This window comes from Apteryx mantelli, chromosome 4 (assembly GCF_036417845.1).
Source record: "Apteryx mantelli isolate bAptMan1 chromosome 4, bAptMan1.hap1, whole genome shotgun sequence".
In the NCBI taxonomy this organism is placed as follows: Eukaryota; Metazoa; Chordata; class Aves; order Apterygiformes; family Apterygidae; genus Apteryx; species Apteryx mantelli.
Window position 1 is genome coordinate 41,999,720 of NC_089981.1, and position 142,348 is coordinate 42,142,067.

Below are 142,348 nucleotides of genomic sequence, written 5' to 3' on the forward strand. Positions count from 1 at the left end.
GATATGCTGAAACAACCACAGACAGAAGAGTTCTAAAAAATATATTTAAAAAAATTTTTTTTAAATCTTCCTTCCTTTTTCTACTCCAGCCTACTTTGCTAAACTAATATCGCTGCTGCTGACACATGCATACTGATTCAGACCCCTCTTGCTCTCCGAGATGCTTCCTGCTAGTTGCTAGGGAACAGGAAGGATTTTGTAAGCCAGCCCAGAGCTAGCTTTCCAGTTTAGGCATGAACTTTTGTTTTTTGTTAACACGAGCAAATACCTATGCCCCTTAAACTCAGAATTCATTAGCTGATGGCAAAATTACATCTCAAGGATGCGTGCATGTGTGCATGTGTGTGTATGCATGTATGTGTGTTGCTGTCTGCAGCAGTACAGCCTCTTTGTTAGAAGCGCAGTGAGTTTACAGTAAATTCCACAGGGATATTGAATGCAGCAGTTCATGAAACAAATCACATTATTGGAAGATTATGTACCTTCTCAGAATTTCAAAAGGCCATTACGAGCAATTTCCTATCCACTAGATGATGTCAGATGTGCTTTAAAATGTCAAATGAAGTAACAGAACAAACAGATACATATATATGCTTGTGTATGTTATGTGTTCAGCATCCTTCATCCAAGAAGATCCCAGAAAGTATTATGAAAATACAGAAGTTTTGTATGCTCAGAGTGTGTATATTCCTAGTAGGCTTCAGCAGCACCTTGGAGAAGAAAAAGAGAGAGAGAGAGAACGTGCATAAGAGTTTAAGGACACCAACCTCCGGCAGCAAATTTCGTCACAGCACATCTTTACTTTCATGATATAGCTGCATGGAGTTACAATGGCAATGGCAAAGTTTATTAATCTCTTGACCATGCTTTCTACAGTTATAGAAAGGGATATTTTACACCCATTGAATTACCCAGTAGAAGAAGGTGTACATGCATCATGTTTATCTTTTTCCTCTTTCTTTTCCTCAGAACTACTCTCTTCAAATCTAACCTCTGACTTGACTACTCCTGCTCTTAGCATTGAACTTGCTAACTCGCAGCATACAAATGTCTGGAGATCCTTGCGTCTGTCCCAGCCTGCTGTGCTCTAAATCAGGCAGCTCTTTAAAAGATGCATTTTCCAAAAGGCTTAAGCCCACGGTTCCCCCTTAATCTCTCCCAGAAAAATGTTAAGAAATGATACAACACTTCAAATTAGAGAGCACCCCCCCCAAATCACAGGATTTCTAGGAGGTGTGCTAATGTAACACTGCTCACCGAGTCACCTGGCTTTTTACTTCCCATCACTTCATCACCTGTACTAAATCTATTTAGACTGTAGTATTTGAGGACCAGAGAGTGTTTCGCTTCATGCCTGTACTCCTTGTATATCTTTAGAGGAAATTCCCTTTGACTCCATTAGACTTTATTTTGTGTTTGTTCATTTGGAAGACCAGCAGCACCAGAATCTTTCCAGTCTAAAACCCCTTTGCTCTGTGCTCAACACATGATACAATAAGGAACCAGGCAAAAAACCCACCACATATATGACATTCCTCCCAAGACTCATACACTGCTGGGCACCACCCAGATAGCACTTATATTGTGTTTAGCATCATTACTACTTAAATCCTGTGCTCGGGATTACATGATTGCCTTCTGGCTGTTCAGGATACTACAGCTAGACAAAACAACAATCCCACACTGTTGATACTAGCAAGACACGTCTTCAAACCCCAGAAATCTGATCACACAGGGTTTAGCAGAAAGACCTAATATTCAACATATTGTGTTTTAAACATGTCATGGCATGGATGATCTTATTGACTCTACAGTTCAAATCCAGCTCCTGCAATCACCACTTTCTTTAATTCAAAATCAGACACACACCTCTCCATTTACTTCAAAATAGTAATAATAATAATAATAATATACCTCTATTTTCTGGCATCTCCCCTCCCTGACTGTCATTTGAATTGTTTCTGTGCTTCAGATATGACCCTGACTAGCAAATTCTGGTTTGAGAATGATATAAACTATGCACTGTCTGGATGATTGCAGTTGCCAAGGGGATCGTGATGCAAAGCTCTCTTATCCTGGAGGTGTATAATTGCAGGTACTCAGAATAGACATGAACGCCCATCCAGCTTTTGATGATGCTCCGTGATCTGCCTATTATTTCATAGAAAAGAAGGAGCAGAGCAAAATTAAAATTGTAAAGGTAAAGTGGAGAAAGAGAGAGAGAGAATGGACGGTAATTTATCTAGAGTCACGTATGAGATGCTTGGATTAGCTCCTCAAGTAGTGTAGCTCCTATGAGGTCAGTAGAAATACTCAGTTTAGACATTCTGAGAATCCAGACACAGAAATGTGCATCACCATCAAAACATCACACAGAAAGCAACAGCGTAACATTTAAGAAATTTTTGTGCCAAAAGACGAGTCCTTCACTGTGTGGAATGTCGGTCCTCGTCCATCCTGCCCGCCTGCTTCCTCACACACCGGCCACCACGTGCTGAGCAAAACTCCAGGAAACCCCGTGGAAAGCTTTGCCCAAATAGAAACGTGAACAGCAGTGTAAATATGGAAAGTACAATTTATTTATGCAACAAAATGCCCTGGTGGCTGGAGTCAGGCCAGCACAAGTGCTGCAAACTCCAGAAACTTGTCGAGAGGTTATGAGAAGCAGCTGTGCTGACATGGTGATTTTTGATTCACCATCATTTGTTTTGAGTTTCCATTTCAACTTTTCCTTTATTCAAAGCAAAACTTATCCAAACAATTCATCACTAATTTCTGTTTCCAGAAAATCCATAAAGTGATTCAAGTTAATGTAACCCCCACTCCAGGTTCTCCCAAAACTCAGCTGGCATGAGATAGATACCTAATATTACAGAGATCCTCCTTTTGGTCAACTGAAAGAAATCCTGTATGTCTCTTGGAGCAACCCCCCTGTATTTATTGCCATTATCAGATGTGTGGAGTGAAAGTACTAATCATCAAGCCATACATCATATGCCTGTTACTTAGATGGATATTTTCTGGAGGTGAAATTCATCATTATAAAGAGTAAGATAGCTTACTGGTAAAGTTCACATAAAATACAGATGAAAGTCACTATTATAATGTAATTCTTACAGAATGGAAATACCTTTCAAGAGGGAGTGTATTAAATCCAAGAAGAGTAGTGTTTTATTTGCTTGGGGAAAAATAAATAAATAAGTAGAACATATAAAGTGATCAATCAAACTCTACCACAGTCCATGAAAAGACTTCAAGTGAGTCCCACTGAATCTACACACACACACACACACACAGAGCACCTTCTGTAGCAAGTTCAAGACTGCAAATGCTGCATATTCAATTGCATTTTCTGAAAATGGGTACATGTGAGAGACTATATTTTGCAAAACTTTTCGTGTTAAGGGTTAAGTCCAAACAATATGTTCCTATAAAATGAAGCCATTTCCTGGCAGAATTGTGCCAAAGAAAACAGAGTTTGATTTAATGACTTCTGACAGGAAAAGCTTCAAAATGGTTCAGCGGGTTGGTTAAGCTGGACACTTATTTGGAGCTCAGTGGAAATGACTTTAAATAGAAGCAGATTTTGCCATTGGAAGTAAATACTCTGGGAAGACAATTTCATATGCCATTTTGACTCTCTTCTGACATTGGGCCCACCAAAATACTGCAACAAAAATTAAATTCCATTGGCAACAAAAAAATTACACCAAAACAAATAAAAAAGCAAAACACTCATAGCATTAGGAATTCCTGATAAGCTTTGAAAGAATCAACATGGGATGAATTTTGCATGAAGGCTTAATGTCTTACTTTATGATATATGAAAGTGTTGTCTCATCCCTCAGTGTGATTCAGCTTTCTCTTCAAAACGTTAAGTTATATAAATATTGAATCTGTTTCATTGCGCCTGTAATGATATTTGAAGGTATTTGCCATCTCTGGAGAGTATGTTTTTAAAAAGACAAATAAATAAATAAGCTCAAGCTGCCATTTTTCATTTACAGTGAAAAGTTTGAGCTCACTTAGCTGTAAAAGCCTGTAGAAGCCTCAAGAGCTTTAGAAGCTTATTAAGTGGAAACTGTTCTCTAGTGTACATGAGAAAGAAGGATGTAGATTTGTATTTGGTTTCACTGGAGACATTTATGAATGCAACTTTATACACGCACTCACCTCTACATACTCACAGTCAGTCTCTGCCCAAAGAGGCTCAGTTATCACTCTCAGATTGTGCAGGGGCCCTTTATGGTGGTGCTCTTTTCTACAAGACTCTCATACTAATAAGTTCACTCACAACCAAGCAGCTGAGAACAAACTTCTTAAATTTTGAGAGGAATCTTAGAAGTCCATTATTCTGACAAACTTACACTGACAATGAAAATCACCCCATAATTTCTCTTCATTATGCAGCCAGTCTTCCTGATAAGGTGTTTAATACACTGTATTAAACCGAAAAGGAATGGTTCCGGACCTGCTGTTGCAGTTTTAATGAGCTCGCTCCATTGGAAACCCCTGACTGCCATGTACCTTGTTTCAAACCAATGAGGATTTCTGTGTTGGCTGGGCAGTAACAGATGGGATAAGACACTCTTTATGCCTGCCAATGTTTGAGCTGTTCTCTTCTTGGAAGAAGGGGAAACACTGACTTGATCTAATTCTGCTGGACCTCATCACTCTCTCTCCAGTCCTACCTATCCTCTCCAACATCCTAATGTCTTACTTGAGGGAATAAAGTTAACAAATTGCATTCCACCTAGGAACACTGTTTTTGCTTGAATTACCCTTTCACACCAGCTGTTTTTCAAATCTCCGTTAACAATCTGCTCCTACGAAGCATCTGAGCATGGCAGTCCTGGCATGGCTTTCATTCCATTTTGCTGTTACTTCCCAATAGCATGTTACTTTCCTATTTAATATACCATCTCTTTCTTTGTTCTCTTGTATGTATCAGAAACTGCATTCTACAGTGAGCTGTCTAATTTGGGCAGCTCTAATCACAAACACTCCAAGCTTTAGGAAACTAAAGATGCACCTGGGCAAAAATAAATATATAAGAATATGTATCTGTATAAACAACCAGATAGGGATTTGAGAGTGGGATGAGGGGGAAAAAAAGAAAAAAGTTAAGAACTGTAAGGAAACCAGAAGTTTTATTGCAGATCCAAGGTGTTTATTGTGTGGAACCATACTCTGCTTCTCTTTTTTGCCATAAAACTCATGTAATTCCTAACCAGTAGGAAATATTTTCAAATGAACAAATCAAAGTATTAGGACCTGGCTGTAATGTATTTTCTCCAAAGGATGGGAATTTTAATTTTAGCTTTGGAAATCTCCCTCTTCCCAAATAAACTCCATTATAAGCCCTTAAGATAATTATTTTCATTCTTTGAAGGAAATGTCCTCAGTGCTGAGCTGCAGATTTGTAACCCTCCTGTAGACTATGCAACATCTCTGGAATTATATAGCAGCCCTCATCACAGACCTGATCTGGCATTATTCTCCTCCAACCTCCAATCACAAACTCCTTGTGGAATGGGGAGATGCTGAGAGGAGAAATAAATTAAATTCTTTTACTCCTGCAAGGCATGCATAGCTAGTACAGGTTTATTTAAATGTTATATTTTGCTCTCCAGACTGCAAAGTCACCCTGGCTTTATTGCTGGAAGGCATCATGTGCCCACTGCAAAGGAGAAGGTGCAATATGCTTATGTATTCAAGTAAATGTATGGAATTAATTCACTGGATGTCAGTCAGAGGTGATCGTGGCTCTTCACAATATAATTCAGTTACAGCATAATTCAACTCTTTCTGGTTACAAGCATTCCCCGATGAGTGAGCTACACCCTTTCTTCTACATTACAACAAGATTAATTCATTAGCAAATGGGCACAATTTAATCACTTTCGTACTATATGGGCTACAGCACAGAACAGGGTTAATAATCCTGGCAGGCTGAATGCATTCCAAGTGCTGACCATTTATTTAGAAGTGAGATTTAGGTCTCTTGGGTACTGGCTCATAATTCCTGTATGCTCCCTCAAATAACTACCACCCAAAATGTACTTTAAACAAGCTCAATATAATTTTTTATCTACTTTTGTGATAACCATTGCTAGAAAAATAATGTAAATAACTACATTATTTCATACAATAAAATGGTCATCCCCACAGAAAAATAATCAAGTAATTTAAAATTTGGTCATGACTGCCTGAACATCCAGCTTTTGATTCTGAGACCTGCTATATAACCTTGAATATAAATATTTTTCTTCAAGGGAAAAATCATCTTGCAATTCCTTCTTCCTTCTTTTGGAGGAAGAAAAGTGTTCAGCAATAATTTTTTTTGTGAACATCTTGTATGCACTCTGGATATAATAGCATGAGAAATTCCTAAAGAAAAGTCTAAGAATAGCTCATCCATTTTAAGAAACGTCAGAACTCTTTTTTTCCCTTTTTGATCTCCCTTTCACATAAATACACCTTTTTTGTCTCTTTCTTTGCAGCTAAGGCCTCAGACTGTGGACTTTGTTGTTCATTTACTATGATACTGTGAGAAATACAGAAAGCTGTTAATAAATCCCATAGACAAGGAAGGAGCTGGAGAAGGTTGAAAGACAGATGATGGTTATATCAAGAACATGTTCTTCATAGGATAAAACTTATTTACATAGACTTCACAGGCCTGAGGCACTGAATTCAGATCAGTTTGATTGACGTCATATGCACCAGCCATCAAGTTCAAATCTGCATCTCAGTCTACCCAGTATTTAAGGTTCTTCTGAAGCAAGGCTTTGGTTCAGACTTGACATTGTTTTTCCAAAGGTATTTAAACAAACCAGAGCCAATGGTAGCAGTGATGGGTGATAGCATTTGAATCTGGACTCTATCCATAAATAAATGAATAAAATAAGTATCATTATCATATCAGGTAACACAATGCTATTACATTTTTTAGAACATAGGACCTGTAGGAGAAAGGTTGAGGTTGGGGATCTCTTCCTTCTCCTTCACTAATTACCTTTTGACCATCAAATCTGATTTCCTGCAAGGCTTCACTCTATGGAGAACCATATTTTCTAGCATCCTCAGATATGTACCTCTATTTCAACATACTGTGCTTACTCCCAGGACCACCTTCTCTCCCTCTTCCCTTAGCCACAGGATCTGCCTTCTCAGTATATCTCACCCAGCCCAATTTCCATCTGAGGACATGTGTAGCCTCATTTGACCTCATAGACATCACCTGGGGCTCTTAAGTGGGAAGAGGTGATTTGGAAGAGGAATTAGAGTCCAGTTTGTCTGTCTTCATATCCACTTAATTGTCACTGCCTCAGTTAAGAGACTTAGGAAACTTAGGCGACTCCAACTCTGACAAGGGAAATGTGGCGAAAGGCAAAAACAATGTGACCTGGCATCACAGGACTGGGCAACAACCAAGTGAAACAAAACAACCCTGAGATGTCAAACAGGCACTGAATAACTTTTGTGTTGTTAGATGTTATGTACTTTAAAACTGTGACACTATTTATGCAGCACCAAACAATAAATCAGTATGAACAACAGGATTACACTCATGTGTTGTTTAATAAAATCAGTTATTCCTGCATGCCCACTGGCTGCAGTGCAGTGTCATGGTCTTTCTTTTGCATGATATCAACCACACTAGACTTGCTCCAGAACCCTTCTATAATTTATTTCCTGCAGTTGGCTCCAAACTAAGTCTTTCTCCTCACCTCTTACAGTTGTAATGAAGGCCCCTTTTCCCACAGTTCAGTAATCACAGACCCCTGACAACTGCTTGCTGTCCTTCAGAGACCAGGACTCTGTTCATTAAAAAAGTAATTATGTAAGAATATTCTAAATCAGCATCCCCACAAAATCCCCAATCTGCACAAGTACCATGAAATTAAGGTTCCCTGTAATATTTCATAAAAATACATTGAATTTTTCATTTGTAGCTAACCCCCCCCACTGTCCTATTCTTCCCCACAGAACTGTCCTTGTCATTTCTGTCTTAACCCAGATGGACAGTGACAACAGCAAAACCTTTGCTGTTTATATATTATTTTTTCTACTTAGGGGGCAGCAGGAAGTATTTTTTTACATGGTGATTATGTAGATCAGTGGAAAAACTAAAAGTATCACAGAGACATTTACCTTCTCCCACTTTCAGATACCTAAACTAGAGTACTCTGAATATACTGGTGAAGAGTCTTACCCTTCTCCCTTGTTATACATGAGAAACCATAGTTTTCTATGCTTAGGTTCTTTGATTTTTCATCTTAATTTGATAGCTAAGTAGTTAGAGTGAATAATCTTGACAGTCAATCAGTCTGGTGCCCTATGTCTTCATCTAAGCTGCTCCATGAGAAAGCAGAACCAGCCAGCTTGCAGATCCTCCAGACTCTAAGTTGCTTGCACTCTGTGCATAGGGTTGACCCTTACCTCTGGGTAGTGGGGGAGCATCCCCACCAGAGCCTTTTTCACCTTTGGGGAAAGCTTTTTGCATCTTACTTCCCTCCTCTGCTAAGCAAGCCAGCAGTCATGCTAGCACCACGTCTGGCATCACAACACACCTGAAAAGGAAGTGTACTGCATCTTACAGAGCAGACCAGTTAAAATCAGAGCAGCAATAGTGTTTATATGTATATGTTTGTGTGTGTGCATGTGCATGTGTGCGCATACACAGTGAAGGAAAGCATGGAATTTATATTCGGGTTGAATCTTTTGTGTCTTGACTGATCTATTTCTTCTGATAATTATTTTCATGGGCTCTTTATACAAACATTATCTGGATTCATGTATGTCCTGGAAGCAAAATTACCAGCTTCTTCTGCCATTACCTGTGTCACTTCTCTGAAGCACCCTGAGAAATTAAAATAGGAATAAAGAGAATTAATCTTATCAAATAGGATTGCAGAGAAACATGACTATTGGAAGCTACTATAAAGGATAGACAGAGAGCAGCTTTTAACTAATTGACAGACATATAGCAATGACTCATTTGCCTTTGCATAACTTTCCCTCCAAAGACAGAATTTTAGCTACCAAACACTCCGCAGCTGCACTAATGTGAACATGATGTATTGTTGGAAACTTGAATGAGGATACAGAAAGCTAACCACGAGGCTAAACTCAGGAGGAAGAGATATTACATTTATTATCCTATAATGTGTATACTGCGGTCTATCTGAAATCTGTGTGATTAGGTTTGTGCCTTAGAAAATAGTTTGTATAGAGAATTGCATTTGTCACAGAAGACTGGTTGTGAGAAAGCAGATATGGAAATTGAATGTTTCTCACACACTTCAGGCACACCTTTAAAGAATCACACCAACAGCAGCATGACTTCAAAATTAAACTAGAGCAACAGACCAGTGCCAGTGGATTAGATGCCACAGACTAGTAAAATTGCAAAATTCTGGCATCACTTCTAGTAATGTGCTTCCACAACCACTCTCTCAGTACTTAATTGTCACTCCAAAAATAACCATAATTAACTGTGTCAGAAGAAAGAAATCTTTCTAAAAACAGGTTGACCCAATTCTTCCAGCAATGTTAACTGAATGCCAATCTTGAAGCACCTCAATCAACCATGTATGAAATATGATTTCAGAAATCAATAGAGTGGAGGAATTGTAAATAAGAAAACAGCTTAATAACAATAACAATAATAATAATAATAATAAATCTTACTTGTTACTGAGTATGTCAAACAATTTTGACAGGAGACAGAGTTTCCTCCTCCCGTCCGGAGATAATATCCTTCCTGTGCTGCTATACACAGCAGAAGAATTACCTTACGCCAACCAGGTTGTCCTGCTGCTACTCTGTAGCCATACGTGATCCACCACAGCAGTTTAACAGCCTTTTGCTGTTATACCTTGAAATTAGTGCTGGGCAGTCATACTCTTCTACAGTTCCATGTAACAGAACAAACTTTGTGTTTGCGTGGAGGAAATATGCTTAATAACTGTAGGGACTGACTGCCCTCAGTTAGGTGCAAAGTGAAACAACCAAGCAATGCTACAAGGGGACAGACTGACTGTGGGCAGACACTAAACATCAGCACTCCCACCAAGCCAGGGAGGACGAAAATAGCAGGGGCAACTCGGAGCCTACAACAGTGCATCACACAGAAACGGTGCAATGAGAAAAGGCTCAGCTTTTGCGAAAAAAGGTAGAGGGACAACTGAAGGTACAGAAAAGGGCCGAAACTGTAATAAGAGAAAAGAAGAAAGACTTTTAAACTGTAACACAATAAAACCTATAGAAAATTTTTTTGATCAGTGGAGGGAAAAAGCATATCAGAAAACTAAAGAATCATGAAATGAATTATAAGAAGAACTTAGCTGGGCTTCCTACCCTTTACCTGACACCAAAGTAGAACAAAATCAAGAAAATGATCAGTATGTTTACATCTCGCATCTTCACAAACCTTGCTGCAGGGTCAAGTTTTGCATCTTGCTGTTTTATTTTCTTAATTTACATGTGCTTGTAAAGAGAAGAGGAAAAAGTTTTTAAAAAAGAAAAAAGACCAGGCATTTCACAAGGTATGGTTTTTTTCCCCTGAAATTCTAAGACCAAAATGTTATCCCCACTTGAGTGGACAAAGGGGGAAGAAGCATGCAGCAACCAGCCTCTCAGTTCCTAATTAAAAATACAGTATTATTGAAAATAGCCACAGAAGTTAGAAAAGGAAAGATCTACTAGGTTAGATGTTTCACTACTATCATCCTTGTCCATTTTAGTACTTCTTCCAGATTAATTTTAAGGGACCAATTTTAAAATTAGCAGGGGCCAATGTTAAAATTATATTTACGTGTAGAAATTGCCAATCAGGTGCCCCCAGTATGCAAATTTCCACATCGTCTCTAGGAAACTATTTTCAACTGATAAAGTATGAATAGTTTTTTTCAGACTTTCAGACTTTAATTTTGTATGTTGCTACAGTAATCTCATAGTGGCTTAGTACAATATCATAACATCTTAAATAGTCCTCTGAGACTGGTTTGACCCATATCTAATAGAATATTTGCCTACAAATCTATACACTGTTGCTTTTATTAGCTTTACAAATAATCCTTCAGACAGTTTTCAGTGTGATTTATTTAGTGTGCATTCATCAGTGTGTCTAACTGTTATCCAGTTATACCAAGAAACAAAAAGCATGGAAGGAGGAGAAAAGGAGGGGAAGAAAAGAGAGAAGAGTTTCTCACTCCTTTTCATCTTCTTTCCTCTTTATTTTCTTTTTCTCTCCCCATAGTGCTCTGTTATCTTCTCAGGGCTCTTCTTTCTCCATTAACACTGCATTTTATTTCATTCTTCCTCTTTCTTGCCTTTTTCAGTAGCCCTCTATTATTTCACAGAATCACAGAATGGTTGAGGTTGGAGGGGACCTCTGGAGATCATCTAGTTCAACTCCCCTGCTCAAGCAGGGTCACCTAGAGCACATTGCACAGGATTGCATCCAGGCGCGTTTTGAATATCTCCAGAGAAGGAGACTCCACAACCTCTCTGGGCAACCTGTGCCAGTGCTCTGTCACCCTCACAGTGAAGAAGTTTTTCCTCATATTCAGGTGGAACTTCCTGTGTTTCAGTTTGTGCCCGTTGCCTCTTGTCCTGTCACTGGGCACCACTGAAAAGAGTCTGGTCCCATCCTCTTGACACCCTCCTTTCAGATACTTGTACACGTTAATAAGATCTCCTCTCAGCCTTCTCCTCTCCAAGCTAAACAGGCCCAGCTCTCTCAGCCTTTCCTCATAAGAGAAATGCTCCAGTCCCCTAATCATCTTTGTAGCCCTTCGCTGGACTTGCTCCAGTAGTGCCACATCCCTCTTGTACTGGGGAGCCCAGAACTGGACGCAGTACTCCAGATGTGGCCTCACCAGGGCTGAGGAGAGGGGGAGGATCACCTCCCTCGACCTGCTGGCAACACTCTTCCTCATGCACCCCAGGATACCATTGGCCTTCTTGGCCACAAGGGCACATTGCTGCCTCATGCTTAACTTGGTGTCCACCAGCACTCCCAGGTCCTTCTCCACAGAGCTGCTTTCCAGCAGGTCAACCCCCAACCTGTACTGGTGCCAGGGGTTATTCCTCCCTAGGTGCAGGACCCTGCACTTGCCTTTGTTGAACTTCATGAGGTTCCTCTCCACCCACCTCTCCAGCCTCTCCAGGTCTCTCTGAATGGCAGCACAGCCCTCCGGTGTATCTGCCACTCCTCTCAGTTTGGTATCATCAGCAGACTTGCTGAGGGTGCACTCTGTCCCTTCCTCCAGGTCACTGATGAAGAAGTTGAACAAGACTGGACCCAGTACTGACCCCTGGGGGACACCGCTAGCTACAGGCCTCCAACTAGACTCTGCACCACTGATCACAACTCTCCGAGTTGTTGTTTCATTGTTGTATTAGGTGGGCTAAGGCTTCCTTTTCGGTATAGAATTGTTTGCTTTGCTATACGAGTGTCAGAAAGAAGCAGGGAGATGAAAAGAGAAACAACCACAGCCAATCTTTCTTCAGGCAGAAAGAAGAGGTGACAATATTTCCAACAACAATTACTTATATCCATCCTGATCAAAACACTGCTGACATAGGCAATAGAATTTATTAAAAAAAAAAAAAAAGCAGAGCAAAATAATCTTTGTTGTGCAAGTCCTATGCATAAGGCATGCCACTTGTCAGTGTATCAGCTTTATTATTCAGCCTGACAAGGCCTTGATGACTTTGCAGAGTCAAATAGAGAAACTGTTCTTGACCAAAAAGGGGGAAAAAAAAAAAAAAGAGAGAGAGGGGGAGAAGAAAAATAGGGGAAAACATTGTTTGTTTAGGAATTTACTTTTCAAGAATCTGAGAGTATTGCTATTTATTGTCTTTTTTTTAAAGTGGAGTTTTATACAATTTGAAAACCTATTATAGTGCAAATATCCAAAGAAATGGATAATTGTTCTCAAAATCTTCAGAATTTGATCAAATACTCGATTATAAGGAAAGGTATGTTGCAACAGAAAAAGAAAAAAGTATTTCAATCTGGAAGATTGTTAACTTACCCACAGCAGGTTATCAACAAGTATAATCTAATATACAATATTCAGAGCATAAAAATGATTCATGAAACTGCTTTTCAGTATCAAGTATTAAAGACCAAATGGACTTAAATTCCTGGTCCTCAGGTGTTCAAAGGCTTTACTTAGCATCACAGCAGTGAACTGTTAGCTGTCAAGTTTACAACTGGAACTCAGTCCCAAGACAAGCTGGAGAGACAGGTGGCTCAGAAAGAGAGTTTTGGAAAATAATAGTTGAGCAGCTAGACAGAAACAGCAAGCCAAGAAGAAGGACAGGGAAAACAAGACTTGCTTGATATCATGTGAGTAGTGTCAAAAACAGAACCCAGATTTCCATTTCCTTGCTGAGACAAGCAACTGTCCTTCTGAGGAATTAAACGAGCAAATTAAATCAAATTGAATTACATGTTACAGAATTAAATTAGTCACAGGGGTTGGATTCATTCTGTGGTCCACTAACTCCAGTTCAGTTTCACTAGAGACTCCCTCAACTCACTTATTCCCTCTCTCTTTTTATAGTTTTTTTTCTTTTATTTCTTTAATCTCATTTGCACAGTCACCTTTTTAATAATACACACACACACCTGAATGCATAGCTTTCCAAGGTACATTTTTCTTCTTTTATTTTTTGTAACTTAGTTAAGTTTAACTGACCTACTATGAAAGAAACAGAAGTACTTGTTAAGTCAACAGAATTCAAAATTTGTTTCTAAAACAATACAATTGCAATATTGCAATTCATACTTTAAATATGATGAAAATATAAACCATGAAAACCATCTCTCTAATCTAGGGCATGAATCATGTATTGCTGTTGCACTATAGAGGATCAAAGAAATTAAGAAATCCTCCACTGTGCAAGCCAGTGTGGACTGAAGAAAGTCCTAGAGAATGTTAAACAGGAACCTGCAATGGATGGAGTTGGGATGACTTAACTGAGGTTTCCCTTGCATGATCTGTCTGGAAGACTATTCCAGAGCCAAAAAAACAGATTACATAACACATATACAGCGAAATGTTAGAAGAAACATGAAAGCTATGGAGAGGGCAGCAAGAATCTTGCACTAGCCGAATAAAGTTTTTTGTCTGTTTGGGGGATATTGCTGTTAACTTTTCAGTGCAGCATTATTGTCATGATTTGAGCAGCTTTAACATGAACATATCATCTACCTACTTCACAAATTTAATTAATTTTCACAAACCTCCCCTGACACATAAATACTGGAATATAAACTTTAGAAAAGGGATAATAGCTTGGAAAGATTGTCCATCCTCATCATTTAAAAGACTACAGGAATATTTATATCTGACATAGAAAAGTCTGTGACAGCTGTTGTGAAATATTTTCATAAGACTTTGAAGCTAAATCTAAATACCATATTAATTTAGATATCCCTTTTCTGATGCTGTGATTAACCCATAATGCCATCAGTGGGAAAGGGAATCTTGAAAACCATTGCATATAATTTTTAATGCAGTAGAATATTTTAGCAGATAAAACCTCAACACCACAATAATTTTCAAACATTTAGCTCTTTTCAAAGAAAAATAAAATGTCTGTCTTGTATGGTGAATTGAATGAAACTTGCTTGCTTTTCACATGTTATTTCTGCATATGGCAAGATTTGTAAGACTTGGTGACTATTCCGGAGAGAAAATGGTTTGCACTTTGTATTCGTACAGGACAACAGGCAAACATCTTCGAACTCTATAAGATGAACTGAAGAATAATTCATCCTTTCTCATGAGCACACTAAAAAATGATAGCTCATAATCAAGATCTCAATTTTGTTGCACAATTTATTTTACATCATACCCCATCTAGTATGTTACCTGCAAGGGAAATTTTATTAGAGCTTTCTCGCTGTTGTGCTCTGCCATACAGGGACTCGCTCCTTGATTCTTAACATCGCAGTCTCAGGAGCCATAGCAAGCTGCAGTGGCATGTGATCTGAGCAGCAAAAGCAGACTGCAGAGCACTCCTCTCACATTAGTGCAGAGCTCACCTTGTAACTTGAGTTGTGATGTTCTCTAACACTTAGTTAATCTGCAAAAGTAACAGGTGTCTTACAGAAGTAGGAAGGAATCATAAATAATCTTTAGGGCTGCAAGAAGGAAAAGTTATGTCTTCCCTGATAAAGTCATAACTAGTATAGTTTTTACAGAATACACATATCCTCTCCCAACCAAACACACCAAAACGCCTTTTATTTAGCCTTATCAGGAGCAAACAGGAATATCTGAAAGATATGGGAGTTTTATTTAATTAGACAATATAAATGATTATCACTCAATAAGAATGTATATATTATTTAAAGCAGTCACTGACATTATTTTGTATTAATTAAAAGAGGAATAAAGACTGTTACTGATCCTGTGTCCCACTTTGCAATAACTACTCCTTTTTTCTTTAAGGCCTCTTCATCTTCAGGAGCTTGTAAAAGCTGTATGCTTATAAAACCATGGTGACCATAAGTGACTAACAAATACTGGTTAGAGAGTAGCCATCATTTTATAACATAAACCTGTTGATTACAGATGACCCAGATTTAGGTTTCCTAGAAATAATTTTTTGTGTGTTGTCAGATGAGCATTGGTCATAAGGCTATATTGGACATAATGTTACTAGCCAGATGGGCAAAGTACAAACAGCAACATGCTTGCAATGTTTCTGTACAGACTTTATCATGATGCTTAAAAGAGATCACTAATGAAATGCACTAATGCACTTTGAAGAAACAGGAGGCCAAGCTAGGAATGACTACTTCAGCATTTCACATTCAGGTCTATCTTTGTCCTCTATTAAAATTCCTTTAGTATAGATAATATTTTTCATGTAATACATCAAAGAATAATGTCTTGCCAAATGTTTCTTTGAGATTATTATAGGACTTCGGGTTTCATTCTGCATTATACTTATCAGAGTCCTTGCAGAGTGTGATTCATCGTCACCTCTCTCCAGTGGTCTCTTTAAATCAGGTCTTCTTCCTGTAACGTTCACTTGCAACCTTGAGAACTGTGCGTCCTATAAGAGATATTTACCCTGTCAACCTATCTTGTAGATATTCCTTCTTAAATTTACAGAAGAGAATTATACTGCTCAGTAGGATCTTCACCCTGAATGCTCCTGTATACTAGAATGCTCCAAAGAGATTTTGATAAAAACCCAAGAACATTACTTACCTTGCAGAGCATCCTGAAACTCATAGTTAGTTAAGTAAGGAAATCAGTGAAAAGACATTCAGACCTGATGCATAAGATTATTTTTCCTAACCTAAATCTTCTTAAAATTCTTCTACTTCCTTGCGAACACATGAAGTAGCTTAATCTGGCAGAACTTCTACACCCAGAAGACTAGTCTCCTGACAGCTGGTTTTATTATGCAAATCTGTCTTTTTAGCTTTCGGCATACAAGTTATACACCACTCCCATACCTGTAAGGTAAATCCAGAAGACACATATAAAAAGAAAGGAAAAGGGTGTACATTTCCTATTGGTAAATAAGTCTGAGTTTAAATCAATGTAAACTAGCTACTCTAAAGGAAGTTTAATTTGTCATGCAAGTTACAGTAACCTACATTCTCCTCTGATTTGTCTGAGTATGTTTTTTCTTTCTTCTTTGTTAAACCAAAATGCTCAGACTTCTTCCTGTGAGTTACTCCTTTAATAGTATTTTGGTATCATTTTGTACATAGGGATGCAGATCTGATATGTATTATAGATATCTAAACAAATTTTATATTTACGTCTAGAAGGACTACCAAAACAACTGACCTGGAAAACACTAGCTTTGAAACTAACATGAATTTTTCTTATTGACAGTTATGGGTAACAGAAAAACAGCATTGTTTAATAAGTTCTTTGTAGAACTTTTGTAGAACTTTTCTGGGTATTGTGGAATATATCTCTCAACACAAAGGAGATAAATGAAAATAATGTTAGAATGAATCATCATAATTTTGCATTAAAAGTCAAGCATCCTTGTTTGCCAGTATGTTGTTTACATATACTAAAATGAAAACTATGTTATTCTTCAGTAATGATCCAAAATGCTTTAATTATTCTCTTTAAAATGATTGTGTTTTGGACCATCACAGAAGAATACTGTAAAAATTTAAATAAACTTTTGATGTTTAAAGCCACACTAAAAATGAGCTATATCCAAGTACAGAAAAAAACAATATTTTATTTATAATCTTAGTTTAGTGTTTGAACTACAAATTCTGGTTCTAGAATTGTTTAAAAGATCATGGGTTTCACAGGTTTGCACAAGTAAATTAATTTCTTGTTTTGTTTTGTTTTTTTTCTTTTACTTTTTCCCACTTCTTCACAAAATGGTCCTTTTGGTAAATACAGAGCAGGTCACTACATGAAAAAAAAAAATTGTTTGTTTATTTCTTTTTCTCACTTGTAAAGTTGCTGCTAACATACCATTCCCTGTCAAATAATTTCAAAAGGGCATGTGAAAAGAAAAGAAAAAAAGGAAAAAAATGTGACAAAATAGACCAAATCTCACAACTAGAATTCACCATAAAAGTTCCCAAAGTGTAACAGAATTCTTACAAAATTTCCTAGACCAGTTCATTTAGGGAATCAAGATCTCCTATGAAAAATATGGCAAATGGAAATCAGGGTAGGCTGGGGAGGAAAAAGGAAAGGAGGAGGGTAAATAAGTGCAGCAAAACCAGGTTCTGAGGAATACACATAATTTTGTCTGCTTTAGATCACAATAGAATTTTTAATAAATAAATTTCTTTTTCTTTGTAAAGACACTTTTTTGAAACAGTAGATTTAGCCCAGTAATTTGTGTCATTTGTTTTATAAACTGTCTTTTGTTGTCCTCCCCTCCCACCCCATAATGTCATAAATGTTTTAGATTTGAGTCTCTTGTACATTGTCTTTTGAGTTCATTCGGATCAATAACGGTTCATGCACTGAACTGTGTATTGAATTTATTGTGTTAACTGTTGTTGTGTGGTTGAAAGGAGACTTATAAGAGTTATAGTGATTTAGGTGCTCATGCTCTATTGCTGGCATGGGCAAGTGACTCTCTATAGGTGTGTCACCTGTAAGGTCATCATCCACATTAATGATCTCTACAGTCCGTGTTGGAGCATGATGGTTCTGCCGGTGATGCTGTTTCCTCATTTTGTAGAAAATTACCAGCATCACAGCAGCCATGAGAGTGATAGCCACAAAACAACCAATTATGATTTTGGTAGTCTTCATAACCTCATCTATTCCTGGGATCCCATTGTTTGCGTCCGTCACAGGGATGGTGAATGTTTTTTCTGTTGATCTTGTGCTCTGTGGAGTGAGTGAGGTTGTCATGTTAGTGATCTCCCAGTTGGTAACTGGTGTGGGCCCAACCTGCTCTGTGGTCTGTGCCTCATCCTGAGAAGGTTCCACAGTCTCTACTGTGACAGTTGAAAAGTATGTGTAACCAGGGTTATCCAGGGCAGTCACATTCAGTGTGGCAGAAGCTGTGGTATTTCCAACAGAGTTACTCACCAGGCAGGTATACAAACCCGTGTCTTGCACAGTTACCTTTGTAAAATTTAACGTGCCATCACTGAGCACAGCAATCCGAACTCTGTATGCCCCATGCGTCATAACAGATCCATTTGGAGTAATCCAAGATACAGAGGTCAGAGAGGTTGATGCTCGGCATTTCATCTCTGCAGCCATGCCTTCTGTGACGTTGAGGTCTGCTGGTGGCTCCACTATGACTGGAGCATAACATGTGAAGTAATTCAGGTCCAGCTCACCAATGTACCTTCCTTTCAAACTGGGAGGTGTGTGGCAACGGGCGCAGCATGCAGTATTGGAGGGTGCCTTGTCTTTAATCCACCAGCTGAGCCAAAGGATATCACAGTTGCAGTTCCAAGGATTGTGATGCAAATGGATCCTTTCTAGACGGAGTGGTGTGAACAGGTCATGAGGCAGTAGTGTTAAATTGTTGTGTGCCAGATTGATCTCTACAAGTGACTGAAGGTTATCAAAAGCATTCCTTTCTATCACTTGAATCTGAGACTGTATCATCCACAATTTTTGGAGGTGCATTAACCCTTGGAAGGAACCTGGCCGGATGGCAGTCAGGTGATTCCCAGAAAGATCTAACTCATCCAGTTTTACAAGTGGTGTGAGGTTAGGAATCTCTCGAAGGTTGCACATGGCAAGGTTCAAATACCTCAAATTGGACAGACCTTCAAAGGCACCTTCTGAGATATATGAAAGCCTTTTCAATTCCCCCAAATCCAACCTCCGGAGAGAAGGGATTCTGTTAAAAGCATAAGAAGGGATACTTTCAATGGGGTTGTTTCTCAACCACAGTTCCTTCAGTTTTGACAGGTATACAAAAGCCCCATTTGGGATAGTGGTCAGACGATTGTCAAAGAGTTCCAAAGTATTGAGATTGGCCAGACCATTGAAAGCACCTATTTCAATTGTTCTGATGTGATTCCTGCTGAGCTGCAGGATTTCTAGGTGCCTCAGATGTTTGAAGCTATTCACTTTAATGATTTGGATCTGGTTCTCATGGAGATTGAGTAACCGGGTGTTGGTGGAGATGCCGTCTGGCACGTCTCTCAGATTTTTCCGTACACAAATCACTTTACTGAACTGGTTGCTGCAGGAGCAGACTGAAGGACAAGTTTGAGCCCTCACTAGACCAGCCACCACAAGAAGCTGAAGAGCCAGCAGCACCACAAGCAGGGGGTCAAATAGGGCCCTGTTAAACCTAGGACCTATCATTATCTGCTGTGGATGTAAGGTCATCTTGTTCAACATTCATAATTTATTTGGTATTGGTCCTTCTGGAGTTTGAATAGCCTGAAAGAAAGAAGGGAGAAGGAGAACATTAAATTAATTCTGAATATTTAAATGCACTCTCTAAACCAAGACTTTTCAAGTCTTTTCAGTCAACTCTACCAGTTTCATCAAATTCTATAGCTACAATTTTTACAAATTCTCATACTTTATTTCCCGTACAGCTGTGTCAATGAGATATGACATATCCAGACATTATTTTTTTTCTGCTCATTCCAAATAATAATATATGTAGCTAGTTAGCAGATAACAATTTCAACTAAACTGGATACCTAAAAGAAATGTTATATCTCAGGAAAAGAGTTGTAAGTATGGACAAGGGCTCAACAGGCAAAAACGAGTAAGATAGAAATCATCAAAGTATCCAAGGTTTTAACTTTCTTCTTACATTCTAAGACAAGACTTAACAGATACTATGAAGAGCAAGTGGAGACTCCTGTTGTGTATGGGTGAAACTCTTTATCTATACAAATGTGATTGCTGCATGGGAGTTCAACTATAAGTAAAGCCTTTAATACTGATCGTAGCAGCTGATGCAAACATTAGGTCAAATCTTGCTTTTTTCAGATTTAAAAAACAATAATGCAAATGAAACACAGATTGTGTGAAATGCTGAGCATCAGTCCTCCCCTACTGTTAAACAGCAACATCCAGTTTCATGATATTTCCTCCTCCATTCCTTTGTTTGGCAGCAGCAGCAGAGAAACACTCATTAGTAAATGTGCACTGAACACAGAAATAAGAATAGCCATTTAAGTGCTGAAAAATATCTCTGTAGCTGCAGGGTTGACAATTTCATTGGTATCTCTACAAAAATCCTACAGATCTTAGTGTAATGGGAAAAAAAGACCTTTCCACTACAAACGATCATTACCATTCAAAGTCTTTCAGTCCTGATTCATTTGTGGTAGCTCTTAAAGCCCCCAGCCCTCAGTTCATTTTCAATCTGCTGCTCACTGCAAGGTCCCTCTGCTGTAGAGATTAATGAAATTTCCTATAAATCAGCCAAAAGTGAAGTCTTATAAATTACAGCAAGCTTAAAGCATATTTATAACCCAGAGAACCCAAATGCATAATACATATATTCAGTAGAACAAAACACTCTCAGGCAAAGGTTTTCTACTCCAAGCTCTAAACTGTTTCATTTTGTGTAAAAATCTATCTTTCTTGAAAAAAAAAAAAGAAACAGAAAGAAATTATATTAATTTGCATTTCACAGTAATTCATTTAATGAAAGACCTTTTTCTAATTATATATTCAGATAATATATTTTTGAGAATTTACTTCTTCATTTTTTTGAACTTGTTACAATGTTTCAGACCTAGCAAGTGTTTTCTTTTCACTTTTAATAACTTACTGAAGAGAAAGCCAATATAATGGTTAAAAACCTGGGAATGGTAATTGGAAGATCTGGGCTGTATCTGTTTGTTTGATCTGCTCTATAAGCGCTATTTATAAAACATCAGTCTTGTTATGAAAGATTCATGAAACTAATGTGTTTTGCAACCTTGGACAAGTCACTGAACTTTTCTCCCCATGGCTTACACTTTGTCAAATGTCTCTGGAGAACCCTGTGGCTGTGGTGTCAGATGTTACTGCTCCCAGCTCTCCATCCCTTCCCTCTGCTAATGGCTAACCACCGTACTCCAGAACATCAGCTTCACAGGTTTAGGATAATGTACTAGACTCTGATGAGGGATGGCTGTGGTACATGCCTTCCTTTCCACTACAGGCTTACAAGGTCATTAATCTCTTCAGGGGTACTGACCACAACAGATGGAGAAACACTCTCAAACTACATCACTAAAATTCACTAAAAGACCACTTCCTTTCCATATATTAAAAAAAAAAAACTGTAATAAAAATAACTGCAAAACGGTGGTGAAAAGGACCAGGTTCCCATCTTTCTTACACTGTCATGAAGAAGAATCTGCCTGTTGAAGTCAACAGAATCACATCGATGAGTATAATACCAATTTCAGGCTCTTTAGTTAAGATCTGTGATCCATGAATTTTGCTGCTGAACAGTTATTAACCATCTCCCATGATCGTTAATGTGATTGTATTAACCTTTTTGTTTGTCTCTGGTTTTGTTTTATTGGGTAGATTTGTTTGTTTTTCTCTCTCTCCCATTTTTTCTTAATTTGTTTAAATCTTATCCCCCAAGGACTTGGACTGAATAATGAATTCCATTAACAAGTAATAAAACAGATACAGAAACACACTGAACCCATCTTTTTACCATTGCACTGGTGAAATTTTGTTTTCTTCACTGTAATTGAGATGAGAACTCGGTCTGCTATCCTAAGCTTCAGGGCCGCCAACTATCGTTGTATGCCTGGCACGGCATGGGTCTGGCTTGTAATACTACAGGATTCTTTCATGTTTTATTTCATACCCATTTGCTATTTTGCCAACCCATTGCCAACTTTGCAAGATACCATATGGCTTCTCTACCTTTCTTTTTGCTACTTTCCAGTTTCATTCCTGCATATTCCTTGCAGGAGTAGGAAAACTATGGGATTATTAGAACAAGAAAGTGTAGCAAGAGTAAGAAAGGATATGAGAAAAAAAAGCACATTCAGCACCAGCCAGTGTATACATAACCTTCCTTCAGTTGCTTCTTTGCCAGTCTCCATAAAGCCAGGCATGTCAAACCATGCTGCAAGCACTCCAAGGCACTTCCCTCCTGTTCCTACTTTTAGCTAGAAATCCCACTATGCCCTTCACCTCCACCCAGACTTTCCCTTTCCATCACTACCCATATGCTCTACAGGAAAAAAAGAGATAAAAACTTCATGAGTTATGAGATTGATTAGCATAATCTGTTCCACCCAAAGCAAAATGTTTCCATGTCTCGGTTGCAAAAGGTTTTTTAAAAAAAATGCTTTTGTTTTATCTTGAACTAAATTCCTTATATCATCCCTATATTTGATTACTGAACCAAAAAATGAATTAGTCACACAGAACAGCTCTTTCCTTGTGCTGAAGGCCAAACTAGCCTTTGGCATTTATGTTTACTTTTCTCCCCTGGGTCCTGTGCTAGGTATGTCTCAATCAGCCATACATCTCAGCACTATGCTCTCTCAAAGCCCCTTAGGGAATGTTTCTACATTATTTAAATCTATGTATACTTCAAATATAAACTTGCTCACTGACTTCTTATTTGTTGCCCTGAGTGTATAAGTTCAAAGTCAGGACTGCCATTTTCTGAGATGTGGATAGAAAGTTCTAGATATGTTTCCATATGTTTTGGTGTGATTGTTTTTTCTGCTTCTAGCTACATCCTGTTTAATATATGAGAGATCTATATTGTTATTCCTCTGGAATCTTTTTTTCTCTTTGTGAGAGGCAGTGAGAGTGAATCTTAGCTTTTGTGACCACCATTTGATTTAACTTTGGATTTATTTACATTACTAAACTTTTTTCCCCTCTGCTTTGGTAATACAAGAAGCAAAACATAGTATTTAGCATAAGACCACACTAATTGGGCCTCGTACTGCTGAAGTACAGGGGATCTGATGATGCAAAAAAGCCACCATGCCAAAAGAAACTGCAACAGGCAACTGCTTGCAAGCTCTGCCTTCCAACCTATGAGCTTTGCATGAGCCAAGTAATATATTGCAGTGAGATTCCTTGTGGTGATATGAATGTATTAAGAAGGTCCTCTCTATTATACTGGTAGCCCTCCACGGCTCAGAGCTTAAACATTCTGGAAGTCTTTGTGCAGTCATTTTATGTCAGAGTCATTTTAAATCATAGTAATACACTGGGAAAAAAATGTAGCCAGTGCAAAAACACAGTGGAAAAATCATTTAAAGCCTTGAAGAATATTATGGAAATATTTTAATGGGATTTACATAAAGACCCATCTGGAACTCTGTACTAGAATAATTTGCTATTGAATATCTGTCTATTGTGCTAGAGATACACATGAAGGTTTAGCTTTATAAAGCCAGCCATGGAACACAGACCATCAACCAACTTCTTTAGTTTCTATTGACAACTCTTTGTCTTCTGAGGGATATTTTTGCATTTTTCTAGTACCAAAATATCAACTCTATGGTCAATTCAATAACACTAGTGCCCTCTGCTGCATTTATTTAAAATGGAGTTTAAAATGCTAAGGATAACCTTACCGCACAGTGAGTTCCCCAAACACCATAAAATTATTAAATTGTATTTCCAAACATGACCTTAAACCTGTCCCTGGAATTGCTCTAATTACCAAAGCATACATTATCTGTCATTCTAGTACAGTAATGTATATTTTGTTTATGGTCATGGAGACATACATATACACACACACATACGGGAATTTGTTTTGTTCTCTATTTCTACAGAATTCAGAAAATCTTTACTCAAATAGGCATTTGATATGCCCGTTCTTCTCTCTATAGCTTATCTGATATTTCTTCAGTTAGTCCCAAGGTAATACGCATTTCCTTTTGAGCAAAAAGCATTGCCTTCTTAAGATCCAATACAGAAGACAAAGTAATGACAAAGCTAATCTACCTCTGCAGAGAGGTACAGTGCAGCTTCCTTTAGGGACAGCTTGAAGGATTGAGCAGTTATGCTACTATAAGTTAACTTGCTGAACATGTGTATGCAGAGAAGTCTTCCTAAGGTGCACTGAAATGGAACAGACAATTCATTTTTCTATTTTTGTAATTAGGCATTAGGCCTGATGTGCTTTCCTCATTTTTTGTTATTTTACCAGTGTGAAGTGGCTATAACCACTCTGATCGCTGGCAGATTTTCCTGTAAGGGTGGACTTTGATTATAGAAGAGAAGTCCCATACCATTCCTAAACATAAGCCTAATGAGACATGGCAGGTAGCAAAGATGTTTTTCTAAACTCCAGTGATCCTTACCTGCCACACTGGCAGTTTAGTTGCTGTTGACAACTTATACTTAGCTTTCTAGTGTGGAGGCCTATGAACAATCATCTCAGCAGTTGAGAAATGCAAAGACCATGGTTTTATGCCACTTCCTCAGATGCACAGATTCTTTTCAATCACAGATAAATGTATAGGCCTTAATCTATTATACAATATATAGTTTATGATATAGTGTGATCTAACACACTTTGGTTGATGGCTGTGCATCTGCCATAAAAAAGCAGGATGGATGCTGTATGTTGCTATACTGAAACTATACAAAGAATGTATCAGGTATTAGCTGATTAAATTACCAGTATACAATTAAACCATCATAACTATATCACAGAATAAATCTCAGCTAAAACACAATTAAATCATCACAACTCTCCTTCAGGCTTGTGCCAGGAAGTTCCAAGATAAGGATCATTAAGATCACTTTTCACAATTAAATTGACAACATGTGGATGCATTCAGAAAAGGCACCTTTGCTTCACTTTATATAGCACAGTTACGTATGCTGTACACCACACCTTTTTAAAGAGCTTATTGAGAAAAACCCTTTGCAAAGATATCTGCATTTTTTAGTAAACAAGCCACTCTACAGTTACAAATTAAATGGCAGATTTCCAAACATATGAAGAGGAGCAAGGTGCATCAAGCAGCTAATTATGCTGGAAAGTCTCTTCCGGTAGTATCAGCACTGGAGCATTGAAAATAGTTTCTGTACAGAACAGAGCATGGAGCACAACAATAAAAATAGGCCTAAATCCCAGGACGACCTTACACAGAGGTGACTCTTTCGACTCTTTGAGGAACCCTGAACGCTCCCAGGATCTCAGACTGATCCCCTTTCAGCAGCAGTGCCAGCAGGAGAAGACAGGAGAGTTTTAGTCTAGATACCAGGAATCAGGCACACAATCTGTTTTAGCTGCGCAAAATACTGAAACACATTAGGTAAACCCTTGTCCCTGAACAGACTGAACTGTGGCCAGGGAGCTCCACTGGGGTCAGAAATCCTCAATCGACATCTGCTCTGCAGATGCCCCTGCAGCCTCAGATATGTGTCCCCATATGGCTGTGAAGGGGTGGGCTGGGGGAACCACGTTGCTGTGGGTTCATTCATCATACCCTCCTGCTCCCCTTCCGCCTTTCGGTCCTGAAATTCCTTTCCACCTGGCTCAGCCCCCCAGGAATAGCACTCTTCAGCTCAAGAGAAGTAGAAACACTTTGCATGCTATGTCCTGTCCGTATATGGTACAACAACACCATTTTTTTCCTCCATAGAATTTCTTTGCCACCAACAACAGAATAACATGCTATGTTCTTAATAGAGTGTTACAATAAACATGCAAAATCAGTAAATAGATTGGCTAAAGTATGGTTACAAGTCCTTCTCCCCTTAATCTCCTGTTTCATTTTTCTCATAGATTGGTTCCCATCTGAGTTTTTTTTTTTTAAACAGACTATTTTACAGGGAAAACTCATCATTGCAACTATAGAGCTGTGTATCCTTTCCTCCATTCTTAAAAATCAGTTTTCCCTTTCATTGCTGTGAGACTTTAAAAGTCTCAACAACAGTTTGGGGAGCCATTGCAATAATGCCTAACAACCTGGGAGATTTCAAAGCCCAGCAGCTTTTATCTATTTGGTTTTTATTTTATTTTTAGTTGAATGCAGTGGACAGCAAAGAGTGCTACATAGGCAGCCCTGCAATGCAAATTGATTAGTCACAAGATTAGGTAAATTGAGACACTCACCATGCAAATTACTCTCCTCTGTGTGTTTCACAGGTTAGACACAGCCAGGACTCCCTATGGCCCCTTGAAGCATGTAAGTGTAGGAGGTTGAGCTTATATTACTGTACCGTGGATACTTCCCCCTTTCCCTTCTGCAAAGCCTCTAAGACTCAGCTGAACTGGTAAGACACTGACCTGTAAGACCTAAATGTGGTTGGACACATTTAATCCTACTGAATCACCATTGATTTCAGGGAAGTTCAATCAAAGATGAGTTTGATCCAGTCTGCCTTTTTCTTCTTTTCTTTCATTTTGTTTTACAGAAAATAGATTTATTTTCCAGCATGATTTTAACTCCTTATTTTCCAGCACAATTTCATTTTTCCTCTACTACATCTTCCTGAGGTTTGTAGTTTTCTCCATAACTTCAGCTAACAAAAATGAAGCTGAAATAGACCTTTTTTAAAAATGAGCTATTTAGTGCACATTGATCCAGGCAAGATTATTTGCATTTTAGCCAGAAATTAAGAGGTTTTACAGACTTTCAAACTACATCAGTTTGGGAAGTCCCTTGATTTCTAAATTTTCTTTTACTCCCAAGCTTCATTTCACATTGCATCTTCAATACAATTGGTAACATTTGCTAATTTTATAGGACAAACACAGAAAACATCAAATAAAATGTAATGGATATTTCTGTATGAAATACTGATTTTTATTAAGAGGAATTTGTTGATTTCTTTGTTGGCCCTTGCACTTTCCCTAGATGTCACCCGAAGGGTGAAAAGGCCACAATAGTCCCAATCTCTCTATCGAGACTGCTCGCAGTGGTGTGAATAGGAGCAACCTATGAGCTGTCCACTATGAACTAACCTAAATTCATTTAATAAAAGCCACCAAAATACAGCTAGGTACTAGCCCACCCAGAAACATTCTAGAAATTTAATTGGAATTAACTTTGAAAGTGGGTTAATTATATTGCATTAAATCTTTGTGTGGTCACTCTTATTTAGAATCTAATTTAAGCTAAATTGAATCAAGGCCACTGTAATTTTAATTAACAGTGTCCATAAAAGAATGTAATCCAGTTTAGCTAGTCCATTTTCAAAGTTAATTTGGATTCATTTTCTTGAGACCCCATGTAGACATTAGGAACTTTCATTCTGTATTGACTTGGGCTCAATTCAAACCAATTGCATACAGGTAAAAAGTTTTTCTACCTCATCACTGATCTCTTGGGTTATTCAAGCCCCACTTCACTCTTCTCACTTTGCTAATTCAGTTGATAAAACAGTTTCTCTGAGGGTTTTTTCTTCTTCCCACTTTTATCTTCTATATTCTTCTGGACAAATATTTATGTGGAAGAAACAAGGTAACAGCACAGAAGAAATTTTGCAATAGCCCTGAAAACAAAATTCTTTTAATTACTTACAGCAGTGTGCCACTACTTCTCATGTGAAAGCCATGATACAAATCAAAGTGATATAAGAACCTTCAGCAAATCATTATCTTATGCTAGAAATACCTCAGTAGGTAATGAATAAGCTACAATAGCTCTATAATTATTAAAAGAATGCTTTCTTAATCCATTTTTGCTTTATTATCAAAGCAAACTCACAGATCCCCTATTGGAAGGCATCTGTGAACAACAACAAAATTAGTAAAACAACAATCTTTAGTAACAAAATTAAATGACAATCCAAAACAGTGCTCCAAAACACTGCAGTTTTCACTCCTGTTATCTGGGGGTCATTATCTTGGAGCACTGTAGTTCTTCTTTGTTTTAAGCAGACTAATGGTGATTTAAGCCTACATCTATTTAAAGGTACTACAGTGATACTTCATTTTAAACAAACTAGTTCTGGTCTCATAGAGTATTATCATTTTTTTCATATGGACAGATTAAATTATATAAATCAACATCATTTTCAACAAAATACTGCATAAATGCACTGCATTGAACTAGCAAGCAAAATTCTGCAGGTTAAGGCTATGGAATGCTACAATACAATGTTTTAAAAGATGCAAAAGCAAAAAAAGTGTAAGGCTGGCAGGATCCAAGACTTTAGCCCCAGTGACTTCCAAAGTTTTCTCCCTGCTCACAATCTATAAGAAGAGATGTAGGAAGTGTCAGATCAGAACACCACATAGTCTAACAACATATATACAAAAGCAACCAGTACAATGAAGATCAAGGATAAAAACTGGCAATTAGAATATATACTTGCCCTTAAGAAAGTTTCTTCTAAATCTCATAAAATTAGGGTTTATTTTTTAAAGCCCAAACCCTGAGGGTTTAACATCCTTTCCTAAATTACAATTTGCATACTCACCAATTGAAAGTGTCAGTGCTGAATATTCTTGTTACCTATACAAAGTTTTTCTTTGAGCCTTGTTGAGCCCTTGACCTCAGCAGATAATATAAAGTAGGAGGCAGAAATATTTGTGCCAATCATTTTAGTTTAATGAACATATAATGCAGCTGTGAATCAGTAGTACTTTCTATACTTTGGCAACAGAGATGCTCTGGTAAACTTTGAAGTTGTCTAGAAAGATCTTGAGATTATTCTGAGATTAACAAATTAGAGGATAGTCCACTTCAGTGGCATGGAAAATCATGTTTGTGATTTACAAAGTGCAGTTTTTCCAAATTCATTTTGTAATTTGAAAAACAGAGCAGACTGTGGGGTGAAAGGGAATTATATTAAAGCAGCAGTGCAAAATCTGCAGCAATGCTTTTTGTACTGTGAATTAAAATCTGCCTAAATAGTTCTATGCAGTAACACTGTCTTAAGAGAGGTCTTCTGTTTTTAAGGTCTGAATTATTTGATGTTGAGCTGGAGAAGTGCTAGGTAAGTTTTTCATAAGCTTGGTAACTACAGGCTGTATTGCCAGTATACATTATTCGAGAAGACCTTCTGTGAGAAACATACTCAGCTAATAACACGCTAAAGCACCAGAGTCCATTTTGCATCATTGCATTTGCAGTGACTAACTGAGTCCAAATTACTCCCTCATTCTGTTAATAAACAAAGAGACAAAGAGAAAAAGACAGAAGATAAAAAGTTAAGGCTGCAAATAGCCTCGAGTCTGGCAAATGATGGTTAAACTTCTTGTCCTTCGTAGCTATGGAAACCCCTTAAGGTAAGAGCGGAACACAGGCATTTGCGGTCTGCAATTTACAAGCTGTTTATTTAATTATGAAGGAATATGAAACTGTTAGGGGCAATGCAATTATCATACTGTGATAGCATTTTGGTTAAAAAAATAGGTACAGAGAAATAAGAAGTTAATTTTTTGGAAAATTGCTTGTTTTAGGACTTTATGAAATTGTAGAAAAATGTTTTTTACTGAGATTTGATTTTTTTTTCCAAAAGGGTGTGAGGAGCCAAATTTAGTAATATGACATTTTGCAATAATATCCCTCCACAGATTCATAGTAATTATGTCCATTCTATGCCCAGTGAACAAAACCAAGGTCAGAGTGTATTTCAATTAAACCCTAGGTGTTACCAAAGTGCAGCACAGCCAGAATAGCAAGCACATTATTACCAGATCTATCACTACTGAGCAATGAATAGGTCACAGGTGCTCTTGCATACAGTATTTGTACACCTTTGAATATTACAAGTGGGAAAATGTTTCAATTCAATTTAGGAGGCAGCAAGTGAAATAAAATTAAGAGTGAAACTATGTGATGACTCATGGGGCCTATAACAACTACCTACAAGTATTTTCCTGAATCTGAACAGCAAACTCTGACCTGATACTTCTGTCATTGGGAGCTGCATAAACGTAGGGGCTGCAGTGCCCTTTACACACAATGGAGTTTTGACAATAACCCATCCTTGACTGGATTGCCTTAATAAGACATCAAACATAAATGCATCCTCACAAGGCCTCTGAAAGGGAGATAGGTAATATTATTTTTAGTTTATGACTGCAGAAACTGAGGCATTAACACATTTAATCAGCTGGCAAAACATAGTATAGGTCTGCATGATATTTTGCAAACATGAGCTCCACAATCCGCACTGACTAGGTGCAGGTTCCTCCAAATTACAGCCATGGAGCAACTGTTAGATTGTTGCTGACCCTAAGCTAATGTGCCTTGCAGCACTGCTGCAGCCTGGCCCCAAGAGCACGAAGACAGTCTGCATCGAAGTGGAGTGTGGGCGAAGCTTGCTCACAGCAGTCCACAAGAGACCATGTGGATATGCTGTAATGAAAGTTGTCAGTAGCACAGGCAGGACTAAGTCTCAGAAACCCAGAATCTCATTTCCACAGGAATATACGCTTTGTGTGCCTATTAAAGGGTGTGATGACGTTTTAAAAGACCAATATGCTATGACATTTAAAACTAAATTTGATAAAATATTAGAAAATGTTCTGTCCTATTCCACAGATTCCTGTATTATTCTGATGATAGTATTTGAACACCTTCCAGAAATGCATTAAACACCTAAATTTATCTTTTCATCTGTGTATTCTTTCTCTCATCTCTTCTCCTAAAGAAGGCCTGTATTCAGATGGTGTTTTGTTGGTATTAAGTATCTGCTCCTAGCTGTTGATACTATTCACAGGACAAGTTTGAAGAAATACACTGTGGGCTTAGAATGATAATTTACAATGTTTGTTAAGCTTTTTATTCCTTCCTGAAACTCACTGGACATCTCATAAGAAACGTTTCTCACCTTTACCAAGAGATCAGACCACAGAGGCTGGTAACACTGGATCTGGGGCCCAGTCTAGTCCTTCTTACAACAGGAACTGGCAGGGACTCCTGGGGAGCTACTGTCACCTTTTCCCTGTGAGCTGTTCCCAAAGCTTTCTCTCCCCAAGGCTCTCCAATATATGCACTCCTGATTCTTGGCCACAGAAAGGTTTTCATATAAGCCTCACATCAGACAGGGTCTCGGCAAAATCTGAACAAGCTATTCAATGTAAATGTTTAAAAGAACCAGAAAGAAAATTGCTGCTATAGAACTGAATGAGTGGCAAAATGTGATGTTTCAAATCATTATCCTCTGGGGACAGCTATCCAGGAGAGACTGAAATCACTCAAGAAAGAACAATAGCTCACATTCTGGGATCTGTCTGCACTAGCTGAGGGCGGAAAGGGAAGAAAGGAATCGTTAAGAGGTTCAAAACTGTTTCACAGTGAAATAGGCAAACTGTCTTCTGGTCACATCCACACCAGTCCATGATAATGTGAACTCAACCTTTCCCATCTGCCATAATTGTATCCTCTCAAACGCCAACCCTACTGCACCTACATCTTTTTCTTACCTAGTAAAGAACTGATGATGCTTCACGGACCACAGCACTTTTGAAAGATAGCACGTTCCATAACTAGTTTCACTCTATAAGTGACTCATTACTAATGTTTTAGTTACTAAGAGCCAATAATGACTGCACTGTCCCCTTGCATATGTTTGTATAAAGCATAGTTGTAGGGTCACACACATATATGAAAGACTACATTTGAAATATGGAAGTGATTCACACTGCAATTTTACACTGCCCTTATCAGGTGAAAAAGATCATTTCTCCATGACTAACAGCTTAGTCAAGCACTGGAAGCGGAACCTGACCCACCAAAAAGATATGAGTAATTTGAAATTTTTAACTGTGTTGTCTACTTTGAGCATTGTAAATAAAAATAATAGTGTATTTTTACTTTGAACTGTTTTGATTGTACTTAAAAGTTAATTTCAAAGTAACTTGCTAACACTGGAGCACTCTGTTTCTACATACTTTGAACTGAGGCACTAGCACACTTCTGCGTCATGGATTTCAATGTGTTTTTCCAGGGTATCCAAAACATAGCAGTGCATATCTCCACAGAATATATGGACTGATTCAAGAACTGATAATGCAGATCTGCATGGAAAAGTTAGTGTTGATAAAGAAAGCTCCCCTGAATGCAGCAGGGTGAAACTCAAAGGCTCCAAAGGAGTTTGTGACAAGCAGTGGTAAATTATATGAGTTATTCTCTTCCTATCCACACCATCTATAACTCCAAGAACCATAAACGATAAAGAGACAGGAGGTCTGCCGTTATAAGTCTTACAGAAAAAATTAATAGATTACTTCATATAGACATGTTTTGTAAACTGACAAATACACTTTTATGTGATGGAATATTTTCTTTATGTAGACTGCTTATAGACCATTTACTGAAATCATTGGCAAAATTCAAAGCATTATAACATCAGTGTGAGATTCATATTGATGTAAGAAAGTTAACATATACCTTTTAAGCAAATGAGCAGGTTCACTGATGTTCTATTTATTTGCTTCGAGTTAAACAACACAACAAAATGTCCAATATCAGAAATGCTGCCTGCTTGTTCATCTATTCAGATCCTGAAGTGCTGATACAGTATTCTGCATTCATGAGCTGACCACAGACTTCCATTTTTAACTAGACCATGAGAGAAAAATCACAGGAAAAAAACAGCTCCTACAGAAATCAATGGGAGTTTTGTCTTTGATTTCAGTGGAGCCAGGACTCCATCTCATATGTCAATAAGAATTTGCTACACAGAGCTTACTGCAGATTATTGTTGATGTAAGTATGAGGGCTTTGATGCCATTTTTTTAGGATAGCTTTCAGGGAGATGGAAATTTAATTTTCATTTAATTAAAACTGTCATATAACATAAAAGGAAAAGTAATAACTGAGCTAGCTAAAAAAGACAGAGGTCATGTATGTGAAAGTGTGCTATGAAACAAAAATAATTTTATACTTTAAAATATTAAGATATTAATATCTTGGATTCTTAAAAGATTCCAAGCCATTACACTGCTAGTTTAAATCCTTTAAAATGTGTGTATCAACAGAATGAATCCAGGGTTCAAAACAAATTTGAAAATTATCTCTCCAAAGCAGAATAAATTTGATAGCTGATGTTATTCAAGGATATAAATATGCCTGTTTTCCGTAAAGCTTTCCATTACTCTGCTGACTTGTATAGCAGTACAAGTATATTTATTACAGACAACAGTGATACCACCTATTATTAAGGATGTCCATCTGCCATTATGCAACACTACTTTCAGTTATTACAACTTGGTAAAATTTTAACCATTTACAGATTAAATGTTTCATGCTAGGGATATATCCATACTATATTCACTGAAGGTTATACAGAAATACTTGAGGCAGCTTTAAAGCAGTTGGCATACCTTATGGTAACAAACAGTCACAAAACCAGGGAGCTCATTGCTGGTACATACCCAAGTACTAACTTCAGGTTGTTTTTTCATTCTGTGCACTGAATGACACAGGGTTCCTCTGAGAAAAATATGATCTCATTATGTAGTTAAAGATAGTATTAAAACACATACAAGGCAGCCAATGAGGTTTGCACACAAATACACGTATTTATGTATGCATATGTATACATAATATTATTTGTAAATTATAGTTCAACACTTTCTAAAAAGCTATTTGTTTCCTCTCAGGATAAAAGCAAAAAAGGTATTTTCTGAATTTTTAACTTCTAACTAGTGCTAAAGCCAGAGAACATCAAAAATGAAGTTGAACGACAAATACTAATGTAACCAGATCTCTCTGGCTGATGACTTTTTCTTGGATTCTTTTCTATATCATCTACTCCAGTATATTGCATGATGATAAATACATTAACAATTTGCAGATAGTTACTAGGAAGGGGATCGTTTAAGTACTTCAAGTAGACAAATACACTGATAAAGCAGCCCTCCCAAAAGTATGCTGGTGAAGCCTTTTGGCACCATCAAGCCCTCTTCTCTTACCAGACTATTTCACATCAGTTTCATGTGGTTTAGGGCTGCTATTAGCAATGATAACTGTAAGTGCTTACCAACGTAAGCACTAATGTTGTACCGAAATATAGGTATTGTACAGTGTATATATCCCCAGCACTGCTCTGCCTTGGAGACCTTCATCACACAGTGGACCTTTTAGTCTGGAAGCTTACAAAATTAAATGTAGCCTATTTTTTGCTTTCTGGCTGACATTTCTAGCTATATCCACTTGTGCAAACATGCCTAATGGTGGCTATTACCAAGTAATTGGCTGTCAATGTCTAACCTCGATCTGCAGGAATGATTTCAAAACCTGGATTTCAGTATCTTGGGAAAAACATCTTCATTTGTTTATTCGCATTGCTGTCCATACACTCAGCACTTAGGAAAGCTCAGGAGCTGACAAGCTATAATAGTAGCAGCTAGAACCAGTGAAGACCGCCAGGACTGCAAAGGCTTTAGTCTCACGGTGGAACTTCACAGAAGCACAGAAATCTCTTTTACTAGACCTGATTTCTAAACTGGGCTCTAAATCTCACAAGAATTTCAGTGAAGACAGGAGGGCTGCTGGGTATTAGAGATAAGGAGTAAGCACAGATTTAAGAACCTCCTATACTACTGCAGCCATAGCTCTAAAAAGCTGACACTATCAGGGAGAGGATGATGGAAAAACGAAAATTTTTATGTGTGAACTCATCTATGTCTCTGAGGAGGAAAAAAATATGATATACATAGCACATTCCTGTGGCTTCTCTTCATTTTAATACTTTCCATTCCAGAAGTGTGAAGGCAATCTTCTTCCCTATAATTCTGCAGAAGCTGGCAGAACTTGATCTAGTTCTTAGATGGGTAAACTGGTAAACTGGGTAAACTTTCCAGCCAATGAAACCAGACTGACTTTTATTCCAGCTGAAGTTTGGGGCCCTTCTTACCCTGTAAACTAGACTGACCCATTCTTGAGGAATATCAGGAGGTTCAGCTAACTAATTGCTAAGACAACGTAGCTTCTATAAAACAGGCTTCAACTGGTAGAGATAAGTTGAATCCTTTTGTTTTAACAATAAAGGAGATCTGTGTTTTGATTGCTGAAAGGCTGAAGGAGGGTAATAGTACATTAGAAGACTGGATTTAGTTTTAGATCTTAAACACTGACTTCTGACCTTTTTTCTAAATGATAAGTCTTTTCCTTTCTTTCTCTCTTTTTTATTCCTTACTACTATGAAATACAGGGTTGCAGTGGTAGCCACGAAATAATAGGCAGCAGACATACCCTGTGATGAATCAAGAGAGGTCCTTAACTCTAACCTTTACGATGTGTTATGTCTGGTGTACTTGGGATTTAGGAGGTTTTACACTGACTAATAGATGATAATAGCTTACAGTTATATACTGACTTTCATGCAGAAGTTTTCCTGTGAGCTTTAAATCCTACATTGACAAACAACATCTAGTGTATCAGAGTCACCTTTTTCTCCACCAAAATAAAGCTATTTTTGGAGAGAAACATAGCAGCTATTTTATAGTATATTGTGTTATGTCAAGAAATACTGAAGACTGCTGCCTTCAATTCAAATTGAAGGCATATTTTTGGAAATATGGGATATTTATCTACACTGAAATATGGGATATTTATCTACACTGAAATTTGATCTACAACAGTAGGGTTTTGGAAGGTGAATTTTGGAAAGAAAGCTTAACTCCAAGTGGGGTGCATTTCTCATTTACCTGTATCATGCTAGAGAACAGTATTTCTGTTAGTGCAGCACTAGAGGGCTGCTGTAGGATTAACCTGGAAGAACAACTTCTTACTATGGAATTGCTAAAATAGCTTCTTGCAATTGTGTGTCTTGTTCAGCAGATATAATGGCTCTTTTTTCAGGACAGACAGCAAGCTTGGTATCCAATATGAGGAGACCACAATTCTATAACCTTTACTCAACAGTAACGTATGCATACTGGTGCTCAATCTATCTACCAGGATTTGTAGAAAGATGTGCTGGACAGTCTCTCCTATCCTGACAGCCATCTTCAGTGAGCCAGGAAATGAGAGATTACTTGGGAGAGAGTTAGCTATGCCTTATCTTACTTGTTCTTTAAGATGAAGACAAATACTGCAAGGGAGTAGCCATCATCTGGCAGAATCTATGAAAATTCAGTATCTGCTCTTTAGGCTACCTTCAGCAACTGCTGCTTCCTTTCTACTTAAAATGGGAAAAAGTTAAAGCTCAGTGGCAAATACGGGGATTTAAAGTCCTCTCTACAGGTAACCACAAGTATAAGAGAGCAAATGTATATTAAATTTTACCATAATTCTTTACAACTGTTTAAGGAGGTAGAGTTTTCTGCTGCTCAACAAAGCAACCCATCAATGTAAGCTGCAGGACTGCAGTATACTGCAGCCAGCAAAACAGCCTTAATAGTCTCTTCTTAATATATTGAAGTAGCATAGCAAGACACCTTTCAATTTAATTAAGGGTCTGTCAGGAACTTATAATCTAAAACTTCATTTTTCCTTCTTAAAGAGTACTAAACCCTCCTTTTAAAATTTCATTTACCTGCAGTATGGTGTCAAAGTTGTCAGAATTTTTTTTTTCCTTAAACGTAGTACAAATTGCTAAGTCATTTAAAAATCATATAGCAGCAAAAAGCACAGATTTTTTTCTTTTAATGGTTCGGGGTGCTTTTCTTCTCACCAGGATCCCTCACATTTACACTAAATACAGCTTCATTTCTCAAAATGAAATTTAACAAGCAGTACTTAAGAGTGAGAAAGGCACTTACTAGACTAAATTCAATTGCTCTTCACTGCTATTCTTTATCTTCCAATTTTTACTGAAAGGCAAAGTAAGAACATACTAGGGAGTGAAAAGAATAATTTCATTAGTGATTGCTGAACAGGGAATGCAGCCACAGCAGACATTACACTGAAAGTTGGTGCAGGGCTGCTACTGTCCTTCTCTTGAAATTCTTTGTTTCTCGAACTCGGTTCACAGATTCTGAGCAGGCAGTTGCTTTACCTCCCTTGCAACTGCAAGGACTAACACTGACTCCATTTACAACAACAACACCTTCACTTAATTTATTTCCCTGTATTGCCAAAGTAAGGTTTATAGCTGAGTGCAAATTCTAAAGGGACCACTTCTGATTAGTTTGGCATTCATTCTTTCCTTTCTTCCATACACTAGTACGAACTAGCAGAACTATCCCAGGAAGAGGCCTTACAAAGACCTTATTCCATCAGAAGGTTACAGGCCATGCTGCTCTGCCCATTGTATGGTGCAGTAATCATCAGTCACATGAAAAATTGCAAAGATCCAGACTTTATACTTCAGCTACAGTAATCTGACTCTGCTGAAAAAAAAAAGTTCTCTTTTCTGAACACACACTGAATTTTGCTATTTAGGGGCATTCTTTTAATAGGAAATCTCCAGTTCAATTCAATGCATGAAGATCAGGTCATTCAACACAAAATTAATTGCAGTTATGGCTGCTGAACCAGTGCTTTATAGCATGAAAAGTGCCTGTACAAAGTCCAGACTGCTGTAATACTGTTTACTGTCAAAAGTAAAATTCACAGGCCAGATCCACAGCATAAATAAATCAGTGTAGCTTCACTGGCACAGGATCTGGCTCACTGCATCCATTTAGATAGCTTCTCAGTCCCCTGATGCTACATTTTTATCCAAGTGCTGATGACAGACAATTGAGGATGAAAAGAAAAGAAAAACAGCAAAAAGGGTAGCCACTCTCTTAGTTCATTGTTAATGAAATAACTGTTGTTAGATACAAGGATGAAGATTAGCTTTTTAAATATGTCTGGTATTTAGTTCATTATATTCATAGAATAATTATGTTTAATGCCATACTTCTCAAAAATGTTTGACCTTTATCAACAGAAGGGTCAAAAAATTGCCTGACAACTTTTCGTGTCTCTGTCTTTTAGGATGACTATTGGATTTCTGTCACAAAGGAGGTTTCTAGAAGCTGTGGATTAAATGATGACAATTATGAGGAATTCAGTGTTTAATACTGGTGAGAGTCTTCTCCCTGGAATTAGGGCATTAAATGGTGGAGAATATGAGTACTGCTGATGCATTATGACTTGCCAGTAAATAACAATTTCAGCATCAGCACTCAAAGGTCCTAAGCTCAAGCTTTCTCTTTTCATCTAACCCATATTGTCCTATAAATAATATTAAATCCACCATAGGTTTACTTTCATGATCAGGTACTACATGTTCAGTTGTTTTGAACTGCAGAAATCAAATGAACCACTTCTTACCTCCCCTATTTGCCCAGACTTCTCACGCAATCACTTCAAAAGTGGATCAGAATGATTCCTTCCACATATTTCTATTATATTTTTCATGCTTTAAAAATGCACCATGATACATTTTACATGTTTCTATGCCATTTTTTCCTTCAGGGAAGTGCCATATACCTTACCAATATTACATTTTCATATGCAATATGCAGAAATCTCTCCTTTCTGTTTAAAGTCACAGATTCATCTTAAACACGAGTTAACAACATATACGGGAGAAGATCACAGCCTTCCATTATCTTGAATGTTTGATCTTAATAAGGCCTGACTACACTTCAGTTGAGTTAGAACAAAGTGTGCAAAACTATCAGGACTGCATTCAAAAATGGTAACCATAATCTTTGATGTTTTGATTCCTTTCTTATTCAAAAGCAAGTGTGAGCTAATAGAATTTTGCTTATTACTTAGAGCAGCTGTTTGCAAAATCTGGAAACTAAGAAAGGCTTTGCCAAGAGATCGTACTTCAAAAATTCATCTATAGCTGACTGAAGACCTGAAGTTCATTGTCAAAATTGTATTTAAAAGTGTGATCCACTATAGCTTACTGTGTAATTCACAACATTTGACCAAGAAGAAAATGACTCATATTCACTTAAAAGGGTAGAACTCTAGGTTTCCTGGACATGAAAATGCCACTTGTCCAAACATACCATTCTTTCAGGGATTTTTTTTTTTTTTTTTGCCTTATCATCGCCTACCTGTAGTATCTGATACCTGCAGTATCTGAGCAATGGTGATGATTAATCTTCGAGTTAAGTTTAAACACTATGGAGAAACACGAGCACTGTCTGTAGCATAGTATAGCATAAGCATAGCATGCAGACATGTGAGGGAGAAGCATGAATACATGTTTTCATTACTTGAGCAACTCTATGGACACTGAATAATATTAGGTCAAAGGTTTGTGACAAACTTTTTACTCATTAAATATTGAATATACCTCTAATGAATAAAAGCTTTTATTATTTAATCTGTTTTGTGGTTTTTTTTTAAAGAGTGGGCCTTGAGAGTAGCATGAGGCCTTTCAAAATTCTAGCAGTACTGTACAAAACTTCTGCTAATGTCATAGTCTAATTCTTTCTGCCTTTGTTACGCAGAGTCAACACACAGATTGCCTTGGGCAATTGTACAATAATAATTAAAATAAAAATCTGTAGCAATGTGTAGACTTCATGGCTCAGACAGGGAAGTTAATCAAGCTACAGACTGACCAGTACTGAAAGTACTGTCTAGGTAACTTAAATATTTAGATCTACGGAAAGAATTAAGGGCAGTGGTGTTGTGGAGGGGAATAAGAGACTGGATGGAAGAAATAGATATTTCACATATTGAACTGGCTCGAGATTCACTTCTACACTAATTCTCTGCCCATGGGTTCTCAAGCAGTACCTAATGTTCCTATATGAATTATTGCTGTCGTGATGCAGATGCAGTGACATAAACGACTATAATAAGGAATAGAAAAGGTGGATTGGGCTAGCATTAGTCAGATATACAAGTTTTTCTTAAACTGTTCAGAACAAGCATGACCTTGAGCTTCAAAATTCACAGTGTGAACTGGATGACCCGTCAACCGAGTCACTTTGTGTGGTCTCTCCTCCCCATCTGGGTGACTGGAGGATGAGCACTTTCAAGGCAAATAAATTGTAGCTGAAGTTTGAGTTTGCAATGGTAAAAGGTGCTTCTCCATACAATTAAAACATGGCCACATATTTTTGCTGCAAGGCGGCACAGTAATGAATGAATATGGTCAAGAATTAAAACTCTGATTTTGTAAACAGATTAGGGTTTATTTTCCCTACCACTTGCTCACTCAGAGCAAAGCTGAGTGGTGTGTGTCAAATTTGCTGTTGGTTGCAACTCTTAGGTGAGGAAAAGAGCCATATACCACAGCTAATGGAATTATTCCCATAATACATGTAGCAAAACTTTTGTGCTGCAATGCTGAAGATTATAAATTTGCACCCTGCTGCTGAAAGATGCTGGGAGGGTCATTACTTAGCCTGAGCTGAAGCTGATTTCATCTTGAAATTCAGCAGAGCAGCTTCCTGACTCAAGATCATATGGTTATATAGTCTTTCTCTATAAAGAGTCAGAGAAAAAGAAAAAAAAAGGAAGTTCATCTGAGTTAATTACTACAGCCATATCTGGCTCATTAGTGCCATTGATTCATGTGGTGTGAAAACACAACTGAAAAGGTTGCACCCCAGCAACTGAATGAGAAAAATACTTTTATAATTATGAATAAAATAGAATCTTTGATTTATGGTTAATTATTGCTTTGACCACCTTATTTATCTATAATTTAAAGCTAAACAGGTAGACAATGCAAGAAACATAGGGCTTGCCAGAGAAATTTAATTTTACTTTTAATTTAATTAGAAGCCAGGTCTTTTTTAAGTTGCCTTCTTAATATTCTTTCTATTCTTTTTTTTCTACTTTTTCTTCATTTCCTCCCCCATTCTAAAAACTTTGTCAACAGAATTTACCAAACAATAGTCTGTTATGCAACACACTGAAATGTACACAGTGTTTTTGATAATAACAAAATTCAGAGGCTTGGAAATACTTTTCACAGAGCCTGGGATAAAAATCTAAAGAATTTAATTTCTATAGACCTTACAAGAGAGTTTTATCCCTGCTACAAGATAACCCAAAACCACTATCTAAAATAAATCATTTTTAATTAGGTTCTAAGGAAGAAATTCTGGTCTCAGTAAAATCATTAGAAAAACGCCTTCTTTCCACAAGAGGTTCGTTATACTCCATATGTTTTTAGAAGAAAAGAAGTGCAATCTTGTTTAATTTTTACAAGATCTCTATTTTCTTCATCCCTGTTAAAAGCTACGTCCAGATCATCTCTCTCATACGTATTTTCTGGTAGGCCAGCTACAGATAAGCATATATACTTAGAGAAGGAACTGGCTGAGGCCAACATATGTCGTGGTAATCAAAGTTTTAATTCCTGAAGTAGGAGTAAAGTATCTACCTATTTTTGAGGATCTGAGCCTGAGTAACTCTTTGTGACTTGTTATTGTTTTGTTTACTGTTACTCTCCTGGACTTTTTAAACTTACTATCTTGAATTCAGTCGAATAATATAGAGACTCCTTATTTCTAAGTCAGAAAGCAAAGCATGTTGTGTTGCCCTCTATCCCTAATTTAGTCTCATCCCTTTCAAGTTCCTACAAGTTCTATACTCTAGATAGAAATAAGAAAAATGATGCATCTGAGAAAGAATGGAATTATACTGTACAATGAGTGTTTATACAGAGGGTCTGAAACCACTACTAGTCCTCTGAGAGAGTCCTAAGAGACTAGGATTTAACAACTTGAGTATAGTGCTATGCAAATGAAACAGAATTGCTTCTGGGAAGAAGAAGGGAAATGGGAAGATGAGTGTCTTTGTTACCATTTTCTATTTCATAGAACAATCATACCTTAAAGGTGCTAAGACCAGTTCCTCAGATACTTTGTTTGCAGAGATGCAATGTGGGGTTCCAGACAAATAATGACATCTTACAAATGCTATTTCATCCTGCCAAGGACTTCAGGCCAACTGACTAGCTATTTTGTTGTTAGCTAAGAGATGAATATACATATATATGTATAAACATACAAAGCATACATGTATCACAGATTCACATGCTTAAAAAAGAGGTAGGGACTGGAAGTAAGGCCTCAGCAGAGGAAAGTCACTCACTTGCCTACTGAGTCACACCTGGCTTTGTTTGAGGGCAGTCACATGTAATCCATTAATTTGAAATCTAATTATGCTCCGCTGCTAAGCACTAATGCACAGAACCTTACACATCCAAGGAGACATTTTGAAGGGCTTTCCTCTGTGGAATGTCTGCAATACCTATTTTTAAATTAAGGACCCAAGATTATGCCTTCACTGAAATGAAGCTAATCTCTGCACAGTGAACCAAAAGAGCATTCTCCTAATGAGCAGTGTGATGTATTAGGGCAGACACAAACATGAGACAACTCTGTTCCGGTCCCCACTATCAAACAAAGTCTCCATCAAATGTGTCTGGTAGAATTAACAGAGATATGCTGTTATGTGACTGAAAAATTCACATTTTAAGAAAAGAATTTTTTTGCTCAATGTTTTAGCTACAGTGGTTAAAGAGATCATTGAATCCTAGTTCATCCTTTGGAGTGAATAGCCTTGAAAAACAAGTCCACCAACAAAAGAACAAAGATCTGCATAACCTATCTAAACTTCACTGTGACTCTTCTAGGATTAAATCACTTGGAAGATCTTTATTTATGTTCCTCTTTAAAACACAGTTCCTGTGACATCACTGATATCCTTATGTCCAAAAGTACTACAGGTTCTGGATTTTGTGTTTATTTGAAAAGATATCCAGCAGCACAACGAAGATGAAGAGCTTACTGGGGCAGAGATTCAGCATGCAGTCAGAAGACCTCCTGAAACATTGCTGTCAGGTCCTGCATCACCAAAGATTTCATACTAAAATCTGTCACTCATGGTTTGGTCCTTCTGAAACCTTGAAAATCAGATGACATTATGCACAGAGAACATTTTATTCTTATTATTACCATCAACATATACAATTCAATCAAAACTGTCACAGTTAAAAAAAAATCAACAAAGATCACTATTTTTAAAATTACACGATCACTAGAACATGGAAATCGCTATGAATTTCTACAAACAGCTGTAGGATGGACAGTGCTTTTATAACCCATTAAAGCTGTCTTAACTTGTACATCCTTATCAAGGTTCCACTATTTCAACAAATTGCTACTTCAGAGGAGCTTTATCTGAACACACAGTGTTCCATACCAGTGGCCCTGCAATCAGCAATAAAATATAATGAAACAACATTCACAGCACAGTGTGCTAGCTTGAGCAGCATGTAATTCAATAAGTTTTGTTAGTTTGGCCAAGGCAATTCCTGTCTGTATGTTACTTTCTATCGAGTTTGATCTGTTCAAATGCTAAGCATACATTCTGATTTTACTACATTTACATCAAAATAAAAAGTAGAATATGAAACGTTAGTAAAGCAAAATGATTTGGCTCAAAATCATTTAACCAACCTGCCAGCTTGAAAACAGAGGGTATCTAGCAGGTTTCTGAACTACTCATGCCCAAATTTTGTGTTTGTACTGCATTGTGTTTGTACTCTCATGATTTTAATGCAAGCTTGTCATGGCTTATGCAGAGCAAACCTGCAGCCAGGAAGAAGTTACAGCATATACTTACATGAATGTACACCATCTTAAAATCTGGCTTATGATGATTGTAACAGGGAATGGACATACAGAAAATTATCTAAAAACCAAGATACCTTCAATTTGCATGCAGAAACAGTATGAAAAAGTCAGTCAGCTCTAGGATCGTTTGTGATAAGCAGGAGAGTCTAACTGGAGGTGGACAACAGGGACTGGTGCACCTATTTCTCTTCTCTGTGTATCACTTGACCTGACTACAAAAGCAAATTTTTGTTAGGCTGATACAAATATTTAAAATTATTTGTGTTTTAAGAAGAGAACTTTTCAGAGTCTATCCCAAATGCTGATGCAGGCAGCCTCTGGCAGCAAGGATGAAAAGAGAATATTTAAAAAAAATATTCAGATATACTATATATCTCACAGAGTTGGAGTAGATACCATGGAGAGCCCTCTTTCTTGGATGTCTGGCTTGTCTATATATACTGTATAATATACAGGTCTTTCTGTACTTGACAGAAAGAGAATAAACTATAAATCCTCTTACACCTTAGGGATCTGAACCCACAATACTGATACCAAAGGCTATTTATTCATTTCATGAAATTGAATAACTAATCTCTTAAAGCTAATGTCTACTACAAAATATTTAGGGGTGTTATTGTTAGCACTTTGTGCCAAAGCAAACATGCAATTATCTGAGACATTAATTATGCGAGATGTTTGTGCAGATAATCATATATACATATAAACATATAAGAAAATTAGCAATATCAGCATCTGTCCCTTCAGAAGCCTTCAATGAAAGAGCACAAGCAAACAGATCAAAAGGCAATTATTTCTTAAATTAACACAAGTGCCAAGAGTTCAGAAGGGATGATCAAGATAGATCAAAATAATGTCACTATAGTAAATGTCTGAAAAGAGTTTCCTTATCCAAAAGGATGTAGATTTTAGTTATTTATCTAAGTGTCCTTCACATTAAAGCCTCTCTGATGTTGCCATCCTGCAACTTTTCACTGAAATTACTGGTCTACAGATTGTCTACCTGAAACATTCAACAAAACTGTATGTATATCATGCTTGATTTGGAGCTACCTCTATGCAATACTCTGAGGGGAAAGACCATACTTACGTTCAGCTGCAGCACTCCTGTTTTTTACTATTGGTATTTCTTTAGCTAGTTGCCTAGTGGCATACAATCTTTACCAATCGCAAACATTTGGCTATAAGAGAAAGTAAGTATGCCCTTGAAATGTGCCTTTTCTGCACAAGAGCCAAGTATTTTCTCGCCCTACCATCAGTAAGGCTGCTACTCCAAAAATTCAAAGAAGTGCCCTAATTGTTATCTTAACCAAATACCATAATTTATAGACTTTTTCAGTAAACCTAAATCAACATTTAAATTTAAATTATTTAAATTTGTAGGACATATAGACTATTTTTTGCTTCAGAAACGCAAAATAGTAAGGTAGAGATAGGAATTAAGTAAATTGCCCAAAATCTCACAGCAAATAAGTAGCAGAGCTGACACTTAGAACTTCTATCCTTTGCTCAGGTGTCTCCCACACTGCACTCAGTAAAGCTTGCTTTTATCATAGGTTCATTTTTCCTATGGCCCAGTGCCCTGCTGCATGGTCTTATCTGCTGGTGGACACAGTCATTTGAGCAATTAATTCATTTTACAGAAATAAAGGATTTTGGCACAGGCAGATCTGCTTACACTAGCCATTACAATGGATTACGACTACCATCAGATTTGCCTTTGGTGCACAAACTGTTCATTATTTATTATTACATTTGAGTGCTTTTCTCCTTTGCAATGATCAATTACGATATAGTCATATGAGCCTCAAGTAAAAACACCATCCTTTTTCTCCTGCCCAAGTAATTATTATGTAGATTAGATTTACAAAAAAAAGTATCCCACTGTAACAGATACTCCTCTCATAAAAACCTTGAAGCAGGAAAGAATTTAAATAGTACCTGCACTTTGTGAGAATGCGGTGATTTGCAGTTTAGCAGAGGCAGGAAATATATGTAAAGCTCTTCAGGGTTAATATGTTTAAGACCCTTAGGAAATTTGTTTTATTTGTGTGTGGGAAGCTGCTGAACTGACAGGACAGAATTGTGATATTAGCCAGGTTATCATCTTGGAGCTTTTCTCATTCTTTTTGCTTCATGATAGTATGAAGCAGACCAAAGAAGTTAAAACACAAGAAGTAAATCTCTGTTTGAAGCTAGGTACAAGTATTTTAATGCAGATGAGAAAGAGAAGGGGGCAACAATTCTCATGGTCAGTGGTACGAGGAAACACTGTTCTCCATCATGTCTTAGTTCACAGATTGAAGACACTATTGCATCAAATATTAGTATCTGAATTGTATAAAAAAAGCTGGCTAAATTCATGACCTCATGAATCATCATCCAGACTCACACCTGTGATTGATAGACAAATTGACTGTAGATAGAAAACCAAGACTGAATTGCACATATATCCTCTGGCTCTCAGCATGCGCTTTTTTCCCCGTCCAATTAAAGACATCCTATCATTATTACTGAAGTGTTCCTGAGTCCAGCTTCAGATACAGAAGGGACTCATGGCTCTGTAGTCTGTAAAAGAAGAAACTATTCTTTTATTTCAGGAGGCTAGCAGAGCCAATAAAATAATCCCTTGTCTTCTCCCATACCCAATTCTCTAGTTACATTGTTAGACACTTTGGGCTTCATTTGAAACATCGGGTATTGGTCATTGTTTAAGGCAGGATACTGGACTTCACGGTTGTACGACCTGACCCAGTATGGTAAAACCTCTGCTTCTACGCAGCAGCCTGCTAGATCTCTCTATCGCACTGCAGCTGCTGCCGTAGCGATCACGGCGGCGCGTGTAAGGGCGCGCTCGCCTCAGGGAATTCACGGCTATGCACTGTGGGCAAGGGGGTGGGCGCGCGGGGCCAGAGCAGCCAGGGCGCGGAGCCGCCTGAACTGCTGGCAGCCCCCTCGGGCTCTGCTGCAGAAGAAATGGGAGAGGGAGCTGCTGGCAGCCTCCACACTGGATGATCGGTTTCTTTCTGAAACGAAGAAAGTAAAACAACACTCGGCAGCGATGAAAAGAAGTAAAAGAGCAGCACTGAACTATCACTTCTCTCAGCGTCCCAGAGACTGGCTCCATGCCCAATGCAAAATTACATCTGAACTCTCACACGCAGCTGAGCAGATGAGAGAGAAATGCTGTGGTGTGCAGGGACTATCAGAGCTGAAGTTCCCACCTCTATTTGATCCTAAAAGCAGCTGAAGAGCCCAACCTAAGGATTCCACCTAAACATTATATCTTTTCACAGTCTTGCACAGTCGAATGTAGTGTTTGTTGTTCAGTGATGCAGGAGTGCCCCTATAGGAGACTTAAAACTCCTTATTCAAGAAAGCTGCAGCTCATGGTAACAGTTCCCTAATGTCGCGCTCTCACGTCTGCGCATCCCCCAAGCCAGGGAGCCTCTCTCAGCACTGACGGCCCCCCAGAAAGCAGCCGGGCTCGGAGGGCACCACCACGGGCAGGAACTTGGCCTCTAACACAGGGGCTGGGGGGGTTACTGATACTGTGACCATTCAAAATGGCTCAAACCTAAAGCTTTAGTGAACTGAATTTAAAAGCTACAAACCCTTTTGTTTCCAAGCAAGCACTGGTATATAATTAGATAAATTTAGAAAGAAAACTCCCCTATTCACAGGTTATTTTATAACTGCCATCTGTGCAGGGTTTTTATACTTTCCACTGAAGCGTTTTGTACTGCCCACTCTCAGAGATGGGAAGCTGGATGAGCATAATCACTAGGTTGAGCTAGTAAGGCAGTGCTGCAACTCTCTTCCTACAGGGAGGACATATGAATGAGGCTACAGACCAGTTCCAAGAAGAATGGGTATTTTACTGTTTCAGATATTAGGGTACTAGTTCATTGCAATCTGAAAGGTGAAGCTCTTTGGATAGTTGAAATTTAAATCAATCTACAATTCTTTTCACTTTCATGTCAAAATCTGCATTTTTTACTGCAGTTATAGATAACATTGCTAGCCTTCTAAAGCAATGTTGCTAGTTGTTCTTTATGCTGAGTTAGGGTTACTATATGTGAGATCAGCTTTTCTGAGAATAATCAGCATACTGTATTCAACTACTGCAGGGGAAAGAGGAGCTGTTTTTGTTTTCTCTCCATTTCAAGTTTAATTTTCTCTTCTTAATCTGAGTTTTAAAGGGTCTCACAGAAGTGCCAGCTATTGCTTGATGATGCAATTTCATTAGTCTAAGGTGACATTTTAGGTTTTGTTTTAATCATTTCTAGTGTTATTGCTTCCTGCAGGGAAGGATTCATTTAAATACTACACATTGCTGAGCACAGTAGAGACCTCCTTTGGCAGGATATGAGAAAAAAAATCACTTATTGCAGTGATAGCTATTCAGACCCCAAAAAAGGGCAGAGAGTAGAGAGGAATACAGCAGTCTGAGCAGACTCTGTAAGTCTGGCCAACTTTTGCAAAAAGAGTAATCAGAGGATAATGCATGGTTTGAAATTACTAAGGAAAATGTTTTGGCATAGAGAAGCAATTCCAGCTTCCATGACCAGCATCCAGAAACAAATCTATGGCATTTCTTTCTGCACCAAACATACAAGTAAGTGCGTATATGCATATACAAAGTTTGTATTAAGACATTGCAACCTTATTTGCATTGACAATATCCCTTAAAAAGAACTCAAAATATTCAGCAATATACAATACATAGAAATTTGAAGAATCTGTAATAAAATTCTTAGATCACAGCTGTCAAAGTTCAGCTCTGTATTTTCTAAGTTACCTAGCATTCCTACAGATTTACATTTACCATAGCCAGCTGCACTCATTAAAATCAATGCCTAGCTCCCAATTACTAATCTATTAATTTTTCTAGAGAAGGTTAACCCCTAGAATGAAAGCTCAAGTTTCTGAACACAGAATGTTCAGTATTTATTTCTAAAGTTTATTTTAGTGATGGTGCATAAAAATATGACTTAAACATTCAAAACCCTAGTAAGATACAGAAATGACTCACAAAATTAATTTTGTATCTGCTAATTCTCTTGCTTTTGAACTCAAAGACAAGCAAACCATTTTTTTATCACTTGTTTTCATAAATCTGTCTGGAGCTTAAGATCTCAGTTTAAAAATACGGCTCTCTTTCCTACAAAGAAACATCATGAAGAATGATGACTCGATGACTATCCTAAGTAATGAGATTATCAAAGCCATTGGACGCATATTTAAATTTTGCATTATTTAGATATATCATTTTCCATTAAAGAAAGGGATTTTACAAGAATGTACTGTCAACAGAAAATTTAATTTAAACCCAAGGGATTTTTTTTTTCTTACCTTTTCTTCTTTACATTTTAACATTTTCCTGCAATGCTGTGATCCCCAGTCACAACATTGTGCCGGTGCCTGAACAGCGGAAAACAAAACTGATCTGTGTTTATGCATTGTCCAAGTTGAGGAAAGTGAAGAGTGCAAAGAGCACGTGCATTAACTATAAAAATTCTGTCAGCTTTAATAATTTATGTTATTATTAGTAACGCTGTGTGAGCAGGCATGTTTCCCAGGGTTCTCTATACACAAAGCAGAGTCCAAAATTCATGCCTTTCCTGTGGTTAGGCTTTATTATTGCATGGAAATTAACAAAATAGCTTAACATTAAAAAAATATATATGTTTCTATGTAGATCTCCTCAAACCTCACTGCTGGTAGGTTTCCTCCCTTAGGATACCTTCATCTTTTCTCTTCAAAAGAGTCATTCCTACTTCCTTTCTATTTAGTTCATGATAATGAGTTACCTGCCTCAGTGAGTCATTGTGCTGCTATTGACAATCCTTCTGATTTTATAATGAGATATTATTTTTAAGTCTCAAATTATATTACCTTCCCACAGTCAGTCATGATGCTTTCTGTTCTTTGAAATGACTACAGGCCACATTCCTATATTGGCATTTGCTACAGAAGCAAGAATAGTCCATGCAGAAATATCCACCGCTTTTTCCTGTTTTTAATAAAATAAAGGCAGGCTTCCCTGTCCCTGAGAGTTAATGGCCACCTCCTAGATTTGATTTTATGCTTCGTGGGCTGAATAATAAGACTGGTCAGGAATTTTACAGGACTTTTTTTCTTTTCCACAAAATCCTTGCCAATAAGACAATTTTGTCAAGGCTTCCAGTGGAGTGGGAAGCCTAGATAATGTGTGAGGCCTGTGTAGAGACTCTATCTATGACCATCCCTCTACCTGCTACAGAGTGAGGTGCTTGGTGACCTGGAAGCTCTATAAGCCTGGCTTAGGCTGATTGTCCAAGTTTCTTGTTACCAACCTTTGCACCAAGGCTTCTGTAAGAAGAAATACTGGTTTCCTCAGCAGCCCAGGAATCTTAATATTTTGTCACTTCAGTTTGATTGAAACAAAATCTCAGAATTCCCATGCCGCATTAAATTTGTAAACTTCATTCTGCTATTAATACCTTTATTTGTGATTTTTTGATTTTTGCAATGATGAATTTCAGTTCCCAGTCAGTTTTACTGGATAAAGGGATGAGGACATGTAGGAAGAATGCGACAGTCCAAAGGGTAGCAATAGGAGGTTGAGGGTAATGTAGATAAATATAAAATTTTGCAAAACGTGAGAAAACAGTGCAGGAGACAGATTGAAGTTATAATGGATAACTGTGAAAACAATTTTAGAGCAGTCAAAAAGCACATTAATGTTAGGAGTTATTAGAGAAAGAACAGAAAACAAAATAAAAACATTACCATGCCATTTTAAGTGACTGACACTCCCACTTCTCAAATATTATGCCACATTTTAGAAAGGATGTAGTAGAACTGAAAAAGATTCACAGAATAGTAGCAGAGATGCTGAAAGACATGGAACAGATTCTGCATGGGCAATGACCAAACAGACTAGGATTCTAGAAAAGAAACAGAGAGGGACAAATAATGGAAGCTGATAAAATAACGAGTGATATGGAAAAAATGAATAGGAATTGACCAATTTTTGCTGCTTTTTCCTATACAAGAATTAGGAATTATAAAGTGAGTGTATCAGGAAGACCTAGGGGAAGTAGCACATACAGTTTACCTGCTCTTGCTCTTTGGTGTGTACTTATAAGTACTGCTGGAAAGAAAATACTAACTCGGACAATCCCATGGTCTGAACCAGTATCACCATTCTTATGTTAACAGTGTCATTCATCACCATAAAAGCAGTTTTGCATCAAAACTGAGGAGACAGACTAGCAGAATAAAAAGCCATCAAGAGTACCACTAAAATGACATTCCAGAGAAGTCCCAAGTTGAAAACACTGCAGAGTAAATCAATAAATCATCATTATACTCCTGTTCTTTTCCTATATTTCTCCCTACATAACCACTTGAACTAGTACAGGAAAAGGCTACTGGACTAGATGAATCTATATGCTGATTTGGAAAGGCCATTCTTATGTTCATGTTCTTAAGAAAGGATGCCAGAGGTACGAAACCAGAATTGTTATCAATATCAAACATTAAAGGGAACAGGATGACTAGATCTTCTACAGGACTAATCTTCCTAGTGAGAGACTTCCTAATGAAAGGAAAGAAGAGACAGCACAGTGACATGAGAAGAAACTGGAAAGAGCTAAAACATACCTGATAATATTAGATATGAGGAGGTCTATCTTTCTGATTGTGCATTTCAACATTTTGGACCTTAAATCTGAAGTAAGTGGGTGGCTAAAGCACAAAAAGAAAATGGATAGCACATCTCACAAAGTGTGAATAGTATTCAAGTCAGAACTCTTAAATACTTAATGCTAATGGCAGTGGAGTCAAGAGAACATACTTAACCCTTTTCTTACTGGATTGGTATCTGCATACTGAGTGGGCCGTTTTAATGTTATTGCTACCAGCTAGTTACATAAAGAATTTCCTTCTAAAAAATCCTGTATATTTTTTAATATACCTCAAGAAATCTCTCTTTTAATTCAAGCATAAGAAGTGTAGAAAGTTTTGGTGAATCAATGGAGTTATTTTACAGTAGCAGAGAAAAATAATAATCAGTTCTACAGGTTGTCTTAGATGGTTAGGAGCTTAAAAGAAAGACTCAATCAAGTATCTCCAGTGGAACTCTACCAAACAAAACATCATTCGCTACTGTAATACAAACAAAACATCTAAGTAATAATAGGATTCCACACCATCCACTACTAGAGCAGACAGAAACAACTCTATTTTTCTGTTGCTAAACAGCTTACATCGTATCAATGCTACACAGCAGAATAAGATAAATAGAAAGCAATGAATTTCTTTCTCTGCAAAATATGTTTCTAAGTTAACCCTCACAACAAGAAAACATAATACACAGAAACATTTGACATGAGAGTGCTATATGCACATGTATTCAAACACACACACACCTGTGCATGTGTGCACACACACACAAATCCTTGTCTTTTTATTCCCAACCCTTCTGGATTAAGTTTCCATCTCTTAATTACTTTAAACAGCTGGAAAAAAATTTCCTTTGATCCTTGTTTATGTATTTGTTTGTCCAAAGTTAGATGCCCACAGGGGAATTGTCTCTCAATGTTTTAATATGTGATATAGCAATTGCTGCTGTTAAAAACTTAATGGACATGTTGATTGCCACTGCACCACCTTTTGCATTAAATATTAATCCTTTACTTATACCCCAAGACTTAGTATAGGGGAACATCCTCTAAATTGTCTAACAGCATTTAATTGCAGACCAGACTTACAGAAGCAGAACAAAACCTAAAGACAGGCAGTTAAGTCAGACCCTCAAAATAGCTTACACTTTCTTTTTCTAGTATTTATTTTTATTGCACAGCATACTGTGGCCTTCTCACAAGCCAAAGTCAACTTTGACCCATCTATGTTCGTGTTTCCACTAATTTGACAAGGTTGGGGCTAAGTTCCTATTTGAAATAACCTGTAGTTAGAGAGATTTCATGCTCATACAGAGCCATAGTGGTTTTAGTGTGAACCTACTCATTTTGAACAATTTTCAAGTTTTGGGCCTTTCTCAATATTCCATGTAAAGCAAGACCAAAATTGCTCATGAATTCTGCCTTCCCTCTAAATAAAACTGAGGCAATATCCTTAAGCAATGTTAAATAGAATTAGACTGCTGGAAATACTAGCCCCACATAGTTTTTGAAGAATGCAAAGTATTTCTTTTTACTTGTGGAAGTAGTATGTCTCTTTCCCAAAGTAATTATAGCTGGATTATCAACTTCATTCCCATTTTTTTCCCCTGAAGTCAAAAGACTCCAATTAAAAGCATATTTTCAATTTAATGTCTCTGTTCTGCCTTCTGAAACTACCATATTCCACGCATAGTTTTATTCCACAATGCAGTTTGAAAGCATGTCCACAGGTGTCTGAAGAAGCTGTGATTCCAGACATGCCTTCAATGGCAATAAAGAGCAACATTTGATGATAATCTGCAAGTAGGAAATTCTGAAGCTTGCTGTTTTCATGCTCAGGAAAGAAAAAACTACGTAAATTTAAAATATATACCTTACTTATGGGAATAACTAGGTCTAGCAGTGCAGACAAACAGAACACAAGAGAATATTTTCTTTTCCTCAAAGAAACTCAAGAAGCTCATGGGACATAACAGCTTGCAGAACAAGGAAACCCTGCCTACGTGCCTGGGAGGTCTGTCACTGAGCTGTGAACCATGAAAGCTGCTGATAATAGATATAAAATGGGAAAAAATAACAATTTCACTGATAGTCTGAAGGGAGCTTCCACTTATTTCCCTCCCAAAATTTCTGAATTTTTCTATTAAGTAGAAATCCTTTTTTTTTAACCTATTGCTCCTCATTAGAGACTTACAGAAGCATTTTATGACAGCATCCCATAAGCACCAAACAACATTCAGATTCACTCAGCATTGGCCTAATTCTGATGCCAGAGAAATCAATGAAGTGAGGGCAAAGATGGCTCAACATGAAATGCTTTCAGAAATCTCACTCCTATTCAACACGGGCCTAGACATAACCAAATGATGACTGAACTGAAAAATGCAGGCTACACAACCACTGAACTCTTTGTCTTCTATGTTTTAAAGTTCAAACTACTTTTAGTTTTATGCTGCACAGTCAGGTAGGCATTTCTGTGCACTAACAGCTTAATTATGTTGGTTTACCACTTTTTTTTTTCTTGAAGAGCTGCCACTAAGATTAAAATTCTTGTTCAAAGCACATCTAAGCAAAAAGGTGACTTTAGGGTTCATTTTCTAATTGATCAAACAATCTGCTAATTAAATGCATCTGTGCCTAATCAAAGTATAGATACACAGTAGAGAAACACAGTGAAACTGTCAGCTAGGTGCACGAGACTCGGACCATCAAGGCTACTGAAGCTCAGTGTGTTTTTTATTTACATTAACACTAGGATTTTCAAAGGAGTCTAGCAGAGGGAAATGGCTGTATTTCTTTTGTTTCCCTGGTTACCTAAGACCATGGGTTTAGGGGTGTCTGTGCATCTTAACAACGTCTGTTCCATGTGACTGCTCTCGCCAAGCTTGCTCAGCTCCTATAGTCTTGACTCAGCACCTATGAGGCTAGGGTAAAATTTGGGCATCTAAGTGAATGGTCTTCTTGGTTCCATAGTCAAAGTCAGACATACAGATCTGGCAAGTCTGTAGTGTTCAATAAAAACCTTGTTTCTATTGGTTTAAAGCACTGACTCACAATATGGTATACGTAAAACTGCCTTATGCCATCTTTCTCATAACTCTACAGCCAGTAGTATTTTATTTTTCAATCATGGCAACCCCTATTCTGAAAATATAAACAAGGAGCTGACTTGAAAGCATCTGTTAATATCTATGACTGATCTGAAAAGAAAAGGAGATTGGGTGAAGCTACTGTATTCACCACATTAACAGAACCTTTCCCATACTCGCACAGTAAGGCAAGGACAGTGACTTGTGAAGGACTGCATTATTTGAGAATAGACATAACAGTCTATGACTGATAACATGGTCTGGAGCCAGAGATAATACAGGCTTAGGTCCATCTGAACAATAACAGGTCTCACTGATCCAAGACCAATATATATTCAAACAAGTGATAATACATACTTTGCACTCAAATATTTCTCATGCAAAGGTGATCTAAGTTATTTTTCATTATTATTATCATATGTATTGCAGTAACATCTAGAGGTCCAAATCATGTCTGTAATGCTGAAAGGCTTTAAATTTGCCTTAAAAGTGAGGACAGATGCAAGATGATTTGTTTGATGCCATGTAATAAATCAGGAGCACAACCATGACCAGAAATCACTGGCATCACTCTTCTGCCCTAACTTGTGGGCAAAACTCCAGTTGTTTAATGATGTGGATAGAAACTCTAAGGCATGGCTCTGGCTGGTGTCATTCCTGGTTAGAAAACATTGCCTCAGTGTTTAGATTGCCCTGGAACCCAGCATGGCTTTCGCTTTATCTTACAGAGTGGCATCTCCAGAATGGAAGAAATTAGTCACTAATCCCGTTCATACACAGCTTACCACATACCCACTAAGTGGTTGAGTGTTTTTGAACTCCTGATTACTGTGAAAGATATGTAGCAATAGCACCCAACAGAGGGAAATAAATGCTGTCATCGAGATGCATTTACAGCCATTTTTCTGGGTACAGTAGAGATCTCTGGTAATAATTCACACAAAAGTATTTCCAGAAGTCTAAGTAGGATGGATCTCATACTGTGGCTCTTTAACAGAAAACTGAAATAGATAATTTGGTTTTATAAATTCGAACTAAACAAAAGTTAGTGGGTTCCAAAGCAAGAATCTAATGAAATTCACTTTAATGCTATGAGAATAGGAAGGAAGACAAACTAAAAGCCTGTGTATTTATACAGACTTTGCAGTTAAGCCAGATCCCAGAGACTCTACCTCTAATGATCTTCTCAAACATGTCATTGTTCCTTACGGGAAGTATCAGTGGGTTTTAAAGCAAGTTCCTACTGAGATTAGTTTAATATATCTACTACCAGCTCCCCAAAGATGACCAATGTGCTCTGATTTGAATCTCAGCCACTGTGGGAATATCTAGCCACTGAATTTGAGTCTCCTATTAAATTCAGTGTCATTTCATATGCTCCAGAGACTGCTATAGCAATAGAAATTACACTGTAACTCTTTTAAATCAAAACATTTCAGTATTTAACAATTTCCATGGAGATTTCATGAGTACATCAGGAAGAAAGTATGTGTGTATAGGAATATACATAAGTATATCTATATAAACTGACATATGAAGTTCCAGTTATGTTATCAAAGAAATTTCATATCTGACTTACATTTTTCAAAGGTAACAGGCCATTCATCAGCAGTGCTAATGAATTACCACCAGTCCTTTGAGTTCTTCAGTCTTTTGATTATTTTTACAGGTACATGAACTGAATAACTTTGTCTGAGTTAAAAATAAAAATGAAACCTATACTAGCATGTATATGTAAAAAAAAAAAAAAAACTTCCATCTTTTCTTTATTCTTTTTTAATATAAGCCCAGGGGAAAAAAAAAAAAAGCATTAGTTCAGAGACAGAAATTGTTGTTCCAAAAGTTTAGCATGGTTAATAGTTTCAGAGTCTACTACCTCGACAGAGTTGAGGACACAGATTTGGGGAAAGATCTTCATCTGGTAAATCTATAAAGCTCTAAAGTATTAAGACTGACAGAAGCTGAGGGCGTTACCCAGATCCAGCCAAAAGCCCCCACAAGAATAAGTAAAATTTAATTCTGCTGCACTACTGGGGAGGAGTCAGGCAAATTCCAGGAATTATAAGATAAAATAGCATAAATGGATAAATAGATAGTAGTAGATAAAATAAGTAAAAGTAACTTAAGAGTTGAGTTGTAGTCTTCATCCCATAGAACGCAGACTACTTTCTCGACAAGGGCAATGGCTTCACTGTCTAATGTTTTGCCATATACAAATGAGACTGAGGAACCATTGCTGTTTTTCTGTCCTCAGTGGTCTGCTGCTTTAGGAAGCTGCCTATTTTGTTCATTCCCAGACCTCTTTTGAAAGGTTGAAAGTCTCAAGGACTCACTAAAAAGAAGCCTGAAAGAACAATATCTTTCCTTTTGTTTTGATGACAAAGGATTCCCAGCTTGGGGTTTCCATCTGCCTAGAGGTTTTTAGAACTGCACTTTGTATCTTGCCCTCAAGAAGCATTGCAAGAGAAAAGTCATTTAAATCACTGAATCTTCTGTAAATGTGCTATTTACAAATTAGGTATATTGGGAAAGAAAGAAAAGTTATAGACAGAAGAGTGAACAACTAGCAATGGTGAAGCCCGAGCAGTTCTACTGAAGCCAATGGTATACTAAAAAAGTCATTGCTCATAAAAATTAAAAAGGGTTTTTGATTTGAATTTGGCTAACCTTTCAAAAACATGCAGGAAACATGCAAGGAAGAAGGAAGAGAAGACTTGTTTCCTGCTCCTACTCCATGTCTTTGCCAGAATATCACCTTCCTGTCATGGAAAGAAAGTTACTTCCAGTCCCAAAATTCATGCTTTTTAGATTTTACAGCAAACAAGTGAGTGCAGGTATTTATTGTATCAATATGACAAATGTCTGGCAGCCTACCCCTCTGTAAATACACAGAAAGCACAAATACAGGAGCAAAGCCTTTTTTATGCTCTTCTACTGAAATGCTGGCACATTAACAGTCATATTTTACCATATAATTAGGACATTATGAAAGAAAAATTAATGAATAGGTGTTTCCTATAGGTTGGAAATATTGCAAGTAACACATTGTGTCTTGAAAATTAAGTAGTTGGACACTCTTTTGAAAGGGGCCATTGCCTCTCCTGTTTTGAGGCAAAGGGAAACTAAAGGAGGGAAAGGTGGGATGCCTTGGCACAGACTACACTGCACATCAGTGGCAGAGCAGGGAGAAGAGTTCAGATCTCTGACTTCCAGCTCACTTTATTTCCTCCACAACAGATGCATTATTTGCTCAAGAAGAGGCAGTAGTTTCATCCAGATCACTGGCTAATTGCTCTTGTCTTTATCCTGTAATCTGCATTTTACATTTCTTCACAGTTTGAACAAACACAGTGCAAGATGCCCAGCCAAATGAGAACGCTGTTTTCTCTCCTTCAAAAAGCAAATGATCCTTGCATAATTTGCAGTTACTGTATTAATTATGAAAACATCTATTTACTTAGGATTTTTCTAAACCACTCGAAAAGTAAAATCATTTAAACGTTGATTCAGTTTCAGTGCCCAAGTGAACTGCCCCCAAGGAATCCCAGCCACTGAATCACCTGAAAATGCCCTTGTAAATCAGCAAGCATTGCACAAATGCTGCTGGCAAATTCAATCATTTCTGTGTCGTGCTGCATTGTTATCTGCTGCTCACTTAAAGAGCTGAAGTTCATTCTTTCTTAATTTCATGCAGGCTAGTGAGATGATACGAATGACTTTGCTTAAGTGGCACTGACTCTATTAATATTTAACTACAGAGAATAATAAAAACAGAGCAAAAAGGCTTAGGAATGAAACTATCACTTGCCTGGCATTTCCTCATGCTCTCTATTTTTTAAATATCTATTATTTCCTAAACAATACTTTTCCATTAAAAAAAAAAAATCTTTGTTCAGTATTTGTGCTTAATGTAGAGCTATTAGAAAAAAGAAATATAAAAGATCAAGGTTCAGGCTACAATAAATCTAATGTCTCTAGATCCCCATGGACTTCTACAGAATTAACTAGGGCCAGTATTTTCAAAAACAGATGCCCATAACTAGGTCAAGTCACTGGCTTCCATTATGGCTGTTGATATATCAGCCCTTACAGAAAATCAGACCTTGGACAGATATGAATAAAATAAAATAAAATAAAATTCTTATTTATTATTTCATTGTTTGCTTCACAAATTATAGGAAATTTTGACAAAAACATTCAAAACTATGCTTTTCAATGAAACTGTAATATCACTTATATATTCATTCAACAACAAAGATGATAATAGCATGTAAAACTCCTGTGAACCACATACGTCAATGATAGATAATCATATTCCTACTATAAATCTGCATTACACCTGCAAGCAGCCATTTGTGAGTGCAAACTATATAGCTAAAGAATAAGAAATCAGATTTGAAAATTTATTCTCATATTTCATAAAACGTTTCTTAAATTTTAGACTTAATGTCTTTATTGTATAATTATTTTGATGAGGATACAAATATATCTTAGTGATTAATACAATTACATGAGTAAATATTTACACCTCAGGTACTATAAATTCAAATATAAACATTAAAGAAAAAAGGCTTCATTTGTATTTTTTCCATTTTCAAGATTAGGTAATTTTTGTAGAAGATTATGAAACAGTTTCTAATTCTATAAAAGATCTAGAGTTCGTTGTATATAATGTCCTACTACACTGCTTTTCATTACAACAGAGTTAAAAATGTTAACTCTCAATGGAGCAGTGACAATTTGATTAAAATTTGCAAATGCTGTGTCTCCAATCAATATTTGTAAAGGAGCATGAAAGACGTGCAGAGCAATTCTTATTACAGTATTACAAGTGTTATTCCCTGACAGTCTATTAATATTTTTTCCATTTTATTCCCTATACTCAAATAATTTGAATGTTGTTCTCAGACATATTATAAACCTTCTGCTTCTTCTATTCTTTTAGTTTTATGAACTCAGCAATTGGCTATATTTGTACAGACAAACAAATGTTCTTCCTTAATTCTGGAGCAATACTTTCTTGCCTGAAAAACAGAAATGATTAAGCAACAGCTGGGTAGAGAACTACAGCCCTAGTTGGCTGCCCCTCCTACCAGCTAATATTTCAGCCTTAATGAAGTTAGTCATCTTACATTAAATATAATGGTGCCAGGCAAATTGTGAATGATGCCAATAACTTGTGTAATTTTCTGAAAAGCCACTTTAGCTGTTACATTGTCTTACTTCTTCATTCTCATGATCTTGCTAATGGAATAATTTGAAATTAAGGCAAACTAAAAGTATAAATAAGCTATAAATAAAATGGAGTTATCTGCTCTTAGATGTGAGGAGGATGCCAGTCTTGGGTCCTGGTCTTACAAGCACTTAATACAGCCATGCTTTTACTTGCATGAGGTTTACTTACTTTGTGAGGCTAGATTCTTGTTGTGTACAAAACTGGAGTAGATTTTAGTATAGGCAGGAAATTGATGAACTGATTATGCTTCACTCACACATTTAAGCAAACTATAATATTCATCCCGATGGGAATGATGCCATCAAATTCCAAAGCCTTTTGAAATTCAGATTCCACCAGTCTAAAACTCCAATTATAATTGGATTCAAGTGTTCTTCAATATTTCCTATCTCAATTTTGTATAGTATTGCTCTGCACTGTTAAATATAGATAAATGTAGATATAGTTATGTTTCAGAGACTGTGGCAAATGTACAGCACTTGTGAAGTGTACTTTTTTTTCACCCAACAAAAAGCATGAACTTATGGTCAAAGAGTATGTTGTTATTTTGTTACCCTCTTTGAAATACTTCATGGTACCAAAAAGTATTAGTAAGTAATCCTCTACAGGTTCTGGCCCATTTAAGACTGTCATGCCAGAAAACATGCCCCACTTGTAGCATTCTCCGCCCCATGAACTCACTAGGGAATTCATAATGATGAGGAGCCAAAAATGAGATATAGGCTGCAAAGTTGGAAGAAACAGCTTTTGAATACCTAAAATTAAGCACTCAAACAATAATGAAAGCAGAATCATAAGGTGCTCTCCAAATGCGTGCTTCAATCTCTATTAAACATCCATAATTGTTTATCTTAAAGCCTAATTTATGATATTGTTATTTGCACTGAATGTTTCTAAACAGCAGACAAGATTGATAGGAATATAATCTGCATTTTTCAAGAGGTTTATTTTATAAATAAGGACTCCAGTGGATCACATGAAACATGAATAATGAATCTTTAAAATCCTCTTTGATACATGTATGTACGATAAACAATCATTATTTAGAGGTAAAACTAAAATGTGAAAAAACATAAGTATAACTAACAAAAGGAAGCACCCTGTGTGGGGAGATTAAACAAAACAAACAAACAAAAACCCCTCAGGATATTGGGCTGATATCCAGGATATTAAAGGAATTTATTATTATGACTATTATGTATTTATAAAGCACCTTCCAAATGAGCACTTCAAAGGACTTGTCACAGAATTCATTAATTAGATCTCAGCAATACAGTGAATTAAGTATTATGGTATTCATTTTAAAGATTGTTAAACTTAGGCATGGACAGTTTAAGTCACAGAGGCAGAAGAAAAGCTTAAGCATTTTAGTTCTCTTGACAGCTAGGGGGATAGACTTCAGCTTTCTACTGTGAAGAATAGAGGGGAAAAAAGTACAGATTGTGCATGGAAAGGGATTTTGACCATCACAGATCTAAGTGCTGTAAAGAATCAAAACTCAGTGAGGGGCAATGAGCAGATAGAGCCTGGAAAATAGAGAGAGAAAATAACTATTTTTTTTTCTGTGCACTGAGATTTACTTAACTGAGACAAGAACCTAATGTGAACTGGAGGTGGCATAGAATCATTATGGGAGATTATAGGCAATATTGGGATTACTTTGATAGTAGACATTTGCTAGATGCCCACCTGATCAGAAGAGGCAAAATGAGGAGGAGATGATAACTGAAATGAAAAACAGGCAGATGAAAAGATGACATAGCTAGAAATCAATGGGAGATTTCAACGACTGCCTGGGCAAATGCTGGAATCCATTAAATTGGATTAGAAAATGTCACTAGTGCTGCAGCCAGTCAGATTCACTTTACAGTAGTTTGGCACAATGGAGAGGTCATGTTTCATTAGGATTAGCCCTGTTTCCTTTTAACATTGTTCCGTGAATATCAAGCAAGAAGCGATATGGTTCCAATTTTCACAACTTGTCAGGTTACTTGTATGCACCACTGTGGTTTTAGATACTCATCTACAGCATATGTTTTTGTTGTAGCTGTGCTTGCATCAGTGTAATTGCATCTCTCACACTGCATGTATCACTTAAGCAAGCAGTGAGAATTTTAAAATTCCCAAAGTCTAAACCTGGATTATCACACAGCTCTTTAAGAAGCAGTACAGATGATTGTTTTCTTATGCTTGAAGTCTTTCCCATTCTATTCAGTTCTGAATATTCACCTTTGATCACTTGCTGCTCTGAAGTACTGTCCAGGTAACTCTGGTCACCATCTTCATAGCTCCTGTTCAGAACTACATGCTCTCTAAAGACATACACTTAAACAGGCTACCTTTAAGCCACTGATACCAAATCCACCAGAGTAAACATCTCAGTTTTTGTCTTTCACCTTTAAGAAAAAAATGTAAACAACAGCATTTTTGATATTATCTCTTACCTCCCCATCATTTGTCACAGAGGCTGCGGCTCCCTCAGGGCCAGCTCTTTGCATGTGTCATGAATAAAGCAACATTACAGATTAACATATCAATTAAATGAAGGTCCAGGTGCATTATGAGCACAGACTGTAATAGCCACTATGACAAGAGAGAATAAAATGATCAAGGTAATATTATTTCCAAATCATTTTCCACAGTCTTGGTTTCAAAATGTGGCATCTTATATATATATGAAGCCATATATCTGAGCCACCAGACATAAAAAGTGATGGAATGCAGCACTAAGATACAGGTCTGGATTTTAGAAAGCACTGATCATCCAAAAGCCTTGTAACTTACAACTGAATGTCAGAATGCTTAGACCCTCCCTGTATCACATGTTCTTATTACTCTAATTGGGCTAATGAAATTCCTTTGAGTGCTTTGAGGCTCATAAAAAATTAGCTATTTAATGGAATGACACAAGAACTGTCCTCCATAGACCTGGGATGTATTGGAGTGGTACACTGCCTTGCAGGAATTGACTTTGGTCTAGGGTTTAATCTTTCTTCTGTCCCCCTCACCATAGTATCTGAACACCTTCCACATCATATGGATTGCAGTAGCAGGATTTCCTTGTCAAATGTATATGTTATTTGAACATGTTATTTGACTGGACAAACTAACATAAAATAAATCAGGAAATAAAACAAAAGAAAAATCCCTCCTCATATTCTCTTGAAATGTGAAGGCGAACGCTGCATGACTGAACCAGCCATTTAACAGCTCATATCAAATCACGGTCATATCATGTAAGTATAAAATTTTATCTTACTAATGAACTTGAAAAAAAAAATCAAGATGAATACATCTCATTGTATTTCATCATGCCAAGATGACACTCTGATATTGAGGGATGTCTTGCAGCACAGGAAACAGCTTAGAATTTCTGATGGGAATCATTTGCTGTGATAAGTAGTAACAGCAAGACCATTTGAGATGGAGACAGTTTGGGATCAACTCCAGAGAGATGCTGAGAAAGAATTTAAGCATGTATTTTAGGTCTATATCCCTCAGTGGGTTCAACCACTGTTCCCCAAATGCATGATGCCTCAGGAAACAAGACAATGGTTAATGAGATGGAACAATTATTCTCCAGGACAATGGTACTCTACAGAATAAGACTCTAACCTGCATGTGTGAAGGAAATTGTCAGTGGTTATTTACCAAATAGTAACTTATAGCAGTATCCTCAAGCAAGCTGATCCAAAGACATATTAATGGCACAAAGCCAGGCAGGTCTTAAATACTCAGAGAAATAGCCAAATGTAATAATTAATGATGAATTTAAAAGTCTGAGGTTAGCAAAATTAATCACATAGTACAGAAAGATTTCACAAGTAGATAAGAAACATTATATAGGAAAAGGGGATGGGGCTGCATTGCCATTAGCTGCTCTCTGTGATAGCTCATTAGGTTAGCTTTTACCAAAGGAGTCAAACCTAAGTATGTGCGTGTAGTAGCTGAAACATAAAAAGCAAGCAGGAAGCTCCTGCTGGGGACCTAAGGAGAAGAACTCTCAGATTTCTCGGCATGAGGCTACAGAAACGTTTGGGGATACTTTGCCCTGTGGAGTTCAATAGCAAAGTAACCATTAAACAGCCAAAAGCATGGCACCAGCAGAGGAGAAAGACAAAAGACAAAAAGCAGCTATAGCAGCAAAGTCCTGTGCTAGCAACAAAAATTACAGCACTGAATGTAATGGTCATTACTGGTATGTTGCCACTGCACTACAGAGGAAAATAGGGAGGTAAATTAGCAAAGTATTAAAAGTGAGCACTGACCATAAAAAAGGTAAGGGATGTCTGTTGATGAAATGCAGATACTTAAAATAGAAAATCTGTCTGTCCATACATTAGTGCAAGGGAAGAGAAGGGAAGAAAACTTTTTCTCCTGTTACTGATCAGTGTAAGTAATATAAAAGTCAAAAAGATTGATATGGGGAGAAACTGCAGCCTTATTTGTCCAGAAGTGATGGAGAGGAAAGTCTACACTGGAAAGTTAGACAACTTTCTGCGTCTTACATCATCACCACCAAAAAATAAAATCCCTCACAAGTCATAATGTTTGCAGCCAAACAGGAGCCAGCTCCTTTTCCTATAGTGACATTGGCTTGGCCTTGAATTATAAAGCATATGCCGTTGTCAGTAAAATAGGCTGCAAAGATCAACTGGGAGCAAACTATACTAGGTAAGAAGGCACCACCTCACTTGACCAACATGTAGGGAGACCATGAGGCTCTGTGCAATTGGATCTTACATTCCAGATTTCCATCTACCGGTTCCTGTGCCTAGCTGACTTGGCTTACTTAACAAGCTTAGGAATAACTTCATTTTGCTGCCATATATCTATCTCCTAGTAAAATAAATACTGCTTGTTGCATTCCTCCTAAAAATGATGGGGTTGCAAGAGAGAAGAGAAGAGTCTTAAGAGAACAGCATACGAGACATTTTCTTTAAAGAAAGGCTAGCATGTGAGACCAGGAAGGGTACTGGTTTAGTACTGTTTTCTCTAACTATGGGTCATAAATCTCTTGCAGGTCATAAAAAGGTTGAAAAAAACAAAAAAGAGCTGTCAGTGAACAACAGCTCAGTCCCTACAGGGCTGGGAAATACACTTCCCAGAAAACTTCGAATTACCTTTAATTGCTGGAAACAGTTCAACTCTTTCAAAATGAAGAAGTCAATAATCACAGTTGTTTTTCACTCTCCTGTCCCGGAGGGACTAGTTACTACCGACTGATGGAGATCACTCAAAAACAGATGAGTCTAAAGGACCTTTAACTTTCAGCAAGTTGGCTAAATATAATCATTAAAGTAAAAGATCTGGGGAGAGATGACAAGGCAAATAGACCATGGTTCTGCAGCCATTGCTCTTGGCAACAGTGCCTTTTTTAGGAAATTACTGCTTCCCGTGTCCCCAACCGCTTGTTTCCATCTCCTGAACATCCGTTTGGTTGTGCTGATATAATTCTTTGATTCCACTCCCTGCACAGACCTCCAGGGAACCCAGCTATTATTATTAACCCCCAGGTTAATAACAAGCCTCTCCATAAAGACAGAATATTTTTAAAACCTATCGGTTATCTACCTATTTCACCATGCAACCCTATAAATGGTAGTGAGGGCAAGCAATGGGGACAGAATCAACTTAAGCATAATAAGCATCTACCTAATCGCTGCCTCAGAATGGAGAGGGAATAGAGCTAGGGGACAGAAGGACAAGGACTAATTACTAACTAGAACACAGATCTGGAAGACAGAATGACAGAGTGTGTCAGGAAACCACAGTACATATCTGGGGCAGAGAAGGACAGGGTGAGTCAGCAACAAGAAAAACAAAAAAAATCATGATTTGATGCAAATGAAATCAATGAGATGTTGGCAGAATTGTTTGCAGGTAGAATGTTTTTCAGTCTTTTCCACAAGGTCTTTAGCAGAACCAAAATGATGAGGCTATCGAAGCTTGCAAGGGCAGAATTACAAGACCAAGTGAATACAGAAGCATCGATTAAATGCAGAGGGAGGAGAGTAACAGTACATCAAAGGAGACCCAAAGCATCTCTTCAGCACTGGGGGAGGAAAAAATTGGAAGGTTAATCAATTCTCCTTTTAACTTATATAAATAATATCAAGTTAAAATAGAAAAAGTAAGTCATATTATAAGAGAAATACATACCTGTTTCTTTTGGAGAGAAACTGAAGGAGTGTAAAATAAGCAAATGACAGTACAAGTCAGGGCATCTAGAGGATTAGCCCTTAACATCCCTCCTCCTTATACTACCCTCTATCTACTGACAGAGGAAACAAAGGTCCAGGGAGGCACCTTACTTTCTGAGACACACTGCTGAATTTAACTTGATATTCTACTTTCCCTTTACATACAGATCTCCAGCTATTTTTACCGGGAGTTCTGGGCACTGACTGACAGTGGAATACCAGAATTAAAACTTCCTAATAACAGCAGGAAAAAAGTGTACATGCATTACTTCTAAAACACATTACTCTGATAAAAATGTAAGTTCTTTCCGTTGCAATGACAATGTTCTCTGCAGTTCCATTTTAAGTCATCCTTGAGCATGAATAAGGCAAGATCTCAAAAGACGTTGGTTATAGAGGAAGGAATACCTAAGACATGATCACACTTGATAGCATTGTAGTACTTATACAGATGTGTACAATATTATCCCTCCCATGTTTATTTTTTACCAGAAGTAGCATATGAAATAAATTCATTTTGAAGAGGGGAGGAGAAGGAGGGGAAGGAGGATGGCAAATTTCTGTCTCAGTGAGGTATGTCTAAGAAAATGAAAAGTGAAAAGTGGAAGTGTTAATGGATTCTGCATGATCGCTCTTATTAAAATGGTCATAGGAGTAACACAGGTTAAAATCATAAATCTGAAAAGTTCCAGATTAATTTATGTATTGATAAGTTGTATGGCCCTCACAAATTTCATTTATTTTAATACTCATTATTATCAATATAGATGTGTATATGGAAGTATATGGATCAACATATGGTTGTATATGTATATTGCTGTATCTATACTGTTCAGTATCATTTCTTATACACACTAAGTTCATTGGCATGACTAGGAAATATGCAGCCTCTTCAAGAGAAGATTGTAATGTATAAATAATGAGACTGAATTTGTCCTCCTCATCTGCAGGGCACTAGCGATAGCTGTGGCATTCTTGGCATGATAGTGGGGTAAGCATAATTCTGAGCAACCATACTTCTATGGGCTCCATGACCTCATTGTGAATTGAAGAAATTTAACTTTTTTTTGATAAACCTTGACTCTTATAAAAACAACAAATAGCTCCTCTTCCGTGTTCTAAGCCAATCCTCCCCCGCCTTTAATTTCAGCTGTTCCTAACAATTCTGAAGTTTATGTTTGATCTGTAATACTGTATAAAACATTGAAATACATGTGTATAATTGAATTAACAATAAGAAAAGGTTTCTGCTCAAGCTGTTATGAAAATACAGGGAATAAAATAAATTCAAGGATATATACCTTCATGTAGCTTAATGGAACTGCATCCTATTACTAAGGCAAGAATTTAAACCCCACAAAAGACTGAGTCTTTCCATCAGAATTAATAGGTTTCCGATCAGGACCTATTTACTGAAGGGCTCTGTTTCTTGATAATGCTCATTTTTATTCTATTTTTCATTCTTTGATGACTCCAGAGATAAGTAAGGAGTAACAAATGACTGAGCACACTGACAACTGTTTTTGAGACTAAAACTGGATCTGGATGACCATTGTTTATTATTTTCATTTTTCTTGGTATAGCTACATGTAGCAAAATTTTTTCTTCCTAACTTGAAAATAAAGGAATGAATTAAAAAATACCTCCGTGAGAAGGTAGAATACTGTACTTCTTTTCAGGAAGTCATTTCCAAGCATGATGGAAAAAAGACTTCCTGTTATTTCATTCTGCAGACAGCACAGCTTTGAGTGTTAAATTTGAAATTCTCTCTGAATTTCACATTAGACTCTCCTAAAGGAAAGTCATTCTTCACCCTTTGCTGAGGAAAATTTGAAACTTTGGCAAGTGAGATAAATAATGTTTAATATTCCTCCCTCACCACATCCCTTTCACAATGGAAACTGAAGAAAACATTTGGTAGAATTGAAAATGCATGCCACCAATTTCAAGTAAAACATTCCTAAGCAGAAGATTAGGCTTACAATTCCCTCACATCAGATTAAACACCAAGAGAATCAGATTTCACTTTTCACCTTCTAAAACATTAGTCATATAGACGGACTTTAATCAAACTGAAATAGGAAATGAAACAGAAGAGTACAATTTACAAAATACAAAAATACAAATACTATTGTAAATAGCTGTACTTCTAGTTTGCTCAGATTTTCTTAGTGATCTTCAGCTGTTATTTGAATCTCATCAGCCTGTTAATTGGACTGTAGAAAGGTCTTTAGAAAAATATTTCTGGTAGCATTCTATCTGAAACACAACCATTAGAAGAAAAGAGGTCTGGGAATGCCCCACCACCATCATCAAAAAAAAAAAAAAAAAAAGGCAAGGATGAACAATTTCCCAGACACGGAGCTCAGAAAAGTTGTAAGCTATTATTTGGTCTTGAATGAACATTTGAGAGGTTCTCTAGCTAGCACAGACATAGTTGAGCATAGCAGGTACAGTAATGGTGAAAACCACTGTTTTCAGGCAAATTTCTAAACCCAGAGTGCACTTTCTACTTTTTTGCTGTTAATCATGTTAATTAGAAGTTTGGTTTAAGCAAGTGAATAATCATTGCTTTCACTCTCTGACCATGCAGGATGCACAAAGTTTTTATGCAGCATGAATTTATTACTGCTAACACATTTCAACCCAAAGTGGCAAACAGGCCCCATTTTTCAGTTTTTCTGTTTAGACACATCAGCTTGAAACTTCATTTTTAAATGACGACTACACAGTCTCCAATTACTTATTTTACTAAAAAAAAAAAAAACCACTTCTTTTTCATGCTGGGAGTTTTAATTTCAATTTTTGGATGGAGTAAAGGGATGGATTATGCCACCAACAGATATTTGCCAACATTACCCACTGGAACTCAGCAACTAGTTGTGATGCTTAGCATATATCTAGAAGAGCCCAGACAGACAAAGTAGGAAGATCTGTTAATTAGAGCTCAAAACATATAGACTGAGCAGTGCTGAAACTTTTGTATTCCTAGCAAAACTAAATGCAGATATTTGTGCAAGTGGCCAAAAATCTGTCTAGTTTAGCTATTAATGCCTGGCTACAGCAAGTGCTAGTTTATCTTTAAAAGAGTATAGAGGACTGAAGACAGAACCACCACCACCTCTCTTTATTCCACTCCCATGACTAAAGTAGCCTTGCATTTTCACAGGGCTAGAAAGAAAAGTGATAATGAACATAAGGGGTCTAAGTGATGCTTTCTGTAGGGGAAAAGGCTTGGGTTTCTAGAGCAAAGGTGGTAAGAAAGGGGCCCTAACACCTAGTTTTTTGGAAAATGTCACATTTATTAAACGGTAGCTTTGTGTCTGTTCCATGCATTGCCCCAGTTTCTTCATAATGTGATCTTAAGCAATTCACTTGGGATGTTTATGGGTTCTGAGTTAAATGCTTAATCTCAGTGCTTCAGTTTTCTTGTTTGTAAAAGAGGAATAAAAATCAAACAAAGGGAGTTGCAAAGATAAACAAATGATCTACTCACTTTTAAAATACACTGCTTTGAATTATGATGTCTTGCTAAAGAAGTCCACTTCTTAGCGCAATATTCAGGAAAGCTGAGCATTTTTGTACTGCCTGGTTATTTAATACATTAGCCAGTATGCTGCCATTTTCATTATGATGTACTGTATTTTTAAGTATTGATCAGAGGCTCACTGTTTTCAGAGAGACATCTCTTGTTACTTTATGCAGCTAAAGGAATTAATGACTGTGAAGCAGTCAAGTATTCTTGTAATCAGCACAGTAAAACAAAAACCAACATAGCTATAAGTCAAGAGGCTTAAAGATATTGCTTCCCTCATTGCAGCATATGCCTGAATGATGCAGAGCACTCTTTCGCTCTGTGCTCATATAGCTCTTTTCATAAGCCATCATAGGGACTGCCACCATATAACAAGAAAACTACTGTAAATAATTCTATGACAATACATAAATAGATTACTTGGTCAATCTAAAACAATGCTTTAATATATTTAAAATATCTTCACAACTTAGCTTTAGTTCATTTATGTTAGTTACTATGTTTTCTGTTGTATAAAATCAGCTGTGTTCATACTGCTCACTTGCAGTGAAAAAATGCAGAAAAAAATGCAGGGACTGCATCCAATACAATTTTTACTTTATTTTAAGTCAGTTCAGGTATCTATATGGCTGAAACAAACAACAGCTTACTGGATATTAAACTAGTCTTCCACCTTAAGGAGGCACAGCATATCCATGATTGCCTGGTGATGTGGGCTGCCTCTTTGCCAACTGCTCCTAAGCAGGAAGAACATGGGACTGTTCTGCCAGAGGGAATTCCTTCCCAAAGGTTGATATTTGGCAACCACAGTCCCCATACTGATGCTTTACAAACCAGTAGGAAGCATGCCTCAGCATCTGCATGTCAAGGTGCAGCTCCCCTACAAGTACCTGCATACATCTTCTTCTGACTTGTTACCTCTAGTGAAGTAGACAGCCCTACTGTTTCACTGTGATTCATCTTGCTCCCCAACACAAGGCAGGTTTAAGAATAAAAAGGAAAGATATACTTAGAAAAATTTGAGATAAAGGCTTTACATAGTGAATGCAAGCACAGTATTGCAAGTAAAAAATATATATATATTATATATATAAAACACAGTTCTAGTCTATGCCTACAACTAGATTTCATTCACATCCCTCATGCAAATTTCTTTCAGTGTGTTCTTGCTCAAAGGCCACATAGCTATGTTTCATGAAATCATACCCCTTCCATGTGGCTCCACAAGAGTACCTGCCACCTCCAGCTACTTTGATATACCTTTAAATGCCCTGGAGAGTTCTATCTGCAATCAGACTGTGTATTTAAGTTGTTTTCATTTTGCTCTTTTAATACTGCCTAATCTAGGCTGCTCAGTTGGTAATCTTCAGTTCCTGTTAGAGATATCAATACCTTCATAATAAATATTATACCAGACACTGGATATAAACACATGCTGCTATGCTTCTGATCTCTGGTAAATGAACAACTTATCACAGAGAGCTCACTTCTCACGTACGTACAATTGACACACCAATAAGAAGTGATCTGCCTGATACATCTGCGAGTAAATTTTTTCCCTCCCCTTTACCCTTCTTTTACCCGGATTCTTTGGTCACAAGAGGTTTCAAGTGCTTTGGAGCTGAATTTTTCTTATCTATCAATCATGTGTTGCCAAATCAACAGCTAATTCTTCACCATTCCCAAGAACATCAAGGGAAGTAAGGAAATAAATTTACTGAGTGCTTTTTATTTAGCTCAACTTCTCTACCACCAGTTTTACTCTATTTTAGCCAAAGTAAAATTTCCACTAAAATAAGTAAGTGTTAAGAAGTGCAAGACAGGAGCCTGGAACAGGACAGGAACCAGAACATTCAGTGGAAGGTACATGCATATTCAGTCTTACAAAGAATAAATACCCCCAAATATTCTCCTCCAGTATTTGAATGTTAAGGTGATCAGTTTCATGCCATCTATCATGACAGAACTTGTGGGATGAGATGGGAAATCAGAAAGTGGAACACAGTTGGTAAGAAATGAAATAAAAATGGAGAAATAAATGCAAAGAAAAGATGAGAGGATAAAGAAAGAGTATGGATTTAAAAAAAGTGCCTGGAGGGGGGAGTTGAACAAAAACAACAACCCTACAGAGAGGAAGAAAAGAAAGAAGGAAATGAGACACTGCATCGCTGGCATACTGACCCACTAATGGGGCCAGGTTTTCTCCCAGTCTTTAATGAAGGAGGAATTTCACACAGTAAGTTTAAATAAAAAGAAGAATACAACACTTTCTCCACATAACATACAGAATTTATGATATACAGTGTTCTCAGCTGTGGACAGTGCAATGGATATGGCCTTGAGTAATGCAAGTTAGGGCTGCATGGTAACTTGTCTCCTTTATATTTGACTTCTCAGATCATTCCAGAGATCCAATGGTCTATTCTTGTCATGTCACTATCTTTAGTCTTTTGTGAAGCATTAAAAGGAATTGCTACTAAGCTCTCCTGTCTCCATTTGTCTCTTGAAGGTTATTGACTTTGGTTCTATCTAAAGGTTCTTTCTTCTAAGATAAATCCCTAAAGGCCTCTTGGTGAAAAGAAAAGGAAAAAAAAAAAAACTGAACAGAAGCTTCCCAGTCTTCATTTATAGACATACAGAATATAAAAAATTATTTAGTTGAGCATTCCCTTTGTCTAGTAGCCATGGGCACTGTCTACACAGTTTTGCATGGAAAATATCCTTGTTCTGTGACTGTAGTCTTACCAGTTGCCAGCTGTGTATAACTGGCTGTGCACATGCAGGTCAGTATCTATGAATACCAGCTTTGTTCTAAACATGACTATGTGCATTGGTATTAGGTGAAAAGAGCTTTTGGTTTGATTTGAATATCTCATTTTTGCTGTTCCTTTCCAAACTCTGGCACATGCCTCGTCCTCAAATGGAGTTTTTCATTATGTTTAAGGACTTAATTCATTCTGATGTTGCATGCCCCTAATTGCCACTTTTTAAGATGGGAAACAAGCTTTCATAAAGACTTGAACTTTTCCATAAAGCATGGAACACAGCTGCTTCCTTAGCTGTAACAAAACAAAAAACAAAAACAAAACCAGCAGTGACAACTATGACTTCACTACAGATACCTTTACAGGAGCACAGTGACAGCCACAAATATAAAATTTAGGACTATTCATCTTAAAATAGACCAAAAAGAACTATTTATCACACAAAAACAGAACACTGAAATGCAGGTACTTCTAGAATAAACTGAGCAGCCAAACAAATACACAGAAATAGTCTGTGGAGGGTCCACATACTGAACTAATGTGAAGTTTAAGTGGTTCCAACCAGGAGCAGAATCTGTTAAGAATTCAAGAATATATATTTAGTAGTGATGTCAGATCAATATTGTTAGAATCCACCCAAGAAAAAAACCTCTTGCTGAAAATATAAATTACCTTTTATCATGAAGACCTCAAGTTATATTAAAACAACATTATTTCCTTCCCCTTCCCTCATTCAAAATGGCATTTCCAGCAACACGCCATATGAAACATAGTTTAAATGGTGAGTCAGAGACTGAAGCAGAAATCCATTCAGTATCCCGTGTAGCAGCTGAGAAGTTCCAACTTTATATAGTACGCTGCAGCTAAAGGGATCACAATGTCATCTCACCTAATTTCAATTTTATTTTATAACTTCTTTGCCCAGCGTAAAGCCTAGCATCCAGACGGTTCTCTACAGCATTTAGATTAGAGTATCACAAAAGCATCAACAAAGGAACACTACACAACTCCCATGAGAGTCTATCCGTTTTATAGGTAGAAAAAGGCCCATCTGAAACAGAGCTAGGGACTGAAGCCAGATCACTGGATCTCAGACCTGTTCCAACCATAAGCAAGCTATTATATTCTTTTGCTCACACTAAATCACATAAAACTAATTGATGCAATTTTTATAAAGACTATTGGACCCCCATAAACAAAAGGCCCTGGTAACTCATTTCTTCTGCACAGTAGAAAACCAAATTGGTTCTTGAGAATCTAGACTAAATTGGTTACCAACAACTTTGAGTGGAAGAGTCTTGAAAGGCAGATTATAAACCAAAAATTATGACTGCCTTATAAATGCAAGAAGCAAGACCTGTGCCTACCCTCACTTTCTTATATCAGCCTGTGTCACAAATACTTTTATAATTTCTCCCAGGTAATAAAGTAGTTTGTGATCCTTCCAGAGAGGGGGGCTTTAGACTCTCACTCTCTTTCACAGCTACAGGTTATACAGAGATATAACTCTCAGTAATGTTATGTGACTGCAGATCGGACTGCTTTCTTGCAGTTGCCAAGCCTGGTGAAGCACAAAAACAATCTGTGAATTGCAGCAGTGGAATCTCTGAATGGTTTTAATTAATGGATGCCAGGGATGTGGAGGGAGCTCACCAGCAACAAGAACGAAGGTATTTCCCAGAGTCTTTTGAAAGCCTAACCTATAACTCAATCAGCCAAACCATCTATACCCCCGAGCAAAGGAAAAAGCTTCCTAATTTAATGATGCTTTGTGCTTTTTGGGTGTCTCATGAGATGTGGGAATAGACCCTTATGACAACTTTTGCATCAAAAATTCCATTTCATTTTCCACCAGCATGATTTTCTATTGTTAATATTTTTATTCTCTGCATGTATTAAGGCACATTAATAAATGAGGGGAGCAAGTCAGCTTGTCAGATAATTCCTAAAGTATCATGGGAAATGATTGGTTTAGGATGACTGCACAAAAACTGTTCAGCAGACCTAATTTTAGCTAAGGACCAACAAATATGTACACGGATGGACATATTGAAAGTTAACTAGGCTCAGAAGTACACCATATAGCTGAGCTTTTGGGACAGGAAAGAAACTTAATGCTCACTGATTGGGACTTAACATGAAGGAAAAAGCATTAGAGTTATGCTGAGAGACTACAGTTCTTTAGTTTGTGCATTCTCTTGAATTTCTGAAATGTTAGCAACAAAAACATCCATAGTCATGGCTTCAAGGGAGAAAAAGAGTTTCCACAAACACAATAGTTAAGCCTGGAAGACAAGATTGAAATAGGCCCATCAAGCAAGATTATTTACAGTTAAAATTAAAGTCATTAAGTCTCCCTGTGAAACAACAATTCATTATGCTAAATTGTTATATGGCTGATATGCCGGTATTTGCATGAATTCTAAGTCCTACAAGGAATTTCTTGAAATGTTACTGCAGTCTTCTGATTTATATTCGCTAAGAGGAGCCCAGGAGGGCAAAAAAGTCCTGTAAGATATGTCCTCCAAATTCTCCCTAACACAGAGAAGGCAGTTGAAACTCACTGCTCTAAGAAACTCTTGAAAGATTTTCAGGAAACTCATTATGAACACTCAGAGCCTACACAGTATCAAAGATATGTGCTCCCATTCCCTAAGAGTTTTGTGCCACATATTTCCTCCAAGATAAATATCCCCAGAGCTCGAAGAGAAAACTGTGTAGCAATATCCTAAAATGAATTACCTTTCTGTAGATTTACCATCTGGGGAGGTGATGTTTCTCCTCATTTCCCAAACTACCCCTGGACCTTCTCATCCTACTAGCCCATTGGAGACTGTTCCACAGAGCTGCCTGGACCCCCCTAGAGCATCCACCCTGTGGAAGAAACAAATATTGAAAATCTGTGGTGCATCAATTTAATCTTCTGAACCCATGATAATTTGAAGACAGTTGGAGAGAATAATTAATGTAAATTAAAACAGGATATAGAAGGGCTCTCATTACATTAGATAAGTAGGGAGGAAAGTTGTAGGTTTGTTGTATTCCTTCAACATACTTGTGTGTATAATACAACTGCTGAAGGCACAATTAATTTCAGGAAGACTTGAAGACATAAAATATAAGAAGAGATTTCAATGGCAGCAATTAGTCAATAATGTGAACACCTAATCTTGCATATGAAATCCTTGTCTATTGGAAGTGCTGCTGAATTTTTACATGCTTGGCAGTTAAAAGAAGGGTCTCTGTGTTACTACTGTATTTCTATAATGAGTGACTTCATTATACATATAGGGTATGGTGGTACAAAATGCTGAGGTAGCATAGACACTTCTTGAGGACAATGTATGTCTTCTAGCATTGGGACCTTCATTTATAGTTGTAAATGCACATGGAGGTAATAAATGAAAATTGGAGAAAAGTTTTAAAATTGATTACTCCGCTAAATTATTTTTAAGTTATAGTCCAGAACATACTCCATCAAATTCCTGTTTAAATCAATTAATAAATAAGCATTAGAAATAATAATCATATATATAATTCCATTCCTTGAAAACCCTAATAAGAATGAGATACAAAATTGGTCTTTTATTTCAGATCTTTTAAAATCATTGCTCCTTTACTAAAAAAAGAACAAATTCTACACTCTCTTGTTTATGACAAAAGACAATTGAGTAAATGGTGACTCCAGATAACCCATAAGTCACTGGTTCTGTTTTTCAAAGACATGCCTGCTTTCTATTCCTTTGGCCTCGGCTGCCTAGCAACTTCCACAGAGCTCTTAGTCTATACTAATTCTGGAGAATTTACATTTATATATTTATTTATGAGAACGTCTATAAGGAAGGCAGAGAAACAAAAAGCTGTTCGTTTCTTCCTTTTAACAATGGACTCCAAACATCTCACCTCATGAAGAACACAGTCCTCGGTCTTGTAGTGAGACCTACCTACCTCTTTGAAATTGCTTAGGAGCTAAACAGATCCCGATTTCTGTGAGACAAAAGCTGAGTCTCTGCAGGAAGCTCCTGCTGTAATGGGCAGCAATATTTTTTGCCGTCCCCATTGATTGATTCTTTGATAAGCTTTTTCATTCTGAAATACTAGGTGTTTATGTAGGGCTCCTGTTTTCATGCAGCCTGGAGCTTTGATGTAACAAGAGGCAGAGTTTCTGCTGCTGTACTGAGTCACTAGCAGTTCCTACATCATCTGAGCAGTGGAGGAAAATGGATATTAAAACTCTGATCTCCTGCTGTGTCTGTGACTCAGAGCAGGATGGTTTGGAAGGAGATGGGACTACTTATTATAATAACTAGTTTGAAACTGGATGTAGAATGTCTTTCCCTGGACCATCTCAGAATAAAAAAAAGAGTTATTGTTTCCTAAAATGAGAAACAGGAAATGGGGATATCATCAGTTTCTCTTTCAAAACAGAAGATTGCACAGAAAATCTTCTCTCTAACACCACAGAAGAAAATACTCACTTCTTTTCTTGCCAATTCTATTCAAGCACCACTTCCCAATATCACTGGATCAGTTTACTGCCTGATTAACACATCCCTTCTCTCCAATCAGGGAAAAGAGAAAAAAAAGAAAAGAAAGAAAGGAAGAGGGAGATGGTCAAAGATCTGTCCTAAGCCTAACTGGCTCTTCAGGATAATGAAGGCATGGTTAAGGCATGACAAGTATTCATAGCTTGTGGCTTACATGGCAATGATGTGGCTTTTGTGTCTCGCTGTTTTTGAATCCTGAACTCATATGGCAAAGTATTCACCTATTTCTGGATCAAACTAAAGCAACCTGAAACATGACAAACTGATGCCTCTTGAGACATAGCAATATGCCTTGATCCCTCCATTACATTTCTTTCTAATTAAGTCAATCTGTACCTGTATTTTGCACATAGGGAATGTACAGGGAATCAGTGAGAGAACATGAATCTGAAGCCAGAGCTCCAAACTTCCAGGTTCTGTTGCTCACCAGCATAGTTATATACACAAACATATTGATACTTAAACAGTATAAACAACCACAGAAGAAAATCCATCAGGTTTACTTCAAAGAAAAAAAGTGCCAGCATCCATTTGCTTTGATTCACAGTCTGCTAAGACCATGACAACAATTGTGAGGTTATGAAACTAGTTGTAAATCTTGGTGTTTACGTGTATTTAGGCATCAATGTTCATTTATCCCCAGTTTAATAGAAGGAAATAAGTTTTTTTTTTTAAGCCTCCTTAATGTTGTAACAAAAACAGAAATTATATTGGATGATATCACTGCCCAATGAAATACAATATAAACAACTAAATGGATGATAGAAAATGGCTCAAAACCAACCTCCTGGTTAAAAGAGTTTAATTTGTTTACAGGCACTTCTGAACAGCGAAAACATCCATGGAAATTGAAACAGACGTGCAAAAGGATTCATTAAACAAGGGAAAGAGAGTTACGGGCAGTAAACAGAGATCTGGAATTTCTTTTTTCTATTCACGGATAGACTATAAATAATTTTCTAAGTTGCTTTACCTCTGCTGTTCTATGGGATGACATAAGTTTGTAGTTCTCAGCAAAATCCACAATTTATACTCCTGGGAGTTACTGTAATAGAAATAAATTCTAATTCTAATCCATAATTAAGTAACTGCTTATTGATAAACAATTTGCCCATATTTATGTTCATTTTTCACAGAAAATCATTATTAAAGCAAAAACTGAGTAGCTGATATTTCCCACCCTTGCAAAGTATGAGCATGTTTTCATATGCTCTTCAATTTTACACCAACCTTCCTGGAAATAAACCTCCAAATGAAGAGTAACAGAAGCACAGACTTACTTGTCTATTTGCTCATTTACTTTAGTGAGCTGTCTGTTTTAAATGAGTTTAAGAACATGTAAACTGACAAGAGAAAAGAAAGAGATTCTTCATGCATTTTTATAAAATATTGTTATAATCAGCTTTTCTATAGAATGAAGAAAATGGGAATTGTGCCAAAGCAGCTATCAGAGGAAATCATTTGGAAACAAGCAAAAGCTAGGGAAAGAGAATTCTTTCGAGATACATAGAAAAGTTAGTTGGAGGCAGTCTCATCCTAATTTCTGAAGACTATAATTAGGTTTATACACGTCATCTAGTATATGCATATTGTAAAAATCTCACCTGCCATGCACTTATGGTCATAAAAGAAGAAGCATATCAAAAAGATTGATTTTGGCTATCTTCCTCCCTTCCTCTGCACCTCAAAAGAAAAGAGAAAGATGCAACTGGCTTTGTTTTCAGGATACAAACTGGAACAAAATGCAATTTTAAGAAGGTTCTGACAAAAAACATTCTGAGGAGGAAAATGAAGTTTTTTTAGAAAAAAAGGTGAAAGGAAAACTATTATTAATATATACAAGCATAATCTATCCTTGAATCAAGACGTACTACTCATCAAGGAGAACTGCAAGATACTTTTCAAAACCAAACAATAATATTATTCCAATGCTCAGTTCCTCAAGTCAAGTGCACTGATTTTACTTCAGATTAATGCCAGTGTAACTGAGATCAAAGTTTGGTTCATCCTCTTTTTCTAAATTTTCTAAAAACTTATTATTATGGCAATAGCAACATGAACTCACAGAAGTTATAATCAGGCTTTAGAAATTGTTCTCAAAATGGTTATTTCTTAAAAATTGCAAGGAGATGAAATCATAAAAAAGCTGCAGTCAAAGGAAGATTTATTGAAGAAAAAAACCTTCTACATGTTCTACCATGATGACATAATAAATAAAATAAATAAACAGAAGAGAACCAACAGCAACACAGTTCCTGTTTTTAATACATGTTCAGCATTTGGCTATCCATATACATCACTCACACAGTAGGACTCAATTGCCGAAAGAAAGGGGGCTATTTTAGATACTCCAAGTTACCATGTCTGGCACTGAGTTGCCATGCCAAGGAGCATAGTTTTGTCTTAGATCCCAAGTCATATCTGCCTGCCACTGTAGAAGTCCTTGACACCCTAGGACAACTTAAATAGCATTAGATGCTTTCATTTATGAATCTGAATCACTCACGTGCTGTTAGCAAAATATGTGTGAGCACTGGGTTTTGGTATGTTAGGTAACAGTGAGGGCAAAGTTAATAAAACAGGAAAAATCACAATGTGCTATGTCCACATAAGACTTTCAACAGTCCCAGAGGATACAGAGAGAAAATGCTGCTCCACATATTTTCTTAAACAAAGAAATTCATCTTTATAACCATTCTGTATTACCAGTACATATGAAGAAGTCAAGTTAAATCTCACCTCTGAATAACTGCTGATTCACTGTGCAGTAAAACTAGCTACCAGTGTTTTCTTGATGATTTGAAAAGGCACTCTTGCCAGTTTTTATTCCTCTCAGTTGTTGATACATTCTGCTATTTTAGAATTCTATTTAATTTTATATGCTTAGCAGAATAGAACTTTTCTACACTAAGGAATTGGCCAAACTCCCTAATCCTTGATCACTTATGGCAGGGTCCTAAATACATTTTTTCCTGATCTTTAGCCTAGTGAAATCCTGAGTAAGGACTATTGTCCTGTATCAGACCCATAATTTCCGAGTATTTTGCGCTGCTGATTTTTCCTCTCCCAAGAATGGCAGATGGAAACAAAACAAAGAATAGTTGCAAGTCTGGTATGCTGATATTTTTATACTTCTGCATTTGAGTTAAGCAGATGGAGATTAGGTAATTCTACACAGCTCTCTCTCCAAAGCAAGTCGAGTTAAGGTATAAATCTAAATTTCCAAAATCATATGTCAAGCTTTTTCTGTGTGATCTGCTACAGCAAAGCAATTCACTCATATACTTCATATTATTGATTGGAAATGTTTTTGTACACCTAATCAATAGACTAGTTAATCTGTGTTGAACCAGTCTTCCAGACTATTTGTGGTATTCAACCTAACTAACACAAAGCTGATGGAGTGATTCATTTTAGAGCAACAGTACAGTGTGAAAAACAGGGCTGGTATCTTTTTAATAAGTGCGTCTGTGTGTATGTTTTGTAAACACAAAAATGGCATTAAAAATATTTCCCCCTGCCAATATTCCTCCCATTTTCTGATCAGTTCTATTAACTACTAATAATAGTCTCCAGATACTCTTCTGACAAATGGCTGTTTAGTTTAGTTTTTACTATGAAAGATTTGACCTGGTCTGTTCAGCTATAAATACATATTTTTGTGCTGTAGACACAAATATACATTTGTGTTAGTTTTTATCCCTGCTGTGTTTGTACAATACAGTGTGACATTCACAGACAGAAAGAAAAGAGATTGAAGAACATTCGATAGTGTTGTCTAGCATTTCAAATGCAGTGAAAGAAATAAATTAGTGTCAACTTCATCAACTGCTAAATTCAGTGTGGCTGAAATGAAAGAAAGAGAGCAGGATGGACAAAAAAAAGTAAATCTCAGGTGAAAAACACATTTGCTCATGTTGTCTACAAAGCAATAGGATGAGTACTACTGAACTCTCTTGTTTTTTTTTTTTTTTTTTTTTTTTAATATATTGTTAATTTTACATTTAGGTTTCCTCTCCCTGCTAGGGATCTGATATACTTTCAACTTAGTAAAACTCCTGAGGAATTTTGCCATACCATAATGTAGGATCACCAAAGGAGTGGCCAAGAATCATTACCTCCATGAAAAAGGAAGATGGCAGTCTTGAAAAGACCAAAAGCTACAGAAAAATTCAGAAAACAAATTTACTGAGTTCCAGAGCCCTATTTTAATCATGGGAAGTTACAAGTTTTTGGGTTTTTTTTAAGAAATAAAAAAATTGTTTTTCAAAAGTAAAATTATTAAGAAGAAATAAAGCAAGTAAATTGATTCCACTTTCTTTGAAATACTATTCCTTTGCTATTTTATATCCTGCTTATCTCATCATTTTTGGAATCTTTTACCTCCTTAATGCCCAGTAGTTAGAGGTTTCAATCACTACTTTGAAGTGGATTTATGAAAAACAGCTTCAAAAACAATACACAGAAGCCAAAAGCTTAATGGAAGCTACAGGACGCCTGCATTCACTCATTCATGTGGACAGCTCCTAGTCACAAAACATTTCCAAAGGCAATAGTATTCACAGTTTCAGATATATTGAAGATGGAAAAGACCTACCCCACTATTTAATCTATTTTCTGCCCTTCATACCCTCAAAGTATTGCAAAAAAAGGTAACATCACTTGCTTGTGTTGTGCTCAGGAAAAAATTATTCCCTGAGGTATCAAAGAGGAAGATTTTCAAAGATGCCTAGTTTTTAGCTGGCAGATTTCCTTTATAAGGATATGAAGAATATGATTTATCTTATATTACATGTGCACAGCCACACAACATTGTTATACCTGTGAGAATAATCCCAAAGGGAAGTCTTCTCGGAAATTCATAAGATATTACAGTTCTAAAACAAGAGGATAGTAATGAACTGCATTCAGAAGGTACTGAAGAGAAATAACTAAATATTTGTGCTTTTGCCAACTCAAAATAAACAGTGGAGTCCTATTTATCAAGAATAATGCAACTTCAGTTGATAGTCTACTGTTTAATTAAGATACATTTAATGAATCATTTGGCCATCTAGGAATTTTATGATAATCATTATTCTGAACAAGACTCAAGGGGAAATGAATAGGAGTGGCAAGCTAGAACTCAGACTGCTCACCTCTAAAAGTAAATATGGTTTCATTGATCTGGTGGAATTACAGTTTCTTGAGTAATTCCAGTTCCACCCAACAGAGGGAGTGATGCTCATACACACAAGTACATCCTATTATAAAACACGCCTACTCAAATGATGGTATGAATTATTGCTAAATTGATCAAATGCTTACCATAGAGCACAATAAAACATATTTTTATTTTAAGACATTACAATCATTTTCCAGCAGTCATGCAGGGAGCATATTTTATTCTGCATTTGTAAAGCAGTATGTAGATTTGTGGCAAAATAAAAATTTTAATAAGAATGTTAATGAAGTGTCAAGCTCTACTTAATAATATCAACCTCAGGTATTAAACTGCTTAGATATTGGTTTTGAATAAAATCTGTATTAGGTCTAAGAGAACTAAAATCTCATTTTCAATCTTTATGGCCATTTACCATACTATCAATACATCATCATATGCAATATGCAAAATACTCTCTCTTTATGTGATATGCACAATGTTCAGTTCAGAGATCATAAAAAGGTATAACTAACTCATGTTTCAAAGGGGTTTTATATTATATTTTTATAAACTATTTGTTAAAATAGATAGAGCTTGTTGCCTTTTTCTAATAAACAGTTGCAAGTTGGAAAATACCAGAGTGTGCTAAGGAAAAGCACTGATAAGAACATCAACAATGTGTCACTAGCTATTTGCATATATTACATATAAACTAATTTATAAGTTTATACAAAAAAGAGGTGAACATAAGAAGGAGACTGTGGAGTACGGACTGGTGCATAACTGACATTCCCTGCAACATGGTGAATAGCAAACAGTGAGGCTTGTGTTACAGGGACGTGCAATGCACTGTTACCTGCAAAAGAACAGAGAACAATTCAGCCGAAAAAGGATACAAAACAATCAGAGCAGAGAGATTAAAGATCAAAAGATTTTCACTCAGTGTACTACTGCAACAGTGTAGTCCACTAGGATACAGCAAAGTAGTTAAAAATTATTTATTATTTTCCTGTCTGTCAATTGTTGATAAAATAATGGCCCATTTCCCTAATAATGATTTTTCAATCAATTTCCAGAAATAAATGTAACTAAAATAATGAAAACTATATATTTGCAGATTGATTATGTATGATTGATCATCTAGGTTATACAGTACAATTTTGGTGGTTCAGAATGTTTGACCTAGCTTTATCGAATGGAAATAGGCAGAATGAAATATTAGTCTTTGAAGGTCTTTGGAAAAAGAAAGTGAGGTTTCAGACCTGGAAAGGATTTCAAAATCTTTTCCTGTCCTCTAAAAGGGACATCATTTGGAAATGACCCCCAATTTAAAATTAGTTCTATTCTCTAAGAGTGGTAAAAAGAGAATAGGTGCTGCTTCTCTATCAGGGACGTTTGCTTTCTTCCTGCTATACTGACTATTGTAATGTGAATAATGTTATCAGTTCCAGATCAACACCCCAACTGCGCAAAAATTGACAAAACCAGAATCACGCAAAAGAGGTACTCACACAAGCATAATGCAACAAACTGATAGAAAATGGCACAAACATAGCCAAAGGCAGAGTTGGTATTTTTCAAAATACTGTCTTTGGTATCTGCCCAGCTTTGTGAGCCATCATTAGGATATATAGACTCAACTTGTAAAGTTTTGCTCTCCAGAAAATGCAGTGCCCTAAAATGTGCGCAGATTTTAAGTTTGGAATCAAGTAAAGTTAGCAACTGGTATGCCTTACAAAAGCCTTACAGCAGACTCAGATTTTGCAAGCTGGATATCTGGTTCAGTCCTTTGGAAACTTTTGCGAGCAGATTTTTACCATGTGATGTAGTAAGTTATATTACAGCTCTGTGAATGACTGCTCTACCTGAATTAGCTATACATTAAAGCCTCACTTTCCTTTAATCTCAAATGAAGAATTGTGATGCTTGCAGGAATGTCCTGATTTTTTTCTTCCTATTTTGCTCTACACATATTTAGTTTACTCTGTTAGAGCCAGATTAATGCATAATGAGCCATGAAGATTCTGCTTAATATGCTTAAATGTCTGTGATATCCACACATCCTAGGGAAAGAAGTTAGTAACTTAAAGGACAAGGAGAACAAATATTCTTCTTTTTGCAAAAAATCTGGTGGTTAGAGTATTTGAAAAGAAATAAGGAAACTTAGTTCGATTCTCTCTTCAGCTTGAGGGACTGCACTTCATCTCTTCAGAAGAATCTACCTCCTAGACTTGAGGGGCCTGAAGCTGAGTCACTGTGCAGCTAGCTATGCAAAACTCCTGGGGCTAGAAGGAAAACAAGGAGCATATAAACTGGTGATCAGCCTTTGGCAAGGGAGTATTGGGTTCTAATCCCTTTATTTGGCATTATTTCTCAAGTAACTGCACAATATAAATGGTAAAAACACTTCAAGATCGGTAACCTGAAACTGGTCTGGAAATGAGTTCTTGTTTTTATAGTCTACGTTAAACTTTGTGACCAAGAGTATTTCAAAAACATTTACATACCTACGGACACAAGATACAATATATTGATTAGTATTCTGGTACACCCTCAAGAAAGCAACAGGTATGTTCTGCTTAACGACAGGCTCAAAGCATGAATACCTTTTCAACAGAGTTCAAGAAGAGATTCAAGCTCAGATTAAACCTAGAGTGCAAGAAAAAGCTGCTTTTTATTCTTAGTTGGTTGCCTAGCCATACCTGTAGGAGGGTGCAGAGAAGACCACATTGAACCTATACTGTATCTTCTTCAATGTTTTTAACCTCCTAAGAAGACCCATGTTATAAATATTATCTAAATGATTATAGGCTATAAACTTCATCACCCTTTCAATTTTCATGCAAAATTCATCACTCTTTAAATTCAAAAGGAGTGAATACAGGACTGGGTGACAGAGTTCAGAACACAATATAAAACAAATTCTGGACTATATTTTATTCTTATATTTAATAGTTGCACTGAAGTGCAGAGTTCAGAGAAGCTCCAAAATTACAGTGGCCACACTGAACACAGAATACAATCTAGTCTTATACCCTTGCTGGTAAAATCCTTCCAAGATAAGGTTATCCTGGTTATCTTGGAAGGATCCTTAACTGGTGATGTACAAGATCCGTCAATAAAGCAAATACTTCCAGGAACAAAAAAATATGGCGCTTTCCAAACCTTTCAAAACACTGATTCAAATTACAGACTATATGCAGCAAAAATTTCAGCAAGGTATAAAGAAGGAATTTGAAACAGCTTCAGGATTTTTGTTATAAAAATATTTCTAAAAATGTGAAACTTAAATAAAAACATGACTTCTCCCCTTTCTTCAAATGTTCTCCAGAAATAAAATTTATTCCTTGGCTGAGATCCTGTATAATGAGGCCAACTTTTAACTTAGGAAACAGATTTTTGTACCCAAGCAATTAAAAACTGCTCACAAACACAAAAACAACAAATTATACTGCAATCAGAGTTCAGAAGTGGAAGTTCAGATAAACCTAGGACTGTGACACATTAGCACATCTTTGTCTAAGATGTTGTTTTAACGCTTGAGAGGAATATTAAAGTCTCTCTGGAAGAATTTCAGACCTCTTCTCCTCCTTAGAGCATTCAAAACATTTTCCCTGATAAATATCCCTGATTGTGGCCCAGAACCCACAACTGGTGAGGTACAGTAGCTGAGCTCTGAACCACATGAACCACACGGAAGAGTGATTTCAACATATCCAGCTCTCCATCTCTTCTGCTGACAGATCTCATATGTTATTATGACACCTCCAACATTTGTATTTCCATAAACCTAGATCATGCAAGCAGGTCACTAGGTGAAAGTTCATTTTCTGCTGACTTGCTAGTTGAAGAGAATACCTGGAATACTTGAAACACATATCCTAAACTAAGAAATAACCCCAATTTTAAATGAACTTCAGGATTATTAATTTTTGTTGCTGCCAGAAAAGTTCAACTTGAGTTGTGAAAGCCTGGAAATGGCAATCCTGTAGTCTTTTGATTAATATTTATTCATTAGAAAACTGACAGTAAGCCAATTAAAGAAAATGGACTTATAATTGTGGAAAACAGCCCTAAAATGAGATAGAAACTGGCAATGTCCATAGTTTATAATGTAGAAGAATAACCAGTAGCTGGTGCAGAGAAAGAATACTTCATTTATAAACATTCATTCTATTATTCTTTGCTTATCAGATAAGGTAGCCAAGAGAAATGCCACTATACAAAACCAATGATTTCTCTAGTAGTAACAGGAATGAAACAGAACATTTTATAAATGCATCCATAGAACTGATAAGCAATAACTTTAGTTATCTGCATAAGAGGCATAGAGACAAGACGCTTATGTCCCATTACTAACGCCATGAGCAGCCCAATCATCCCATCTACAATGACACCCATAGGAAAGTATTTTGGGTGTAAACCATGTATTCCTTCTTTGACAAATTCCATTCTCCACATATTTTCAAAACATACCGCACTTAGAGTTTCTTCCTCCTAAATACATGCTGTATAATAATTTCTAAAGAACTAGCTAATGAATATATTTATCTGTGTTCCCAATGCAATTGATTCCTGAGTGCTTACCTCTTTCAAAGGCTCAGAGCTGCCACTATCCAGAGGATTTATTTTATTTTAAGGGAAGGAGTTCTCTATTTTTGCAAAAGGAGGATGCAAGTTCAATATTGTATCTTCAGGAAATTCCAGACGATCACAGACAGCAGCATGGCGACAAACATGACTTCCCTGAATAATCACGATACATAAAAACATGCAGAATACTGTGGAAGGTCACCTCTACCAACTTTTTTCTATATGTGATTGAAATTGTCAAAAACAAAGTACTTACTTAGCTAGTCCACAGGTTTACTGAATTTTTGTATCATATGTTCAGGTAATGGCTCCTATGCCCATCCTAACAAATACACATAGCACAGAAAGATTTTGCTATACTGCAGCCATGGCACGGTTACTTAAACAAATGAAAATGTCTCCTTAAGAGCTGGTTTCTTTCCGTGTTCAGTCACATCAGAGAGAAATAGAGCTAATGCTACGGTCTTATGAGTGCTTTATGCATTCTGACAAACTAAACGAGGTTTGTCAGGAGAGGTTCTAGGCAGCATGGAACTGCAGCAATTTTACATCTCATTGATTACCACAATGGGAATTGAAAACAGTTCTCTGCTTTGCACATGATATCAAAAACACTCTTACAGACCTCAGAAAAATATGCAGGTCCTCCTGTAGAGAGAAAATGAAGAAAAGCAACTTTGTACAGCATTGTTTTCTCATGAATCCCAGTCAGGCCCATCTGACCTTTACGAAGGCTAATAATAAAGCAATAAGGTGACACACAGTAGAGCCTGTCACTCTGTGAGTAGTTCTGCAATAGGTTACATGGAACAAAAGGGCAGTTCAATGCCCTGAGGCTTTGGGGATACGCTTCTTTTGTGGTAAGTGCATCCTGTATACACTACTGGCATTACACAGAGTACGTGGGAATGCACATATCATAACAAGCAATATTAAAAGAACAAGGCCCTAACAAAGCTGGTAAGAAAATTAAGATATATTACTACTGTCCCATTGCTTCAACCACCGTGGCTTGATCTTCTGGGGAGGTTTTCTATGAAATGTTCAGGGAACTGATGCTTTTATTGTTATTACCCCAAAATCTCAAGTCTTTCCTCTTCCAAAGCTTTAGTGATCTGTTTTTGCTGGATCCATCAATCACAACCCACAGAACGTTACCATTTCATAAAAGACGGGCTAACATTCTAAGCATGGCAAAACAACCCTAAAAACCACCCAGAATAATCCATAGTGACAGCACTGAAAGTCTGTTCTACTCAAAGATTGCAAATGACATATGTATTACCACGTGCTAAGCAAGCTGTGATATCCACTAACCCTTTGAGGTGCCTAGCAACCTCAGTAGCTTTCAGTGGGAATAGAAGACTTTCAGCACTTATGCAGAATTAGATTCCTAATAAAAGTGTTCACTTAGGATCAGTCCTAGCAGCCCTCAATACCCCTTAAATTCAGGAAGATGAAAGGGTAATTAGCCCAAAAGAAGAGCAAGTCCTTAGCTACTTACTGCAATCAGTGCCAAAACCAAATTAATTTAAAAAGGAAATCTCTGTATTAAAAATAATGTCAGTTTTATGGAAGTTCCAATAGACTGGTCAACACACTGGGAATCAGAACATCCAAGTTCTAAATTTTGTCATGTCTTTTCTGATACTTTAACTGTATTAGTTATATTCATATATGAATACCTATACAAATTCTGTACCTGTACATCTAATTCAGACACATTTTTCACCATATATATCATATAATCAACTATAAGTGTAACAGCTGAACATAGTCAATCGAGTTTGAAACAATCCAAAAATTAAAAAGCAAGGTTCAGCAAGTTAATGACATCTATGTTACTCCTACTAGGAATACCCAATCCCATGATGTTGAACACAAACATTAAATGCAAGCAGTCCTAGGGACTCCCACTAGATCATACTGGGGTCTATGTACTAAGTAAAACTAGGTCTGCATGACAAAGAAACATACCAAGCAAAAAAGAAACAAACCTCAAATGACACCAAACTCCACAGACTACCAAGAGAACAAAACTCTTAGGTGTTTGAGGGTAACTAATAGTTTGATCAGTAGCAGAACAGATAAATCAAGATCCCTCCCCCACTCTAAAGGCAGCTACTGAGAATATACAAGTATCTGTTTTCTGCCTGACAAAAGTCTGAGAAAAGCAACAATCTACTCAGAAATGCAGTAAGTAATCTCATCCATCATCTTAACCACACAAAAAAATACAAGAATAAATTTGGGTATAAAATATCCCCTTAGAGCACATGGACTTCCTGATCCTGTGATATAGATAAAGCAAGTAAGGCCCAGGGAAATACAGTGATGGGCTAAGCTTCCTGATTCCTGTTGAAAAAGCAATTTGTTAAAGTTAGGAACAAAAATTTGTCTGCTAGCCAAAACCAGCAAGCACTGAACTGAGCCTTTATTTTTATGCAATAACAAGAATCTTGTTCACAATAAACAGTGTGCTGTGCAGAATGGCATCTGTGAAAACCATTCTCACTTATTGGTCTTCGGTCTGCCGGAGAGTCATTAATGCCAACTATAACACTAATGGAATAATTATCATCCTTGGGTTAGCATTGTATTAGTAACCTATCACCTACTACTTTGTGCAGTAATGGTGCTTCATAGGATGTAGCCCATTACAAACTTATTGCAACACTGAACACAAAAAGGTGGTTTTCTACATTTTTCTTTATTTTTCCACATACTATATAGATATATAGAGTAAACATCATAACACCAACAGCTAGTTGGTGGTGTGAGTCACAGAAGATTTAAAAGGAAAGAAAGGGAAACAAAAAGAATACTTTTTATTTCAATTGATTATGACAGTTTGTAACACCACTAATGAATTTTAGTTTGGCTATTCTTCAGCATAACTGGCCAAATATACTTTTGGCCTCAACTGTTCCAGATGGTCATCAGATGCCATGAAATGCCTGACCTGATGATAATAGTCACTGCATGAATTCCACAAAGAAAACAATAAAATTTGGGCCATAGTCATTTTATGAAGATAGTGATTATACAGAGTAATTGACAAAGTGCAATTTTGATTTATCATTGAGTGCAAATGTTTACCATTAAGAAGGGACTATCAGAATATGCAAATGTAACAGATTCTGGAATCACTCATTTTAATACACTGTAAAATTTGTTTCTTCTTTTATTACTGTGTGAAATACAAACAGTCCTAACACTTTCTTCTTCTTTTGCAACTTGCTGAATAGATGAAACTGCAAGTAAGCAGAATAATATAAAATGAAGGTAGTAAGCTGAATATTAAGAAAACATTTCCTGAGACTGAAATCTATCCAACAGAGAAATAATTCTGAAAAGTGAGAAAATGCACTAATAAAGCAGACAAAGAATGAGGCTGCAAGAAACAATTGTGTATTAATCACATGGAAGGCGAAATGATCTGTATTTGCTTTTTCTGCCTTTGAGATCCCTCCTTCTATTCAATCATTCTGGAGCACTGCTACATTTTAAGCCCTCTTTTTTTTTTTTTATCTTTCCCCTTCCTCTTCATTTTACAAGGGCTATCAAAATGGATGCAATGTCATTTTCCTTCCTTTTCCTTCTGCTTTAAAGGAAGAGCTTTTGTGATCAGTATATTTACCCTAACGTTTTCATGTCTGATTCTTTCTTTACCTCTGAACACCTATTTAAAGTAACATCTGGACACAGTGTTCATCATTCTTACTGTATAAGGTAGCCTTCTGCAGCCATATGATTTTTATAAGGTCACCCATCACCACAGTATCCCAGTGATCTTATAAAAAAACTAGATAGACAGATGAAGAAAGGTTTGGGCTGAAAAAATGCTAAATACCATGACAGTTTCACACACCCCTACATCCAGATATAGAGTTCATTCTCACAGAGAAGAGCAAGGCAGCACTTAATAGCTTTCCCAAAGTGAGAAAAAAGCCTACAAACCTGCAAGCACCTGATTGAAAAGATTTCATGCTATCATGCTAACACAAGCCTGGAAAGTAGGACTGAAAACCTTTTGATGCCAGAACAAAATAAATACTTATCTCTCCTTATTTCAAAAAAATCAAGAGTTTTACCTTTACTGGGAAACTGCATTTTAAATACCTTAGAAGAAATACCTGGTATCGGTAAATCTGTCTTAGCTGAAATGCTTTAAGTCTGCTACAGGGGAAGTGTGGTGAATTTCTTTCTTTCTTTTTTTTTTTTGTTGTCGCACATATTTTTTCAGTACCTAGCTTTTCAAATACTTTCAAATGTCAAAGGCAAACGAAGGAAAAATACAGAGATAGTCACTGGCAGCCTAATATTGTATTTTCCTTCAACAACTGCTAATACCTAAATTCTCCACTATAGGTACCTCTCTTGAACTAAAATGAAATGCTTACATTATCATTTTTCAAAACAAAAACCATTATCCACTTTCAGAATCTCTTGCAATGCGCATTTGAAATATAAGAATCCTGTAACCTAGTCCCCTCTGCACTCTGACTATTACACTAAGGTCTTACCAAATGGGAATTTCATGTCATTCAGCAAAACACCAAAGATTGCAGTCCCAATGAAAGAAATGAAAAAAATCGAACAATATTAAAAATTACTTTCATATTTTATTCAGTTTGCTTAAATTTTGCATTTTATTTGTGGTCTGTAATTACAACGGTTATTCGGGGGTTCAAAGCATCTATTGCCTTTTGGTGGTGCATGTGCAATAGAAATACAGAACAACTGACTTAGATGGTGATTGGTGTGTAAGAGCAGGATCTTTTAAACGACATATTAAATCTGTTTGGATTTGTTTTTGCACACACAAAAATTTGTGAGGCATAATTTGTCAGATATCTTTTTAAACTCGCAGGAGCTCTCATCAACCTTCCCATTTCAACTCTAGGAAAATAATGGTTTTTGATTGATAGCCTAAAGTATGATTTAAACTGATCTATTTAACTCTCTCTCTCTCCTTATTAAATTGATCTTAATTGCAGCATAATCTGGTGAAAATCGAAAATTGGCAGACTCCACTCAAGACACGCTTGAGGATGGAATAACAGGGGCTTTACAGATCTAAGATTGAGCAGCATAATGTGCATGCTGGAGAGCAGATGTGATAGAAAGGGTTTATGATAATAAGAAAGTAAATAAATAAATAACTCATAGTCTTACAAACTCCTGGCCAGCTGACACTTTGTGTCATAGGAAACTACAGGGAGCAGGAACTCTGGAAGGAGAACTCAGAAGAAGTACTTGGAACTGAATCTTTCTGCGTATCCCTGAAAAGCTGTATGCAGTGAATTAAGTTTGGAAACAAAAAATCACACGGAATACTACCAAAGTATTGGTAGTCCCCACTAAACACTAATCTTGTTTGAATTCTAAGGAGATTTTAGAGTTTTGGTTTCTTTATTTGTTATAAAATAGAAGCAAACTTTGAAATTAAGAGTCTTTTCAAGCAGAAAAGAAAAACAAGATTTGTGGCTCTTTCTTGTAAATCTGAAGAAATGTTTCTTTAAAACATTAAACTAGTTACAGAATTTGACATGAAATTAGTAAATGTTTTATTCAGCTCTATATTTTTTATCTTTTTCTGTTTGGGGAGTAAGTGTGGGGAGAAAACAGTCAAAAAATATTCTCCAGCTGTAGCATCTATCTGTTAATGAGACTGCAACCAAAACAAACATTCATGTACAATTTCAAAAATAGATTCTGACATAGGTGGCTGGATGAGCTATTCTCCTGTCTGATATCCTTTGCTGATTTTTTTCCCAGTGCAGCCCAGTGAACTTCTGAAAAACTGCAAGTCAAAAGCTTGAAGAAAGTATAGCAATCTTTAAAGATACCAGTTATTTCTCCTGATTCTTTCCATGCTTAAGACAACTACAAAACCTGATGTGTCTACAAGACGGCGTTTTGTGGAAAGGAGACCAAGAAACACCTGATGTGAAAGATCGCATTAAAAGACAGAAACTGTACTTTACCTGAAGACGCAGAGAATGGATTAGATAAGGCAGTCTGCTGTAGCCAAGTCATATTTGGCAATTTGCTTGTCCTGGTAATTTACCTGACCCTTCCCACCTCTATGGAGATGTATTGTAAGAAGAGTGACTGATTGCCTCAGAGCAAAAAATGATTTAGCCCAACTTGTCTCAAAGGCTCAGCCAGTTAAACAAGAAATGATTCCACCCTCCCAAGGCTCATATTGGGGTAATCATAGGTAGCATAATGCACATCTTGCATTAGGTATGTCATGTATGGATCAAGGAGGATTTTTTCTGAAAATGCCATATTATTGTAGGAAAAGGTGTTTTGTTTTGTTTTTTGCACTCTTTACAGAACATGGAGAGTAGTTCAAAAGCTGTTTTACACACACAGCTTGCCAGTGTTTTACTTGATCAGATGATATTCAGCACGTTCAGACAGCCAACAGCCAGTCCTCAGAAGCAGAATATATGGGTTGCAGAACTGGAGTCACAGCCCAAACCTAGCCTTGGTCTAATAGACATAAGGAGCCAAACCAGAACTTTACAATAGCAGAGCACTCTGCACTTGGATCCTAATATCAAGCGCTGAAGGGAATCAACAGTAATTGCCACTGATGATATGCTTACTATTAGAATGGTCAGTCACATCAAAATATTAAATATATTTGTCTTTAATATACACCTGTGAAATAGAGAAATGATGTGATTCTACTACTACACACAGAAAAAATAAGATATTAAAAATTCCACAGATTGGGCCTTTTTGCTTTACTGAAAGAGGGAACTGAACTCTAATCTATTGAATCTTTTTTTCAAAAAAGCAATCTAAACCCAGAACAGTATCTTCAAGTGCCACTACTACAGGATCTTGAGAACTTTTGGGACTGAGTCAACAGAAAAATCTTGAAGTTCAACAAGAAAAAAGTGCAAAGCTCTGCATCCACTACAGATCAATACAGGCTGAGGTCTGACTGGCTAAGCAGCAGCCCTGCTGAAAAGAGCCTGGAGGTTATGCTGGATGCCAGGTTGATCATGGGCCACAGCAATGCACTTTCATCGCAAGTATGCCAAATCACATACCATGTGTCCAGGAGGAGCATGGCCAACCAACACATCAAGGTTTTTTTATTGTCCTGCTCTACTTGGCGCTAGTGAGGCTGCACCTGAAATACTGCAACCAGCTTTGGGCTCTGCAGTTCAAGAAGGATGTGGAGAAACTGAAGAGGGTTCAGAGGAAGGCTACAAAGATGGTCAGGGTCGAGAGCACTTTCCTGGGAGGAGAGGCTGAGGGAGCAAGACTTCTTTTGTCTGGCAGAGAGGAGGTTAAAGGGTGCTCTAATGGCTGCCTACAACCATTTGCAGGGATTTACAAAGACAACCACAGCAAATTCTTTGCAGGAGTGACAGACAAAAAAAGGGACAACAGCCAAGAAGTGCACAACAGTATTTAAGATTGGATATTAGGGAAAACTTCTCCATTAGAAGGGTGGTGCAGCACAGGAGCAAGAGGGGTTGTCATCCTTTCTTGGAAGATTTTACAACTCAGCTAGGCAAAGCAAGAGCTAATCTGATCCAATGCTGCTGACAGTCCCACTCTGGGTGGACAACTGGATTTGAGAACTTTCAGAGGTCATATCCAACCAATATTTATCTGATTCTATGAAATTATAACAGTAGAAATATTTTCACACACATTCACAAATGCTTTCTCTTAAACATACAATAAAATCAATGAATAATTAAAAATATGCAAAAATGAATTAAGTAAAAATGTAACAATATTAGGTAGTTTTAAGGGGGCTTTTTAGGCACTCTGTTTTGAAAAAAATACACCAGAAATCTATTAGAAAAGAGGCAGAAAAAGTAAGTTTTTATTATCTAAACATCAAACTTACAAAAACACACAGGAAAACAATTTTTTTTATGCTTTAATACTTTTACATAGGCACTAATCTACTTTTATAGATGTAATCAACTGAATTTTATATGTGATATAATGCAGTATTATTCACAAATAATTATTTTATAAGTTAAAAAATAATAACTCCCTACTTGAAAAGAACAGAATGCCTAGACCTAAAACCATTTTCATTTGTTTAATAATCTTTCCCAAGGGCCTAAAAGGTACTGAACAAGTACAGCCTCTAATGACTTTGTAATCCAATTTTGCACTTGGCTTATTATAGTAACTTGTATTTCTCTTCAATTGCTCAACTCTGCATGGTAGAGAGATCCAGTACTGATCCAGTAAAGCATCCTGATTCCTGCGGGTCCCGTCAGATCATGGAGCCTAGATATTTCCTTTTAAGTAAGGAGAATAAAAGAAGTGGGCAGTAGAGAGAGTCTCAACACCACTTCCTAACCTAAAAGCAAGCTGAGCAAGGCTGATGCAAAGAAGCCAGCAAGATCAACCAACTGCAATAAATTGTTTTCCTCGTGGATCAAGGCAATGTCTGAGTTGGAACTGTAACTAAATCACAATTCCCTTCCTGGGATTCTTCTTGGATAATGCAGCTGTATTCCTTCCCTTACTGAAGGAGCTGAACAACTGTTCAATCTAGCTTTTAATTTACTCCCATCTGTATTGCTAAGTCATGCGCAATAAAATAATTTGAATTTTCAAGCTGGATTATTTGTGTGGTTATGAGTTTTATGGTCATGCACTAACTACAACTTTTAATACATTTTTTTCACTTTGATAAATATCTTTAAGGTATCATTATTTTTAAGAATAGTTTCTTTTATTTGTTTTTTATCCTGCTTGTAATTAATTAAAAATAAGTTTCTAGCCAAATAGTTGTATACAATACTGACTATATATGTAACAGCAGTACTAAATTTTGCTGTGCTTCTACTGTCCTACACAGAAGCAAGCATAATATGTTTGTCTTCTAGAAAAAGGATACCATTTAACATTGCTAGCTCTGTAGGTTATTGCATATTGATGACTCCTGAACTCCTGCAGTCCATTTTTATCCATATAACCACTTACAATAATAGTAAAAGCTATGAAAAAACAAAATTTACAAAAAAAGCCAACTCTTCTTGAGAATTAACCCTGAATTAAATGCCTTTGGAGAGAGAAAAGAGGGGGAAAAGGTTCATTTATTGTATCAAGGCTCTCTATTAGTATTTAGATAGCATCTACTGCATGCATATGATAAGTGAGAACAATTACAGAATGACTTTTGATTTAAATTTCCTGGCCAGCTCTGGGACACTGCAGAAGAAGCCCAGCTGTTTCTTGACTTCGCATTTGATATTAAACCTTGTTATACTTTGCTCAGTGCAAAGCAGAGAGATATTAGCTAAGTTAGTTACTACATATGTTTTCTATAATACACTGAAGAGAACTGAAGTAGATTTGGTAAAAGGATTGGATAGGAAATAAAGAAAGCACACCATGCAAACACAGTGTATGTCACTCCAATACATTCTTATGCAGCAGGACTGGACTTAGATAGGATAGATGTGTTGCGTATGTATAGATTGGATCTAGCAATAAATGCAATTGCACAGTCAAGCTAAACTACATTTATCAGTTCTATTTAATAAGTGTGAGCACAGCCTGTACCATAGGACTGCAAAGTGATCATTCATCTTCTAGTCTATTCAAGCACACTGACATATAATCTAGCAACATAATCTTTGAAAAGGCAAACGTAAAACCAAACTACACTAATTCTTTTTTATTTGAAAGACAGGTCTGATGAAATACATGATTTATATTATGTTAGAAGCCAACATTTTAAAATGGTGTTCCATGAGCTGAAGTCAGTGAGAACTGCAGCTACTGAGATTCTTTGAAAAAGGCAGGCTATGCACATATACATGCTCAGATATAGGTTTAGTTGCCTTACTCAAAGAACTGGAGTTTGAGGGCTTCAGCTTATAACCTCTGCTATCACAGATAATGATGGTAGCTAATTCCCATGCCTTCTGGAATCCTGGATGTAAAGAAACCAGAAATACAAAATCTCTAAAATTGGTATTGGGAATTCCTGGTCCCAAGGCATTAATACTGTATCCTTGTTCTTTGAAGAGAACTGAACCAAGACAGCCACTTCTTACTTTTAGTCACGGTGCATAGCAACTGTCACATATTTACTTACATATCATTCACATTTATTCAATAAAAATGCAGCTAACTAGGAATAGCAACTTAAACTGTTTGAACAAGTTTTATCGCTGGTACAAAGTAAAGTACAAAGAAATTTTAAAAGGAAAGTTCCATTTTAAAGAATACTTAACTTTCTATCTCAGCTCTTTCAAAACATTGCAGGTCAGGATGCTAAAAATAGGTATACATTTCTACTTTGGCACTAACTCTTTGAGGGATGAGATATGTCCAATTTAATTTATTTTCCATCTGGAAACAGGAGCTTACTTGCATCTGCAGAAGACTTATCTCCCAATCATTTCAAAGTAAGAAAATATCACTAATCAGGGCCAGCATTTTCCATTAGCTTATGTTGTGTTTAGGAGATACTTGTTCTGAAAAGGTTCCAGTTTTTCACCCAAATTTAGAAAACCTATTGTATTCCATGGTGAGTCTGATTCCTGCCAGATATGAACAAATAGGCAATAAAATTTCCTATTTAAATTATGATAATTTTAGTCCTAATGATACCATTCAGTAGAATCACAGTTATACAATACCACATTTTCAAAGGTTCTGGAGTTACAGTACAATATTAATTCTTGACATTGCTGCACAATTATTTTCTTTTATGGATTCAGAGGGTGGAGAGGAACCTACCCTGTCAAGACTTAAAGAAGTCCTTCAGCTTCCTACCTTCAGTCCACTGCTAACACCCAGTATTACTGTAAAAGTGGAACAAATCTGTTATCCCAGAGGAGGTAAATCAGATGGATTTGAAAAATCACTGAACCCTGTCAGGGATTTTTGGATGAAGAGCAGGGGAAGGGAGTAAAGGCTTGGGGGAGTGGTGTCTGAAGCAGATCTGCTCTGTGGAATGCAAAGCAAAGCAAAATGAAAAAAGCACCATCTTGTTCTCTTCATCAACTGGAGTTTGTACAGACATCTCTTAACCTAACACCCACCACAAAAATAAAGAAGAATACAGTATGTGTGGCAGCAAGAGTGTCAATAATTTTGTTTTAAATTCCTAGACAGCCATGGCTCTAACTCATTTAATTTACTCATTTTAATAAAATATGACCCTGTGGGAGCAGCCTGTTGCAAAATGCACCATAACTATCTTCTGCTTACAATGTGAGAAATGAACTCTGAATGTGTAGACAATTTCTCCTTTATTTGGTTCATTAACTGCTGAGGAACTTCTACATAACTTATTTCCTTAACACTCTGGCTATATAGAATTTAAGCAATGAAGAAAATGTTGATAAGGGCCTCTGAATTAATGTAAACTTTATCCAGGACTTTTAAAACAGCATGAAGTAATGCAAAGGGAAAAAAAAAACAAATAACAAACTGAATAATTATGAGATCAATAAACAATTAAGCAATTCACTAAAGCTATTCAAAGGACCTTTCAAAACAAAAAGACAAAGACTCTATGTTAAACACAATTCTTAAAAGATATTTAATGTGCCAAGCAAAAGCAAGCAAGTTGGTGATATCGATCTAGATGTCCTAATTGTGTTGTTACCTCCACAGATAGGTCTAAAAAAGAAAAGGGAAAAAAAAAAGAAAAAAAGGAAGGATGAAACTGGCAAACACAACATGGATGCATTTGTACAGCCTCGAATTTAGCACTACATTTTTGCCCTACCAGACTTCTTACTGAATTTTATTTTACTGAATTTGTGGCTTTTAAGCAGTGATTCAACTATAGAAACAGTAACACAAGAGACTGTAATGAGAACCTTAAATTTGACCAAACATCTTCTCTTGAAAAGCCTTGCTCAGATAAGCAGTTTTTTCTCACTACAGCATTTTCTAATTCAGTAGCAGACATGCCTTCCTACGCTAACTCATGGTAATCAACCTAAGCTGGGAAATCGAGACATCACCAAGCCCTTGGTTCTGTGGGAAGGTTCCTAGGGGCAGGGTGTTCACAGTAAATTGTCCTGAACTGTGAATTTCACTTCTCGCCTGCGAGTCTGAATCTACTGACCTCCAAGTCACATCCAAAGCCGGCGGCTTCTCCCAGGCTCCCTAGCTGCTTATTTGCATACGAGGGAGGGGGTGAGCGTCTGGCTAAGGAGAGAGCGTAGGTTGAAAGGTGTTGATTCAATTTCAGAGAATTTATTACTGGTTCAAAAATGATACATAATGCCAGCTGCTGGCTTTATACCTTTCCGCACATGTTTGCAAAGGGCTAGGTAAGCAAATTAGAAGAGAAGCAAAGCGAGTGCTGTCGTGGCTGAATCTCTCTCACCCCAAGTTAACATGAGCTGTAACAGGTCCTGGCCCTTAACACAGCCAAAATTCTTTCTAATCACTTCAGATATCATCACTCAGCAATTAACTGTCTACAGCTTCAAGACTGAATTGCTCATAACCTTCCACTAAAACAAATTAAAGGGACCAGTTCCCTGAATTCATTGAAAAAAGGAAATCTATATATTCAGGGGGTGCTACAGAAACCTTTCATCCAGCAGCAGGCAGTGGTTCACCTAGTAAATGCACAATGAATTGACATATCAAGCAGTGAAATTGAAGTAACCAAAGTTGTGAATCATGGCAAAGAGAACTTTTTACATTTAAAGCTTGTGAACTGCTGTAGCATTGACAAATACAGTAAAATTCCACAGCGTCCAGGGAAAACAGAGCTTGGGCACTGTGCTTTCTGATCATTCCTGTATTTAAATTAAAAATGAATGAATAATAATTTCTGTGTAAAATGTGTAGAAGGCCTGGATATCGTTTACTCAAATACTCCTTATTCACTTAGAGCTAGAATATCAAAGCGATATTTGAATAAGCTCATGTTTGCAAGTATTTACTTTCATGAGTAAGAATTGGCAGGCTTGCAATCCTGCTTAACTTTCAGGAAGGGATTATTTTCTATTTGTTTGTTCAATTCAATTTATGCCTGAGGCAAAATAAGTCAGGAGAAAAAAATCACTAAGAGTCTGAATATAAAATAGTTAGTGGCATCACAAAATTGCTGGTAAATTGGGAAAAATCCTAAGGATGGAAGCATAACAAAGAAGATTTTGACCTACGTCTCTGGAATTGTTTCACTAATGGAATACTTAAGGATAAAAGATGTGCATGTTCTTTTGTTTTCCCCTCTTACTCTGCCCTAAAATGATATGTATTACGTATGGTGCTACTGATTGCAATAAAAATTGCACTTATAAAATGCCTTTCACTCAAGGACCTTTCATGCAACTGTGAACTAAGCTTCCAAAACCTCTTCTTAAATCCACTCTCACTTCTTAAATCATATTAAACTGTCTTTAATGTCTGAACTCTCTTATATGGAGAATTTTGGCCCTATGAAATGTGGAAGAATCTGTCCTGCAATATGGAAAAGTATTTTCTCTTAAGTTACAGAGAGGTAAAATTGAGTACATGGTCTGTGGGATTTGTTTCACACAATGCATCAGAGGCCACACAAAGACCAGAGTCAAGGACCTTCTAGTGGTAACCACTACAGTACACAAGAGTGTCCACTCTGTTACATCTAGGTGCTTCTTCTAATCTCATTTTCCCCAGTGGAGGGGGAAATCTGTGATACAAGATTTGATCTTTTTGTTCCTGTTTTGTTTGGGGGGATTTTTCAATTGCTTCTTTTGAAAAAAAAATTACTCATTTTCCTTTCTTTAGAAGTTACTTCTTTACCTAGTTGCTACGTAGTCAATGTCATAATTCTTCTGACAACTACATGACTAATGTGTGGAGATGTCTTAGCCCCTCCTACACAGAGAGATTTATGGAAGTAGGTGCTTTGCTAAATATATCAAAAAAAGACTATTTCCCTGCTATTTTTCTGTAATGCAACTACCTGTGCATAAGCTTCATTCCGGTCTCTAGGCCCATCTGCATAGAAGAGCTGGCAAGAACAGCACCATATCTTACAAGTTTTTAACCCTTCATTAAACAGAGCTAGAGAAATGCTCATAACTATTTCAAAAAATCACCTAATTGCCCCCTTTCCTCTAAAGAGCTACCAATATTGTTCCCCTCTTGCTATCATTATAGTCGCAGTCCCTGTACTTTGCAATCTGAGTATTTTTAGCTCATTCGGCAGAAAAAGCCAGCAAAGCTGTCTTTTGTTCACTTCCCCCCTTTCACTCCCAGCATCACTTAGGCTACAAGAAAGAATACACAATTCTGCAAATAGTGGTGGTTCCTGAAGAAACATAGCAGGGGACAAAAGGATGTTTTAAACACAAGGGAAGCCTTAAAGTAGTCCACAATGATGGATATATTAAATATTTTATAGATTTCATTTATGTATAAACTATTCTCATTTAACTTTAATGAAAATACCAATTAAAAATGGAGGGGAAAACAAGGCCCGAACCACCACAATACCCTGATTTCTGTCTGACATGGGAGAATCCACAAACGCAATGTCAAACGTGAAATCAAGTAGCACACAGCCTAGCTGAATTTAGATGTTACCCTGTACATAGCCTTCAAGCTCTCCTACTTATGATACTATATCATAGGCCTATAACACAATGTCATCATGTTACTGAGTTCCTCCCTCTGAGATTCAAATAAATATTCTTCTCTTGACATATCAAAACCTATCTGTTCAACTTACTTGAGACCCCGTTGTGCTAGATCCTATATACGCACAGGAATCTGAACAATACAATGAAGGAAGCACATTTCCATTTTGCAGATAAAGGCCTGAATTTTCATATGAAGTCTAAATATTTAAGACAATTATATATTTACCTGTGCAACTTAAACACAAACTGCCATACAGGTCAGGTTTTCAGTTAGTATGTAGTAACTTATAAACTCAGCTTATATGCTAACAAAACCTTGAACGGTTACTAGTCATGGCTGAATTTTAACCACAGGGCAATCTCTGGCAGAAGCAGAATATTTGTTACCCAAAAGCAATCCTATTCTAACTGATAAAATATATTCTTGGCTTGGTTTTATTTTCAGAGAAACTAATAATTTAATCATGCAGAAGAGCTCTGTGGAACAGACAAACAGCAGTCAGTTTTGCAGAATAAAGAAAACTGAAGCTTGAGGTCTTCAGAACAAGAATGAACAGAAGTCATACGGACAAATTAATATTAAAAGACAGAATTTCCTAGATGCCACACTATTCCTTTGTGCACTAGAGCAAACTGCCTGAATCAAAGAACTTTTTCTCATTTGTCTTTATTACAGAACATTTATGAGAGCAGCTTTGCAGATGCCACAGCCACCTTCCTCAAATTCATTCTAATGGGGCAACAACATTTTGCTTAGTGTACGTCGTCTTCCAAAACACTTCAGTGAAAGCTAATTAGATTAATTGTATTAGTTTTAGTCAAAACTTGAAATATTTCCATATTCTTCTATTAAAAAATACAATATTTGGATAAGCTGGAACTGAAGCCAAATGTTTTACGTCTTTTTAGACAAATGCTGAGGCATTTAGTATTGCTGGACACTGAGTAAGCTTTTCTTGGTAATGGTTTCATAAATGACAGAAATATACTTTAAGAAGTCTGGCTCTTCCCACATCTCCTCCTGGACAGTGGCAATCTGGAAAAAAAACTAGTTATCTCCTGCCTGCAGTGTCTCATGCAGGATGAACTCTGGGGATCTTATAATGAGGAGGATAGCAGTATAATGGGACATTTAAATTCTTTTGCTTGCCATCACTTTGATTATTAATCTATTCCATTTGATACTAACACATACATATAATATTAACCTATAACATTTTATATACACATGAATCTGTACAAATAGCATTGTAACACCTTTGCTTTGGTAGTTAACTTTAGTTTGGGTTATAACTTTGAGTAAGAGAGCAGAGACATGGAAAAATGGCATCTAGGTTGTACCATATTAGTTTTCAGCAACTTTTCTTCAAACCATTTACAATTTTCTTTGCACAGCATATACATTACCACATTAGCACTGAGACAGCACATACATCATTTTCCACTGATTCAATTACAGTGATTCATTCTAGTTCACAGATATTTAAAATAGTCAATGCAACTTAGGAGGTTTGCAAGAGCTTTCTATATATTCTTGTGCAAAACTGCCCCAGATATGAAGTTCTGATCTAACAAATCCCCAGCTGCTCTTTTAAAGAGCTCCAGTAAAGGCAATGCAATGTTACTTTGGTGCATTAGTTCACAATGAAAATCTAGCAGTAAAATTTAACTTTGACTTCTGAAACTAAGGAAGTGAATCAAGAGTGAAACAAGAAAAAAAGATACAAATTCATATCAATATCCATCAATGATCCTGCTGAAAACTGAGATATGAATCTGTGGACCACCATAGTCTAGTCTGCAAGATACCTCTGCATGAGAGAAAGAGCCTCTGAACTCTGCTGCTGCTGGGAGAAGATGAGCTCCAGACAGATAACATCCATAAGGAACCCTAGTCAGGACGTGAGGAACAATATAGCCAGAGCTAGCTTTGCTAGTCAGCAAACTGAATTCATGTTGGTCCCTGTAATCATTAGCTGGTCCCTAGGTAGGTGACTGGTTTGAGAGGTGGTTACATGAATCTCTAATAAGGGAAGTTAGGGAGGGACTGGGAGAGAAAGGGAATATCCCAGGCAAAACTTTCTGCTAGACTTAGGCTTTGGTTTTCCCAACTCCCAAATGGTCACTGGTCATAATAAGTTAATGGAACTATGATGCAACTTCTTAGCTATATTTAAATAATGTCTTCATCAATTTAAACTCTAATGAATTAAACACTGCATAAATTGTGTGCAAGAAAATGAGGGATACATATGAAAAAGGTGTCTCATGAAATCACAAAATCCTGGAAGTGCTGAGAGTACAAATAAAAACATAATGAGGTAATTATCCTAGACTGTCAATTTGAATAGGATTTCAATAATAGGGATTACTTGCCTCTATGGGAGCAGTAAGGGATTTGGATGTGTAACTTACTTCCTTGAAAATCCAAGATATAGGGAACATACACATGGAAAAATGACTGGGGATTTAGATCAGGTACAAATTTTTAAAATGCGGATTACTGCACGCTAAAAGCCCAGGCAGATACTCTTAGTCAGTACTAACAGTGCCTTTGTGTAGTATAACCTAATATGCAGTAGCTATGCCCGCACTCTTAGTGCAGGCTAAATGCAGGTTAGTGTGTTATAAATTCACACCATCCACAGTTTTCTCCCATAAGCAAGCAATTACATCATTTAACACATTTCCATACCCCTGCAAAAATAAGATTGTTTATCCAAATCCAGAGTATGGTAGAAAGCGCAGAAAGGATCAGAATATTAGAAAACAAAGATAAAGAAAAAAATAATAACCTAAAGAGAAATTCTATTGATGTGTAATTTCTAAAAGTCACAGTACTTTGCATAACAAAATAAACAGTCAAGGCAGGATTTTATTGGAGTACAACCTTGTCTCTAACCACATCCTGGGCTTCCTAAAATCAGGAATATTTCAAAGGTCAGCAGGCTTTCAGCTGTCCCTGCTGTACTGAAAAGGGAGGGGGGTTAATTCCTTTACAGAGGACTCAAGTTCCCACTGCCTTGTATACAGTCATTTCTACCTGCATCAGGAGAGCATAAAATACTACTCTTTTGATTTTATAACGTAAGAATCCCAGCATTGCTCAGTGATAAATGACAATACAAGCCGCAAGGAAAATCAGTCTTAATAAGTCTTAGTTTTCCTTTGGATACATTGACACAGTTACGCTGAACAGCACCTCATGAAGCACATTACTATGTCCTATTATCTTATTCAGTGACTGTCTAAAGAACAGTAATGAGGAGACAATTAAATTTAGTATCAAAGAATACACTATTGTTTTACATTTTCATTAGCAGCAGTTGATGTATACTGCATGGGTGGAGAATAATAAGTAGGGAAGGAAGGTCAAAGATGAAAAAGAAAGTATGATTGTTTCAATCTGTCATTGCAAAATATGCCTCCTTGCACACAGGTACTGCTGCAGCATCGCAGATAGAGTGTGCATCCTCGAAACATTAATTAGGTCAGGAACTCCTAAGATGTACAAATTTGACAATTGTTTTTGAAAAAGGAGAAAGAAATGAGGACTAGATATCACACGACACAGAACCCCTTGGCTGTTTATAATTGATAGTGACTGAATATAGTTACCTACAAAGGAATGCCCTTTACTATTAGAGAAAATACTCTTTCTCACAGTCCATGACCTCTCGAGACAACCGTATTCAGTTCTAACAATGAAATTGCCAACTACTTTAGGAAGGCTCTTGAATGCAGGAAGCATTACACAAAAATCTGGCTTGGACTATGAAACACACTACAAAACTCAAAACTAAACTGAGAGTCACCATGGATCTCACCTCTAACTATGAAATACATACCTTGGTTTTAGATTTCCATCAGTAATTTCTCCACAAGGGTTTAGAACACATCCAATCTCAGAAATTAGAAGGAGAACAACTATAAAAACTAGAAGACAGCCCAGCCAGACTGCATACAGTTGCAACCTACATCACCTAATGCAAATGTGCACAGGTGCAGGGTCAAGTTTATTTTGTTCTTTGCTCTTCTATGCCTTGCCCTTTAACCTTTGTACACACACTAGCAAAACAAGGAAACAAATAAAAATCAAGTCTGCAAATGAAGTTATTTTAAGAAGACAGAAAAATATATTTCCTGTCTAAAATGTTTAACAGTTATTGACATGTAAGGTAGCACAAGAAAAATATGAACAGAGCATTGTTTAGTTGCCTGTAAGTACACAGAAATAAGGAGAAACGTATACCAACTTTGATACCTCTACATTTAGTCTATCTCACACTTGAAAAGAAGTGTTGAACTTCTCCATGAAAGGGAATTGAGCTGTCACCAAGACCAACTATCTCAAAAGCTGATTTATATCCAGAGAAAAACACTAGAAAGAAGCTCTGAGCCCACACATTTGACTCCCTTGGATTTAGGTGTCGAAGTACTGTGTCAGCTCAAACAAATGGACTCTTTCAGGCTAGAGGCCCAGGTTGCTGAGGAGCCAGTGTTTCTGAGGTACAGTACCCAAAGCTTGCAAATCTGTCCACTCTTACTCAATTTGTCATGAACTATGAAGGAGGTAGAAGCTTAATCACCGTGATAAGCTAATGTATGGGCCACTGAATAGAGAGATAGATATGCATGGCAACTATCTGTTCACCCTCAGCACAGTCTTCAAAGTGAATCCTTACAAAACATTTCAGATTTGACAAATCCACCAATTTCAAAAGACATTTTTTCCAACCAACCAGATAGAAGTCTCAGGTGCTGAGGTTCAGTTAGACTACTGCCACAAAGAAGACATTCACCCAAAACTTCTGGCACCTTGTGCTAGCAACCTCAGCAGAGAGGATGGGTAGTGAAATCCTCTATCCTTTGGGAGTCTTTTGCGCATTACAAGCTAGACATGTTTGTTGCTGATAGGGATTGGAAGCTGGATTATGAATGCCCAAGGCTGCATTGCTTCTACCTACAGAATCACAGGCTGAGACTACAAGGACCTCAGAATCATCTGGTCTGCCTTTCCTGAATATCACAATACAGCAAACCCAGTAATGTGTACTTTGCTACAACATTCTTCCACAAAGACACCCAATCTGTGTACATGGACACCAAGAGATGGGGAAAATAGGACTTCTCCAAGCAGTTTGTTAAAATGGTGAATCATTTTCACTGTTAAAAATCTATCCTTAACTTTTAATCTGAATTTGTGAGACTTCAGGTTCCAGCTATTGCTCCTTCTTAGCATTTTATTTGCTATATTAGAAAACATTTAAACACCCAATTTTTTTCTCATTCACTAATCGCATCAGTTCTCAGGTTTCCTACTCCATAAACTACACTTTAAATTTATCACTGCATATTTTCTTCTTCAGCCACGAAGTATTTTGTGTTTCTTTTCATTCTTTTCTTTTCAACACGTTTTTTAAAACATGGGCAAACTGAAATGTACACAGAATCCCAGTTTTCCTATTGATGTTGTTAAAAATCACTACTCTATTTCTCTGCTTATTTATCCAATGGCATGACAGTCTTTTTAACATAGTATTACTGTGGGAGCTTATTGCTTGCCTGTTTTGATCTCAGATCCTTTTCAGACTCTCTTTTACAGAGGAATGTCCCTCGTTCTGAAGGTATAACCTGTAATTTGTCATTCTTAAACATACCTTTTTGCACCTAATATCACTCTGCATATCTACCTTATTTATCACACTGCCATTACTTACTGTTGCAGGAAAAACTGCTCAATTCACATAATTTAAATCAAATTAGGATCAAAGTGGTATATTGATTTATCAACAACATGTAATTAACCAGCAATCACTGAACTATACATGCAGGATCAGGATCAGCAGTACAAGAGATAAACCACAATACCAGACATTTACAAAATGAAAATAAACACCTAAAAATTTCTAAACACCTCTATATAATGAATCCTCAAAAGTAGCATCACTCGTATATCCTCACAGGCCATGTGGGTTAAAAGCATACCCCCTTTGCCGGGAGTGCAGGCTCCCCTTCTTGCTCATCTCTCCTCTTGGAGACATGGGTGCTCTAGCTCAGTGCAATCCCTTGCCATTCCCTGCTATCTGCAAGCGGACATTCCAGGGAGAAAGCACCCCACAGTTCACATATGCACACCCATAGTGTGGGACCCTTCTTGTTGCATCCCCTGTTGTCACTCCACTAGCTGGATGCAGGGTCCTCACAGAATCCGACAGCAGCTTGGTCAGGCCAAGCCAAAGGTTGCAATGACATGGGGCAACTTCTGGCAACATCAAAGCAGTTTCTTGCTCTATTATTCTCTCTCCTGCCCAGTCTCTCCCCCATTACAAGTTTTCACGCTTCTTTTATACTTCTCTTCAAGCTGACTCCTCCTTTGTCTCAAAAGTTTTCTTCTATTCCTTCTCCTCTTTAGCATTATCAGTTTGGGGACTTGCCCTCTCAATTTTGGGTATGTCATTCGCACACATGCAGTTTACGCTCACATTCCCATCCTAGCAGCTGTTGAGATGCAGGCTATTGGGCAAAGGGTGGGCCTTACACTTACATTAAGTGCAATTTTCTCTCAGTGATCATTTACATATCACTAGATCATTGATACACAAATATCGTAAAAAGAGTTATTGTAGTTTGTACCTGCATAACTCCACCAGAAAAATCCCATTCAAAGACATTTCCACACAATAATTATTTTTATGACCATCTGGCAGGTTCTTCTAAACTATTTAATAAGTATCCTATGCAGTTCAAAGTTCAAGTGTACTGCATTTCCATGGCAACTTTTATCTACCAACCTTGCGATGTCACTATAGCCAAATCATTTGCTTAATAAAAAATACTTTCCATAAAGCCGTACTGATTGCCATTAATCATTTTCCTTGCTTTAGTTCTCTATCTGCTGGATTGTGTGCTGCATTCGCTGTTATTTTGCCTAAAACTTATGTCAGACTAACTGGTCAATGATTAACAAGGTCATTGCACTTGCATTGTCTGAATGTTTTCCAGAGATATACTTTGTAGCACTCTTAGGAAAAAGATAACAGGATTATTGATTTAAAAATGTTTAGCCCTAATAGATGTTGTCCAATATCCTTTCACTTCCTTTATCTTTTCATGGTAAGTATCCTTAATCCTGATTTTTCCAGCTACAGAAGTACTTACTGAATACTTCTGTCATTTCTGCATCACTACTGCTAAAAACTATTTGTTTGGATATCTGCAACAGCAATAAGAGACCCTCATTTACAGCATATTCTAACTTCCAATCCCTCACACCACCCTTCCTTTCCTATCAAGATTTTTTTGGATGTCTTTGGGAAATTATCTTTCTATTACCAGTTGTATTCACTGTACAGCTTATAATTTATATTGGTTGTTATCTGTCTTCCTTTTTCCCCTACTATATGCTACTTGGTTTTGATTTTGGTTTAATTTTTAAATTTTTACTTCATCTTCCCTTGCATCAAAGACACCCTCATAGTCAACCATGAACTCTTTTATGATTTGGGTTTTTCTCTGGCAAAATAATATATTCTCCTTAGAAACCTTCCAGCTTTTCTTCACACTCTTCCATCTGTATTTTCTCTCCAATCAATTTTTCTCATAATTTTCCTCAGCTTTAGAAGATAGCTTCTTCTGAAGCAGCATTATTGGCTGCATTTTATCTTTCATTTGCTATAGGCAACCATCAACTTCATCTTTCTTTGCCACAATAAAATCTGATATAGATACTTGATATCTGATGCAATACCTTTTGTGACAGGAAATTATTGTCTATATTTTTCTGCAACTCTTAATGATATTTTATTATCACTGCATGAGATTTTCATATATATACCCAAAACTGAAATCTCCCATGAAAAGACAATTATTTTTTCTACACATTACAGAAAGGTACTTAAGGAGCAACTCATCCTAAGCTATGGTTTGATTCAGTAGTCTGTAGCAGATACCTCCAGTCCGTCACTTAATGTCTATAACTCAATCTTCAGGGCTCGCCTACTCAGTGAAATGTGCATTACAGAAAGAGGAATATCAACATGAACATTCGCTGAAGGTGAGGTTTTTTGACCTCTTTCCAGTCCAAAAGAGAAAACCATTATGGTTTTAATTTCCTGCACCATATACACTCAAAATTCACACGAGCGTTAAATGAAATAAAAATCTTATTGAAGCAGGAGACTGCGCACTACATCTGAGCAACCTGAAAGGCTAATGGGGTCACCATCCTTTCCCTTTAGTAGCTGTGCCATCAATAACCCTTAGAGAAATGAACCTCAGTTCTTTAAATGATGTAACAAATACAAAAGTTTGCCTCTGGAAAAATAATATATAACCACTTGTAGAAGACCTTGCCTCTCAAACAAGGCCTCACAAATAGTGTACTGGCAGAGAAAATTCTTGTAAAACCAAACAGCTAAGTAAAAAACCCTTAGCACAACATGTATGCCCTTTGGCAATGAAGCTCATGGAATCTAATATATTTTTGCGCACTTCATTTGAAAGTTGTGTGCATTGAGGGAGGAAAAACTGTGGTTCCTTAGGTTAACCTTTTTCTCTTCTTGCAGGTCCTCTTCTGTAGACTTTAAAAGATGAACTCCAAAACTTTTTGCTAAAGTAATTATAACACGTCATAATACTCAGTTATTTATGTGAACAGGCAATGCACAGAGTCACACCAGCACCAAACTCTCTTAGGCATGACTGAGAATTCAGCCAAAAAATATGACATTTCACAAAATACTTGATCTTTTTAATGTAAACTGAGTTTGTGCTATAGCAGCAATAAGGACCAGATTATTTCAATAACCCATTGGTTATTACATTATACACTGATGAAAAAGAATCATTACTACCTGGAATGTCATTAAAGACTGCAAAAGAAATGTGCAACATTTAGAAATTTAGACAGACAGAAAAGTGGACTTTGTGGCATATTTTTTCAAAATGACATTCAGATCACCTTTTTATGTCTGTAAACACAAGCATTTGTCCTACTGTTGATTTCTGGAACAGAAAAAGGTTTTATGCTTCTTTTAAGAGAAGAAACAAAAACTAAAACCACAGAGCAGGAACAATCCCTAACTGAAGGCATTAACAAAGGTCCAATTGAGATTAGTTAGAGCAGAACTGGGTTTCATCATTGCATAGTGATAGAAGAGAAGAGGAAGAAAGAAATAAGTAAAAGAAATGAAATTATTTGGTTGCATGGAAAAGTTACTGTACAACAGACTGGCTCCTATGTATTATTGTGTTGCATTAGAACAGAAAAATGGGCATTAGTGAATAAAAATCAAAATAATCCTTTCAATTCATACTCTGCAAGACAGAATTCCCACTTTATACCAGTGCATAGACCATCATCCCAGTCTCCTCTGATGAAGACCCAATGATGAAGAAACTTTCATGCCTAGCTCCCTATTTCAAATTCCAGTCAAGACAGTAGAATCTGATGGGTTTCAGCAATCTGAGTGGTCAGCAGCTTAGTGCATGAGAAGTTAGGTGACCATCTCCATCCTCATCACAGCTCGCCACCCTTTTGGCCATCTCAAAGATGTTGAGGCAAGTTCAAGGTACATGAACCAAATTAGCTTCTGCTTAAGCTCTTAAGGTGGTCCTGTGCCTGAGGTGGTGATGTCTTCAGGTACACTGACAAGCCGTGTGAGGAAACTTGCATTGTTTTTACCCATGCTGTACTCACCTTATGGACAAACTAGAGGTTCTAATTCATTTTACTTATTTTGCTGTGATACTCCTGAGCAATGTTTACCTAGTTGCATGTGGAGACATCATTGCTGGAGTTTTTTGCTTTATTTTGGGGTTGGTTTGTTTCCTTTCTAATTCTCCTGATTTTCCTGCTACACTGCACCCCCTCAGTCCTGACATAACAAGTACAAGCTCTGCAGCAAATACTATGAGACTTTATTTGGTGATCCAATGCTGCCTCTCTCCCTTTCACAAGCAGCAATGGCAAATCTCATTTCTGCTTTGTGAAAACAGAATTTCAAGAGCTCTTAGAGTGGGATGAGTATTTAAGTTTAGAAAAGCTCTGGTATATACCTGAAATGCATTTTAATATGCCCAAGGAATAGATTCAGTCCTGGCAAGTTCATTGTTGTTTCTAATTGTCAGCGACTGCTACATTTCACTTGCCTGCAGCTATCCAATTAACATATCACCACTACACAAAATATTGTAATATGCTCAATGTCCTAACAACAAGAGCCTCACACTTCACTTCCATCCAACAATTTTCTCCTAATTGGGTTTCCAACATATTAGCAAATGACAGGGAAGGAGAGACAAATAGACATAATCGGACAGATAATGCAGCCATTGAGCTGCTTTGCCTATTGTTGTGCAAAGTTCTGTGGAGAGATCCCTTGATTGGTGAGGAGAGAGACAGAGAGGGAGAGAGAAGAAAAGCTCAACTCAAGAAGTGGAAAACATGTAACTTGTGCCCTGAGATATTGCTATGGCAACATTTAAACAAAGAACAGAAAACCCTGCAGGATTCTGCTCTCGCTTCCTTGGATACCAAATGTAAATCCTCATTCTCTTTTATTGTGTGCGTGCACAAGCGTCTGATTTTTGCCTTTCCCTCTAACAGATAGCAAAATATCCAGGCTCCCTACCAGGAACTCTGTGTTAATTCACTTCCAGGTATTGTAGCTTGTGTATTTGCAACTAAAACACACCACTAGCATGCTCATCTCCCTCTTCCCCCAGGGGAAGAAATTACTCTGTGATAGTAAATAACAGGGACCCTTCTTTTATATATAACATGACTAAATAAACCTCTCCAAAATGCCACAAGTCAAGCCCCAATGTCTTCTGCCATAACAGTGATTAAGGGGAGCTGAGGCAGGAACCTTTCTAATAGCAGCTCTCCAGGACAACGCCTTGCCCAAGTTGCCAGAATTGGAGAAGGTTACAAAGCCGGCTTCCAGACCACCGTGGCTACTGCTATTACTAAATCTTTCTCATCTTGCTTGTCCTGTGGGGGCAGTCCTTTAAAACTGAAGAGGCATGTTTTTCATCATGCTTTTCATGGACCTGCTGGCAAGGGGATGGATGGGGATGCAGAATGAGGCTCCCTCCTAGTAGTAGCCCAAAGTCCAACCAGCTTGACTACCCTAGAAATAACTTGGTGGATGCTAATTGCATTTCTTTGGAGTCATTTCCCTCCCAGACTGAAAAGGGCACTAATTCCAGCACCCTTTTCTCTCTCCTCCTTCCCTCACTGGCAACCAGAAGCAAAGGGACATCTCCAGGCCAAAGCAAAGGCCAGTGGCAGGACCGAGATGGCAGCTTCAGCATGCTGCCACAGTGTGCAGTGCCTTCCTTCAGCAAACATATTGAGACTTCACTTACTTGAGTCTAGCTTGTGTTTTTCACCAGCACCAAGCTCTCTCAGCACTCACTAAAAACCTGGCCTGAGCCCTGTGGAAAATATTCTTGTCTCATATTGCAACAGCAAGCATTTTCATGTGAATGGGACATGGCTTTTTAGGTCACAGGTAAGTTGTTTTAAAGCCTAGATGATGGAAGCCATGACAGTATCTTGGGAATCCCTCTCTTTCTCTAGTTTTACATGATTGCTTCTATTCATTTACATCTCAAACATTCTTTGTGGGGCCTCACCCACTTCAAAAATTCATTTTTCACTTGCTAATGCTATCAGGGTGGGAGATACTGTGACACAGAATTTGCTCCTCCAGCAACCTGAACGTGCTCCTATTCTAGATCAGTGCAAATTATTCCTGATGTGTGAAAAGACATGCACTAGCTACCGCCTTGCATTACTAAACAACAGTTTGCCAATGAAACTTGAAGTCTGAGATTCATGATCTCTGACCTTCTGGAAAACAACTACAACAAATGGAGGACTCTTCAAACACAGTTTTCTCCTTCTTTCTGTACTATCACTTGGCACCTAAATGTATACAGAATGGGTCACTGTACAGTGTCAAATTCCTGGCTGCCCAAAGTCATTACTGAATGGATTGCCCATGTTTTGGAAGAGGAGACAGCCCACAGGATCAGCATATGCTTCTGAATGATACACCTGTGCTCAAGCACAAGCACAAGGGAAGTAGCAAAGACAGCTAGCTCTTGCCTCCACTCGAGCAGATCTGTTGCTCCTCATTTAGGTCAATGTTTGGATTGATGTTTTTGCCATTTCTTTTAAGACCAGCTCTTTGGGCTCTGGATAAGTCCCAGCACAAGCACTGAGAAATTCTAAACTCAGCCCTATTATGAGACTGAATGAGTTAAACTCTGAGCTGTTCCATGTGTCTTTGGCTACTGTATTAAGTGAATGATTCACTGAAGTGTGAAACTGTTGCCTCTTTAGAAGCAGACATACATCCCCAGATTTTTAATGTTGACAAGGTTTGCCTATTTCAGCCCAAACTGGTGGCTAAATTTTCCCAGTGCTTCCTTATCACATCAAGAAAATCCTCCTGCTAGTTATTGTACAAAATGAATGAGGCACGTATGGCAGCTTTCTATTGTCAAAAAGGAGACTTGCTCTATCAGGTTTTCTGTTTACGTGCTCACTTGACAGCAATCCAGGGAAAAGCTTGGAGATGCCTTTTCCTTAGCCAGCTTCTTTTTCCTTCAGTAATTACTGAGCAGCAGCTTAACATAAATTTAGCTGCTCTATTACTGCAACTGCTGATGTAAGTGTAGCCCACAATAGGGCACAGACTTACAATAATACATGAAGGAATGGAGAGTAGAATTTTGTGCTTATTTTCAGATGCTGGCAAAGTTATTACCCACTTAGTGTCCCACCAGGAAACATGTGCCCAGAGAAATAAATGAGGCAAAAGCATTTCATACTAAACTGATTTAGCTATAGAATACTGAGAAGGATGAGAGTAATTGGAGCCGGAAGGAACAATTTTTGTTGTGCCTGCTTCCTTCTTTATCTAAACACAACAGCACAAAGGGTCTGATTTGTTCGCATGGCAAAACAAAAACTTCCAGAGATTTCCTTAGGAGCAGAATTGGACCCTAAATCATAATCCTTTACAAGTAGTCAATGCTTAAGAGGCATGACCTCCAAACAGAAGCACATGGGACACATCTGAAAGGCAGAAGGTCTCATTTCCTTTACACCAAGAAATACAAGAGGCTTACACGAAATAACAGTGGTGATGCAAGAGAATTCAGAAATGAGAAAAAAGGAAGAGGTTAATATTTATTTATGTATTTATCCAGGGAAGTTAGAGCTCTGGTTTGTGTTGCTTCATGCAGGAAGCTTGAGAAGAGGGAAACACTGCCAGAAAAAAATGTTGAAATCAAGATCCGGTTCTACAAACACCTTTCCCATCCCTGCTTCTTTCCCCTCCTCCAGAATATTGCAGCTAGAGAAAAGTAAAATGAATGGCAAAGCTAGTTCTGCACCCTGCCTTCCAAAAAATATCCATATCTGTCCAATGGTTCATTTAATTATGTTTCCTTCCCTCCTTCTCCACCAAATTTGGCCTAATAAAGACTTTCAGTTGGAGCCTCTACATGTGAAGGCCAAGGTTGAGGAGGGTGGAGGCGAGAGAGGACAGAAGGGGGGAAAAAGAGGAAGAAAATCCCTAACTACAAGGTAAGCAGTCATGCCAGGAGAGGGGACGGAAGTGGCACTCTTCCCCACAGGAACACAAGGACCTCTATTTTAAACACCATGTTATCCTGCCTTTATTCCACACCCCCACATCACATTTCTCCAGAAGAAGAGACATTTACTGATTTGTTACTTACACATGATTGCTAATCTGTGAATCCCATGAGCTACAAGCTATTTTTTATTATTTTTATCATTGTAATAACAAAAACGACTGCTTGTCAATCAAAGTAGACCTCCTTCAACTGCCACGGAAGTCCTAGGGGAGCCAGGATTCACCACAAAATCACAAAGAATTTCCTAGGAGATTTGGAGGGCACGGGTGGCTTGTACAGCAGTTTTCAAAACTCTCCTTCAATAGCAGAATGCCCTCTCTCTGCCTGCTACTATTTGCTTTTAGCAATGGAGTGTAAAACATACCATATCTCTCAGCCCTGCCTCCTCAAAATCCATTACCACCTCTTGTCCTACCCCCCCACTCCCACCAAAAGCCATCATTCACCTCCCTGCCTGATTATAAAATTTTCCTGTTAATACACCATATTGATCTGCAATGTCAGACTGGATGCCAGGATTTAAATTAGAGCCCTTCTGTTTTAAACACAGAATAAATAAATAAACCTCTTCCATGCATCCAATTCTGTGCAAGTTGCAGCAGTTTGTACAGATTGGGCAATCAGGCAGCACACCACCGCTCACTGCAGGGGCTTTCTCAAAATTTTTTCTTTGCTAGTGAACATTTACAAATGTTACAGAGCCACAAGGCAGACAGGCAGGCATCTGCAACATCCTACCAAGGTTGGAGTTTTACTAACAGGAACATTTCAGCTACTGTGAGATTTTGGTTCTGTCCTCATTCCTTCCTTTCTCCCTTCCTGACCTCCCCCCCAGCCATTAGCAAAATCCAGTTCTTAGAATTCATCAGATTTTTTTTTTTTTAAAGATGGGGGACAGGTAGGGGGATCAAACCAAGTAACAAGGGAGAAGGAAGAAAGAGGAGAGGCAAGGGGGCATATTTTCTTTTCCAACAAATAATAAAATGGAAAGTGCACTTACTGTATCCTCAAAGACTATCCAGCTGGAAATCCGAGTGGTTATGAAAAGCCAGGGTGGGGGAGGGGTTAGGAAAACTATTTCATTTCAGCAACCAAACCAAAATTAAAAATAAGAAAGGAAAATAAAAATATAATATATCCAACTGCAATTTCCAATCACTTTGAGTTCATACAGGTGCCAAACCAACCCAACACTGCCGAATTCTCCCCTCCGGCAATTTTTCTTTCTTCTCTGTCCTTTTTTTTTTTCCTCTGTCGCTTTCAACTTTTCTGCTTAAAATTGCTGCAGCGGTAGCACTGATGTTTGACTTTGCTGGAGAAGAGGGGTTTAAAATAACAGGAAAAAACAAAACCCTTGTAGAAGATGAATGGTTCTTCTCCTTTCCAAAACTTTTTCATTCCACTGTGGATCCTTTGCCTAGTTTCCTTTTTCTGAGGTTTTCTGCCTCTCTGGCTCCTCTGCTCTCCATTGCTCACTATTTAGTTTCTCTCTGGAGAGCAGAAAGGGCTGTATTTCATTTTAAGGAACCTTCCATCTGTATTCTTTTAATGTAATTTTGTTGTGACTGTTAAGATCCAGGTCTTGCCAGACAATTTTCTTCTTCCCCCTTCTTTGCTGCACTATCAATTATCCAATCCGTGCGTCTCCACATTAGAACGGAGGTTCCCATTCTTCTATTTTCCCTACCCCCCCCCCACTCCTTTAGCAGAGAACTTCCTTTTGCATTTAAATTTTTATTTGTGTGTATCAAAACAATAAACTTCCAGTCTCTCTCCCCCCCTCTAAAGATCTGATTAGATTTCCAATCACAACCCAGTGCGCAATTGGATTTTTGATTTCAGCAAGAAGCCAGCAATCCACAGCATCAGCACCCTCTCCTCGCTTCAAACTCCACGTTATATCCTTTTGCCTTCCGTCCAACTCCTCTGCATTTTCATAATCTCACATTAAATGGAATGAAGGAGGGAGGGAGTGGAGAAAAATTCAAGGTTCCCACCAGCTGTCAAGAATAAATCCATCCCCTCGTTATTTTTTAAACACTTGGGACGCATGTTTTTAACGCCCACTCTCCCCTTTGCCCCCCCCCCCCCCACTTCTCAAAATCTTTCTGATGTTAAAACTCCCCCGATGGGGCACAAAAGAACCCTGGGGAGGCGTGATTTGTCCTCTTAGCTGTGAATTTCACAAGCACCGGGCTCCCTTTGCTCTTCATTTCAGCTTCCTCTCCATCTTTTGTCCAGCAGCTATAAAGATCCAGCAGCACCGAGACGCATAAACTTCTATTTCTTCTTTGGGGAAGGAGGGAAAGAGAGAGAGGGAGAAGGATAAAAGCTCTCCAGTCTCTGCCTCCCTTTTCCTCTCTTTCTCTATTTCAAGTGCAGGTCTGATCTCATTTCCAAGCTCAGCCTTGTGTATTTCAGATCTACAAGTTGGATTTTCCTTCTGCACAGCAGTGAGTTATGCTCCCATCTTCTTCCACATGCCAGTTATCTTCCCCCTTTTCTTCCTTCCTTCCTGCCTCCCTCCCTTCCAAGATGACACATTCCCAGGAGCGCTGTTGCTTCTTTCAGTTTTTAGTTTCATCCCTGAAACGCACAGCCCTTTGCACAGCAGAAACCCCTTCTCCCTGCCATTAGCTTCAGCTTGAATTCCCCCTGTGTGTGCATGTACGTACGCATGTATGTATACATCCAGTTCCAGACAGCTGCTGCTGTTGCTGCTGGGAGTAGCTCCGCTTTTCTGTCGCTCTGCCTTTCTCTTACTCCCCACCTTTCAGTAGCACCCTAGGAGTCGCAAACGTCCCGGGGCCAGTCTTTCTGGCTACACTCTTCCTTCTCCCCTTCCGTTCTCTCCCTCTTTCTCCCCCCCCCCCCCCTTTTTCCCCCCTTCTTTTCTCTGCTTGTGATCAGTAAAATACAATTACCCAATTACCTCCCATCATCTTAGCACTGATTGGTCAATTGCGTTAACACTCGATGTCAGCGACCGGGGTAGCGAGCTGCTCCGGCGTGGCACTGCTGCCACCTGCTTGTCAGTCTGGGAACAAGCTCAGGGTTACCTTAAGAAACCTCCAAGTGAGAAAGCAGTAATTGAAAAACAAGGGATCATCTTAAGGAAAGGAATGTCAAAACTCATTTTCTTAAAAGCTTGCCTGATTCTGGCAGATCAACCGATATTCACAGGTACTAGCTGAGCCACAGAAGCAGAGGGAATGACAGTAAAATGCAATGAGGTATAACGTTATCTTTGCACAAAAAGGTACAGATGAACTGGTATTCACAGGCTGTTTAGCCACAGAAGCAGAGGGAACGCCAGTGAAATGAAATGAGGTATAACGTTACCTTTGCAAAAAAATAACAGCGCAAGTGATTTGTATGGAGGAATAATCCGTTTTCCAATTACTGAAATAAATGCTTGCTTAAAACTTGTATTAACATAAAAGTTAGCTAAAACTCCAGTTTGGCAGATGTTCCAGGCCAAAAGCCCTATGAAGTGCCTCAAGGTTTCAGTGGGTTTAAGTGACAGGTTCAGTGAGTTGTTAAGTGACAGGCACATACCAATATAATGTCCAGGCTCACAGGCCAAACCTGCCACAGCTTGATTGGGATGCCTTTCTGACCAAGATTTTGCAGTTGGGAGAGAAAAAGGTTTAGAGATGCAGAGAAATACAGTGATCTTCTTAGGCTTCTAAACTCAGTCTCTGATTTTGCTAGTAAGATGCTGACATTCTTGTTAGGTGCTTACCTAAACATATGTTAGGTGTACTTACTTAGATGTATGTTAGTTAAAATGCTCAGAATCAGGTTTGTGCTTTGCATTTTCAGGGACCTAAATTCAATAGAATTTTTACAGAAAACTTTGTGTAAAGTTAGATATGCTACCTTCTGCAGGATCAAGGGAAACAGAATATGGATGATGTATGCTGGCATTTGTCTCTCTCAAAATCAGAAAGAAATTATTTATAGATCTAACTCCTCTACACAAACCTCAAAAAAGAATTAGTCAGGCGCTTTCATGGTAATTATAGCACACTTCATATATTAAGCAGTAACTTCAAGTTATTCTTTGCATGCAACACTATAGCTTGCTCTTTGCTCTGTCCTCTCCAGAATAGCCAAAACATGTTTGCCATCCTCAGCCTTCATCTTTGGTGTGAACCTGACACACCTGAAAATGAAATCTTAAGTTGTCTGTCATAATATAACTGTTTTCTAAAATTCTAAAATACATAAGCTAGCTGAATTCAGCCAAATGACAGTTACTGAATCATGAACATTGACTCTCAGATTTATCCTACTGACTCAGCAGGCTTTCTGGCAAGAAAGGTTCTACCAAATACAAGCTCCAGAACTACAACAGGGTCCTTGCTCACTGCTGTATCAGCTAGCATCTGAGCTGACTCTCCCTGAGCGCAAGGGCAAGCACAAATTACCTGGGATGGGGAAAGACCCAATGTGCCGTAATAACGAAGAACCCAAACGTAATGGTCTTTCAAGAATGCTAAAAAAGACTTTGGGGATTTTGGAGAAGGCTGCTGCTATGATATGGGATGAAGTTGCTGACAAGTAACTTTTCTCTCAGTTGGTGAGCTTATTTTGCTCCTGATTCATTGATGCCACTGGTGTATTTTGGGCCTACAAACTTCTTATGAGTCTTTTTCTTTTTACTACTTAAAATCAGAAAAAAACAAAGTTTTTTCTTTTCCCAGATGTATAAAAACATCACAGCCTAATAAATGTCTGCTCCACTGTTTCTTTAAAAATGTGCCTGAACACCTTCCCACTAAAACTAAAGAGCCTGTGAGCAAATGTGAAGGTTTCTATAACTGAATTAAATAAATGGGCGTTAGAAGATTCTCAGCTTTTGCAGATTTAATCAGATTCTAAGGCACAAGCACCTGCAACAGTTACAGCATCTCTGTGCTACACAAACTAATATTCATTTACACTTTTGCAAGAAATTTGCATATTTTGTAGTTTTTATGTCCTTCAAATGGCATCAAAATACAAATTTCTAATATTTAAATAAATGTGTACATATATATATATGAAGATAATATATTTGCTGACATCAATATGATTAAACACAAAATTAGTAACAAGACTGTGATGTGCTGTAGGCTATGATATAATTGTCTCTTAATGTTTCTTATTTTTAATAAATCAATTATGGTTTATGAGCTAATAAGCACAGAAAATAGAATGATCAGCTACTCGGAGCATAACTTTAAAGCCATCTAATTTGTGATATTTATGAGGTGACACCACATGCTATATGAAAAGGCAAAAGTCCTTTTATTAAACAAAATCCAAAATAAAATTGTATTATCTGATTTTCAAGCATGAGTCTCAGCTATGTGTCAAGCCTATTTAAAACATAAATATTTAAGTGTTATCACAATAAATCATCCACTAGTCCAATGTTAAAAGAGGATGATTATGGCTGGACAGAATTGTTTGGGTGACTTTTTTCTGCAGTACATTGTATGTGGTTGAACAGCCTTTGGACTTTTTTCTGCAGGTTTTCTGGGCAAGGAATACAATTCCCAACATATTAGTTCACAAAGCCAATCCAAGATGGTGTGTGGATATTAAACATAAAAGCACTGTATGCTTCACTATATGAATCCATCCTCATGTAACATTGTACAAGCACCAACAAGGTGAGGGGCAGGAATTATCTCGGGGCCTCCCATCCAGTTCTTGACCTGGGGAATTGCTGTTCTTCCTGCCCGCCATCGCCCCCGCCGCCGGGCCCGCTCGGGTGCAAGGCGGGTGCCGCCCAGCCTGCACTCCCCGCCGCCACTGCGGTACAAACGCCCGACCACGCGGCAGAGGTCCCTGGGGCCTGGTCCCACCTACAGGCCGGGAACAGCGCGAGTCAAAAGGGTGAAGGATGAAGAAAACGTTATCGTCTCTCAAGGGAACTAACTTTGTTTTTCACCTAATGGGACAACTTTGCCTCATCTTGAGTACAGGGGGAATAACAAAACTCAAATGTATGCACTGGCAAATGTTTATACAGCAAACACAGACAACAAGAGATTGGCCTAACGCACCTTTTCCTAACTGACAGATGATGCGAGTTAAAGAACTGAACTTGTACATGTGATTAGCACTGAGAAAGGCTAATGTAAAAGATTAGATGGTCAGAATTGTCAGTCATTTGGTGGAGGAGAAATATGATCAAACCCTAAGAAAAGCAAATTCTGACTTGTAGATAAAGAGGAGGAGTAGAGGTCCACTGCACAGAGAAACCTTAAAATTGAATAAACACTAACAAAGTGTAAGGAAAAGAGTGAAAGCAGATCATTTTGATAATACAAAGTAAAGTAAAAAGCAGTTTCAAAGTTATGTATTCTGAACCAGTGACAGTCCTGCCTGCCTTTTAAAATAAACATGAAGAAATCACAGAGGAAGCTGTGGAACACATTATTCTTTCTATTTTATTAAACATTGCTGACAAGACGTTGTTTGCATATGGAAACAGTACTTGAATCCTCTTATAGCTTACTACTTTCAAAAAGGAACAAAAAATGCTGACAAACTTACTTTTGTCTACATGGTTCTAAAATCAAGCTCACTCTAATTTAGGGATTCGAGAGAGGTGCTAAAAATCTCAGAGTGTATAATATATTATATATTATATATATATTCTCACAGGGAGACTGATTTTCATAATGCAATCAAAGCTCATGGTACATACAGTTTTGTGTGTGTGATTTTGCTGATTATTGAATATTTCTTTTAGTATGAATAAACCTAAAATCAGATGCATAACCTTTGAAATTAGCAGCTATAATGCTGCCTCATTTAATCATTTTACATATTTTTCTTCTGATGTTTACAGTTCTAGCGTGAAGCTTTGTTTTAGAGGTAATTTCGGCTTGGTCACAGAGGCTTGGAAGAAGTAAAAGAAAAGATCACAGAATTACAGAATGGTTGAGGTTGGAAGGGACTTTTAGAGATCATCTTCCGCAAAGATTATCCTCCTTTCAGGAAGATCTGGGTAAAATAAAGCACGTGTTTTTGGTATTCAAGAAGTTCAAGTGACTATTCAATGAACCCATCATAATCCAACCTATAATACTAGAAATCTGTTTCTTCTGGTAAAAATGGAACTGAATGTTGTTTTTTTGTTAATTTGGTTCCATTTGGAAGAAAGTATATGCTCAGCACTTTTGTATTTTTATTGTCCAGAACAAGCTTAGAAAAAAGTACTAAAAATTTCAGTTAAGAACATCTTTGATGGTAACAATCTACCACTGAAAGGCAATTTGCTGTCTAGAAAGACCTGCTGTTCTGTGGAACCGAGCCCAGTATTGTCTGTTTCCATGATAACAGACACAACCAATTCATAATGTAATGGCTTTTAGAAGTATTCTTCGTAGAAGGAAAGAAAGAAGCTTTATACTTATTTGGTAAAAACGTCTCTTCTAGTGTGCACTAAGATTCTTATTCACCTGTGTGCCTAGGAGAGCTATGTGCCTAGTATCCACAGAGAATTAGCAGAGGAGATTTTTTTCTAAAACAAATGCTGCTTTGAAGAAAAAATATGAAAAAGATACACTACTAATAAAAAGAATGTAAACTTTTCCTCAGTTTGCTCTTTGAACTCTTGTATTTCAATTCTGACTAGGGCCTATATATATAGTGTTAGAATGTCTAAGAAACTATGTCCCTGTTTCCTAACTAAGGTTTATCCTTTAGGGTTAGTAATCACTTTTAAGTTTATTTTAACAGGACTTCAGGGTACCTAATAGTTAGAGTGTTAAACCTTAAGAGTACACACAACTTTGGAAAAGCAATTATATATTTAAAAAAGTAAAATTTTCCTTTGTACCCAACAGAGGAAGTCTGGTTCCACTGAGGTCAATGACGAAACTTACTGACTTGAATAAGGCCATGATTTTACAGAGTATCTTTTTTCATGTGATTTTAAATTTTAACTTCCATTCCAAATCTGTCTGTAAAGATGCTGCCAAGATGAACATTCATGCTTACTCTGACTTTATTGCTACAGTTACTCCCAAGAGAACGAAGGACAAGCTTTTTCTGCTTCTGTGTCACAAAGAACTCCCCACAATATGCACACGCATACACATGCTAGCTTTTATTCAAAATCACTCTTAACTCATATTCTTTTGGCTAGAAATAGACTCTGGTGGTGTCCCTTGTAATACAGGGCATGCTTAATCTCTCCTGTGATGGTAGCACTATAGCCCCTTTCAATAATTTTTTTCCCCACAACTTAGTTCAATGTTACTTAGAGCAATTAGTCTAGATTAGGAGGAAGTGCATGGCAAAATCCTTTTCCTATGAGAAAAACAAAACTGCAAAGTATAATCTTCATTTACAGCAGTAACCCTACCACAGAACAAAAGCTGTGTGATACTACTACCAATAATAACAAAAATCTTCTATTTTCCTATTCCAACTTCAAATGCTGGAAAAGGCCATTTTTTTCAACTTCCTATAAAATTCAAAAAATTTTGACTGAATGAACATCAACTAATATTCATTAACAAACTACTGCATTTAACATAAAAACACTAACTCACAAAATGGCTTGAAACAAAATGTCAAATGTTTTCACTCCAAAACAGCCCTGAAAAATAGCCCAAAGCCTGCCATTTTTCTGTAACATTAATTTCAGGCTTAGAATTAGATTCTAGACAAATTCTCTTGTGCCCAGGACAGAGTGCCACTGGCATCAAAGCGTTGTAAATTCACTTCACAGAGAGGAATAACTTCTTTGACTTCAATGGACTCTCTCCAGATTAATGCAGGTGCAAATGAGAACAGAGCATGGTCCTTCATTTTATATTCATGTCCCATCTAATATGTATTTGGTTTTGTAAATGTCAGCAAAATAAAAAAGAAAAATGGATATCTTTCTGTTACTTTAAAATTGGATTTTTAAGAATGTAAAATTTAAGAACATAGACAACTAGACTCAAACATGAATGATGCATTACTTTGGAAATAATAACTTTACAGTGTGACAGCATTTTGGGGGGAAATTTTAAATAGCAAGAATATAATACTCTCACACAGAGATGAATGTATCAGACATCTTGATTTCTTCTCCTGTGGAGTTATTGTGACTGGAAAATACAATTTGCATTTATTGAGAACACAATCTCAACTATATATGCTTCAAAACATTAATGAGAAACAACCTAGCAGCCATATTGCTCTGCCTTGTTCTCATGTTTAGCATAAATACAGAGTGAAATGCAATTTTGGGGAAAAGACCTTCGAACAGTTTAGCCTCTGAGTCAAGGAAAAAGTAACATAACAGATTTCTAAATTTTGATCAGCAGAAAATGATAATGCCTTGCTTTAACTATGCAAGATGCAAAAGAGCTCTAGCTTTCTACAGAGTGGGGAGGGAAAGAATGGGTATATGTAAAGAGATCATTGACAGACATCACTGCCAAAATGAAAAAAAAAGTTCATGGCATAAATAACTGTTCCTTATAGCTCTGCATTAGGTGCTATGTTACATATTCTTTTTACATTTTCACAGCTGAAAGCTGTTAGAAATTACAGTAGTTAAGAAAATAACTTCAATTTTCAACACCTATTTTCAGGGACTTATAGCCTTCTAAATAAGTTACTTCCAACTATATATCTTCAGCTTGTTCTGATACCAAAATCTGATCATAATTTTTACATGTCAGACAAATTTCCACTTAACCTTTTTTGGTCAATATGAAAAAACATGTGCTTTATAGAGAAATTTTTCTACTTTTTTTTTTTAAATCACAATTGGCTTATTCTTGACCCCTCGAAAACAACAGAACCTTTTTTAGATTTATCCACATTCAAACAGATGGCAGTACTATAATGCCTATGGTATATACATAATCTGTTTTCTTACAGTCAATTCTTGCAGGAGCGTGGCCAGTGATGAGGACATCAAAAGTTATAGCCAGGATTCACTGGGATAATATTTCCAGAGTGCTTGTATGATCTCAAGGTAGGTCATTTGATTTCGCTATGCACCAATCACCTTACCTGTAAAATGGAAACAGTACTTACTGAGTGTGTTAAACAGGATGTTAAACAGACAATAGCATTAGTGTGACTAAGGAGTGTAAACAGTTTCACAACCATGTGAGTCCATGATGTGATGCAGCACACCATGCAATGCAAATAAGAAAATAAGGTGGCAGAAGGGAAAAAATCCTACCTTATTGTCATTCTTCTCTGTACCCTAGCAGTCCATACCTGATATTAAATAATTTAAGATCTCTGAATGCTGTATGACATAACTGTACTTTGATTGATGTTGGCTTGAATAAGGAGAGATTAAAAATTGAGGGAACAATTTAGGACCTAGCAATGAATTAAGGCAGGAGGCACCATATTTATGCACCCAAGTGCACTGAAATGCGGTATAGGATAGTTAAGAGACCAACCTTCACCTTGAGTTCTCTGGATTTTCTCCTCCAATATTCAGCTCTCCCTCCTATCTCCACATTCCCATTAAAACTGTACATAGTTTAAAGAACATATGACACCTGAAATACCTAATCGTCTTTCAGTATCATCTTACAGAGGCAGATGAAAAACTGCAAAACAGTAATGAGCTGCTTAACATTCTTTGGAATGAACTCAGCTACTGCCACTGCAGAACAGACCAATGGTCTGTCTACTCCAGTATGGTGTCACTTCTAAAGAGAGTTCAGGATCATTCCAGAGTAAGTAGTTCCACAACATTGATTTCATAAAGCAGTCTAAGTGGAAGAATAGTCCAGACATATTTGCATTGCATAACACTCTTTGCGAGTAAATATGATTGAAAAACGTTCGTCCTTCAGGGAAGAATAAAGGACACAGTTTTTCCGTAATGAGATGTTTTATTTTCTTTTCCCCATATATAGATAGATAGATAGATAAATTGATAGGTAGGTAGATAATATATATACGTGCTGCAATTTTCTAGTGCTCAGAAATGACATTAGCAGTGCAATGTTATTGAGACTTATCCTGGGAATTGCTCTATACTTAAATCACCTAAGCCCTTGAAAGGTTACAGGAAGGGGAAAATGTAAATCTATACTTTGGAGGCAGTAAGGGGAAACGTTTAATACAGATCTGTATCTTTTTCCTCATTAGGACAGTATTCTGAGAAGTTCTAAAAGGAACCTGTGGACAAGAATAAATCTTTCTTTATTGACTGTATGTGAGAACTTCTACTAAGAACATAAAAAATCCTGCAAGTCCAGACTGGCAAAAATGATGGTAAGAATATTGGTTCTTTAAAGTGTATATTTAAGTTTTGGTATATTTATATTTACATAAAATATTAAATGTACATGTATGTGTTAAATTATATTTACACATTACATATTAAATATTCATTTATATGTTAAATGTGTATTTTTAATATTTACATATTACATGTACACATATATTTTTATCAATGATACTTTTAGAATCAGTTTTCCTTCCCTCTCTACAAACTTCTTTCCCAGTTTTTACATTGAAACCTAACTTACAGAATCAGATCTGATCTTCCAGATCTAGGGAAGAGCTGCCTGTTAAGGGGATTATTTCTGGTGATGAAGACGGTAAAAATACCTGCAAGGAATGAAATGTTTTAAAAAGCTGCATATCATGGTTACAAGATTGTTTGGGAAAGCAGAAGTCTGGATTTGGTCACCACTTGTAGCGATTCCTTTTTTGTTTTTTCTGTTCTTTCTATTACTCTCTCCTCACATTTTTTCCCCTAGCTTAGACCAAAACTGCATTTCCTCACTATTGTATTTGCTTTTCGCAACTTTGTTCACACAGGTGGAAATTGCCTTCAACATGCTAAAACAATTAGTTATCCCGTAAGAGATGAGAAGTGTATTGGTATCTATCACAGTATATACTCCTGAGAGCCTTTGAACAATCAGTAGGAGTAGTACTCAGAAAACTAGAGTTCTAGACCAAAGTTTTCAAATTTTCCAAAATTTGCTAGCAAATACATTTTGGTGAAAAGCAGGAAGGCAAGGGATGAGGGCTTTTATTTAAAATGCTTCAAGTAGGCCTGATTTTCAAATGCACGCCTAGCAATTTTTGCTAATCCACCCTATTTAAAATGGGCTATCCAAAGATGAGGCAACTAAAATTAATTATCAATTTTGGAAAACTTGTTTAATAAATCTGTGTCTGGAAACATAGACCGAGAGGCAGGAATCAACCATTTGTGGTCTTAAAGTACATACACTACATTTTTTAGATTTTCTTTTCCAGAAAAGACTGAGATGATATTTGGGTTCAAAGTACAAAGTTAATGGAATCTCTCCCAAAAGCAAGGGTATAAGGCCGTTTTAGTTTTGTATTAAAAACTTTCACCAAAAACATGATGTTTAAACACAATTTAATTTTAAAATAAAAACATTGATAACATCAAGGTACTCCTATTTTGATAATTTGTGAACAAAGTATTGTTTTTCTATTATATAATTAATTTTTTCTCTCAACAGTTATTTCATTATTAGGAAAATAAAAACACACCAAAATAAATCCTTCCAAAGTCATTTTTTTAACATAAAAAGTGTTTCCCCATAACATTCTCTTAGATATTCAAATAGCTATTGAAATCATGAAATTGCATTGAAATAGATGTTTTTCATTTCCACTACTATGGATATAAGAATCAAGAATTAGTTTGTTCCTCCCTTCTACACCGGTAGGCATACTTTATACTTATCCAGGGGCATACATGTTTATCATGACACAATGTAACACTGAAGTGTTGTCATCTGCAAGCTATTTTATCTTCAACACCATTGCAGGAAGGGCTATTTTCATAAAAGAATTTTTCAAACAACAGTGACCTTTAAAACACAAATATAATTAATTTCTTGAATATCTATCAAAAAAAATAGGCAGCTCATGGTTATCAGAGTATTCGCTTACGAAAAACACAAAACAACATACTGGGATGAGAGACAGATATGGGCTGGTCCTTGAACTTGACAGCACAAGATTTTCCGCTACTTTATAGACACAGTGGCGTTGTTCCCATTAAACTTAGGCATTTTACTCATGAGAAGTTGAGCTTGCTGAAATTGTTCAACATAAACTTTTCTTTTGCTGAAGTATACAGTCTCAACAACATCAAAACATCACCAAAACTGAATTCATTCTAAAAATAAGGCCTCCAGGATAGATTTGAAATTGTATTCAGGTGCTTAAATATGTGGGTTGGAACCCTCTGTAGTTTACAAATTTTGTCCGAGTTAATCATGTACCTCCCCTATCCTTCCACCTTTACAACCCTTTCAAATAGGAACACTGTTTGTTTGTTAATATAACAGAAAATAACGTGTGCTGTGTAATGTGCACTTCAGAGATTTTTTTACAGGTGGTCAGCAGCATTCATGACAGCTTCATCACGCCAAGATACTTGTGGCTATACCATTTTTCAAAAGACTTATCCTACCTCTCTATCTTGCCACAGAAAACATCAAACACCTGCATCTTACATACTCCATCTTTAATAAACTGGTTGATGTTTGTTCTGGACTAGGTCGGTATTATACCCATGACTACCTTGGGGATTTGATTTGGCAAGGTATTTAAACGGAGTATTTATAGGGCAATCATGCTGATGAAGACCTTGTATTCTAAGCTCTAGACTGGCAAGGATTTCTGCTTTGGTTAAATGCGAGCGAGTATATAAATATCTCCCAGCCCTTTGTCACACAACAGTGTGGGAGTAGAAGAGTTTGCTAGGCAAGGAGCTAGAAGTGAGAGGGAAGCTCTACCTCCTTGCAGCTATGACACATTATTATTATTCATTTTGTGGCGTGTCAGTCAGACTGTCATAGCGCTCAGCCGAGAGCACGCGCTCCACGGCCGCTGGGCAGCACGGCCAGGCAGGGGCGGCAGGGGGAAATCTCTCTGCCCCGCTCCAGGCACAGCTTTGCCTCCCTTTGAGGAACGGATGTGGCAGCCCAGGCTGGCCGAGCATCAGCTGGTTAACTAACAACCAACAACGTTCATTCATTACCAATCAAGACCTATTTGTAAAGGCTTCCCGAAAAGGAGTCCAAATTCAGTATGTACACTGCATTCACTTACTACTATTCAGCCACACCTGTCAGTCTCAGAGAAGGTGATCTGTACCACTACTACGTCAAAAGTGCAAACAGTGGTCTGAGCAGGGGTGTCAGCACAACACTACGCGGAGTGAGGAGGTTAATAAGAGAAGACAGAAGCTGCAGGGTCAGAGGAAGCATAAGTATAAAAATTTAAAATCACCCAGGAAGAACATAAAGCAATAAGGCAGAGGAAGTAAGGAGGTCAGACACAGGTATCAGGTCTTAAAAAAAAAAAAAAAAAAACAAGCACACACACAAAAAGCCGGAAGAGGAGTCAACTGGAGAAAAAGAAGGGAATGTGAATCTCTTGAACAAGAAAAACTCACATTAGGGGTATAAATAATTTAAAAAGAGCTTTTGCAGCTTTGAAAATTAGCTTGTATGAACAAAGCTTTATATCTGTTATTTCCATTAAAATTTGCTTCCTCAAGTATTTGCAGAAAATGAAAACACAGTAAGCAAATTCACTTTCCTCCCTCTGTCCTTAAGCAGATTGTTATGTTAACATATCTTCTCCAATTTTTCTGCTTCTCTCTCTCCTTTCCCCATAACACAGCAGCTGTCTCTGTTCAGGGAAATTTTTTTTTTCATATAATCTTCTGATTGGGAGTAAAGGATAGAAAATCTCAAAGCCAGAGTTTAGCAGCAATTCAGAGAAATAATTCTCAAACATAATTATCAGGTCAGGAGGCATTATTGCAATGCCATTGCAACCAGCCTGTCATGAGACCTTCTTGCTTCTAGCAGCTGCTATCAGTGCTTTCCAACCTCATCTATGCTTCACTCATTCTAATATGCTTCTTTTAGAATACTGTGGATAACAGGATACAAGAGAAATTACATTAAATCACACTGTAATCCTCCTTGTTAGAGCAACATTTAAGCAATAATCATTGAGGTACAGAGCATTTACCAGGGAGCTACTGACTAAAAGGAGCTAATGATCATGGCCCCCTATCAATAATATCAATTTGTTATTAATATTATAATATTAAAAAACTATAATCTTATTTTCTTTAAATTATCAACAACAACAACAACAAAAAGTTATATTTATGCAAGTCACATTATCACAGTGCATTTAAAATTATCAAATAGTAACCATTTCACAGATCATGGAAATGTGCCCACCTGTAAAATGGAGCATAACTTCTGGCAAATGATTCGTGGCAGCATCACACAAACATTTCACACCAAAAACAAGAACTGGTATTCCTGTTAAATCTGTTTTAAAATTTTAGTAGGCAAAAAAGTAAGTGGAATTCAACCAGGTCACCACAATATGTTATCATCATACAAAAAACAGTAATACCAAGGGACCAGAACTAAAATATTTAATTTGACGAGGAACTTAATAATCTAAGCAGCACAACGTATGTCCCTCATAGCATGACCATTTCCTACCTCACTGAATACTTTGAGTGCAACAGTAAAAGAACAATTTAAGACAGTGCAGCTGCTGGCAAAGATGGGGTAGGAAGGACACGATGAATGGCAATTCAAAAACTAGAAAACATTTACACATTAATACCTGCATCAACAAAAGCAGTTCTTTCAGTCAACCCTGTATCATCTATGCTTATTTTTTCATAACATTCAGAATTGTTATCCAATGATTTTGAGCAAAATTTGGCATGATAGAAAAACAGCTTTACATGTTTTATGGAAAAAAAAAAAAGAGTAATAATCATTAGGAATTTAATCCTTGTCACTGCATGGAAACTGTGAATCAATGTTGTCAATATGAAATGATATGCACATGCTTACAGGACAAAGACCATGACCACTGAAGGAACAAAAGTGGTGAAAGCTACTGATAGATGCTAAAATGCCTTTTCCTCATAAGCAGGACTAATTCTGTTCCCCACAGGTGCTCATTATGGATTCTGTTATGATATAATATGATACAAGATAAGCCAAAATAACATTTAATCCAACACAGGCTGTTAAAAAGTCAAAGTTCAATTAAACCTGATTCAGTTTGAGCAGAGAGTAGCCACACCACCAGGTTAAAGACAAATAACAAAAGAGAAATTATATTATTTCTGCGTGTGATGCTCTATCTACAGCATTCTTGTTTATTCTTTTTTCTTTATCTTTACAAGGCACAAACTAAATCATAGAGTCATAGAACTATAACTTAGGTTGGAAGGGACCTCCAGGGGTCACTTAGTCTAACCTCCTCTTCAAAACAGGTCTAATTATATCAGGCAGCTTAGGGCTGTGTCCAGTCAAGTCTTGAACACCTCCAAGATTCCACAACCTCTCTCAGCAACCTGTATTTAACCGCCTTCAGGGTAATTTTTTTTATTATTATTGCTATTAATGTGAAGTATGTGAACTAGCTGTGAGACAGGAATATTGCAGGAAAGCATTAGTTTGCAACTGCTGTTCTTTGCTGTCCTTGTTGCAGAATTTGCTACTGCAAGGCTGGTATGCAATGTCTATACAAGGTCTATAAAATGAGAACCTGCTACATATCAGAGGAAAAAGCAGCATCAACTATGCTAATCTATGCACTAAAAAATTTTATGAGGGAAAACATCTTACAATTGTTAACCCAGAATGAAAATGCTAAAGAGGCAACTCTAAAAACAGAAAATGAGGGAGGAAGGAATTAAGAATGAACAGGTAACATTTTTATAACTCCAGTATCTCATCAGCATTAGCGTGCCTAATAGAAGCGATGAGCATGACATAAAAATATTGACTGGGTGTTGAGACACATCTGGTTACTTTCTGAGAGTATTATTGATATCCTGCTGTTCCTTGTGATGGTCTGGTGTCCTGGACACATTCAATATTGAAAATGAAGTTAGAAAGGAATGGAATTATCAAACTAGAAAAGTTCATCTCGAATTCCAGTCTTTAAAATACATATACAGTATAACTGGTACCATATAAGCATTACTTAACCATGTCAAAGTAGATGTATTTTCTGTTTTGAATTACCTTGGATCATTCTAGATGAAACGGGCCTAATCTGGCACACACAAATTTATGCTGTTATCATATATGATCTAGGTTTCTGAATTATAAGAAGTCAGGCTAAAAAGAAGTTTCATGGAAAATGCAATGCAGCAACTCTTTTTTATCTTGATAAAAAATTTTAAAGGTTTCTCTAACGTACTGATATGTAAGATAGAATGTGTTTCTTTTGTGTTAGAGAAAGCCACAGATTCAATACTAATAAGATGATAGAATTTATGAGATTTAGTCATAGGTAATCTTAGAATATGAATATTCTAAGGATTAAATTAACTGAAGTTATCTTAATATTCTGCTTTCAAGTGACACATGAAGCAATGTAAGAAACTCCTGTCTGTGGCTAAGCACAATGTATCTTTAATGAAAGAAGAGGCCAAATATGTCCTAAAGACCAATTCTCAGACATTTCTAACCATTACTGGCCAGTTCCTACTTTACTTGCTCAGGAAAGTATACATAATGACTTTATTGGAATTAGCTTCATGAGAAAAGTTGAATTATTTTATTCCCTTGCATAAAATGACTGTTATTTATGCTTATGCCTACTTATTTTACATATATATACATATCTGTGTACACACAGACACAAACACACTTATTTTGTCTGTTTTTTAGAAGCAGAATTAGAGTATTTTTTCCTGCCAATATGGCTCTAAATATTGACCTAGAGAAAGTAAGTTTGAGATGCTGATAAAATTTAACAGGTTTCATATGAGAGAAGAGAAAATGAAATTATCAGAAGACATGAAAACTCTATTAGGGATCAGCATATGAATCTAGATATTTCCCGACAACTGTCATTCTTGTGCCAAAGTTCAGACAAGCAATAGAGATGTCTCACTCTGCCAAACTCTTTCTATGTGCCTGCCAGCCTTATCATAGCATTAAGGAAACTGAAATAGAACCAACTGATTAGAAACCTAGAGCAAAAGGAGACCTGATTGTTTACTTTGTAATCACCTGTTTACAGAAACAACTGTAGACTGTGAAGACCTCCCAAAGGTTCTTTTATTTACTGTTGTCTCATCAAGGGACTTTCTCTGTACAAGCTGCACTAAAGTTGACACTGATGGAAACTACAGCAGAATACACCTCCGGTTATATCTGCTTTTTTTCCCCCCCATGTATGTAACACATGGTCACAGACCCATGGAAGAGCCACTGTGAGACTGTAGAGTTTTGACTTATGCCTGCTGTATTGTACATCTTTTACACTAAATGGCTTACTTAAAGTGTTAAGATGCTTTGCTTTCAGCTCTCAAAATAATAATAATAACTTTAAAAATTTAATGGAATTACAATTATCATATGAAGTTAAAAAAAAGGGGGGGATTGATTACTAGTTATTCCCTACAGAAAACAGATTCACTAACTCTAAAATACGGTCCTGGACCTCCTCCTGAACACAGCTGGTGGGGAAAATAAGCAAGACTAACTTGTATGAATATCATTATAAATTGACCTCGGTTAATTGTTCTTCACATCCACATGAGTTAAAGCAGGAAGAAATCAGCTTCATTCAAAGCAGCAAGCTAGAAAGCTAGATAATATGGAAAAAAAAAGAAAACTTTCTAGCTTTCAGAATATGTATGCAAAAACTTCTAGAAACTGTACAATAACCTTGATTGAAATTCAAGTTCACAGCCCAAATCAGCTAACAGAAATAGTTGAATGCACATGTCCTCCATTCCAGGTAAACTCAGGAAATAAATGAGTCAACTCCTGATTTTCTCCTTGCCCTCAACAACCACTCCAATGAAATTTTCATGAAAACCAATGTGCTTCTATGAAATAGCATTTTGCAGCAGAAAAAAGGTTGTACACAGACTTTTCCAACCACCTCCATTTGTATGACCTCAAATTAAAAAGAATACTTGTTGCATGCATTCATTTCCTGTATTTTCCAGCTTTATCTTGTCTTAAATTCTGATACACACAAGCCAATTCATCCTGGAATCATCCTCATGCTGCTGGAAACGTACAAGACAAAATGAAGAAATAAAAATGCCACATGAATTTGCCACAAATTCAGAGACTGAAAACAAAGCAATCATATCAGTGACACTGTTAAGAGCTGCACAGTTACTTTGCAGGGTCTCAGAGCCACATCTTGTTAGTGTAAAACAGATTGCAGTCACTCTCTGCTCATATGGAACTGAGGCCTTTAAAGACTACAGTTCCCAGCACACACAGGGCTTAGCAACCTTCCACACACACTAGCCCATCTAACAGATAGGAGACTCTGCGGTCTGTACCACAGTAACACAAATGAAAGCTGCCCTGTAAAAGTCTTTTCCTGGGCTATATTTACTTTGGCTGAAACATTTAGGTAAAATCTTGCCTGCTTCTTTACAGCGGGGAAGCCAGACGAATTTAACTATGGAATCAGGCCTAGGAAATCTGTGCTCTGCATGATATCCCAGACCCTAGTCTATGTGAGATTCCGCTGCAGCTTACTGCAAGGGAAAGTCCTCTGACATGTACACCAAAACAGGAAGCACGGTCATGAATCTTGTAACAGTTATAAAGCTGTGGTAGCAATCTCAGTAAAACATGGCTACGCAGGGAAGAATGAGTCCTTCCTAGGCTCCCCGGAACTTCCCAATGGGAAATGCAAATGTTAAAGTTACATGGATTTGCATAATACGAGCTGAAGGGGGTGGAAAAAGGAGCAGAGATAAGCGTTCTGTGATCACTGTTCCTTCTCCTGCTCTGACTCACATACAAAAAAGGACCAATATCCAGCTGTTCTAAACTGTGCTTGGTACCATCATTGTCTTGAAAAGAACATATTTAATTGCTTCATTTAGCCCTTCACTTAATTCAGCATATTACTGTGCACTTCAGCTGCCACTCAAATGAACAAGATGTGGTGCTGGGGGGAAAACACATCTACTGGGTATCTCATAAACGTGTAGTTGTTTCCCTTTGTGTGAAACAGTAAGCTACCTTTGAATTTATGTATCTTAGAAATAGCTCCCTCATCACTAAAAAGGTGAAACAGCCCTGATCTGCACACACCTACTTGTTGGACTGGCCATGCTCTAATGATTTGCCTAAACTAAGTCACAAGAGAAAATCGATTCATTTCCCTTGGCAAAAATTTCAGAATATCTCTCCCAGAGTGGCGTTGTGTTATTCTTGCACTTCATTCTCAGGGACTGGTTCCCACATGACCATAAACAGTTTATTTGCCTCTTGAAAGTGATCATCATTAGTTTAAGCCACCAGTTTAATTAATTTATCCTATTATTGCCACTCTTTAAGAAAAACAACTCAGTCTTGCAATCTATGGGAAAATCGTTGCAGTTTTACACTGTAAGAGTCTGAAGAGAGGCTGTAAAAAGCAGTAACATATTATCATTTCAAAGTGAGAGAGGTTGTATAAACCAGTCTGTTCAAAATTTCGAAACTAAGAACAGGTTCATACCTTATGCAATATAAAAAGAAATACTAAAACTTAGAAATGAAGTAAGTTTATGAGGTTGGATTGTCAAAATAGACTTTGCCTTAGATTTAGAACCCATCTCTCCTGTTTTGTATTTAAAATGCAGAAAATTAGAGCCTGTAGCAGATTGTTTACTACTCTCTCTCTCTCTCACAAGGTCAACTGTTATCTTTTCTGATAGCTATTTTTTGTAACTTGCTCAGAAAGACTTCAGTGATAGATATTCCACAATCTTTCGCTCCAACATTTCAGTCTCTCTATTAGAAAGTGATTCCCAGTGTTAAACATGAAGCATCTTGCTATAGGGTAAACCTATTACTTATCCTGTCCACAATTCCAACTTTTCATGTGCTGAAAACTTTCATCGTTCCCCAATTTCCCTCCCTCATTCTTCTCTTCTTTACAATGTCAGTTATTATGGTCCTTTCTCAAATGCCAGTTTTTTAGACCTTCTTTGTATTTGTTGCAATCCTACAGAATACCTTATTTTTAAAGTTCCATTTAAAATTTCATTTAAAATTTCAGAAATCCTGGACAAAATATAACATTGTATTTCAGATCAAACAAAATGCACTATTGCCTCTGAAACATTTTTTTCAAGTTTGGTTTTAGTAGGAATATTGGAGAAAAATGTATTTTCATTTGACCCCAGATTACTTTTTCTTTTTGATTTTGTGGTTAAAGAGATGAACTAGAATATCAGTTATGTTTATACCTCTACTTAAAAAGAGTGTGAATTCATGTTTTGTGCCCTTCAAAGCTATGAAGCTTTGCACACAGAGTTGAAAATGTAAAGCCATTCAATAACCTCAATACCCAAATTATTAACAGACACACAATCTGCACTTACAAAAGAACTTATTCATAGGAACTAGTGTGCTAAGATTGCCACGTACATATTCCAAAACTACTTTTGAAAATGTAAATCATTTTGTTAATGTTTTGTACTTCAGGATTATTTCCTACATTATATTCTGCAATGCTTTGTCAGATTCAGTGTAAAATAACTGTCAAGTCATCCAAGCGACATTGCTATTATTATATCCTTCAGATGGCTCTTTCCGCACTATAACATTAAGATTTTCCATTTAAATTTTCTTGTTTTCTTTGTTTGGTTTCCTTCTGTTTTTTTTTTTTTTTTTTTTCTTCATTTGAAGCAACTGTATTAAACACAGTACTGTATTCTGTGAGGAGAGACCACATACCACCCATTTAATCATTCTTGCTTAATTCCATCTCCTTCCTCTTAATCTTCTGACCAATGCATTCCAGATGCTCAGTGCCGTAAATAGTTATAATTTTGATTGGTAATTTAGGAAAGAAAGAAGGAAATAGAACGTATATTATAGCAATAAGTGAAGATGAGAGAAAAGAAAATGTCATCATATATGACTCAGACTGATGATTTTCAGCTCTTCGTGCTACATTTGAAAAGTGACAATATTGATGCATGACAAGGTACAAATAACCATTACTTGCAGCAATCTCATTCTTTGTTATTCCCTTGAAAATACCTGTGTGGGTTTTACTAGGGGGAAAAAAAAACTTTAAAAATCTCTACAAGTGCATTGCTGGGTTTAATAAATGTATTAGTGCCAAGTGTCATCCTACAGTGTAACTTTTTCACCACTTGCAATAAATGAAACTTCTAATCATAACTAGAAAGAAGAGGACACACTCTAAAACTGAACTTCAATAACTAAAACATCTACAGAGAGAGAATGGAAAATACAAAGAGCCTTAATCTACTCTCACCCAACACATTATATCATCATTGATGCAAAATAACTAGAAAACATAACTAAATCTGTTGGATCAAACCATCTGAATGGGCGTACACAGAAAAAATGAGATGCAACATTAAATTGCGTGATTATGGTATCAGTTGAGGAAGCAACGTCTATACTCACACGGGACTGAAGTCTAAATTTTTTTCCATTTTGTAGTTTTCTTTTAAAAGAGATTAATGAAAACAAATATATCCCTGTAACTCAATCATTCATTCTAGGATGCTCTGAGCAGTCATGAAAAACTTCTTATATCAGCACTTGTTGGATGTTAAATATAAGAAGAAAGAAAGGACAGTTTGCTAAGAAGCACAGAAGAAAAGAATTCTGAAAATCTTATGTCCCATGCAGTTCCCCAAAAACTACTGTTTTAATCAGTAGTTTCAGCACCCACAATCCCCAACAATAAATTTACTGAAAGATCAACAAGTTCATCATAATGACTCTTTTTGAATAATATTTTTCAACTAAAAGTTAAAACTTTCTAGAAGTCAGCTTTCAAACCCAAGGTCAATCAGGGTATTGAGAGCTGTGACGACACGACTTGGCATTCTAGGCCTGTATCTGGAAGTGCTTAATTTTCCTTTTAAACTCCTGATTTGTGAGCCAGCCTGAAAGGCACATTTAGCCTCTTTAGGCTTCAGTTCCATCTATGCAACATGGGATACTTTACAACTTCAAGTGGAGTCATGAAAATAAATACTTTAAAGTTTTCTTTTTCTTCAGTTAATGTGGTAATGTTAAGGTAACAGACAATTTTTGTTTAACTAGGAAAGAAGGAAGGTTCTCTTCTCTATGAGAAAAGTTATTCTAAGTTTTACATTTTCTCACTTTTTATATAAAATTAAACTAATCCACTGCAGAGTTTTAAAGCTATGTGAGTCAGCTAATTTCAAACGTACATTCACTTTGGAAGATCTAGTCCAAATACAACCTTCACACAATGAGACACTTAGGTTCATAGGAGGTCTGTTTCATATTCAAGAAGATTTCTATGGAAAATATTCACATTAGATGCAATTCCTCACACACAAAAAAAATCTAAGCGTGAGAATTAATAATCTCAGTGAAAAGCACTGAGATACTGAAGTACTAAAAACAGTAGTATGAGAATTTTTTATTTCTCTAATTTTAGGATCCTTTGTTCGCTCTTTAATTTTAACACCAAAGCAGTGAAGACAGCTGTGTGCTGTATGCTGGACTACAGTATGCATTTCAGAAGCTATATAATAAGTTCAACCTGAACATGGACTCCTACTATTTATGTTATTTATTTATCCCTTCAGGACAATTCACAGTGGTGTAGAAACACAACAGAAGGCCTAGCAATCACTTACAAACCATTTAAGTTCTATTTGAGGACTTAAATAGTCTATAGCCCTTGTGTGAGTCCTTTTACAGGAGCATGTCATCTGTTGAAATAAAGATTTCCTATTTATAAGTCAGTACTGGGCTACATTTTGAATAACTATATCTGAGTGACTGGAATGTAAAAAAAAATTACATTCTAATAATTAGTGACCATTAGATCTATGAAAGACCTAGAACATCCGAGGAGGCAAGAAGTACTTCAGACTTCCACAGTTAGGTGTTTTCTGATGACAAAAGCTCCAAATCAGATCTGTGTTTGCAGCTCTTTGTACAAAAATACAATAATAAAGCCACAATAAATATTAGTCTCACAAATTTTCCAAGCCATCTATGCATGTTTAACAAGATCCTAAGCATCTAACTTTCAGGGTGTTTCTCTGGTCTCATATGTACATTGTTCCTTATCAGAATTATTGTGTTGATATTTCACTGAAGCGTAGAGTGGCAAGAATAAAGAGCAATAAACTGCAGCCAAAACTTGGTATGGAACCATCAATCTCTACAAAGCATACAACATCACAACAACTAAGTCAGAAAGCAAAACCTGCTATCTCAAGAGGTAATTGTTGCACTTTTCAACCCTTTGAAGAGTACCTCGAGGTAAATAAAATAAGCACAGAGAAGTGTGGGGGGCAGAAAAACAGAACGACTTACCCATAACGTTCCATTAGTGTTAACTTGAGCTGTTAACCGCATAACTCGAGGCATTTTTGTCGTCTTCTCATAGCAATAATTACGAGATACTGTACTAAATTCCATACAGTGCAGACATTAATATTTAAAGCAATACTGTCTATAAAAGTAATAGGAGAACTGAAGTTAATAATACTGCATTATTTTAAGGGGTTTCACTATGAAATAGCTGAGATATTCCAGACCGTCTAAATGAATCAACAAATCCAGCTGGCTTCTCAGATACCTACCTGAAACATCTGATGTCCACTCCATTTTTTTTATTTGTTTTTGTTGATATGCTTTCTATTTTACTAACTAGCTAATAAATGGGGTAAGGAAAAAAACAGCAAAAAGAAACAAACAAGATTCAAAAGTCTTCCACCTTAGTTAATATCTCCAAATAATTTACAAAAGAATAAAAAGCATCAAACTCTAGTAAAAGTTGTAATGAAATGTAACATCACAGGAAAAATTGAAAGATTTTCTTTGTCCATTCAATACTCAAAGAAAAACCTATTCAGAATTAAAATTTCAATTCTTATTTCTGCATCTGCATGTATGAGAATGGATATTAGCCACTAATCATTAAAAGTACACGTGGACAGACCATCATTATGAAGTTTTCTTAAACTTTGCAAAATGTGACACGTCTCAGCATCTATCAATAATAACTGGAAGAAGTATTTACTAAAAATCATTGGGTGACAAAGGGGCTGGATAAATATGGTGACACATTCTTGGCATGACTGAGAAACGAGTTTTGGCTTGGTTGAGGTCTCCCAAATGTATCCTACACATCTAGCTAATGAGGCAGGACAATCATTAAACTTGGCTGAATTAATATGACATGAATAGAAGAATCTGCAGATGCAGTGATAGAAATGAAAGTAGGTCACATTCTCACAATTTAAATAGAAACAGTCTAGACAGAATTAGCATCAGTCTTGTAAGTCATGTATTAAACCCCACAACCAGAATCTGTAACATCTGTAATGACTGATAATAAATATAAGTAAAAATAAGACAAAAATAAAAAGATCACAGCTATACTTAAAAACAACAAAAAAATGGCTTTAGCGAGAATTCAGTGAATAAGAATGTTTGGAGAACAAAACCCAGTAAATAATACAATTTCCAAAATCATCCAAAATAAATAATAAATAAATGAGAGTGAAAAAGAGTAACAATACTTTACAGAAGTATTCAAAAGGTTTGTTTTCTCACAAATTCTTGGTAGAAAATGCAACTTGCTAAAAGAATTAAAATCAAAAGGCTGTTGGGGTAAGGATTAAAGAAAAAACCCCACCTCTGGTCCGTTATTTCCCCTGCCTTCACTCTTTTCTTCATTCTTTTGAAAAAAATGCTAATGCAATGTTAGCAGGACAGGGCAGAGAGCAATGAAATGATGAAGACAAACAACTGAAATATGTATTGCTATAAACATTTGTGCTTTTAAGAAACATTTCCTCATTAAAGAATGTTCTCCATTTAAAAAAAGGTATGAATAATGTACACAGTAAATAAGGAGCTATATATTGTGATTATCATTCTTTCTATATATAAAAAAGTAATATATATTATATGTATATATATTTTAATCTGTCTCTCTATACATATATAATATTTGATCTGACCAGTTCTCAGGTGAACTTTCTCTGTGAAATTGTCTTTTTCTGGGTCTTTTCCCCTCCTGAAACTGAACGAAGTGACCACCAAATAATTTTCGAAGTCATGACTTTGCAGAATATTATATTGGTTGTTGCAGTTAGAAGGGTTTAATGTAGTAATTAGCATGTCATCGTTTGAGTGCTTGATTGATCAGCATGCCAATATTAGGAGCCTTGTACTTCTAAGGGCAGTCTGCCATAGCAGTACGTTTTACAAGAGGATGCTATTATGTTTCATGGTACGACCATATTTTCATTTTGGGTAGTTACACTCCACCGAGAATGTCTACATCATCTATACATCATCTTTACTGTTTATAGTCTTCCTCTGTCCACGCTTTCTTTTTTTCCCCCCATCTTATTTATAAAACAAATCAGCTAGAGCATATGAATGTATGCAATCATTAGAATTTGACTTATTACATCTTTCAAGAGATGTAAGTCAGAGCTACCTGTGCATATTATGTGTAATAGGTGAGTAGAGAATTACCTTAATCCTTAAAACATTTGCAAATCTTTAGTACATAAGGGACAACATAGGTTGGGATCATATACCATTTTCTCATTTAATTTAGAGCCACACATATATCAAAGGTCCCAGTGTTTTGGTTTTGTACCAAATGGTATTTACTTGCTACTGATTATGCATAGAGTAATCACTCTTGAGCAATGGTCAAAAATACTTTAGTTTGTTACAGTAAGGACAGACATGGTTGTCTTGAGGTAAAAGTTCAGAGATGTTACAAAGATCTTGCTTTCAGTTTTGCAAGAACATTCTGTGGGAATCTAGAAATATTTAATTATCTTTCTGCATTTCTCTTTCCTTGTTTGGATACTACTACTACGCCTAATAATAATGTCTAAATATTTGTTTATTCAGTGAATATTTATTCATTTTTGCAGAGAATAGGCTTTCTCCAACAGGGGAAAAACAGTTTTTCAGCAACTTTTTTTTTTTCTAACACTTCTGAAAGCAAAAAATAAAAAGCAATTTTGGGAAATAAATGCTTTAGCAAAACTTTGGATGGTGAAAAATATACAACAGCAAAATATTAGTATTGTTCACATCTCCTAGAGGTCATTTCTCCTTCAAAAAATATTTTCCCAATGTGCTTTTTTTGTACTGTCCTTTCAGTTCCAAAATCGGAGAAAGGAAAAACTAATAAGAAAACAACTAAGAGGCAAAAAAAAAAATTAAAGCTGTATAGTTTTAGAAATGGAGATTAATATATTTGACGAATATTTCATTTACTGTTTCCAAAATTAAATTTCAAATGGAAAATTTGAATTAAAGCAGAAAAACTAAAACTCAGAATTTTTAAAAATCTGAAAAATATTCATTTTTCCCCCAAA

At 37.0% G+C, this 142,348-nt stretch overlaps 1 protein-coding gene across 2 annotated transcripts; it reads right to left on the reverse strand.

The window, feature by feature from the left end:
* Positions 1-17,230: 17,230 nt before the first annotated feature.
* On the reverse strand, positions 17,231-115,975 carry LRRC4C (leucine rich repeat containing 4C). 2 transcript variants are annotated; one of them, XM_013959597.2, is made up of 3 exons: positions 115,952-115,975; positions 20,767-20,864; positions 17,231-19,895 (listed from the first exon to the last, which is right to left on the reverse strand). In XM_013959597.2, the coding sequence occupies exon 3, from the start codon at positions 19,851-19,853 to the stop codon at positions 17,937-17,939; it is 1,917 nt and encodes a 638-aa protein (XP_013815051.1). In that variant the 5' UTR covers positions 19,854-19,895; positions 20,767-20,864; positions 115,952-115,975; the 3' UTR covers positions 17,231-17,936. The 2 variants fall into 2 exon arrangements, with proteins under 2 accessions (XP_013815051.1, XP_013815050.1); XM_013959596.2 differs by lacking the exons at positions 20,767-20,864; positions 115,952-115,975 and adding exons at positions 77,897-77,968; positions 78,528-78,583.
* Positions 115,976-142,348: the final 26,373 nt, after the last annotated feature.

Bases quoted from the DNA above. Each gene is read 5' to 3' on its own strand.
- LRRC4C (XM_013959597.2), bottom strand. From the start codon at position 19,853: ATGTTGAACAAGATGACCTTACATCCACAGCAGATAATGATAGGTCCT.